The sequence below is a fragment of the Podarcis cretensis genome (assembly GCF_951804945.1).
Source record: "Podarcis cretensis genome assembly, chromosome: 6".
Classification (NCBI taxonomy): domain Eukaryota; kingdom Metazoa; phylum Chordata; class Lepidosauria; order Squamata; family Lacertidae; genus Podarcis; species Podarcis cretensis.
This window is the reverse complement of record NC_137175.1, coordinates 25,927,243-26,071,421: the sequence shown is the minus strand read 5'-3', so window position 1 is coordinate 26,071,421 and position 144,179 is coordinate 25,927,243. Positions and strand designations below refer to the sequence as shown.

Genomic DNA, 144,179 nt, shown 5'->3' with positions numbered 1-144,179 from the left:
ATGGTGCAATGCATCACATAACCATAGTACCATAGTTGTTTCTAAATTTTCACCTATACAGTGGTACCTCAGGTTATATACGCTTCAGGTTACAGACTCTGCTAACCCAGAAATAGTACCTCGGGTTAAGAACTTTGCTTCAGGATGAGAACAGAAATCGTGCTCTGGTGGTATGGCAGCAGCAGGAGGCCCCATTAACTGAAGTGGTGCTTCAGGTTAAGAACAGTTTCAGGTTACGAACGGACCTCCGGAACGAATTAAGTACAGCCAGTGTGGTGTAGTGGTTAAGAGCAGTAGTCACATAATCTGGGGAACCGGGTTCACGTCTCCGCTCCTCCACATGCAGCTGCTGGGTGACCTTGGGCCAGTCACACTTCTCTGAAGTCTCTCAGCCCCACTCACCCCACAGAGTGTTTGTTGTGGGGGAGGAAGGGAAAGGAGATTGTTAGCTGCTTTGAGACTCCTGAAGGGAAGTGAAAGGCGGGATATCAAATCCAAACTCTTCTTCTTCTTCTTCTTAACCCAAGGTACCACTGTACATATAAATCAGTACATGCAAATCTTATGCAAATCAATATCCCAATTTTTCCCCTTTGTTGGATGATGAGTAGCCATGTTGCTGGGCTCTCCAGATAAAAAAAAAAGGTGGTGCATGCCTTGTCAATGACAGAGAAATAAGTTTCTTAGAACAGCTGACATGCTATTAAAACACACGTATACTTCAGTTAGTGTTTTAACTGTCAAACATTTTAATTCAAAATAAAGTTCACTTTTCTGTGAACAATATAATTCTGACATTTAGTTGGCCTGTAAGAACATTTTAAATGGCTGTTTCTAGTTGATTTTGTTAAGGTGCCAATAAAACTCTTCAACAATTGTGACATTGGGATAGGGGGCAAGACAAGCGGTCATGGGTTAGCAAATGAAATGGATAACTTTGCTGTGCAGGAACATACGGGTGTGAGAAGGAAACAAATTATAACTGATACCACTTATGTTCTGTATATCTTGCAGTGGTGTACTGCATAGATGTTTAATTTGGCATTGGTCTATTAATAGAATGACATCTGGACTTGTTAATGGGATTGTTTTTCTTTTTTTAGTTGTCTGATCTTCATGGCTGTATTTAATTGAACTGAATGACTTCATTTGTGGATAGTGATGTTTTCTCCCCCCCCCCCCCGTTCTTGTTGGAAGAGGTTTTTTATATGGAAAGATTAATAAATAAAGATGTTTTCAAAATGGAATTTAGGAAGATGTCTTGCATTGTAGTTGCCAGAGAGCTTTGTGGAACCCTATGAGAGCCTCTTGGCAAAACAACTAGAAAGCTGCATGCAGGTCATAGGAATATAGGAATCTGTCTTATACTAAGTCATACCACTGGTCCATCTAGTGCCATACGGTCAACACTGACTGGCAACAGTTCTCAGAGTTTCATGCAAGGAGTGCTTATAATTGTGAGCAGACTGGGCCTCCTTCCTTGCTGATTTCCTTGAAATGTATTGATGATCAAAGTGCAACTCTTGTATTGGATTTCTCTTCTGATTGGGAAATCACAATTAGATTACATCTCACCCTCTCTGACAATCTCAGGAGATTTGGTGATTAGAGAGAGACCCCTGCTTTCTTTTGACAAGCTTTCTAATCAGCAACATATTACTGGGTACCATAGTGCCAATCTAATCCCTCCCTCCCATTTACACATTCACTGACCTGTGTGATGGTTCGCTATAATCATAACCAAGTAAATTTAGTAATAAGCACTGTAATTAACTCCGTTCTGTGTACTTGGGCCAGTACTTCTGTAAATATCAAGCATGTTGTGCTCGGTTTCTTTGCGAATGAAAGAAATTGGGTGTGCATATTAGGGTCAATTAAAATTAATTCTGTTTGTATCGACTGCCTTTTTGCTTATGCAAAGATTGTGCAAAGCAAGTGTGCAGTGAGGGCTTCCTTTCCTCTAAAATCCATAATGTTTGCGTTTGGAGCTGGGAGGAGGAGAGAATAAAAATCACAGGCTGTTTGAAATTTAAATCAAAGCAACTCTGGTCAATAGAATCAAGGTTACAGTGCCCTGGAAGGTTTTCATTGGCCAGTACCAAGATGCATCCTGGGCAGGAGTGACATGAAAGGTCAATTGACAGGTGTCTGAGGGGCAAGCAGGATGGATGCTCGGATGGAAAGGCTGGTTCTTGCGTATTCACGGGAGTCATCTGAGTTTGCACGGAGGTTAAATTAACCTTCATGCGGGAGCCCAGTTTAAGCAATAAATACATAATAATTTTAATTAATAGCTGAAGCTCCACTCTCCCCCCTTTTTTTGAAAAAGGCGTACTTCTAAGTGGATGAGAGGAAAGCAGGCAAAAATGAGATGAGATTGTGGGAAAGTGGTGGAAAAAACCTGGGAGTCCAGTTTCTAGTTGATGCACAGGCCTGGAGCTGGATTTGAATGTTATTACAATCATAACTTGGATCCCGAATGCCTTGGTACTCAGATGTTTTGGCTCCTGAACGCAGCAAACCCAGAAGTGAGTATTCCGGTTTGTGAACGCTCTTTGGAACCCAAACATCTGACGGGGCTTCCATGGCTTCCGATTGGCTTCAGGAGCTTCCTGCAGCCAATCAGAAGCTGCACTTTGGTTTCCAAATGTTTTGGAAATTGAACGGACTTCCGGAGTGGATTCTGTTCGACTTCCAAGGTGCGACTGTACAAGGAAACACAGAGGAAAAACAACATGTGGATCTATCTTGTGAAATAAGGAAGGGGAAAGGAGACAAGCTAACACAACTGATTCAGAAACATTCATGCACGAGGGCAAATTAAGGAACATAGAAACTTAGGAATCTGCCTTATGTCAGGTCAGACTCTTGATCCATCTAGCTCACTATTGTGTATAGGAACAGTATTTCTCGGGGTTTCAGATGAGGCATTCGCCGCCCTAGCTAGAGATGCCAGGGACTGAACCTGGGACCTCCTGCATGCAAAGCAGATGCTCCACCACTTCCACTTTTGGGGTGGCCTCGACCCAGTATACCTGAAGGAGCATCTCCACCCACATCATTCTGCCTGGACGCTGAGGTCCAGCACGGAGGGCCTTCTGGCAGTTTCCTCACTGCAAGAAGCAAAGCTACAGGGAACCAGGCAGAGGGCCTTCTCGGTAGTGGCGCCCACCCTGTGGAATGCCTCCCATCAGATGTCAAAGAAATAAACAACTACCTGACATTTAGAAGACATTTGAAGGCAGCCGCGTTCAGGGAAGTTTTTAATGTGTGACATTTTAATGTATTTTTAATCTTTGTTGGAAGACGCCCAGAGTGGCTAGGGAAACCCAGCCAGATGGGCAGGGTACAAATAAAATAATAATAATAATAATAATAATAATAATAATAATAATAATAATAATAAATTTTATTTATATCCCGTTCTCCCCAGCCGAAGCCGGGCTCAGGGCGGCTAACAACACTAAAACAGTGCAACATTATAAAAACATTATAAAAATTAATTAAAATCAAAATTGATGGCAACCATAAACTAAAGTTTTGTAAAGATTGCCAAAGGAGGGAGTCAGGCTGCGCCCTGACCAAAGGCCTGGTGGAACAGCTCTGTCTTGCAGGCCCTGCGGAAAGATGTCAAGTCCTGCAGGGCCCTTGTCTCTTGTGACAGAGCGTTCCACCAGGTTGGAGCCGCAGCTGAAAAAGCCCTGGCTCTAGTTGAGGCCAGCCTAACCTCTCTGTGGCCTGGGACCTTCAAGATGTTTTTATTTGAAGACCGTAAGTTCCTCTGTGGGGCATACCAGGAGAGGTGGTCCCGTAGGTACGAGGGTCCTAGGCCGTAAAGGGCTTTGAAGGTTAAAACCAGCACCTTAAACCTGATCCTGTACTCCACCGGGAGCCAGTGCAGCTGGTATAGCACCGGATGAATGTGATCTCGCAGCAAAGACCCCGTAAGGAGTCTCGCTGCGGCATTCTGCACCCGCTGGAGTTTCTGGGTCAGTCTCAAGGGCAGCCCCACGTAGAGCGAGCTACAATAATCCAGTCTGGAGGTGACCGTCACGTGGATCACACGTGGTAAGCTAGGTCAGGGCGAGAGAGGTAAGGAGCCAACTGCTTAGCTTGGCGGAGATGGAAAAATGCTGCCTTTGTTATAGCTGCAATCTGCACCTCCATGGAGAGGGAGGTATCAAAGATTACACCCAAACTCTTAACGGACGGTGCTGGCACTAATTGCACCCCCGCAAGAGATGGGAGTTGCCCCCTCAATCCCATATCGTCCCGTCCCAACCTGTCTTCGAAGGATTTAACTTCAACTGGCTCCCATGTAACCATCCAGCCACAGCTTCCAAGCATCTGATCAGTGTGTCTGGGGCCGAGTCAGGATGGCCATCCATCAACAGATAGAGTTGGGTGTCATCAGCATACTAATGGCAGCCCAGCCCAAAACTCTGGACAAGCTGGGCGAGGGGGCACATAAAGATGTTAAAAAGCATCGGGGAGAGTATATTATTATTATTATTATTATTATTATTATTATTATTAGTGTGGTTGGCAAGTGCTTTCCTGATACCTGTGTATTCACTGAATGTATGAAGGTGTTCTTATGAAAGGCAGTCTCTCTTTCTTGATTTTTTAAAATTTCTGATCAGCGTGTTTTATCCCTAGCTCTTTTCCTATTAAATTCAGGGTTGTTTCTCTACCTCCCCACCTCCCTCCAGATGTAAGCCTTTGATATTCTGTGGACTGCAAAATGCGAGTGGAAATGGTCAAAGGCAGGAAATGGAAGGTTTGGGTAACAAGGTAGTGGACGGACGCATGCAAAGTACAGGGAGATGTGAAAGGCAGCTCTGAAACCTAGGATAAGGATGCGCAGACTGCCTGTAAAAACAAACAAACAATAACAGTCCAAAGTCCTCAGTTTCCTTTTTTCACATCTATGATGAGAGCGTGTTCCATTTGGCTTGCAAAATGACCCTGCACCTACTAAGGAAGGAGGTGAAAGACATGGGGAATATTTTCCCATTAAGCTTGGCTTTTCATCTACTTCCCTGACAAATGCAGTTGATGCTGATGGTATTTTTTCCATTCCTATCTAATCCCTAGTAAGACAGCAGCCACTATAGGCTGCTGTCTTGTGTCTTGGCTCAGATAATGTTTTTGTGCTAACATAACATAATGCCATACAATTAGAAATTATATGTTAGCTCTTAGTCATAGCCCACTGAGTTTACATTAGACAAAGGAAATTAAACGGGAACCAGAGGAGACCTAGTAAGTGCTGTGTGTTTCTTTTCTACTCAAGGAATATTACGTTTCTATTGATGAGCACATCGTTTATGTCTACAGAAAGAAAGCTATCTGTGCTCCGTAGGTAGGAGGTTTCTTGGATTCATATTGACTTGGCTTATGCTAGTAGCCTTCATCTAGTTTCAAGAGGACTTTTTTTTCTCAAAAAAAGGTATGCTGCTCAATTGAATTCATTTTACGTAGAAGCAAATCCCACTAAGCTCAGTAGGGTTTACAGGGCCAAAGTTATTTTGGGCTTTAAAGGTCAGCACCAACACTTTGAATTGCGCTCAGAAACATACTGGGAGCCAATGTTCTAAGACCAGTGTTAGGGTCAGCTTCCAGTTACCAGTCTAGATGCTGCATTCCATGTTAGTTGTAGTTTCCAAGTCACCTTCAAAGAATCTGATGTTTTATTTAAGTTTCTATAATCATGTATTGAGAGTTTTCTGTCACTACTGGTTTATAATCCCAAAGGCATTCTGAGCAAGCACGTAATGTCGTTTTTTGTGAAAGATTAAGATTTTTTAGTTTCATTTCTGCAGGATTAAAATATTAAGTTCATTTTTTTAAAAAATAATAATATCCCATTACTTGAACTTGGAAGATAGGTAAACAAATACAAACATTTTCAACTCTCCAGACTCTGAACACACACGTACACAGGCGCATAATTTTTACAAGCTCATAATAAGCAGATTGACATGCAATTGTTTTTATTCTATTTTCCTTCACTTTGTTGCATGTAGCCAAACCACAAGCCATTTCTGTTCCTGATTACATATAGAGGCATGTGCAGCAAGATGTCAGGTTGGAACATCAATAAGAATCCCCCCAATCATTCATCCATTAGGCATTCAGACTCTTTCACACATCCCCCCCATCTATTCTCTCTCCCCTCCTCTCTCTTGTGAGAAGCTGGTCTTTCCAATGCTTGGTATTGGTGGTAGGAAGCAAGTGAGTTGGTGGGGGCAATAGCTAGTGAGTGGGAGGTCACAAGCTTTGCGAATGCCTGACTCCTGATGAAGGAATTAATTTTTTTATTATTTATTAAATTTCTATACCACCCTTCAAAGATCACAAGGAAGCATTGGAAGCCATGGTTCTGCCACGAGGAGAGTGAGACAGACAGACAAGACATACTGTTTGATGCTTTACTGTGTTTGATATTTTAATTTTTTGGAAGCTGCCCAGAGTGGCTGGGGCAACACTGTCAGACGTGTAGCATAATAATTACAACAACAACAACAACAACAACAACAACAACAACAACAACAACACACATACAAGCTTGGAGGTCTGGCAATGGATCACAGTGGCTCAAACGTTTTTCTGAAGAATGCTACACAACTTCAGCTACTGTGCTCTGTGGTAGGTCCACTGAACTCAAGCATTTGTATGCCTGCCTGCCTGCCTGCCGGTCTCCCTCTTTTTCTCATTCTCCTCATGGTGGCTGCAGAACTGTGGCAAGGAAATGGAGTATGTGTGTGGTAGAAAAAGGTAGGAACTTGCTGCAGGGACAGAGCAAGGGATGGAGGTTGATGGAATGGGACCGATGGAGGACTAGTCAGAACAGAAAGGTTTGTGGGCCTGATCTAACTCAGAGGACAGCATTTCCTGTTCTTCCTGGCCGCTGAAAAGCAGTGTTGACAACAGAGAGCCTTCCTGCACAAATGAGGTACCATAAGCAAAAATGACCCCTCTCTAGTTATCACCCGCTTCACCTCTGACAAGAAGGAGACAGAGAGAAAGGCCTGCGTTGATGATCCAATAATAAGTGCAGGAAGGTAGAGGACTTCTACTGGCACCAGGGTACCAAGCCACATAGGGCTTATGATAACCCTTTGAAATGGTCCTGGAAGCAGCTAGTTCAGCACTCTTTAGCACTGAGGAGGCAAAACCTTCATATGTGATACCCATCAAAAGCCTGGAAGTGGTATTCTGCACCAACTGAAGATAACAGACAATATTCAAAGACAGCCCAGTATTAAATTAATCCAAGCAACAGGTTAGCAGGTCACGGGTACATCCTTGAGTTCAAGGGTTCTCAATGTCCACCCAAGTACAAGGCCTCAAACATCTGCAGCTACTTGGCAGAGGGATGTAGTTGGTGTCAGAGTTGGAGGAAAGCAAAGCAAACTTGGAATAAGCTTTTCCCATTTTTAAAAAAATGCATACTCTTGATATGTAAGGGAAATTCTGTTTTTCAAAGATAAGCAGAAAACTGTTCTTGGTGAACTTTGAAGGCTCTCACAATCAAGACCTTTATGTTGATAGCTAAGTAAAGCTCCCTCAATGTCCTGTTTTATTTCCTAGTCTTATGTCTACATAGTAGGATCAAATCACGAAAGTCTCTCTCTCTCTCTCTCTCTCTCTCTCTCTCTCTCTCTCTCTCTCTCTCGTCCTGCCTATATATCCCCAATGCCATGCTGTTTAAATAACAGTGGAGGAATGTGAGGATCAGACCATTCAAAAGAAAAATAATTTCAGATCAGTGGAAGAAGTGGCAGGACTACATGTGCGGCAGCAATAACAATTACCCAGGACCAGTATGCTTATTTGTGCTGGGGGCTCTCTTGAATGTTTGGGAACCGTGGAGCCAAAGTTAACATATTGCTGAGATGTAGATAGTAAGATAGATTTGCAGGGCCTGGAAATCAGGGGGTTGGGGGTTGGTTACAATAATTTTAGGAGGCCTATCAGTTTTATGTGGCAGAGCACACAAGTCACAACAAATCTGTGTAGCTATCAGTGCCAATAGCTATCAGTGCCAACTAGAGATTGATGTATTGGTCAGTTTTTCATTATTCCCATGTTAAGTTTAGATCTCCACATCAATTTGCAATTTTTTAAAAAAGGTTCTCATGGAAATTTTGTCAGCAGTTTATTGTGTATTTCTCTCAATGTACACATCTTTGTCTGCCGTTTTGCCTAATATGCACATTTTTGCGAAGCAATTTTTTTCTAATATAATGCTTTTTTGCATGTTGTTTTCACTTACCCCCGTATACTTCATTACTTGGCTGGAGAACTGCATTGCAACATTTGGAGAAGTGTGAATTTCTAGGGATGGCTGTGTTTCATGTTGAGTATTGATTCAGAAAGTGTAAATTTGATAAGCTCGTGTTTAAATGCAAACTGAATCACATTTCTCCCCTATCCCTAATGGCTTGCAGTCATGCTGGCTATATATTACCTCCAGTATTAGAGGCAGCATGCCAGCTTTTGGCTAACATGAACAGGAGAGAGCTTTTGTACTCATGTTCTGCTTGTAGGCTTCACACAGGTTGACCACCAGGAGAGGGAAATACTGAACTAGATGGGCCATGTGTATGATCCAGCAAGGCTCATCCTATGTTCTTGTGTATTCTTAGGACCAGAGCTTCCCTGTTCAGATTCAGCATACTTCTGAATATAGGTTTTTGAATACAGGAGAAATGCCGTAGGGTCTTTCCTGTGATAGTATCTGTGATGGAACTCCCTTCACTCTGGACTAAAGCTGGTCTTGGGCCCTCTTTCAACACCAATTTAAAACACATTTTTATTATCTCAGAATTGTAGTCGGCACCATTGCCCTTCTAGCCCCTGGGAATCTTCCCAGGCCACACCCCTCACCAGGCCACACCCCTCCTAGAATCATTGAATTGTAGAGTTGAAAGGCCCCCCCCATCTGCAATGCAGGAATTTCAGTTAAAGCATCCATGACAGATGGCCATTCTCAACAGGCCACACCCCTTACTAGCCCTTCACCAAGCCCTTCTTGAGAACTTTTCACCTGATTGGAATCTTGAATTGTGATAATGTCTCTTCCTTCCCTGGAGGGAGGATAGAGAGGGTTGTGTGTGTGTGTAGAAAATCTGTCTTTTACTTGGAATAAATATAGACTAAAGTACAAGTCATATTCATTGCTCCATCATCTGTTTACCTGTGGTCATGCCCACTAGGGCCGAGAGAGAATTCCCAGCCTAGAGGCACTTGCCCGTCCACTGGTGGAGACATAATGCAGTTAACACAACTCATCTTGGATACCATGTAGTACCCAAACATGTCTTATGCTAGGTCCTTGCAGAATCAGAAGACCAGTTGGGTAACTGAAGGATCAACATGGATGGTGCAGTCCATATCAGGGAAGGATGCATTAAAAACAAAACAAAAATCCATCACAGTAACATTTAAATTGCTTGCAGAACTTGCAGTGATTAAAAATCTGACACCAACTTTCTCAGTAGGTAATTTGTTTCTGGGCTTTTACCAACTTCTTGCTTTGGTTAATCAAACCTCTTGAAGTTCTAGTTGATTTTGGAAATGCTGTCCTTCCCTTCTAACCATAAATCCTTGCAAAAACATCCTAAGGGGTTTCAAGCAGCTGTCCTCTGTTGACAATATCGCAGCTGCATTTCAGTATCGGATACGTTTCCCTGTGGGACTGTGATATCCTTTGTTTTCTTTGGAATGGAAGGCAACTTGTGAATAAATTATCAGCTTCAATGCTACATGGAAATGCATAATTCAAGTTCATTTGTCAATGACTCTGAGGTCAAAGATTTGATGCCCACTCTGGATACGTACTGTTTGACTTTCGGTTTAGCCATTTGATGACCATCTGTCCTGACGCTTATCACAAATGAATCCAAATGAAATGTCCTGTGGTTCTCTAATTGTGATCCATATGATATGGGTGGATCTACCTCAGGCATAAGAGGTGGGTGGAACATCAGGGTCTATCATGTGTTCTACTCTTCAACAACAACAATAATAATACTAAAGAAATGGGCACACATTGTTCTTATCCACCTTTGGAACATCACTACAGTGGGAGTAGAGAACAATGGGTCCTAGTGAGTGGTGAAGTCAACAGTTTGGTATGAGGCCAAACCAAAAGTGCTATTGGTAAAAATCACTTTAGCTACAAGTATGTGAACTGTCTAGCATCTGTTTGCCTCTTGTGTTTTCAGATTCTGAGAACACTCCAAGAAATAAAAGCCCCATACCTCGGGTTAAAGACACTTCAGGTTACAGATGCTTCAGGTTACAGACTCCACTAACCCAGAAATAGTACCTCGGCTGAATAACTTTGCTTCAGGATGAGAACAGAAATTGTGCGGCGGCAGCACGGCGGCAGCGGGAGGCCCCATTAGCTAAACTGGTACCTCAGATTAAGAACAGTTTAGGTTAAGAACAGACCTCCTGAACGAATTAAGTTCTTAACCCAAGGTACCGGAATTAATACCGGAAGTGTTGATGATCATAAAAAAGCAAGGGTATTCTTTTCTGTATGCTATAAACCACTTTTGGCCACAACTCCCAATGAGGCTGAGAAGGCATCTGGGTGTGACCCATCTTGAGCAAACCAATCAAAAGTTTCTGTGTTGGTTCACTTCAGTATAAAAAAAAGCTTCTCTGGCTACAGTATTAATGTTCATATCTGAAGCATCCGATACCTGCACAGACAACATGTATGTACAGAAGGAATGCGTACTATAGAACAGTGTTTCCCAACCTTGGGTCTCCAGCTGTTTTTTGGACTACAACTCCCATCATCCCTAGCTAGCAAGATCAGGGATGATGGGAATTGTAGTCTGAAAACAGCTGGAGACCCAAGGTTGGGAAATACTGCTATAGATAATGATGTGCATAGCGGGAAGAGAGGGAATTCTACTTGCTGGCTCTGTCCTGATATCCAAATGTTCACCTGAACAGAGCCTACATCTGCAAGGATTGGCCTCCAGTTTCTCAAAAACCTTTCATCCCCATGTGAAAGAGGCTTCCATTTTTCTTCTTCTTTCTCACAGTGCTTTAGAATTTCTTTAGAGCTTTGGTGAATTTTTCTTTCCATTGTACATTTCCAGGCTTCTATGAAGCCTCTCTAGAATGATGCCAGAAGCCCTGCACACTGTTGGCTACCTGAATCTGTGCATTCTCTGGGGAACCTAGATCAGGGCCTCCAAAGGTGAGATAAATATGGCAGAAGGTGATCCTTCAAGTGATCAGGTCCCAATCATTTGGGGCTTTTAAAGTTAAAACCAGTCCTTTAAATGGTACCTGGAAACAGACTGGATTCTAAATGAATGTGGGCTGTACGTGAGATGGCTTTCCTCAAACTGAACATGTGGAAGTTGGTGACAGAAACAACAGGCAAGATTCTGGACACCCCTTTCCTAAATAGTTAAACTGTGGAACTTGCTCCCACAGGACACAGTGAGGTAGATGGCTTTAAAAGAGGATGGGGCAAATTCATGGAGCAGAAGACTATCAATGGCTACTAGCCATGATGACTATGCTCTGCCTCCACAGCTGGAGACAGTAATGTATCTGAAAACTGGTTGCTGGAAACCACAAGAGAGCTGAGGCCTTTCCCACAGGCATCTGGGTGGCCCTGCAAGAACAGAATGCTGGACTAGATAGGTCCTCTTATTCTGTTCTTAATCCATACATTAATTGTTTGTGCAGATGTTGTCTGGGCTACTGTAGTAGTTAAAGGGAGAAGCAGGATCTGTGCTTTCATGTCTTTATAGTTGTTTTGGTCAACTGGCACAGGATGAGGCTGAGGAAGGTGATAATAATTCCTAGTATTTCTAAAGGGCTGCATGCAGGGGGAGCATTATGAATTGTTTTGGAACTTGCTAAACCCTGCCAAATTTTAATTGTTGCAAAATGGCCTGACTCTAACCTTCCAGCACTCAGAAATGGCTTTCAGACATTTGAAATCTGGCCTCCTTAATGGCTGAATTGACTGTAAAAGTCTGCCTACGTGAGGTCAAATAGAAATGCAAAATATTTGGAAAGACTTGAGCTCCATTTATTGTTTATATAAGTAGTAACTGCAAGTTGGACATTCATTGCCATGAGGCCTTTTCTCTGCTGTTATAAAGCTACCCCCCCCATTGAATATATTTGTTAGTTACACAGTAAATATTTGAAAAGGAATACTTTGTAATTAAATAGCAAGTCTCCACATAAGTGATTGCAGTATGATTCCTACAGGATAAGAGAACACAGTGTAAAGCCAATGGCCTCATCCTTTGCACCAACTCTGATAGATATTGTTGCCCAACACCCAAGTAGTGTGAAATTCCGAGGGTTTCAGAAGCTTAACCAGGGTTCGTGTTTTCTTTTGGATATGTCTTTATGATATATGGCTTATTTACACCTATACACAACCTGAGCCTATGATGGAGGGGTTCACAGTATTAGCACCCCAAAAGGGTCTTCTTTCTCCCATAGCTGCAGCCTTGGATTCAAACAGAAATCAACCATTGCTCTCAAATGTTGCTCTGACTGTCTCTCCAGCTTGCTGCTTTACTTCTCGGTCACATCACTGCAACTTTCAACTCTAATCTCTGGATTTGTCCTGAGCTGGCAGAATGGCCACACCCATTTACCTTCTCACACAGAGCCCCTTTACTTTGTTCCCCTTAATCACCCATCACCCGGGCTGTCACCTCAACACAGGAAGCTAGCCTGGCTTATATTTTGACACTGGCCAGATCCAGGCGTTAGAAGAACCTCACATACAGCCTACTTCCTCCCACCCAAATTCATAACAATACGTTCATAATACATACATTGGTGCTTGCTAATATGAGACTGCACATATCTCATGTGAGATGCTTAGACTCACAGACTCAGACTCATAGAATTGGAAGGTTTCCCAAGGGTCATCTAGTTCAGCCCCCCTGCAATGCAGGAATCTCAACTAAAGCATCTAAGACAGATGGTCGTCCAACCTCTGCTTAAACACCTCCAAGGAAGTAGAGTCCCTTGCAAGAGACTCCATTCCATTGTCGAACAGCTCTCACTGTCAGAAAGTTCTCCCTGGTGTTTAGTCGGAATCTCTTTTTTTGTAACTTGAAGCCATTGGTTTGAGTCCTATCCTCCAGAGCAGGAGAAAAGAAGTTTGCTCCATCTTCCATGTGACAGCCCTTTAGATATTTGAAGATGGCTATGATATCTCCTCTCAGTCTCCTCTTTTCCAAGCTAAACATACCCAGCTCCTTGAGGCATTCCTTATAAAGCTTGGTTTCCAGACCCTTGATCATCTTGGTTACTTTCCTCTGCACACATTCCAGCATGTCAACATCGTGCTTAAATTGTGGTGTCCAGAACTGGACACAGTATTCCAGGTGTGGTCTGACCAAGGCAGAATGGAGTGCTACTATGATTTCCCTTGATTGGAACACTAGACACAGCCTAGAATACCATTAGCCTTTTTTGCAGCTACATCACACCTTTGACTCCTGTTAACCTTGTGGTCCACTAAGACCCCTAGATCCTTTTCACATGTACTACTAGTAAGCTAGGTGTTCCCCATCTTATATTTTTACATATGATTCTTCCCGCCTAAGTGAAGAACCTTACATTTGTCCCTATTGAAATTCATTTTCTTAGTTTGGGCCCACTTCTCCAATCTGTAAAAGTCATTTTGCATACTTGCATCAGGCACCCACAAGGTAGGTCTTTGAAGTATCTGCACTGATGCATATATCAACAGAAACAGAAGCTCTGCTGTTAGCATCTTTTCATAATATATGTTCTGGTGAAGTGGGACATCAGTGAAGAGCTTGCTAAATAAATACACAGAGCTGGCTTAATTGCAAAAGACTCTTCCTTCAGAAGTGAAAGTCCATAACATCAATTTTCATTGATTTATGGCAAAAGAAAATTGGTGGGAGCCTGCTTTATACAAACATGATATGACAACTAGGAGGCACTAATCCATGCCATTTGGACTACTTAGGGACACCTTTGCTTAATTTGGGTCAGAATGGCCAATGGGTCAACTTAAATATCACACACACACACACACACACACACACACACACAAAACAGCAACAAGGAAACCAAGAAGATTGGGGAAATGAAAACAGAAGACAGGCTGAAAGGGAAAGAATGTGTCAACTGACAGTGTATTGAGAACCAATGGTTTGGTTAGCATGTCACATTAAACCATAAAAAAAATTAAACATGGTGAAATTGCCTGTGCTTCACTCCAACCTTGCTTCTGCCATGCTGCTGGTTTGGCTTAGCCATGGTCTGGCTTAGCATGATGTCTCAACTTTAACTCATAGTTTGCATTTCTCCAAACGACAAGCAGTTACCAAGGTTAGTTCTTACCTTACCATTTGCAGTTTCTGTGTGGGAAGCACAACTTAAGTTCAGATTCAGAGGCAATGCTAAGCCAGTCAATGATAATAATAATAATAATAATAATAATAATAATAATAAAGTTATATGTCACCTATTTGTCTGGGTTGCCCCAGCCACTCTGGAACAGCTTTCAACAATTATAAAACCACAGTAAAACATAATAAGGCATTGTTTTCTATTCCACTCTGTATTCGTCACATGCAGCACCGCTTCCATTCTGCTGCAGTTTGTTTTCCACCAAAATCTCTGTAATTTGTCTTGCTGTTCACTGTGAAGAAATTACATAACTTATAGAATTAATTATGTAAATTACAGTGTCGTTATGTCACCCAACCCCATTCATTTCAATGCAAAGGGAATGCAATGCAAAATGGTTGGGGAAAAATAATCAGCTATGTATCATTTGTGGACAGAAAGCAACAGCAAATACTAATCACATTCACTGGACTGATTTTCATTCTGGAAAAATAAGTGAACACTGGCAATTTCTACTCCTATTGCCATTCCCAACACCCTTAGCTGAAGTGCAGGATACAAATAACTTAAGCAAGCAAGCAAACTGTGTCTCTGGTCCTGAAAGCACTGCACTGGGTGCCAGTGAGGTACCGGGGCAAATTCAAGGTGTAAGTGCTAGTATATAAAGCCCTAAATGTCTTGGGACCTTACAACTGCAGGTGAGGCCTTGGGGATGGTGCTGCCATTGTTGTCTGCCCTGTTGGCACTGACCCATGATAGGGCCTTTTCAGTGGTGGTACCAGTTATGGAATTCCCTTCTGAGTGAGGTGAATCTGTCTCCCTCATTATTAACTTTTAACAGAAATTTGAAAATATTCATCTTTACTCAAGCACCTGATGTTTGAAAGAAACTCTCTCTGGCAACCTTGAGATCACTAGTTGAATTTTTTTTAAAGCTCTTTTTGGAACATTTTTTTTTTTTTAATGCTTTAAAACTTTTCTTTTCTTTTAAAAAATGTTTTATCATTGTTGTGTCTGCTGGCCTGGGCTTCTTTGAGAGGAAGGATGGGTTATAAATCAAGTGAGCAAATCTTTTTTTAGCATCAATTGTAAATCTGACATTAGGGAAACAGGGCAAAGTTTGGGCTGTTGTACTGGCGTCTCAGGACATGGGCTGCCAATCTGTCCTAGTGCACAGGACACATTTTCTATACATTTGCAAATTCTCAGGTGAAGAGATTCCAGTATACTTTCTATAGGTGTAAGCTAGAAGATCAACAAAACACCCCAAACGTATGTCCGCACGCTCTTTTTAAATACATGAAAGGCCTCATTATTAGCATGACTGAGAAGTTGTGGCTTGTATTGAAAGACTGTCATTTCTGGAACTCCACCCTCCCCTATTATTGGCAGTTTTCCCTTACAGAGGCTTAAGAGCTGCAGGATATGACTGCACTACTGGGACGGCCTTTCACGAGACTCATTCCATGGGATGGGGGTGGCGTGGGGTTCTGACCTCTTGTGTTCTCTGACATTGGCTGGAACAAAACATTGCCAGTCTCTCATAGATGCCCCCATCTCTCCCCTCCCCAATAATTTCTAATGCCCTCCATAAATAAATTGAATGGGCTGCCTGCTTGACGATGCTCTCAAAGTGCTTTTGACTCAGCTTTCAAACCCTGTAGCCGCTTTATTGAAACACAGCTGGATCCTTCTGGGATGGTCTCCAAGACACTCCTTTGATAAAGATGAAATGCAGCCACTAATGAGCTGTTCTCATCTTTTCTTGGGGAGGCCGTTCCTCCGTTTTACATTTGTGCTACTTAAAAAAAATATATATATAATAATAATAATAATAAAAAGCAGCAGGGTTGGGTTTTCCCTTTTATTTAAGGACTGAAGAAAGGGGAAGGGACTTGCCTAAAAGCCACCTTCCCTTCCTTCCTTCCCTTCTCTCTGTGGGAAATGTGAATGTTGAGATGGCCAGGCCAAAGGATTTTTATAGAATGGGGTGGAGAGGTTTTTAACCCCCCCCCCTTTCTTCTCTCCTGGTGAACACCTGGGCCTTCCCAGAGGGATTTCCTGTCAGCTGCAGGCTCTGAGGCTGTCCACATTTCTTGTTTGTTTTGCTTTTGAATAGCATTGGCCTTGGCCTATGGTTCCAGTATACTTTTCAAGTGCCCACAGTGTAGTGGTTGGCAGAAAGCTAGAAAGGCTCGACAGGAGAATGAATATTTTTATATTCCTCATTTGCCCTGCAGAATATTTGTTACATGGTCAGGGCAGCTTAAGGGTAAGCAGGGAGCTGGAATGGCAAGTCTATCAACTCAGTTCCACCAGTGAAGGTGACCAGTTACATACCCTCCAACATTTCTCCGATGAAATTAGGGACTGTCCTGGAAAATAGGGATGGCCTGCAGTTAGAGTGGCCACCAGGCCAGTTAGAATGAGGTAATGTGCATGTGGATTTCCTGGAAGAGTGAATAATTGCAGGAGGGGCCATTTGTACTCCAGAGGCAGCATGGGAGGAAGAATACCTGGCTGCTGTTTGCTTTATTGATAACATGGCTGACTGCCATTAGAGGATATAGGCTTCCATTGAGTTTTAAATTCAAATAAATGGTTAATAATAATAATAATAATAACAAGAATAAAATTTATTTGTATCCTGCCCTCCCCAGCCAAAGCCAGGCTCAGAGCAGCTAACATCATATAAATAAGACAATATGCAAATAAAATAACATTCAATAACATTCAACATTCATTAAAATAATATAGAATGGTTAGGTCCCTTTAGTAAGTAGTTATGTCTTTTCTTACCCGAAGTCCAAAGATACCTGTGGCTTTCTACCACAGCACAGAGAACAGCCTTTTTTTTTGAAAGGCTGTTGGTCCCTGCCTGGTTTAAAGAGAAAGAACCATAAGAAGGGAGAGCAGGAGAGACCATGAAGTTGTCCACTAGCTGTTAACAGCTGGATAGCAAACTAAGCAGGCACACAACCTGGTCACATTCATACATGCTATGATGAGATGAATTGTATTTCTATTTAAATGTCTTTCTAAATTTGCACCTATTTGTGTAGACATACAAATTAGCACATGCAAATTTTATGTGACTTGGTCCACTCTCTTTTTGGGTAAGCTTAAGTAGCTACTGTGCCAATTCTGCTGAGCTGCACTCATCTGAAGCGCTGTGAAGCCACACTGTTCTACCTTCTTTGAGGTGCATGCACAGGCGTTTTTGAAATGCAGAAAATCTAGAACAAGCTCTGATCAGGGAAATCACTACTTCAGTGCAACCTCAGCCATGAACTCATGAGGGCACTATTCATATAATCCATGCCTCCTCCCCCCCCCCCCGCTCCAATTATTGGTTCAATAGGATTGACCGACTGTAGAGGTTTTTTGTAATAATAACTGCAGTACATGTATGGGAAGCTCTTTGAGCATTTATACATTATTTCCAGGGCTTCTAAAGTGGGTGGTGCTACACCCTAGGATGGGGAAGGTGGTTACATACCATCCAACATTTCTCCAATGAAAATAGGGATGTCCCATTTTACAATGATAATTTTACTATTTATACCCCACACATCTTACTGGGTTGCCCCAGCTTCCAACACATATAAAAGCATAATAAAAGAGTAAATATTTTAAAAAGCTTCCCTATACAGTGGTACCTCTGGGTACGTACTTAATTCGTTTCAGAGGTCCATTCTTAACCTGAAACTGTTCTTAACCTGAAGCACCACTTTAGCTAATAGGGCCTCCTGCTGCCGCTGCGCCACCAGAGCACGATTTCTGTTCTCATCCTGAAGCAAAGTTCTTAACCTGAAGCATTATTTCTGGGTTAGCAGAGTCTGTAACCTGAAGCGTATGTAACCTGAAGCGTACGTAACCTGAGGTACCACTGTACAGGATTGCCTTCAGCCGGCTTGGGTGCTGGATAACTCCATACCCTCCAACATTTATCCAATGAAAGTAGGGACATCCTAAGGAAAAGTGGGACATTCTGGGATCAAATCAGAAAATGGGACAGCTTCTCTAAATCAGGGATGTCCCTGGAAAATAGGGACACTTGGAGGGTTTGTGGTTGTGAAGGTGCCAATGACTTGAAAAGCTGGTAATACTGGATCAAGTTCATCATTTTTGTTGAATTAATTAAACTAAACAGTTTAATTCAAATTTAGACAAATGTATGATTAACTGTTACTATTTAGAATGTTTGTGTGCTATTATCTTCCTTTGTGGACCATGCAAACCATTATTCTGAATAATACTTTTTATGGTGTAGGGGGCACTAGGGATGAGTTCATGGAACCAAGTGGGTGGTGGCTGAAAAATCGTTGGGAACCATTGTGCTATATCACTGAGAAATACAGTGGTACCTCGGTTCTTAAACTTAATCCGTTCCGGAAGTCCGTTCCAAAACCAAAGGATTCCAAAACCAAGGCGTGCTTTCCCATAGAAAGTAATGCAAAATGGATTGATCTGTTCCAGACTATTAAAAACAACCCCTAAAACAGCATTTTGACATGAATTTTACTATCTAATGAGACCATTGAGCCATAAAATGAAAGCAATAAACAGTGTACTGCAGGCACACAATCATTCAATCAGTAGCTGAACTGGGTTCCACACAGTCACGAAAACAAAAAGAGCCACAAAAACAAAAATGCAAAATAAATAGCAAAAACAGACAGACCTCAGCGTAACACTCAAAACGGAAGCGTGGCACTCAAAACAGAAGCGTAACACTCAAAACAAAGCACGTTTGGCTTCCAAAAAAAGTTCACAAATCGGAACACTTACTTCCGTTTGCAGTGTTTGGGTTCCAAGTTGTTTGAGTACCAAGGCGTTTGAGAACCAAGGTACCATTATATTATATGTATTATATGTATATGTACATATGTATATGTACTGCTCAGTGTGATTCACAAAGGAAATGCACAATTTTCTTTCTTCGGTGATTATCAAGTGGTGTCTTTCAAATGTCAATGGTACCCTGTGCAAGGCCAAATTTTGGTGCCCCCCACCTCTCGCCTTCTGTTCTGCTCAACTTATTACATTCTAATTGTGATACCTGGCAGCACCCCTTAGGCTCAGCACCCAGTGCAGCAGAACCAGTCATGCTGCCCTAAATCCACCACTGGTGTCCACAAGGGTGGGATTCAGGTTTGGATCTGTATAATGGAGTGTCTGTTGTCTTTGTCCATGGAGTTTTCTTGGCAGGGATACTGGAGTGTCTTGCCGGTTCCTACTCCAGGTGCATCACGTTTGGTCAAAACTCTCCACTATGACCTGTCTGTCTTGGGTGGCCCTGCATGGCATAGCTTATAGGGTACAAGGAGAAGGAGACAACAGAGGACGAGATGGTTGGACAGTGTTCTCAAAGCTACCAACATGAGCTTGACCAAGCTGCGGGAGGCAGTGGAAGACAGGAGTGCCTGGCGTGCTCTGGTCCATGGGGTCACGAAGAGTCAGACACAACTAAACGACTAAACAACAACAAGAATAGCGTTTCTCCTTTGAAGTCCTGCCATCTATGAACTTCTCACTACCTATTATCAGCCTTGCTGCCACTAGACTGTGCTCCTATGGTTCTTTGCAACTTCTGCCATTTTCTCCTGCTTTGATTCATAACTCCAGCTCAGGTTTGATGATGAGAGGTAAGTCTCTTCTATTATTCAAGAAAAATCTATGCCTTCTGACTGCCACCTGAGCTCTTCTCCAACACAGTAAACTAGCAATACAGTGGTACCTCGGGTTGCAGGCGCTTCAGGTTACAGACTCCGCTAATCCAGAAATACTACCTTGGGTTAAGAACTTTGCTTCAGGATGAGAACAGAAATCACGTGGCAGCGGTGCAGTGGCAGTGGGAGGCCCCATTAGCTAAAGTGGTACTTCAGGTTAAGAACAGTTTCAGGTTAAGAATGGACCTCCAGAATGAATTACGGTAAGTTCTTAACCTGAGGTACCATGGTATGTATAAAATAGTTCTGATTACAAAATACGTGTGTGTGTGTGTGTGTGTGTGTGTGTGTGAATGAAGTGTATGCACTAGACAGTGGATATTTCCAACCTGCCCAGCCTAATGAAGGTTGTGTTTTCCTACTTTCTTGATGTGGTTATGATCACAATGCTGTAGAAAGACAGGCTGGGACAAGATACAGCTGCATCTGGAGCGGGGGAGGCATTCTTTTCTGTGGTCGTCTGATGGATTATCCCAGTTAACTCAGAAGTAGTTTGGGGTCCAGGACTTTGAAAGTGAGAGATTCCCTCCCCCTGCCCCCACCTTCTGTCTCCAGCTCTCTTGGGATTTTTATTTGAGTCACATTACACTCACTGCAACTTCAGATCAGTTGTAATCTGGCTTTAATAAGGACTTTATTTTTATGGGTATTATTCTTGGCTGAGGGGGGATTCCTGAGAGCTTTGTTGTCAGACTCAGAGCAGAGGCAGCCATGAAATCTCAGTGCTGAGGGGAGACAGAAAGGCAAGAGGTGGATGCAGTCATCCCTAAACGTGGGTAGTTGGAAACTCACTCCAGGGTCAAACAGGAGAAGAAGGTCCCACTACTCTGAATGAAGAGACCGTGGCGAGATTTCCAGTAGTGGAATAAAAACAAGATCAGGACAGGCTTGCCAAATTAACATTTTAGAAACAGGGGATGCTGTGAAAAGTATGATATGTGTTCCCTATAGTTCTCTGTTGCCACACTCACCAGATTCAATTGCTCTGCATGCATACTCCCTGTTCTTTTCTGTGATGAGGAATGGTGCACATATGTTCATTGTGGGCATGGCACATATTCATTACCCCCCCCCCCCAGTTCAACATCTTTAGATGAAGGAATGGAGGGGATGCTCATCAAATTTTCAGATGGCACCCAACTGGGAGGAGTAGGTAATGCTGCAGAAGACAGAATTGGGATTCAAGATGATCTTATCAGATTGGAGAACTGGGCCCAAACTAACAAAACAAATTTCAATAGGGATAAATGTAAGGCTCTGAATACAGGCAGGAAGAACCTGCTGCACATATATAAGATGGGGGACACTTAGCTTGCCAGGAGTACATGTGGAAAGGATGTAGAGGTCTTAGTAGACTACAAGTTAGATGCAGTGTGATGCAGCAGCAGCAGCAAAAAAAGCTAGTGTTATTGTAGGCTGCATCAACAGAAGTCTGCTGTCCCAATCAAGGGACGTAATAATGTTGTATTCTGACTTGGTCAGATCCCACCTAGAATACTGTGTCAGGTTTTGGGCATCACAATTTAAGGAGATTGACAAGCTGGATCGTGTGCAGAGGAGGGCAACCAAGATGACCAAGGGTCTGGAAACCAAGCCTTATGAGGAACAGTTGAGGGAATTTGGTAAAGAGGAGACTAAGAGAAGATGTGATAACCATCTTCAAAAGGGCTGTCACAAGGACAATGTAACAAACTTGTATTCTCCTGCTCCAGAGGTTAAGACCTGAACCAATGGCTTCAAGTTACAAGAAAAGAGATTCTGACTAAACATCAAGAAGAACTTTCTGACAGCTGGAGATGTATGACATTGGAATGAACTCATTGGGAGAGTTGTGGACTCGCCTTCCTTGTAGGTTTTTAAGCAGAGGCCATCTGTCTTGGTTGGCCATCTGTCTTGGAAGTTTTAGTTGAGATCCCTGCATTGAAGGGGGTTGGACTAGAATACTCTTGAGGTTCCTTCCAACTCTACAATTTTATGAGTCTAAACAACTTTTTGTTGTTCTTTAAAAAACATCCTCATAATTTTCTAGGCAAATGTGAAGTTCTTGGAGTATATGCCAGACCTTTAAAATAAAGATGCTAACCCTCATTAAAGGGGCAGTCATTTGGGAAGCCTTAGGATCCCCACATTTGACTTTTCCACAGCCTCCTGTCAGTGTTGGCCAGAATAAATACTACAAGGGAAAGTGTAATTTAGACCAGAGGTAACCAACATTCATTCCCAATCCCTGTGTGGTCCCTGGTGCATCCTGAAGGGACAGAATTTTAGGCTGGCAAATGGCAGACTCAGAAACAATAATAGGTAGAGCCAGGGACAAAAGTGTTATGGGTTAACTAATTGGAATGAAAACTACCCTGCTTCAGTACTGGTTTTGGCTACCTCAGATTAAAATTCCCAGCCATATGCAGATCTACTCATAAGTAACTCCTCCTTGTGGTTGATATCTCAGACAACCTCTTTTGGAGCATTCATTCTAGACTGATTGTCACGCATGTAGACTTAACACTGTGAAAAGCAGTATGTCACTAGTATCTACTGTAGCCCTAAAGATTTACAACTACTTAGTAAGAGAAATGGGCAACTGAGGACTTCATTCAGTGCACATGGTTATTTAGATTAGCTCAACAGCATGTTTTTAGTACTGATTTCAATAGGAAATATTTAAATGCATGTTTAACTTTTGTGTTTAAATACACCAGACTTAACAGAAAGTAAGTATGCATGGGATCACTTTGTGCATGTGAGAAAGAAGCAAACGTACCTTGTTGCTAACTATCACTTCTGCAACCCTCGTTCTACAAATAAAAAATAAAAAATGAAGAGCTACAGGTGAAGAGAAAAGGTAGACTTTTTCCTGGGCTTCTAAGTGCTTTGGGTTTGGTTAGAAGGAGTCTGTTGGCTAGCTGCAGTATGTTGTGCTTTCGTTTTTTCCGTATGTGATCCCAGCCTAGGGTCACTTGAGAACTGTCCAAGTGATGACTTCAGCAAGAGGCTTAAGCAAATTGGGATCAGGCGCTGAAGGAAGAATTCTGGTTGTGGTCAGTCTGTCTGTCTGTGTCTCTGGAAATGAAAACAAGTTAAGAGAAACTGACAACAAATTTAAGATCATGGATTTATTAGTGACAGGCAATGAATTTATTGGGAAAGGAGAAAAACTCCCAAAGATCCTGTATTTAATATTTCTTGCCTTATATGGCCATGCAAAAATATCTTGCTTTTGCTAATGCATCATTTGGGGCTGTTTGCATGCTTTAGAAAATCATTTTTACAGACTTGGAGGGGCATCTGTATCTTTCATGAGGAAAGTTGTGGGATTCATGATCTCACACCTTTTCCCCAACTCAGAGTTCCCATGTATGTACGGGAGACATCTCATCTCTTTCTATGATCAGCATTGATGAACAGATTTTGAGGCACAATGTTATTATTATGTTTGCAGGGCAGGGTGATGGGGCAGGCCTATTCTCTAAGCATTAATATCTCCAGGGCATGGGATTATTGGAAAATGACAAATAGCCAGGCAGGCAAAGAAAATATGAAAACTGATGCAATAGAGGGCCAGCCAAGATTTCTGTTCATATTGCAGTGACCAGAAGAAATTTACATTGGAAAAACCCTTCTGCCTCCAGGGCTGAATGTTATGAACTTTCCAAGGTTTCTTTTTTCTTTAAAAGAAAAAGGACCAAGACTACAAAAATAGGTAAGAGGGCTTTTCTACATTGTTTCTTATGAAGTATATTTTAGCAGGATAAGAAACAGTGGTGTTGAGTACTGCAGCAAAGACGAAGGCAGATGGACCATCCATGCCAGCACTGTCTACTCTGAATGGCTACTCTCCTCCAACGTCCTGATACCTGAGTTTCATAAAAGTGCAGTCCTATTCTCAAGAACAGTTGAGGTAGTTGATATGTTTTGCCTAGAAAAGATGTCTGCAGGCAGTTTGAGGATGGATGGTGGCTAACAGATTGAGGTTGAATCCTGACGAGACAGAAGTACTGTTTTGGGGGGACAGGAGGGGGGCAGGTGTGGAAGACTCCCTGGTCCTGAATGGGGTAACTGGGCCCCTGAAGGACCAGGTGCATAGCCTGGGAGTCATTCTGGACTCACAGCTGTCCATGGAGGCGCTGGTCAGTTCTGTGTCCAGGGCAGCTGTTTACCAGCTCCATCTGGTACGCAGGCTGAGACCCTATCTGCCTGCGGACTGCCTCGCCAGAGTGGTGCATGCTCTAGTTGTCTCCCGCTTGGACTACTGGTGCTACCTTTGAAGGTGACCCGGAAACTACAACTAATCCAGAATGCAACAGCTAGACTGGTGACTGGGAGCAGCCACCGAGACCACATAACACCAGTCTTGAAAGACCTACACGGGCTCTCAGTACGTTTCCAAGCACAATTCATAGTGTTGGTGACCTTTAAAGTCCTAAATGGCCTCAGTCCAGTATACCTGAAGGAGCGTCTCCACCTGCATCGTTCTGCCCGGACACTGAGGTCCAACTCTGAGGGCCTTCTGGTGGTTCCCTCACTGCGAGAAGCCAAGTTACAGGGAACCAGGCAGAGGGCCTTCTCGGTGACACCCGCCCTGTGGAACGCCCTCCCACCAGATGTCAAAGAGAAAAGCAACTACCAGACTTTTAGAAGACATATGAAGGCAGCCCTGTTTAGGGAAGCTTTTAATGTTTAATAGACTATTGTATTTTAATATTCTGTTGGAAACCACCCAGAGTGGCTGGGGAAACCCAGCCAGATGGGCGGGGTACAAAAAATAAATTATTATTATTATTATTATTATTATTATTATTATTATTATTATTATGTCATATGACAGCCATCTTCAAATATCTGAAGGGCTGCCACATGGAAGATGGCGCAAGCTTCTTTTCTGCTGCTCCAGAGGGTAGGACCTGAACCAATGGATTTGAATTATAAGAAAGAAGATTCCAACTAAACATGAGGAAGAACCTTCTAACAGTAAGAGATGTCTGACAGGTGGCAGGTTCTCCTTCACTGGAGATTTTAAATCAGAGGTTGGATGGCCATCTGTCTGAGATTCTTTAGCTGTGATTGCTGCATTGCAGGGAGTTAGACTACATGACGCTTGAGGTCCTTACAATTCAAACTGTGATTTAAACTGTACTACTCTTAGCACGGTTGTGATATGGGTGAGAGCATAAGTCACCTCTATGCATAAGTATACTAATCCTGCCCAATAAACATACAGTCATACCTCATGTTACGTTCGTTTCATGATACGTTTTTTTCTGGTTGCATCCCGTGGTGGCCCATAAGTACCGGAAAGGGTTACTTCTGGGTTCTGCCGCTCGCGCATGCGCAGAAGTGCTAAATCGCACTTTGTGCATGTGCACAAGTGCCAGATCGCGCCGCACACCTGTGCAGATATGGCACTTCAGGTTGCGGGCTTTTGATGTTGTGAACGGGCCTCCGGAACGGATCCCGTTCGCAACCAGAGGTACCACTGTATGTGAATCTCCAAGTCTGAATAGCTGACACCTTGCCCATTACTGGCTGTATTCAGGCTGCAGTCTCTCATTCTCTCCCTTTCTCTGTCTCTCACACAACAGCATGCAGCCCCAGACCACCCGCTCACCACCATCTGCAGTCCTCAAGGGCAAAAAGTTGCTTAGTTAGCCCTGCTGCAAATGTTGAGCTACCGCAGTATCAAGTATCCAGTAGGGTCCACAGATCTCATTCTCTGTCATTCCCTCCTTCTTGTGCTCTCAATCTTTCCCAACATCAGGGTCTTTTCCAGGGAGTCTTCTCTTCTCATGAGGTGACCAAAGTATTGGAGCCTCAGCTTCAGGATCTGTCCTTCCAGTGAGCACTCAGGGCTGATTTCCTTAAGAATGGATAGGTTTTATTTTCTTGCAGTCGGTGGGACTCTCAAGAGTCTCCTCCAGCACCAGAATTCAAAAGCATTGATTCTTTGGCGATCAGCCTTCTTTATGGTCCAGCTCTCACTTCCATACATCACTACTGGAAAATCATAGCTTTAACTATACAGATTTTTTGATTAGGAATGATTTAATGTTTACCACTGAAAAGCAGTTCTGAGGACATCTTTGTATTGACCCATACTGTAGACAGACGACCTAGCTTCATGTAGTGCATTTTAAGCTCAGAAACACAATGTGATCACTTGAAAATTCTTTCCACAGGATGGAGAACTATCAGAAAGTTTCAAAGGGTTTTTCCTAACGTGACCCAGAATCTTGATAATCGAGCTCTTGAAGCAATGCACCAAGTAGGTACTAGTAGATAGCTACTATGACTAAAGCCTTAGTAGAATGGAGCAATTAATCTTTTAGATATAGAGACTGTTGACATGAAATTACCCTTCCATAGCCTCATGATGGGTTCATATCACAACCTGGCTTCATATTTTTCCATTTCTTGAACACCACATTTGAAAAAAATGAAAGTCTTATTTTTCACAAGAATACTTAAAGAGTGGGGACAGATTGTGCAGTACAATTAATCCCACATAGTACATAACTTAATTGGAGGAAATTAAATCAAAGGTTATTTCATGCTGAACTCTTAACACATTTGCTTTTTTTAAGGTCACAAATCAGTTCTGTTTAATCAGATAGAGCAAGTATATATATTTTTTGTTTTCCTGAACATCTTTTACCCAGAAAAAGTCTCAGCTTCCAGCACGCTTATCCTAAGATTGACCTAAAGCTGGACCCCATCCCCTGCTTATCCTACAAATAAACCATGCATAGATTTTCATATATCTGATAAAAAAATATTCATGACTGCAAGAACCTGGAATTTTAACAAGCCTTTTTATTATCACGCCAAGCACAAGCTTTATCTACATTTTGGGTTATTAATAGGTTTGTTCTAATTCCCTTTTTGCTTGAGGCCTTGCATGACCCTAATACTATATTTTACAAGGTAGTTTACAATTTTTTTTTTTTTTTTTTGGTGTGTCTGTGAATTTTAATTCTACTGGCTTCTGTGCTGAATCCATGGGCTTGGATTGGTCCAGTTCCCCCAATAAATAACCAAACAGAGACAGCAACAGAGTGTGGTTTATTCAGATACATGGTTTAATTTCTAGGCAAATGATTCATTGTCTGTACACAGAGACAGCAGCTGGAGAGCAGAAGACGCACTGGCATGGAAAAGGCCAGGACTCACAGACCTTCCACTCCACCTCCATCTGTTGGCCATCACCCTCTTAAGGCTGCTATTTTTATGTCTCAGAATAACCCAAGAGTCAACATTATAAATGAAGTGTACAACATGGAAGGCCTTTGGGGGAGGGAAAAAAACCCATCAAAAACCTTAACCCTGACCACAATTTGGCTGTACGTTCTGTGTTTCTCTGAAGACATTTCACAGCCCATATATACACATACCATACATTTTCAGCCATCGCAGAACATTAACCAGCCTTCTAATACTTGCCATATCTGCTGTTGTCACATATATTTTACATACTGCACAAACATTTGGCCTTGCTTCTTAAAAAATAAATAAAGATAACTCAAACCATGCTTACATCCCTGTTCCCAGCTGCCAGCTCTGAGAATGCTGTTGTGTTTGTGCACTTCGCTATCAGCGGTTTTTCCTCCCATTAAGCTCCAAAGTAAATCAAGATTGGGAGGAGATTGACTTTATTTACTTTGCAAAAGTTTCTGGTTCTTATGCATACAGATAAAAGCTTGACCTGATTCTACTGCACTCAAAAAATTTCAAGAACCACATGTTAAGTCAAAAGGTTGGGCCAGGGGTAAAGATTGAGGAGAAATCTGATTCAGTTCACAATTTAAAGATGAACTTTCCTACTTTGCAGTTTCTGAAACGAGATGTGGATTGTAACATAGAGACCCTTCAAAATTCACACTGACTCCTCTGAATTTTGCATTGTAGCTATCTGATGTGAACAGAAATGTCTCTGCTTGTGCAAAATGTGCATATAAATGCGCATGTTTGTGAAACATAACATACCAAATGCATTATGTCAGGGGAAATCGCTTTTTAAAAAGGTGTATATTAGGCAAAAATACATGAGCAAATATGTAAATTTAGAAGAAAAATCACACTAAAATGCTGGTGAATTTTCACGAGGACAATTAACAATGATGGTATGGTGTGGTGGTTAAGAGCGGTGGACTCGTAATATGGTGAACCAAGTTTCGTAATATGGTGAACCAAGCGGTGGACTCGTAATATGGTGAACAGAGTCTTTGTTGTGGGGGAGGAAGGGAAAGGAGTTTGGTAGCCACTTTGAGACTCCTTAGGGTAGTTTAAGTGGGATATCAAGTCCAAACTCTTCTTCTTCTTCAATCATGCTTAGTCTGAATGTGGTCAGTGTTTGGATGGAAGATTGGTAGGAAACCCTATATGCCAACTTGAGATCCACTGGAAGAAAGGTGGAAACTAGCTGTATTCACAGAATAAGATAACAGGTTTTTTTTGAGCATGAACTAAGTGCATTTTCATTTCTTCTGAGTAATCTCTGGGAATAATTTTTAGGCCAGGGTGTGGAAGTTCCAGGCAGGTTAGCTTTAGAAATTAAGCACTGCCTGTCATGACTTGTTCACATGTTTTAATAGTAATGGTGGTATTAAATCCTGAGATTTTACACTGCACAGTGCAGAAATATGAACAAGCTCTCAGCTGCTTCTTATCCTTGAAGAAGCATCTACATTATGCAAACTTTCTGAAGCTCTCTTCAGGACTGTTTGTCTGCATGCTCATTAACACTTACCAGCTCTCTTTCAATAGTCCAACAGCTATATGTGCAAATGGCTTCAGGACATGGATTTTTAGCTGCAATTTTTCACGCTTTCCAACAGCTGGTTTCAGACTATTTGAGGTGTGTGCAGAAGTGCCAGGATTGTTAGCAGTCTTATAAATATAAGGGACAACTCTGGTTTCCCCCTCCCTTTAGTGCACGTAAGTCTATAGAATGGGTGACAGTTTACATGCACTCTTCCTACAAGTGGGCTGACGGAGAGTTAAACTGTCCAAGTAAAGTGACTATTTATTGGGGACATGAGCAAGGGCTCAAGTAAACACACACATGATAATAGAATAAATTATTGGGGAAGGACTGTAGTTAAGTAGGAATACATCAGTCCTTGTCATCTGCAGGTAGGGCTGGGAGAAAACTTTGTCTGAAACCCTGAAGAGCCTCTGGCAGTCAGTGTAGACAATACTGAGCTAGGTGAAGCAGTGGTCAGACTCAGTTTAACGCAGCTTCCTGTAATCTGCCTTGCATGCAGGTTGCAAGATGAATACTCCATATCTACAGCTAAAGGCCCTGCCTGAAACCCTAGAGAGCAGCTATCAGTCAGAATAATGCTGAGCTAGATGGACCATTGGTCTGATTCAGGAAGGCAACTTCCTATGTTTATATGAAGCCTATAATTTAGATTGCTAGTTTGTGTCTGTATTGTCCACACAATATGTGTTGGAATCTAAAAGGAACATTGCCTCCATCTTTTCCCAAAGGATCAAGGAACAATAACAACCTAGTGAAAATGTGAACTAAACAAGTCTCGTTCATGCAGGCATACCTGAATCATAGAATCATAGAATCGTAGAGTTGGAAGAGACCACAAGGGCCATCGAGTCCAACCCCCTGCCAAGCAGGAAACACTATCAGAGCACTCCTGACATATGGTTGTCAAGCCTCTGCTTAAAGACCTCCATAGAAGGAGACTCCACCACACTCCTTGGCAGCAAATTCCACTGTCGAACAGCTCTTACTGTCAGGAAGTTCTTCCTAATGTTTAGGTGGAATCTTTTTTCTTGTAGTTTGGAACCATTGATCCGTGTCCGCTTCTCTGGAGCAGCAGAAAACAACCTTTCTCCCTCCTCTATGTGACATCCTTTTATATATTTGAACATGGCTATCATATCACCCCTTAACCTCCTCTTCTCCAGGCTAAACATGCCCAGCTCCCTTAGCCGTTCTTCATAAGGCATCGTTTCCAGGCCTTTGACCATTTTGGTTGCCCTCCTCTGGACACGTTCCAGTTTGTCAGTGTCCTTCTTGAACTGTGGTGCCCAGAACTGGACACAGTACTCCAGGTGAGGTCTGACCAGAGCAGAATACAGTGGCACTATTACTTCCCTTGATCTAGATGCTATACTCCTATTGATGCAGCCCAGAATTGCATTGGCTTTTTTAGCTGCCACGTCACACTGTTGGCTCATGTCAAGTTTGTGGTCAACCAAGACTCCTAGATCCTTTTCACATGTACTGCTCTCAAGCCAGGTGTCACCCATCTTGTATTTGTGCCTCTCATTTTTTTTGCCCAAGTGCAATACTTTACATTTCTCCCTATTAAAATTCATCTTGTTTGTTTTGGCCCAGTTCTCTAATCTGTCAAGGTCGTTTTGAAGTGTGATCCTGTCCTCTGGGGTGTTAGCCACCCCTCCCAGTTTGAAGCCTTTGCTAAATTACATTGACACACACAAGTTTATGGTCTAAAATCTTAAGGTCCTTCCCTACAGATCCTTTTGGGTGTTAAGATCAGCAGAGGGGAGCATCTTCATACTTCTATTGCCTCAGAGGTTTGGGATGTGTGTGATTTGAAAGAGGGCATTCTCTGTAAGGTAAAGGTAAAGGGATCCCTGACCATTAGGTCCAGTCGTGACCAACTCTAGGGTTGCGGTGCTCATCTCGCTTTATTGGCTGAGGGAGCCGGCCTACAGCTTCTGGGTCATGTGGCCAGCATGGCTAAGCCGCTTCTGGCGAACCAGAGCAGCACACGGAAACGCTGTTTACCTTCCAGCCAGAGCGATACCTATTTATCTACTTGCACTTTGACGTGCTTTCGAACTGCTAGGTTGGCAGGAGCAGGGACTGAGCAACGGGAGCTCACCCCGTCGCGGGGATTTGAACCGCCGACCTTCTGATAGGGAAGCCCAAAAGGCTCAGTGGTTTAACCTACAGCACCACCCGCGTCCCCTGGCATTCTCTGTGGAAGCCCCTAAATTGTGGATCACTCTCCACACAGAGCTGTATCTTGCAACCACTTTATACAGTTTTCAATGGATGCTGGAGACACACCCCTGTACCCTGGCCTTTGACACTTGGATGCATAATTTTAGGAGCTGCCCTATTTTTGTGACTGTAAGTCGTTTTAAATTATCTAGGGCTATGAAGAGAGAGTGGCTAAAGAAAGATCCTAGGGTGAAAATGCCATGGCCTGTGCATGATACAATAGGTTTAAAGGATTCTAACAGCATTCTAGACTTTCACCAGCAAGTTGACTATTCTTCCGACTACTTGACCCAATAGGCCCAGCTTTCGAGGACATTTATCCTCTAATCCCCTTTCCACTTTCAGCCTTGATCTTGGCATTGCCTTGTGGGCTTTTGTATTCTGGGAAACAAGCACCCTTTGTTTGCAGGGGAAAAGAAAAACAAGATCAAAAATTATTCTGGCCACAAAGGATATGATTTGCCTCACTGCAGCTGCAGGTTTGTAACATGAGCACTGATTTTTGTCTCTTGTTTCTAATTACTATACTGCACTGTATATTATCAGGCAGGGCTATTTTGGTGAATTCTAAGCATAAAAAGTGGAGAAATTACAGTTACCGTTTGTGAGAATGCCTCTTTTTCAAAATTGATTGAAATAGTCTTTAGTAAGAAAAGACTTCACTCGGAACAGGACATAAGGTTGTAGTCCTACTCAGGAGTACATGCTAGTCCTAAGTCAAAGTAGATCTGTTGAAATCCATATACAGTGGTACCTCGGGTTACATACGCTTCAGGTTACATACGCTTCAGGTTACAGACTCCGCTAACCCAGAAATATTATCTCGGGTTAAGAACTTTGCTTCAGGATAAGAACAGAAATCGTGCTCCGGCAGCGCGGCAGCTGCAGGAGGCCCCATTAGCTAAAGTGGTGCTTCAGGTTAAGAACAGTTTCAGGTTAAGAACGGACCTCTGGAATGAATTCAGGTACCACTGTACCTAAGTTAGCCATGTTCAGTAACTTCCATGGGTCTACTCTGGGGCAAGCATTGGCTACCATCCATGATGTATTTTACAAGTACCCCAAAAGTGAACAGAGAACCCAAATGATTGATGTGTGTGACTGTCATGGTACTGTAGCCAGGTGATCTTGCTGAACTACAGCACTCATCATCCAGGGCCATTGGTCATATTAGCTAATACTGATGGGTGCTGAAGTTCAGTGACATCTGGAGGGCCACAGGTTCCTCATCCCTAGCACCACCACCAACCAACCCTGGATTGTGATCACCACCTTACAGTTTCCACATGCCACCACTTCCCAAATCACCTGTCACAACACTCTTCCTCTATTCCATCCTCCCAAAAACTCCATTCATCCAAGCTTTTTATTTGTTGATCCCCAGGCCATTGCCCCTGCCACCACCCTTAGCTGTTGGAAATCTATTGGCCTCCAGATGTTGATGGACTCCATTCTCAACAGGCTTAGCCAGCTTGGCTAATGGTCAGAATGATGGGAATTGTAGTCCAGCAATATCTGCAAGACCACAGATTCCTCTTCCCAATTGTAAATTCAAGCAATCTGCAATGCCATACTTTACTGCACTCCATTTTGCTTGCCTCTATCTATCATCTATCATCTCTCTCTCTCTTCATTATGGTCAATGACCAATATTGGCTTGCCACAATCATTGACACTTACACTGCTAATTAATAGGGGATGGCAGGCCAGGGGCTGATGTTGTGGAATGGAAATACAGCAGTTGGAAAGATGTACCTTTTTGACCTAATAATGGTACCTAACTCTGATGATGGCTCAGTAATTTGTGTTTAGTTTGGTGGGGTAGAACAGGGTGTATTAAAAACCACTAAAGAGCCCAATAATCCTCCCAGGATTTATGCTTTTGACTCTGCTTCTGTAGGCTTCGATTAGTCTCACTTAAATATCACTGATGAAAACGAGAAGGGTTGTTTGTGAAGCCAACGTTTTCACAGCTTAAAGAGATTGTTACAAATGTCACCCTATTTTTCTCTCTTGTTATTTTGGGGATTTGGCAAAGAGGCCCCCTTAAAAGTAGGCCACCATGTCCTTTCCTATGGTTCATTATGAGTGGGCTGCTAGGAAAACTCTTGACTGCCAAAGCCTCTATTTTGGTTTCCTTTTTGCAGCATGAGGGCAGAGTTTCCTGGAGGTATCGCTTTAACCAGGGAATTCTCGTGATAGTCTGTAGTATATAATTTTAACTTTCAATAGTAAAAAAAGAGAAAGAAACAAGAATCATAATCCATAACGTCGCTTTGCTATATGCATTTTCTATAGCTGTGTATAGTATTGTTGGTGTAAGTAGCAACTATTCTATAGCTAAAGCTGCATGACAGTCTTTTCTGTATGGTGCCCTCTTTAACAAAGCACACTGCTTTCCGAGTGGAGGCTGCCTGAAGAATTATTTTTTTTGCAAAACACTGGAGTAGAATTCACTTGGACACTTCTGAATTATGAAAGAATGAAAAAAAAAAGCACATTTCCTGTGGGAAGACAAAAAAAGTACTTGAGACACATACAGCTACAGCAAAAACAGCTAAAAGCTTGAAACTGGGCTTTAGGGTTGAAAAGAACCTTTATCTGAAGGGAAATAAACAAGAGGAAACATAGTAGAAAAAAGTGGCAAGTGGGGTGCCACAAGGTTCTGTCCTGGGCCTGTTGTTGTTCAATGTCTTTTTGAATGACTTGGATGAAGGTATAGAGAGAATAGTCATCAAATTTGCAGATGACACCAAATTTGTGAGGTGTAGCCAATGCCACAGAAGACCGAACCAGGATTCAAAATGACCTTAACACAATCTTCCTCAACTTTGGGTCCCCAGATGTTGTTGGACTACAACACCCATCATTCCTAGCTGGCAGGACCAGTGGTCAGGGATGATGGGAGTTGTAGTTCAACAACATATGGGGACCCAAGATTGAGAAAGGCTCCCTTAGCAGTTTGGAAAGCTAACAAACTGAATTTCAGTATGGACAAATATCACGTTCCTACACTTAGGGAGGAAGAACCAGCTGCAAAAATATAACATGGGGGACACCTGGCTTGCCAGTAGTATGTGTGAAAAGGATCTTGAGATTTTAGCAGACCACAAGCTTAATATAAATCAACACCCTGCTTTGCATCCCCTAAGCTAGGCTGTTAGCTTGTGCAGTAGATGATGTTGCCCTGCTAGCAGGACTGAGGAAAGATTCAGTTGTCATTCTGGAGTGTTCTTCATACATGGAATGTGTGGAGAGGCCTCCATCTTGTCCTTTACCCCAAGCAGGAAAATGTCTTGGCCCAGCCATTCACAGCTGGTGGTGCTCTGTCGCTCACCTGGATTTCCAATGTCACTTATCACTACCGGTTACCAAGAAAGAGAGGAGCAAGGCAGGTTGCTGTTGCACCTGCACCATGCCAAGTTCCCACTACTGGGTCAAAGTACACTTTACACACTCTTCGGCATTCTTTTCCTTGCCATATATATATATTTAAAGACCAAGCCAGCTTGGGCAGACTGCAGATATTGTGAATATGGCAACCAGTTAATAAAGGCCTTTATTATGTGTAGGGTACTTCTGTACACAGTTTCCCTCAAAGTCTTAATGTGCATCTGAGATTAGAAAGCAACACAACAGCTATGCCCTAAGAAACTCTTAAGTTATTCCTAGCTCCCAAGAACATGACTATCCTCATGCTATATTCTGATCCCTATGCATCTGGGTGCACACTAATGCATGCAATAGGGTGCTAAATGATTCACATCTGGTTGCACCCGCTGCATATGTTTGCTTACAAATGCCAGGCAGAAAAACCAATTTACATGTGTACAGCACCAAGCTTGCTCTTTAAAAACTAATAAAATCCTGCTGCATTTCTAAGTTACTGATTGTAGAAAAGACATCTGGTTTCAAAATAATGAAATTATGCTTTAGAACTTTTTTAAAAAAATGCCTAGAAATCATCGGGATTTTGAAAGTAGAACACATGAAAGCATGTCCTTTTCTTTAATTTTATCTTTTGGAGTGGCCCTGTTCTCATCTAGCAGGGTATGTTCATTATTAAAAGACAAATAGAAAAATAAATGTTTGAGCTCCATTTGTTTTAGTTGTGAAAACAAATGAGAATCCAAATCAATGAGTTCTACATGAACATTTGCTCATTTTTAATTTGTTTGATATGTTTGATTCGTTTTTCATCTGTTTCCACTGGAATGAGACATTGAAAGAGTCTGAAACAGCCTCTACAAGAATCAGAAAGGTTACAAGAAGGGCAGAAGAAGAGCAAGCAAACAGTGAAACTGACAGATATAATATGAGGCCGATCACATAGGGGTGCAGTTTGAAACATGGCAGGCCTGATGCCAGGGGATTAAGAGAATGAATGGAAACACTATTCCGTTTGGATGGCAAACAGTGAAGGGTATGATTGAAAGTAATGCAATTCTTATGAATGGAAATCAAAACAAATGAAAACAAAATGGCTGGGCAAAATAAATGGGAAAACCTCACCAGGAAATGGTCTACTCATAACAATTGGGTTATAATGCCTTACCACCCAACCAGATAACCAATCACTACCACCATTTACAAAACAAAATTGGCCTTCTTGGGAATGTTGGGAATGTTGAAATCTTCCAGTATAACTATCTCAGGGTGTTCCAGTACTACACATGGGACCACCTTAGGTCTTGAGGAGGGAGTTAGGTAGTGGGGTGACAGATGAGATGCACCCACAGAATACCTGTTCTGTTTCTATGAATCAGTGCCAAATGCAACCTCTCAAATCTGGTTCCCAAGGGGACTGATCTGCTGAGGGATGGAATCCCAATGGATAAAGGTGACTTCCCCAGTAGCCATCCCCCTGCACCACACTCCCCTCTCCCTAGGATTGTTGGAACAGGGTTCCCCAGTTGCCTCCTTCACCACTTCTCTCATTCAGTCACCTGTTCCAAACCTGTTTGCCACTGAAAATCATATAAGGAATGCTACCAGAGTGATCCAGCAAAATGGGTTTAAATGGAGTTGAGAGCAAAGCAGATATAAAAATAACGCAGATGTAGGAGATATAGTAAAAAAATGACCTGTACATGAGATGTAATAAATAATATTGCTTCTTCTTTTTTAATCAGGAGGAGGCTGTGGTAAATTGATTAATTCTGCCTTATAAATTTTCTGTGAAAACACAAGCCTTAGGGGGTGTACCTGCTGTTCAGTCTTCTCGGTCTGCTAGGACAAGGGCTCTTTCTCTAGCAGATGGGTGAGTTTTAATGCTGCACAACAGAGGGATGCAATGCAACAGTTGCACTAGCAGAAACCCATTTTGCAACAGATTGCACAATCCACCGTGCAAGAAAGTCACCAACGACTTGCTTATGCATTCTCTTATGCAACAGTTCTGCTAGTGCAAAACATTTCGGCAGCAAAACAAATGTGTGGCAATGTAACCTAAAGTTCTGCTTCCCCTCTTCTCTTCTCTCACACCCTTACATGATTACCTCCTCCCTAAAACCCTTTTGCTCCTTCTTTAAACTTCTACATAAACACAGCTCAGAAAATGATTTGGGATGTGGTCCAAGTTTTGTGAAGCCAGGCTGGTGGAAATGATTTGACTACAAAGGCTAAGGCAGTTTCCCCAATATCCAGTGGCAACGTAGCCTTCTCTAAACCAGCAGGAGGATATATTCTAATTTCAGATATGAGGGTGATGGGCTTGATTTGATGGGGCTTTGGAAAGAGACATGGGAGTGTGTGCTCTGCACAGCAGTCTGATTTGCCCAGTGTGATGCTCCTTTTGCTATGTCTGAACAAAGAGATTTTATTCAAATGAAAGTTTTCAAGCGATCTGTGAATTTTTGTAATGCTGTATTTGCTAAACGTGAGCTGAATCTGTTGCATAACAACCTAATGTGAACTTCATTGCAAGTGGAGATGGCCTGAGCAGCCATTTCGGTCCCCTTTCAGTCTAACTGGAACTCAAACGTATGTCCATTCCACTCTGCTCTGAGCAATTGTGTGCCATTCTGTCCTGTACTGTCCCACTATAGGCAGTTGGCATGTCTTCTGTGACCATTTTTTAATGTAAAGTACACTTTTCAATGTGTTTAATCCATAAAATATGATTTTTAATGTATCTCTTATATAAAATACATAGTTTTGTTTCTCTTTTTTTTCCACCGAAAAGACATTGCAAAATTCAGAGTAGTGTGTGGTCGGAGTTGATTTCTGATCCACAGGCACACAGGAGTATCAGACCAAATTCATTCTTCCCTGATTCTTAATTTTAACAGGCACAGCTAGGCAGCTGGGGAAAACCAACTGGGCTCTGTCCCCTTGCCTGACGATTCACACATAGCCTCTAACCGGTCGCAGGCCACTCCAGCTCTGCTCTGTCAGTGCAAGTCATTGAGCTTCCAGCTCAGAAACAGCATGGTTTTGAATTCTAGAAGCTGACTTGAATAAGAGAAGACTGCTGTCTTCATGTTCTGCTTTTAAGTTTCCGAGGTGCTTTTGGCTGTTGACACTTGGAAGCGAGGGTCTGGTAGATGGCTCAAGACCACAAAATGAGGACATGAGAGAGGCCCAAATCACCATTGACCCAGAGTTTGCTACAGCAACATCTGTTTTTATGGGATGCAAACTGGTGAGGTTCTCTCTGAGTCACAGTAAGGGTGCTTCCAGGTCATCACTACTTTCAGGTGGGATTCAATCACAAAACAGCAAATTGAAGTTGCACAATTATGAATGATTGGGAGGTCTTGCACAATAAACCCGCATTCCCCAAAGATGTGACTTTTGCAATAAGGAAAATGATGGCTGGGGAAACCCAGCCAGATGGGCAGGGTATAAATAATAAATTTATTATTATTATTATTATTATTATTATTATTATTATTATTATTATTAAAAGTGCTGGAAAGTGTGGTGTAGCACTGGCTTTCATACATCATCATAGCCTCCCTGCAAGTGAAACAGAATGAATGCTCAACAAACAGGTCATCCAGAAGCACCTTAAGTGTAGGGCAAATTTGAAATTGCAGAGGCCTCCAATTTCTCTGATGTTCCTCAAGGAAGCCAGGAAAGATCATCAGTCCTCCTTAATATTTCAATCATCTGCAGAATGCTTTCTTTGGGCAGGCCATCTGGATTCAACCTCACATCAGCCCCCAAAGAAACTTCTATTTTGTTTGCTTAAAAAGCAACACAGTTTGAGGTGGGGCCAAGTGGGTCGTGACACATGTACACAACTGGTTGCAGATCAAGAAGGTCTAAAGAAGAAGTGAAAGAATATTTTAAACATTGTTTCCCCCTTTCTTTCTTTTCATTCCATCCTTTTAACTCTGTTCTTCACCATATGGATGGAGATAAGATGTCAGAGTTGAGAAATGAATATTCCAGTGAAGTTGAGGCTTCTTTTGTGAAATGTAGGCTGAAAGTTCATAAACTACCAAGTCAAATGTAGCTTACCAGTCATGTGCTGTGGCCAGTCAGGTGATTGAAAGCGCACCACCTCATTCTGGAAGTCCAGACAGGCTTCTACTGCCAGAGACATTATGTCTCTGAATGCCAGATGCTGCTCTGTTGAACTCATGTCCAGCTTACAGGCTTCCCACCGGCTTCTAGTTAGCCACTGTGAGAATGGGATGCTGGATTAGATGGGCCAATGGGCTGATCCAACAGGCTTGTCTTATATCATTTTGTTCATATGAGATTTATTATACACAGGGTTGACTCAAGACATTTTGGCACCTGAGGCACACTACAAAATGATTTCCTGTCCCCTTCCCCCATCAGAGGACAAGGAGTAACCAAAGATGGAGATCAGGGACAAGGAACATCAGTGCCTCCCATTCACTAAGAGGCACTGGGCGGAGCGCTGCTGACGAGGTGGCAGATATGACCTCCAAGGAGTGCACCACAGCTGTCAATGCCACCATGGCAGAAGCACTGGGCAATGAATTCCTTAGAGGCATGCCCCTGCTGCCCCTGTGGATCCTGCCACCTCATACATCTGGGGGATGGGTGAAGGGTTGTGTATGGCAGAGGCTGTGCAGAGATTACAGAAGAAGAGTTTGGATTTGATATCCCACTTTATCACTACCCGAAGGAGTCTCAAGGCTGCTAACACTCTCCTTTCCCTTCCTCCCCCACAACAAACACTCTGTGAGGTGAGTGAGGCTGAGAGACTTCAGAGAAGTGTGACTAGCCCAAGGTCACCCAGCAGCTGTCTGTGGAGGAGCGGAGGCGCGAACCTGGTTCACCAGATTACAAGTCTACTGCTCTTAACGACTACACCACATTGGAGGGCCACTTTACACCAGGAACATGGCATGTTGGAAAAGGGTTATGTCCTCCTCTCCCAGTCTTTTGTTGTCAACACAATTCTCCACTCCACTGTTAAAGGGAGTTAAAGTTAAAGGGAGTCTGAAGCTGGAGACGATCATTTTTCAAAGAGTTAATGGTTTAAAAAGGAATCACTCCTTGTGGTAGGTGGACTCATTCCCTGTGCTGGCCAGTTCCCAGGGTTTTTCACTGTTTCAAACCCCCACCCAAAAAACGTATTGCCTGCCTAACTCTACAACTAGCTTAAAATAATTTTTGTTATTATATTTAGTGGTTTGTTGTGTGAAAGAGCCTAAGAATACCGAATTCTTGCCCAATGGCCCATCTAGTCCAATATCCTGTTCTCACAGTGGCCAACTGGGTGCCCATGGGAAGCTTGCAAGCAGGATGTGATCACAACAGTACTCTTCCCTCCTACAATTTCCAGCAACTGTGCAGGAGGGTTCTCCCCACTACACACCCACACCCAGAGTGCACTGTGAATAGACACACAAGTGAAATATTTCAAACATTCATATGTTGGCTAGTCATGGAAGTGACTTTCGGGAGTGTTCCCGTGATTGAAAATTGTAATATGGCTAGAGCAGAGAGAAAGAAAAGAGGGGAAGTTTTCACTTAATGTAGCTGGCTGGTAAAGACAGTCAACCTATCCCTTGATACTGCAGTTTCTGTTCTACCTCATTTACCACCACAATCCTCCATAAACCAAAGGGAGCACAACAAGCCTAATGTAGCATGAGGAGTGAGGCGGGGTTAACTCAGCTGAAGATATTTACAACAACCCTTGAGAATGGTGGGGTTTAGTGAGTAACACCCCCCTCCTTTGCACTGTCACAATCCTCCTCTGTTTTCTCTACTGCACACACACACACACACACACACACACTGTTGAGGACACACTTTTAAGTCTTTTGTTTTTCCTCATTAAAAGTGCCAAGATGCATGTCAAATGCCTGAAGCAGTCTCTGGCTTTTATAGTTTTATTATGGTACTATTACGACTTGTCTAATTTCTTTTTATTTTTGTGGCTGGGGTGGGGGGTGGGGTGGCAGACTTAATTCATCTAGTGCAAGTGTTTATGCCAAGCAGAGCTAATCTCTTGGGCATCCGTTGATGGGGTGGAATTTTAAAGGGGCATAGCTTAAATTCTCTTTCCCTGTTCCCCAGTGTGAAAAACAAAAATCCAATGTTGGGAGAGGAGAATCAAAGTAATTAATAACCCCTCCTTTTTTGTAACCTGATGCTGAATTGGGCATATTTAGAGTTGAATTAGTAAAATTGAGAAATATTGGTGCATATCTTTTTAATGCAGTTTAATGCTCAGAAGTTATTGTTTTTTGTTATTGGAATAAGATATAGCATGAGAAGACTCCTGTTGAATCAGACAAGAAAACCATCTAATTCGGTATCGTGTTCCTAACTGTGGCCAACCAGATTCATCTGAGAAGCCCTTCAGCAGGCAACTGAGGCAACAAACCCCTCACATTGCTTGTTCCCAATGTTTAGTATAAAGAGATACTCTGAAAAAGGTGGTTCTGTTAGCTATTATGTTTAGTAGACAACGAGAAACCTATCAAAGATACAACTTACTTTTTTCTGGATCATGCCCAATCTCAGGCCACTTTCACAACCGATGCTTCATGGAGAATTTTTCCTTTCCTCCTCTCAATTAGAACTCCAGCCGTGTTCTTCCTGTATTTTTTTTTTCAAAATAAAATTCCATGTCACACACCCCTAATGCTAGCGTAGTATTTCAGCAGTTCAAAGTGTTTTTGATTTGGGTCCAGAGTAACTGAGTGATTACTTTACTCCCTGCTATATCCTGGCTGTTGCAAAGCATCTGAAGGAGAGACCCTTCTTTGTGCCACAACTAGACTGGAGGCATAGCTAATGTCAGCAAGAGATAGGGGAATTGATGTGGGTGACCCCCATTTCTGGTTATATTTCCAGGTAATAAAGAGGTTTTTCTTTTGGCAGGTTTTTACCTGCTTAGTATCTTTTATCTGCAGTTTCCAACAGTTGTTTTTACGGCCTTTTTTATTTTTGGATTTTGCATTCCTTGGAGCCATAGGATCATGTGGATCTCCTTTTCCATGGGCAGAGATTGGGGACAGGGGATTCCTCCATGTTGAGAGGGCTGAACACAAGGTCCACTGCCAGTCTGCTCTCCACTGTGTTCCAATAGAGGGTGGCATGGTGGCATTCTGGCATGGACAGGGGAGATTAGGAGTCCTCCTAATACCCTGACACACCCCTGGAAAAGAGATCTCACTGCTCCTGGGACAGACATATGCATTTTCCTTCCCATGGGAACCAATGGGATGGAAAACCTTCAGTAGTAGTTTTTTTTAAAGAGAAGAGAGAGAGAGAGGGAGAGACACAGAGAGAGAAGAGAGTTTGGACTTGATATCCCGCTTTATCACTACCCGAAGGAGTCTCAAAGCGGCTAACAATCTCCTTTCCCTTCCTCCCCCACAACAAACACTCTGTGAGGTGAGTGGGGCTGAGAGACTTCAGAGAAGTGTGACTAGCCCAAGGTCACCCAGCAGCTGCATGTGGAGGAGTGGGGAAGCGAACCTGGTTCACCAGATTACGAGTCCACCGCTCTTAACCACTACATCGTGCTGGATAGGTGCTTCCTCCCACCCTCCTGACATGAGCTTTGGATCTAACAGTTCATCCTCCACAATGCCTTCCTCCCCGGTCTAGTATGATTGCTTTGCTAATGCATTTTTACTTTAATATGCTCATTATATTATACTAAACTGTTGCAAGCCACTCTGAGCAGTGCATGGTGTTGAGGAGGGTGGAGTGTAAATAAAAATAGAATATAAAATAAACAACTGTATATGGTAAAGTCAGTCTAGTTGCCCCTCTTATGACAGATAGGGAGGGGACTGGAGGAGCTTGATTAAGGCCACCTAGTAAGCTCAAGGCAGAGGTGACATTTGAACCTAATTCATAGTGCAATTGACTGTGTTAGGAGGGAAAATGATGCTCAGGTTGATACACATGAGATAAATGTTGTGTAAGAGACCATTCTGAATTCTCCTCTATCTTCCTTGTATTTGGGATTTAGCACAGTTCAGACAGTTGAGATCCCCCGCAGTGGAAAAATGCTCAGTGTAAGAGAACTACAGTGTTTTTAAAAGCATTTCCTACATGCAGCAAAGCCAAATCGGCCCCAGTAGCGTGAATTTCCTTTCAAGCAACACTCATTCCTTTAGCACTTGATTATCATTGCCAGACTGAAAACCATAACAAGGAAATCGAGACAGACAGTACATGCAACAAGGCCGGGACCTCAGTTCTGTGACTCATCCTTTTGGAGAGCACTGGCTGCAAATAACAATGAAGCTGCGATGGTACCTCTCTGCACATGGCATGTGAGAGAGGTTCGCAGCCAAGAGGCAAGAAGTCTTTCCACTTGGATGGGAACAAGGGAAATGGACCTCCCTGCAAAGCTGGACTGAAGGTCATTTCAATATCCTTTTTCCGCTGAAGTTCCCTAAGCTGCTGCTCCTGTCCTTCCTTGGCTGACCTTTGGAACACAAAAATCAAGTTGCTTCCTGTTCTTAAAGTCTCAGCACTTGCTGAGTTAGTCAGTCTAGACTGGGTGTGTGTATAAGGTGAATCTGGACCTGGTTCAACCAGGACTATCTCAATTTTTTGTTTCCATCAAAAAATAAAATAAAATAAAATAAAAGCTGTCATTTCCATTCCTGTATTTGCTGACATATTTCCTTTCTTTCTTTCTTTCTTTCTTTCTTTCTTTCTTTCTTTCTTTCTTTCATTTTGGTCTTTCTGTTTAAATGATTGTGCTGAAATAAGTAGCCTATGCAACATGGGGTATGTTTGCTCTCTGAGCAAAATCTGAAAATGGTCTGGGTGATGCAGGGATGAACAATCTGAAGCCCTTCATCTGTTGCTGAACTACAGCTCTCATCACCGCTGAATATTGTCCTGCTGGTCGGAGTCCAAAAACACCTGGAGGGTCCAGGCTCCCCAAGGCTGGTGTAAAGGAAATAGTCACTGTGTACCAGAATTCTGTGTATGCACAATTCATCATGCGAAAGGCTGGGCTGGATGAATCCCTAGCTGGAATTAAGATCGCCAAAAGAAATATCAACAACCTCAGATATGCAGATGACACATTGATGGCACAAAGTGAGGAGGAATTAAAGAACCTTTTAATGAGGGTGAAAGAGTAGAGCACAAAATATGGTCTGAAACTCAACATCAAAAAAACGAAGATCATGGCCACTGGTCCCATCACCTCCTGGCAAATAGAATGGGAAGAAATGAAGGCAGTGAGAGATTTTACTTTCTTGGGCTCCGTGATCACTGCAGATGGTGACAGCAGCCATGAAATTAAAAGATGCCTGCTTCTTGGGAGAAAAGCAATGACAAACCTAGACAGCATTTTAAAAAGCAGAGACATCACCTTGCCAACAAAGGTCCGTATAGTTAAAGCCATGATTTTCCCAGTAGTGAGGTATGGAAGTGAGAGTGGGACCATAAAGAAGGCTGACCACCGAAGAATTGATGCTTTTGAATTATGGTGCTGGAGGAGACTCTTGAGAGTCCCATGGACTGCAAGAAGATCAAACCTCTCCATTCTTAAGGAAATCAGCCCTGAGTGCTCACTGGAAGGACAGATCCTGAAGCTGAGACTCCAATATTTTGGCCACCTCATGAGAAGAGAAGACTCCCTGGAAAAGACCCTGATGTTGGGAAAGATGGAGGGCACAAGGAGAAGGGGACGACAGAGGACGAGATGGTTGGATAGTGTTCTTGAAGCTACCAGCATGAGTTTGACCAAACTGCGGGAGGCAGTGGAAGACAGGAGTGCCTGGCGTGCTCTGGTCCATGGGGTCTCGAAGAGTCGGACACGACTAAACGACTAAACAACAACAACAACAACAACCAAAACCTTCAGAACTGTTCCTGACTGTATATGCTGCTGCAAATTACAAAGATCAACTCCTAATATTTTTTCTTAAAAGTATGGATTGGTGCCTGATCTTCATTTAAACCTGGATCCCTTAGGAAAGAAGGAGGGTTTCATCTCTGAGTGACACACAACTGGTTGATTGTCCACAGCAGCTTGGACATTAATTCTGTGTTTACTTTTTCAAGCATTCTCCAACATTTAATACAAAAAGAAAGTGCATTTGAAAATTATTAGAGGGGACAGAAAATTTCAGTAAAATTCTTGAGCGTTGAGTGCAGCATTTTTGTGATTTACTTGGTTTTGAGGTGCTTGAGAGATGTTTGTGATTGTCCCTTTAAAAATTCTACAAATCATCTTATATGTGGCCTGCACAATGCTGGCTTCCTGGGTGTTCATACTTCAAGTCCAGGGGAAGGCACCATGAGACAAGTCCCACAATGAGGTGGGGGTTGAGGTTCAGGCCAGGAAGTATTGCCAGCTAGGGAGGTTGCAGACTGCTGGAGAAATGTTTCCTGGAAAGTAAAACAGACACACCACCCTCAGCCACCTCATAATAGCTTTAATTTCCATTAATCCATTAATTTCAATGGATCTGCTCTATGAAGAACAAGCATTGACTACAAACTTTAATGTTTAAATGTTCTCTCATGTGAATGCTCAACTACTGTAGCTAGAATGTTGTATTTACATGCTAGAAGTGTGTGTGTGTGTGTGTGTGTGCAGAGGTTATTTGTTTTTAATATCATGACTGAATATTCAAACGTTTGTGTCCCCATCTGCATTCTGAAGTGGTACAGTCCAGCAAGGGAGCATCATATTGCCCCCTGGTCATGTGCCTTAGCTTGCAGTCTCCATTGGCTAGAAATTTTAAAACAAACAACAATAACCTTGGGATATAATTAAGAGGTAAAAGGTAAAGGTAAAGGACCCCTGGATGGTTAAGTCCAGTCAAAGGTGACTATGGGGTTGTGGTGCTCATCTCACTTTCAGGCTGAGGGAGCTGGCGTTTGTCCACAGACAGCTTTCTGGGTCATGTGGCCAGCATGACTAAACCGCTTCCGACGCAACAGGACACCGTGACGGAAACCAGAGCGCACAGAAACGCCATTTACCTTCCTGCCACAGTGGTACCTATCTATCTACTTGCACTGGCGAGCTTTCAAACTGCTAGGTTGGCAGGAGCTAGGACAGAGCAATGGGAGCTCACCCCACTGTGGGGATTCGAACCACCAACTTTCTGATCGGCAAGCCCAAGAGGCTCAGTGGTTTAGACCACAGCGCCACCTGCACCTATCTGATTGCCTTGATCACAGAAACTTGAAGGCCAAGTTATATGACCAAACCAGTGTGCTTAAAATGTGGGTCAATCTCAGTGTGTCTGCGGGGATTCCTGTATTCAGTTCATGTGGTCATGCTTCACCAGGATATATATATATATATATATATATATATATATATATATTTCCTGTGCTCACTCATCTCACATGTACAAAGTTACCACTCGATATATTCCTTGGGTAGTGTTATTGTGCTGCGGTGAATAAAGGTGGATGCTGGGCATATGGTGGATCAAGCACATGACCACTCAAAAATGTACTGCATTCCGCAGGGATCCTCTCAACCTACATTCTCAACATGCCCAACTTAATTGTGTGAACTGGCCTTTGAGAAATCTGCTTTTCTGTTTTCGTTATTAGTGACTTGACAATACGTTGCGCTGCCGGTGTGGGATCCAATCCTCCAGGGTGCATTCCCGATCAAACAGTTCAGATAACACAAAGACTTGTGTGCCGTTGATTTCTCAGGGACACCCTTGAAGTCATGAAACCTCAGAACTCTCTAAGTACAGCACTGCTATGCATGGACACACTTTCTACTAATCTCAGCACATAAACACTCGGGGGCTCCAGACGCTTGGAGAAATAAACACACTGACTCAGTATTAATATTTTATTGCAACACACTAAAGTTAAACCTCGCTGATCCAGAGTGACCTGCAACCACTCAAGAAAATGTTTCTTTTCTTTTTTAAATAATTTAGCTCTTTATGAGGGAACAACATAAAGCGGAAATGGTCCCCTGCATGGCAGACATAATGCAGATAAGCAATGCAGTCTTAGCCCCAGCAAAGTCACTTGTTTACGGGGATGCTACTTTGAGCGAGTTCATGGAGGACAGCGTGCAAATGTTGGGTCCAGGGATGCAGGGTGCTGTCTTGTATTGCCAAACAACGTGTTTTCCGATGCAGTAAGGAGACAGTATTGCTACACGTTTAAAGGGTTTCGTTCAATCAAATATTGCCAGCTTGTCGTTATTAGGGCTAGCTTATAGTAAAAGGAAGTTGGATGTAAATTAATGACCAATATGATTCAAAAACAACACCAAGAATGTTCCTTTGCATGCTCCTTCCTTTCAGCTCAGAGCTGGATCAAAAAAGGGGGTTCAGATTCAGAAGGTGTGGCCCACGCCCTCTGACTTCAGTTTCTTCCTCCTCCTTTAAGCTTTGAGGGAGACTCTCCTTTCACAGATGAAAGGTTTGCCCTATGAACTGCCCTTTTCACAAGCACTGCAAGCAGAAGGTGGGTACCTGGCCCCAGAGAACACTGCCCCTCCTTTGAGTAGTCACCCCTCCCTCTGAATTTTCACAGGTCTCAAACTGTAATGGCTGTCGATTTGTTCTATTTTTAGAACAATGTATTTATATGCTCTCCTTGTGCATTTTCTATGACCCTGGCTGTAGCTCCTTCTCCCCCTGCTTCCTCTAGTGTTTTTACAATTCCCTTGCTGTAATTGATGGCCTCTCAGTACTTTCCAGCTCTGTCATTCTGGAACTCTTGCCTAACAAGACACACAACTGGTCACACAGTGGAAACTATCTCATTTATGTTAATCTCCAGCAGGTTCATTTAATATTGTGTGCAGCGAACAGCACCAGGGAACAGAGCTGGATCCAGAGACGGCCCAAGGTATATATTGGCACCGTAACAGAGATATTAAATGTTACACACATACAAAACTACTGCTTCCCCCAGCATAGAAACTATTTTCCACCAGCTATTTTCCACCAGCAGCAGTCTTTTGCATGGACAAATGTTTCCTAAGTACTGTGCTTAGATCTTTAATCACTTCTCCTTTACAGCTAAGTAACATCTTGACTTCAGGTTGGCTGGAGCAAAAGGCAACTCTCCATGGTGTGTGTGTGTGTGTTTTACATTGTGACATGCAACCAGAAGTGGGTGAAGTAGCTCTCCAAAATGCAGGTGCTCTCCACCCCTACCTCAATATCTTGGGACAATCAGATGGGCAGGCAGAAGAGGGCCATAGGTAGTTTTAGGGTAGCACAACCGGTTCAGCAACGCGTGTTCTCCAATAAATGAGAGCACATGTGGCGGTGTGGGCCACCAGGCCAGGCCTCTTGTTGCCAGGCAGGTTAATAATTGTTGCCTGGCATCATGATTGGGTAACCGGGTTGCTGGGGCAAATTGTATGTTGCAAATTGGGTGGGAGGGACCATAGTCTTTAAATATTGCTGCACTCTGGTTTCTCTTTCTCTTTGCAGAGTGCATCAGATCAGGAGCAATCTTCTCATGTCTGGTTACATTTCTTTATTTCCCCCCTTCTTTTGAATCCTCTCTAGTTCCTTAATTAATCTAATTTCCCTTTTTTCCTGTTTGATTTCTCACCCCACCCCTTACCCTGCCTGTGGGAAGATTCTCCCTGTATCTGTGGCTTGCCTTTCCCTATAGGGAGAGAGCCCCCATTAGGAGCTTTCTTTTGCAAAAAAGTTTTCCCCATTTTTTGCCTGTTTAATTGTGGGGCTAGTCAGGGCTGTTCCCAGCTCGGCTGGTATCATCTTTCGTTTATAGTATCCCCAAAGGTTGGCTTTATTTTGGGTGCATGCAGTGCTGTTGGCCGAGTTTTAATCTAGCCTTGGGCGGGCACTCTATATTGAGTTCCTTTAATATTGCAATGAGACTATAAAAGGCAGAGAGCTGAAGCAGGGAGGCCTTCACGGCCTGCTCGGCCTGCACATATTTTTCAAGCCTAAGCCTGCTACAGTTAGCAGTACAGTAAATTGTTAAGTCTCTGTGACATGTGACTCATTCTCTCTATTAAGAATGTATCTGTTTGTTTGCAGGCTCACTTGTTGCTAATGTATATCTTAGGCAGACAGAGTGGAGCCAGAGGCTATCTGTGCCTCCAATGAGCACTCTTTGTATGCTCTTTAACTATGCTGTTTCTGAACAAGTTTATTTTCTTCAAGTTTGTTTTGCCCTGATAATGGCAACTGCCATTTTAGAGGCGAGCCATTGTGGCTTAGTGGCTAGAGTACAGGACTAGGACCTGGGAGACAGGGTTCATATCCCCCACTTAGCCATTGTTATAACAAAGCAAAACAAGCTGCTCCTTTTGGACTATTTTGTTGCTGGGTAGTTTGGCCCATTTGTGATATTGCTCCCAAAAAGAACTTTGGGTTTCTTGAGGAGGTGCTTCCCTCTAAAGGGCTAACAGGGGTACCTGGACAGGCAGTGGGCTGCCTCGAGTTTGTTATCTCATTGGAAACATTTATGCTGGCCTAGCAGGTGATCCTAGGGCTTGGCCCGCTTGGCCCTAGAATTTGATGGCCTCTGGCAGCGTTTCTGGCCTGAATAGTGTCCCCATGTGGTGCACAAAGCATTGGTTTCACCTGTTCCTCACATTGTTTAGGTTTTTCTTTTTGCAGACTATGACAGGGCCTTTGCAGATGCCTCCAGAGCTTGCCTCTCCTGCAGAGGATGACTTGCTGATGCCCCAGGTGCCTTCTTCCAGAAGGAAGAGTCTTCAGAGGCAGGAAAAAGCGGAGCAGGGATGATGCTTACACCTCCTTGCAGGTAAATCATCCCTGGGCTCTGATGATGATTCAGACATCACCTTGGACCTCTCCAGGGGTCAGGGTGAGGCTGTTCCGGGTCTTTAGGGATCATCCTGGATAGCTCAGCTGGTCAGTGTATGGTGCCAGTAATGCCTAGGTTGCAGGATTGGTCCCTGTATGGGACAGCTTTATGCTCCCTCATCACTCTCCCTCATCACTCTACTGGTGGTTCCTTCACTGTGAGAAGCCAAGTTACAGGGAATCAGGTGGAGGGCCTTCTTGGAAGTGGCATCCGCCCTGTGGTACACCCTCCCACCAGATGTCTACTACCAGACTTTTAGAAGACATCTAAGGCAGCCCTGTTTAGGGAAGCTTTTAATGTTTGATCCATTACTGTATTTTAATTTTGTTGGAAGCTGCCCAGAGTGGCTGGGGAAGCCTAGCCAGATGGGCGGGTACAAATAGATGATGATGATGTTTATTACTGTTGTTGTTGTTGTTGTTGTTGTTGTTGTTGTTGTTGTTATTACTGTTGTTGTTGTTGTTGTTGTTGTTGTTATTACTGTTGTTGTTGTTGTTGTTACTGTTGTTGTTGTTGTTGTTGTTGTTATTATTACTGTTGTTGTTGTTGTTGTTGTTATTATTATTATTATTATTATTATTATTATTATTATTATTATTATATTGTGGGAGAGTGGACTAGATGATCCTCGGAGTCCCTTCTAACCCCATTATTCTATAAGTGGTAATTCACTATGATGGGAATGTTAGATGCAGGGCTGCCATCACCCCCTCAGCTCGCTAGGATCGCAGGAACAGGGACATGTGGACCACTTGCGCAGCTCCACATTTTAAATGGAAATTCCCTGAGCAATAGAACCTGAAGCTGGTATGCAGGAAGCTGGCCCGGTGGCAGCTTTGTTGGGACTTCTTTAGGGTTTCTGGCCAGTGTTGGCCCTGTAAATTTACACATCATGGTGGCAACACAAGGCAGGGCATCTTGCCCAAGCGGGGGCTGGCAAGCAATAACTCAATACCTCTCGCCCCTATTTCCATAAAAATATCCTCCTTGAAAGCCTGGCTAAAAGGTTATCTAGATGGGTCAGTGGTTTTGTGCTTGTGGGAAGGGTTTTCCCAAGGTTTGGGATTCCTCTGGCTTTTCAACCAGTGGCTCAGAATACAGCAACTCAAAAGCCAGTCAGAGAGCTACCTGTGGTAGCAAGTAAGAACGTTAGGAAGCAGCTTTCATTGGGACGTTTGGTGGGATCCCCTTGATTCTTCTCCTATTCCTGATTTTCATTTATCCCCTTTGGGGATCGTCCCTAAGAAAGCCCCATATAATCCATATTTATCGCATCCCAAAGGCACCTCAGTGAATGACTCTCTGGAATTTGTTCCGTGAAATATGCATCTTTGGATCAGGCAGTTGAGCTTACCAACAAATTGGAAGTGGGCCTGGTTGGCATTATGCGATATTGAATTGGCTGTTAGGCTGCTGCCGGTGCACCCTCAAGATTATAACTAGTTGGGCTTTAATTGGATGGTCCTTACATTGAAAAGGCGATGCCAATGTGTTGCGCTATAGGCTGTGCAACACTTGAGTCCTTTAGCATCTTTCTGGATTGAACATCGCGAGTCAAGACTCGTTTAACTGGGGGTACCATTATTTGGATTATCTCACTGGCTGGTTCGTGTGACCCTGCTTGGGCTTACTGGACGCCCCCTTTTTATTCCCTGAGGAGCTGGGTGTTCCGTTGGCAGTGGATAGGACAGTGGCTCCTACTGCCCCCTTTAATGTATTTAGCGGCTAGCTGGATATTGTTGCTCATACCTCTGCTTGCCTGTGGAAAAGCTGTTTGCCGTGAAGGACGTTATTCTTGTAATACTTCCTCTGATAGCAAATGTTGCTTTGTCAGATTCTATCATTGCTAAGTCAGTAAAAAAAAAAAAAATTGGCATGCAGGGTGGTTGTTCCAGGCTGCCCCTTCCATTCCTGCTCGGCCAGGTGGTCTCATGGTCCGGGGTCCCTTCATCATCCTGTACAGTGGCCTTGAGCCTGGCAGGGCAAGGCTATCTCATGTGACCTAACTTTTCTTGAGTTCTCCCCATTGTAGTGTCAGCGCACATCTGGACTGAGGAGTACAGGGACCGTTGGGTCTGCCTTGGTCTGATAACCAGGCAGTGTGAGGGTCCTGGCAAAATGGTCCTCATGCTTTGGCAGAGTCTCCGCCCCCTTTTATGTGCTTTCCAGCTGCACTGCTTAAGGTGTAATATTGCGTTTCTGCTCGCTTTATTACGGGATCATCTAATGTTTTCGCTGTCACTCTATCCCGTTTTCAGTTGGAGAGCTTCAGATCCTGGGCTCCGGACGCCCAGCTATAGCCGGATTTTCTGGAGCTCCCGTGGCGCTTTGGCAACAATTTATAATTAAGAGGAGTAGTAGCTTACATTTCCCCTTCTGCTTTCAGGTCTTATGAGAAGGCCTGGACTGATTCCTTAGCGTTTAGCTGGCAGTCCTCAGCCATTCAGAGGAACTTGCCTCCATTCTCTGAGCAGGACCTGCAGTAATTGGCCTACCTGCTGCAGATCGGATGCACTGTTAAATCTATCAGAATTCACTCCGCTGCAATGCCTGCTAGAGTAAAGCTTTAATTTTTCAGAGACCCTTCTAAAAGTGTGCCGTGCGCAGGGTCTCGGAAGGTTGGAAAAGACTCCAGCCTTCACAGGACTGCAGGCAGGAAGCCGGTCAATCTTGACCTATGCAGTATCCGCAACAAGTTAAGACTTGTCTCCTGGTTCTAAATCTAGACGAGACATCTTTCAGTATTCCATTGTAATTTTGGTGTACTGAGGGTTGGGGAAATTGTGTTGTAGCCAGCACGGGGCGGAGAGTTTGGAGGCTTATTGCCTCAGGATTTTTCCTTATCTGCTTTGGAGCTTGTCATAAGTGTCTGGAGCTCTAAGTCATACCTAGTGAGCAGGGTTGCCATCATCAGGCTTCCAGTCACGGGTAAGGTGGGTCCTTGCCCTGTTATTGGATACAGAAATATTTGGCTTTTTGTTCCCCTGGGGGGCTGGCTCGATCCTAGAAGTTGCTGGTTCTCATGGGTTGCTCCTTCAGGATATATGCGTTCCCCTTTTGGAGTTGAGACTTGTAGTGCGCAACTCCAAAACTGACCAGCTGGGTCGGGGGGAGGTTGTCCGCCTCCCAGCGACTGGGGAGGTGGGCCCATGCCCGGTCAAGGATGTAAGGAAGTACTTGGCCTTGAGACCTCCTGGGGACGGCCCGCTACTCATGCTTGAAAATGGTCACCCTTTGGCACAACACTACTTCACAAAAGTCATGCGTAAGGCCATCTCTGCTTGTGGGATCTCGGCCTCTGGTTTCGCCCCTCATTCCTTTCACATAGGTGCAGCGACTATGGTGGCCCATTGGGGCTTCTCGGCTGCCAGGATCAAGGATTTGGGACATGGAAATCTGATGCTTTCAAGGGTTATGTGCGAAACAAATGCTGAGTTTGGTACTAATGCTTGTTTGTTTCAACCCTTGTAGATCCCACGCTGGTCCACATCTGGATAGTGGGACACAGCATCGTTCATTGGGCTGGCAGCAGAGCGAGGCAGTCTGCAAGGGGAGCGTGTCTCGGCCTCCCACAGCACATGCAAGTGTCATGGTTTTCCAGACGCGGAATGTCATGGGGAGAGTTTATGCCGCTGATTGGTCGCCGGCTGCTCTCGGACCTCCCCACCCTATGGCCATAGGGGTGCAGCTGGGGGAAAATGATGTGGCAACTATTGATTGCCTTGCTTTGCGCACCTCAATCCAAAAAGGGATTTGGAGGCATTGGCAGCCTTTTTACCTTCAGTGAGAATATTTGGTCTCACCTGTTGCAGAGGCAAACCTGGCGCGGTGTTTCCCGCCCGGAGGCCGCTGAGAAGGCCAGGATATGCATTAACTCTGCAGTGTGCAAGAAGGTTTTGGAGCTGGGTGGGCTGGTTATTCCCCACCCCAGCATTTATTTCAAGGCGGCAGCCCTTTACCGGGCGGATGGAGTGCACCTTTCTGATTTGGGGAATGATTTGGTTGGATGCTGTGGCTAAAAAATTAGGTTCCTGGTTGGGTTTGTGAGTGGTTGGCGGCGAGCGTTAAAGCTCGGGTGGCGGTTAGGCATTGGTTATAATATGCTGGTGGTGGAGGGGTTCAGGCGGTGCCTGCCCCTCCTATTGCGCTGAAGGGAATTCCGTTAAAGGAATCCTGGGGCTTGCCATGATTTCGTCCAATCCCTGTTATGGGACCAGGGCCGCCCAATCCCTGTTATGGGAATCCTTGTTATAGGACCGGGCAGGCAAGCTTTCGGGGAGCTGCTGGGGTGAGCGGCGTGGGTCCGACGCTTAGCTCAAATGACCCCCAGTTTGACTTTCTCTTCTACTGGCTACCGATCGGACCTCGGGATGTCAGTTCTGTCCCAGGCGGGGGGACAGATAGTCATAACCAATGTCTAAACAACCACTCACTGATTTTGTATTTTAATAAAGTTGTGGCCAAAATAGTGCCCAAAAACCAAAACTAAAATCACGTGTTATGTGTGAAGTTATTTGAGGGGTGGCCTGGGGACCTACACACGCAAAGCGTGTTCTCCAATAAATGAGAGCATGTGTTGCGGTGTGGGCCACCAGGCCAGGCCTCTTGTTGCCAGGCAGGTTAATAATTGTTGCCTGGCATCATGATTGGGTAACCGGGTTGCTGGGGCAAATTGTATGTTGCAAATTGGGTGGGAGGGACCATAGTCTTTAAATATTGGTGCACTCTGGTTTCTCTTTCTCTTTGCAGAGTGCATCAGATCACCCGCCCGCCCGCCCTCTTTCCGGTTGACCTTGCTTTGCCTGTCATGGGGTCGTCTGCCTTGGAGCAGGGGCCTAGTAGGAATTTTGCCATTTGGTGATTGGCTGTGCCATTTGGTTTTTGCCTACTACTCAGCAATTCGTCACAACTTGTAAGGTTGCGGTTAGGCATTGGTTATAATATGCTGGTGGTGGAGGGGTTCAGGCGGTGCCTGCCCCTCCTATTGCGCTGAAGGGAATTCCGTTAAAGGAATCCTGGGGCTTGCCATGATTTCGTCCAATCCCTGTTATGGGACCAGGGCCGCCCAATCCCTGTTATGGGAATCCTTGTTATAGGACCGGGCAGGCAAGCTTTCGGGGAGCTGCTGGGGTGAGCGGCGTGGGTCCGACGCTTAGCTCAAATGACCCCCAGTTTGACTTTCTCTTCTACTGGCTACCGATCGGACCTCGGGATGTCAGTTCTGTCCCAGGCGGGGGGACAGATAGTCATAACCAATGTCTAAACAACCACTCACTGATTTTGTATTTTAATAAAGTTGTGGCCAAAATAGTGCCCAAAAACCAAAACTAAAATCACGTGTTATGTGTGAAGTTATTTGAGGGGTGGCCTGGGGACCTACACACGCAACACTGGGCACTGGCGCCACAGGGGATGCTGCAACAATGATGTATAATGGAATACGAGAGTCAGGGGACACCAGATTCTAGCATCACACAGCTTTCCACTGAAATTTGAGAACCCAAAATCTGTCATTAAGAGGGTGGAGTTCGTCTAGGCCTCAAGCTCAAAGCAGGCCTCATATTTAGACGCTTGGTTTTTTTTAGCATTTGATAATCCCTATGCACATATCCCTGTTATTCATGTTGTCCCCATGGATGGCTTGCATATTCTGGGTGTCTGTGCATATAGACTCTGGGGAATCAGACACAATGAACAAATCTGAGCCAAAAGTTAATGGCGTGCAGATTTGTTTTAACATTGGATTCTAACATGCAATCTTCCTGTTCCATTGCCTCTAGCTTCTTGTGCCTGACATCTTGTAGCACCCTGCTTGTGGTTAACACTTAGCTGGAATGAAATATTCAACGCAGCAATAGAGAAATTAAAATAATAATTTATTTGTCAGACAAATAAATATGAGGCACAGTGGTATATGGTTACCAAGCTCTGGCCTGGCCTCCTGCCATTCTGGCCAGCACTTATATTTCCTTAATCCAGCCCCCTTGCTCCTCCTGTGGCTGCCTCTGTCCAATCAGCCTGGTTGAAATTCTTATTGGCTGTTTGCTAGAACCAATCACAAAAGATACACCCATTTCCTTCTGTCCTTTTATGGGAATCAAAAAGCTATATATTCTTCTATCTATAAATGACAAATAAGTAGTAATATATCTTACATGTGTCTCAACAAGGAATCTTAATTACCAGCTCACCTCTTGCCCTCCTTGCCCTATTGCCTTCCAAAACAGATGGTTAATCTTGAATTTTTATCTTAAACATATGTCAAGGATTTTGAGTTCACATCAACATTGAGAGATCTCCTTCATTTGAAGGTTTCTAAACAAAAAGGCCTGACAACCATATATCAGGAGTGCTCGATGGCGTCTCCTGTCTGGCAGGAGGCTGGGCTGGTGGCTGACTTAATTTCAGGATAGTTACAACTCTTACAACTATATGAAATAAGAATCTAGCATTTCTTAAATCCTTTGCATAATTATATTTAAGCTAATATATTTAATACATAAATAACCTTTTAAAAGGAAAAAAAATCTTAAAAGGATCTTAGTTTAAGAAAGAAACAGCTTTAGAAAAGACTTCCCAAAAATGCTCTCTTTCTGCCAGCCAGACCAGTTGCTTTTCAATTTGCTCTTGACCTTTGAACCTTAGGAAAATATGGCTCAAGTTTAATGGGAGGCACATGGTTTTATTTTACTATTTACCCACTCTTAATTATGTTTATCTCTTTTTTTATCTTCTGTAATATGTAGGGTCAGTGTAACCTTGGCTGTCAGCCTGTAATTCCCTTTTTACGACTTTGAAAATTGTTTTCTGCTATAAATCAGGGGGCCCCCTTGTCTAGGAGAAAAACATTTTGCCAAGGTTCTTAGGCAGCTGGTCTTCTGCCTGGCATAAAACATTTGAAAATCTTTAAGCTCATTTTAAAATACAAGCCCTGATTAAACATATAAGCTTTAATAAAAATGCAGGCTTATTATTAGATGCCTCAATCTCAGTGAGCCCCAAGCCATGATTGCTTCAGGCTCCCAGCGTGTTCTCATGAGCCAGTGTTTCCTTTGGTGCTGCCCATAGCAAAATGTCATTGTAGGCAACCAACCACCTAGCTGGCCCAGAGTAAAAGAAACTGTGATCCTACAAAGTGGGGCATCTACATGGGTGGCTGAACATTTGGGGGAAAAAGGTGGTGGTAAAAATGTTGGGCTTCTTATACCCTGTGTTTTGAATGTTCCACATGAAATCAGTGCTAGGCAAACAGTAGCATGAAGGCCATTCCATTATTTGAGGTAGGCAAGACCTCTCTGCCCCAAATTAAACCTCTGTATCTGAGTTTCAACCATTGCTTCATCTTTAAAAGTGAGCCGGTCCTATTCTGGCCCATGGAATTAATGGAATTCAGTGCAAGAAAGCAACCAAGATATTTGCATTGTCCACAGCAAGGAACACATAGAAAATTAAACCGTAGGCTCCAGTTGTGATCCTGTGCCAAAGAGTACTTAGCATAAGAGTTAATCCAGCCCTGGAGGAATGCAATCCCTCTCCTAAGAGTCTGCATCTGCAATGGTCAGTGGGGATTCTCCACACTGACTTCAGCTGGCATCGCATCAGGCCTGAAATGAACTTTGCCTGCAGGAGTGTCTTTTTGAGTCATTCTGGATATAATCATATCACGCAGAACACAGAGACATCAAATCTCTATTTGGCTGTGAAAGTACAGAAAGATTCCTCCCAAGTCCAGCTATGCCGGGAGAGTTCCCAACTAATTTTTAGAAATCCTCCAGTGTCTCACCAGTAGTTGGCAGACACACCAGTTATTTGCATGGACAAATGTTTCCTAAGTAGTGTGCTTTATCTCTTTAATCTCTTATCCTGTACAGCTAAGTAACATTTGGACATCAAGTTGGCCAAGGTGAAAGGTCAGTCCAATAACCTTTTTGCACATTCCTGCATCCAGGAGATGAACCTGAAGGGTGAAAAAATGTAGCTTATTCCTGGTAACTGAATGAACCTTTGCCACCTCTGGCTTACCTTCCCAGTTTTGTTTGTTTGTGTTTTAAATCAGCCCTTTAAAGAATTATTTAAATTTCCTTTCCTTTGTAATTTATGTTCTTTTATTTTGTTTGGTTTTAATGACTGCTAAGCACTCTGACATATGCACATGAAGAGAGCTACAGAAGTGTACAACACTGATTGATTGCTGGCTGACTGGGGGGTAAGGAAGAAGAGGAAATAGCTTGTTCTAGACTGGGACTGTTCCTATAGTGATGCCACAAGGGGCAGCAGAGAACACTCATGAGAAGTGTGATGGATAGCAGTACTGTTATCGGTACCAAAATTCTAACAGGGTGTTCTTACAACTAGGGAAGAAGAGTAAGTAGAATTTTAATGCAAACTTTTAGGAGTTAGCTAAAATCAGAATGGTGTGGCTTCGATTGTACTTCTGATTCATGTAGCGAAGAATATTTACACATTGCTCATTTTGGGCACAAAGTAAAGTTAAGAGCAGCTGTGCTTCTAAAATTGCTCTCTGCTTCTTCATTCAAACCCAGTGAAGGCTCAAAGGAAACTGGATGTTTTCATTAACAGTGGAAACATGTACTGATCATTGTTGATGTATACCAAACGGGGCCACTGATATCTCCTGAATGATTTCTGGAAAAGGTAGCTTTTTCTCTTTTTTTAAATGGAGGGTGAGTTCACTCTCTCTGCAGTGCTGCTGCTGATTTTTCACTGCTGTCTGATACACAACTCTCTCACACACTCAGTTCAGTAGGCCTTAATGGGATGGCGGAGCCTATCACCATATCCAGAGCCCTGCCACACATGGCAGTTGGGGTGGAAAGTGGTGGGTGGGGGCAGGCAGATTGGTTTGGGTCCAATGCTGTCACATGGCTGTAGCAGGCTTCCACTGTGTTTTTAATGAATAGCTATGCTGAATATCTCTGTATGTCTGCATTCACTTATGATCCTTCCAGAGCTGTTAAGCATAACAGTATTTGCACCTTTCCCCAGAATGAGGTGCCTTCTTTATAGGCATGCGTGCAGATCTGAAATGAGGGTGAGGATTAGAATAATGGCTGTTAATGTCACAAAGACACAGATGTTTTCCATAGGCAGGAGAAAGCTGGGCTATAGTATTCTTGTATGTGGTTTCAAGGAGGAAGGGTCTTCGTTCCAGGAGAAAACTTACTGATTCTGACACTGAATTTGATGCTATCACAAGTAAGGTCGTGCAGACCAGTAGAAGCGTGGGCCATTATCATACAATATGTGTGTGAGTGCCCTTTGTTCTGTCCTTGTAACAACGTGCCCTCTTTTACTCTATTGGAACATCCCAACCCTCACTAGCTCGCTTCCTTGCATGATTTTGCTGTTTCTGTACAGCAGAAATACACCGCAATGCAAATATTTCAAAGGGGAAATCATAGAGGCCAAAGCAAGTAACCTCTCTTAGCATATGCTAGGTATCCAACCCAAGAAGCAGCCCAGCATGTGTAAACCTGTGAGACAAAGCAGTGCAGCATCAGAACTGGAGCAGAAAAAGTAGTCAAGCAGTATAAGTGACAGAAACAAAGCCAATGCTTCAGTTTCAGCCAGTGGACATAACCAAGGGAGCACCTGCTATCCCCCCCCCCTACTTTCTTAACGTTTGAAGTCAGTGCACTTATTGCAGGGCTGGGAAACATGTCTATCCCAAGGGCCACCTTCCCTTCTGGGGCAACCTTCTGGGGGCCACCACATGCCAGTGGTGGACAGATGAGAAAGTGGGAGGATCAAGTAATGTAAATTTACCTTTGCACAACAGGCTAGTTTGCGTGCACATACACACACACACACAGAAAGAGAGAGAGAGAGAGAGAGAGAGAGAGAGAGAGAGAGAGAGAGATCCTAATCCTTCCAGACAAGCAAGAGGAATTATCAGAATTAAAGGACAAACTGCAGCCAGGCTAAAGCATTCCAAAGAGTGCAAAGCAGGGTCTGAGAGGGGTGTGGCCTGGGGAGACGGGGTGTGGCTGGGAACAGTCCCCAAAGCCAGATGAAAAGGCCTGGAGGGCCACCCCTCCTCCATCCCCCAAGCCTTGAGGTTTCACATCCTTGATTTATTGTCTGTTTTCTGTGCAATGGAAACCTCACTTCCTTTGCCCAAAATGTACCCCTGTGAGTGCTAGTTTTTTGTATGTGCAAGCAACAACCTAAGAAACCTATTGTCCTCGCCTCAATTGTAGCTGTGGTTCCCCCAGGCCCTCCGCCCACTTACCCACCCACATGCCTTTGGGCCTACTGTAGCGTAGACCTTTGCTGCAGAGGCTGCACATGCCTTTGTGCCTGGAGAAAGCTGATTACATATACTCCGGTACGGTTGCCAGATTTTGCAAGCGGGTGGGTGGAGGGAGCTTCTGCATTCCAGGCAGTAGGGAATGGAGCCCTCCTCCCACCAGCCTGATCCCTTTCCTGCTACTCCTCCACCCCAATTGCAGCTAAATGGTAGGCTTGTTCTTCTCACAGGGGTCCCCTCTCCCTTTGTAAACATGAAATTCCTTAAACAAATATGGCAAGAGACATATATTTTTAAAGGCCTGTGTTTATTAAAAGAGAGCAAGCCAATCCTTGTGTTTATGTGCAGTAGGGTGTGTCAACTTCAGAGCCAACCTCGCTAATGAAATTCATGTGTTTCCACCTTCCAGCTGTAAGGGGGAAGGAAGGGAGAAGGAGGAGAAGGAGAAGGAGAACCCCCAACAAACCCCCAACATTATGTGGTTATATGACAAGCGGGAAGGTTTTTGTCATCATTTTGCTCAGAAAGCATCAGGGGGAAGAGATGGAGCAGCGAAGCAGGGCTTGGAGAAGTAAGTGAACTAGAGCAACAGAGGGAAATATTCTCCTCTTCAATTAGAGTAATTAAAAAGTAGTAAAAATAAGCCACCCGAGAGAGAGTCTAGCCAAAACACAGCCTTAATGCACAGTTATGGTTTCGAAGAGTCTGCTGTGGGCCCTCCACCATGTGTTGGCACAAGTCCCTTGCGTCTGCCTCAGACATTAAACAGACACCACCGCAAGAATAAGGACGGGGCAGCGGTTGGATCTCGCGCAGGTATGCAGCCTAACCAAAAGCGGAGCAGCTGAGGCGTGCAGCGTTCATCGCAGAGGCCTGCCAAATGCCACTTACTTTACTGAGGCATTGTAGCGCCAAGCTGAAGTTTAAGTTTCGCAGCCACATCAAGTATTTTCAAGGAATGGTTTTGGAGGCCCTCTTCAACTCAGAGGAGCTGACAGCAGGAGAGTATGAAAACCCCTTTTGAGTGCCCCAGCACCCTCGCCTCAAATATTTTGTGAGCTAAGGCTTAGGGGTATAAGTGTATCTCCATGGGGGTAAAAGAAGAATCCAGTTCTTGCTCATTTTCAGTCAAAGCATATGCTAGTTTGAAATTGCCCACTGCCCAGCACGGAGACACAGCTAAAAATAAGTGTATGTGTATGTAGCTATGTAGTTTGTCTGTATGTAATTGGCCAAGCTAGTTTCAAAGTGTCAGCTCTCCTGAATAGGGGCTAATTGCTACCTTTCCATGTTCACTCTTATATCAGTGGGAATTTGTGAGAAGAAATAATTGTGAGTGACATTTTGTCGATAAATGTCTCCAGGGTTCTGCTACCCACCAGAGTCTTGCGGGTTCCTCCATAAAGGCCTAGGACACACTATATTGTTCTGGATGTTGTTGGTTCCATATAGAGAAACGATGTCACACACTGCCTAAATCACATGGTTTAAAAATCTCTAAATGCTACTGCTACACATAAAGCATAGGAGATATTCGGCCTCAAGTCAGTTTAATGATCCCAAGAGCTCTTGCGCAGCACTGCCAGTGCAACCAGCGTTGGCTCCAGACCTCAAGCTGAGGCCATGCATCCCAATTTAACACACGACAGTCTTCTTTTTGAAGGGCTGTCCAGTCCAAGCCCAGTTTAAAAATAAACAACCATAAGCAAAGGAGAAAAGGTACCCCAAAGTTTCTCATCAACTGTTAGCATGTGAATGGCAGACTGAACAGGCACAAAGACATGGTATGAGGTACAGTATTGTGTTTCTATTTTAAGTTATAGTAGTTATTTCTAGATTTGCATCTATCCATGCACATGCCAAATTTTATGCAAATCTTTGACTTCTATTGTCTTCTTCTTTTGAAGATGTATAAAGGGCTACTCTAATTTGAACCCGAGTTCAGTCTTGCAGTATATGAAGGGGAAATATAATGTCCAATCTGAAGAGTGCTCTCTCCTTCCTTCTACCTTATAATCCTTATACCTGGATTTACAAAAGAGTAATTCTAAGTTACAGGCAGCACCTTTCAGACTTTGGTATCTTGTTTTAGAAAGTAAGGAATGGTTTAGCGCATACCGAGACCCTCCTTTTTCTAATGGTTTACAAGTACGCTGACAACATTGCTGGTTTCTTTTACAGGCAAGAAAAGGGCAGTTCCACTGACTGTAGATTTGCTGAGGAGGTGGGACATTACCCCGAACCTTATATGCCTGGACTTCTTTTAGTTCCCTCTTCTACACATGCATTTTCTCTCTTCACTTCCATTTGTTATTCCTGCTCTTAAACTTTAGAACATCCTCTCTGAAGGATCTGCTATACACTGTGTTGAGCTACATATAGGCTACCATGAATTTTGAACGTTTTCTGGAATAACTATCCATCTAGACTAGGTATCCATCTAGACTTGGTATCCATGGAAGGATACCAAGGCTATGCACTGCCTCCACAGTGGGAGGCAGTAATGCTTCTGAATATCAGTTGCTGGAAACCACAGGAGGGGAGAGCACTTTGTGCTTGGTTTCTGCTTTCAGATTTCGCACAGGCATCTGAAGGAGCGTCTCCACCCCCATCGTTCAGCTCGGACACTGAGATCCAGCGCCAAGGGCTTCTGGCAGTTCCCTCATTGCGAGAAGTGAGGCTACAGGGAACCAGACAGAGGGTCTTCTTGGTAGTGACGCCCACCCTGTGGAACACCCTCCCTTCAGATGTGAAGGAAATAAGCAGCTGTCCTATTTTTAAAAGACATCTGAAGGCAGCCCTGTTCAGGGAAGTTTTTAATATTTAATGCTGTACTGTTTTTAACACCTGATTGGGAGCTGCCCAGAGTGGCTGGGGAAACTCAGCCAGATGAGCGGGGTATAAATAAATAATAATAATAATTGTTGTTGTTGTTGTTATCTTGGTGGACACTGTGACAGTATGCTGGACTAGATGGGCCATTGGCCTGATTCAGCAGGCTCTCCTTATATCTGTCTGTCTGTCTGTCTGTCTATCTATCTATCTATCTATCTATCTATCTATCATCTATCTATCTATCTATCTATCATCTATCTATCTATCTATCTATCTATCTATCTATCTATCATCTATCTATCTATCTATCTATCTATCATCTATCTATCATCTATCTATCTATCTATCTATCTATCTATCTATCTATCATCTATCTATCATCTATCTATCATCTATCTATTTATCTATCACCATCTAAAATTGTGTTCAGGGGAGGGGGGAAACAAATTGATTTTCCACTGAATATCTGCCATATGCATAATTTTCTCTTTTCTTACCTAGTTCTCATTGGGGCAGGGACACGAGATAAAATAAATATTAGCCTTGCATAGTTGACCTTTCCAATTTATTATTAGAGACTTTAAAATATACTAACTGTCTTATTTGTATTATTAGCAGCTTGGAAAATATGCAGGCCCCCATAGACTCCTGCAAGAAGCTGAATGGCCATGCAGCCACTAAATATTAATTCTTGATTGCTTTATAAATAGATCACATTCGATGCTTGTTTAGCTTGAGCGAGAGCACAGAAAGGCAGCAGAGTTCAGAAGCAAGAGGTGCAGAGCATGGCGCAGATGGAAAAGGAACACGATCTCTTCAAGTGTTGTTACCTTTATTCGCTCTCCGTATTGAAACTTGCCAGGAAAACCAGAATTGTGGATGGGCCTATATTGTGTGCACATTACCCAGAGATATAAACATGCTCCATAAGTTTCACACAGTGATTATTGTGCTTAGTGGCTTAAGGTAGTTACTTGTTAAAATGGCATCCCAAAATTCTCCAGGCTATTTGTAGGTGGCTATTTGTAGGTGGTGAAATTGTGTGATGCTGGGGGGGGGGGGGGTTAACTGAATATTCTTTGGAGGCAGAAATTTCCAACAGATTGTGTGAGGGTGAAAAAGAAAAAAACTTATCACAGTCCTGTGACATCACAGTCCTCCTCAGAGAAGAGCTAGGAGGATACGGCCTCAGACCAGTCCTAGGACAGGCTCCATCTGTGGGCAAGGGCCCAGGATCATGTGACAAGGCTGAGAAAGGGCTGTCCGGAAATGTCTCATGGAAACCTGCCCCATCCAGAGAAGTGCTTGACTACAGGCAAGGACTCCTAAAGGAGACATCTGGAAAGAAGGGATAGGAGGCTGAATTTGGGGTGTGCTTCCAGCAGCTCCAGCAAAAAGCCCCCCAGTACCTGGCTGGAATAGCTGCTGATGCAGCTCTGTACATTGTCTATGTACCACCTCTGTGCCCTGCCTGTTATTGGATCCCCTGCCTATGCCAAATGTAGCCTTGAACTTATCTGACTTTGCTTCTCACCTGACTCTTTGTTATGGACTTTGTGTGCTTGAACTGACGCTTGGACCAGCCCTGGGTACTGCTTTGGTTGTTGCCCCATTGGTGGTGCTTCTGGCAAGGCTCCTGTTTACTCAGTGAAAATAACAGGACATCAGCAGAGAAAATTCAATGTGTAACTTAATTGTTAATTCTGTTCTCAGTGTCAGTCAACTACCCAAGAGGGTGTGTGGGTGTGGGTGTTGCTTAGCATGAAGCTCATTGAGATAACATACGCTTCGATTGGTTGTGTAGTTCTGAGGAAGTTTTTCCTCTGTATGTTATCTCCGTGTTGTGTGCAAGGCCTGTTCATTATGCACTGGATTGTTCAGCTTCTTCAGTAATCAAGGCTTTTCCCTCTGGACTCCATTTGTGTTATGTAAGTGAGGTTTTTTTTAACAATCTGTGTGACAACACTCTTCTGCTCATGTTACCCAGGAACTGGTATCCCAAGGCACATTGTCTCTGATGCTGCAGGTAATATATAGTCACAATGACTAGTAACCATTGAATTTGTCTAATCCCAAGAGCATAATCCGCCGTATACATTTTAATATATATATTTTTAGCAATATTATTGCTAAAGCAACTCTTTTTCTTTTTGAGGCAAGGAGATTTGTGCCTTTGGCATGCGAGTTACAGCAATAGCTTTTCAAGGAACAATAAAACCTGTGAGTTGGCCAGAAATATAGCTGCTTCTGAAGCATTATCACATGTGTTCTGAGACATGGAAAGGAGAGGGAGAATGTTCTCTCTAAGTGCTCCTCTGCCTCCATTGATCTGTTTCAGTTGTGTGACCACTCAAACTAACAATTTCACCTTTGGCTGGCTGAGTACTATATTGGCTTCTGCTCTGTGCTCCAAATTCGGCGCCCACTGACCGGTGATGAGGGTGTGCATCTGGCGCTGGGAGAGGCTGCAGCACATTAATTGCTGCAAACTCATTATAATGCATATTTATTTTATATCAGCTGTAGGGCTCTCTGCTTGGAAAGTGCAGCAGCAGTATGCCAAAGGCTGGCATGCGATCGTGGGATAATTGAGCAATTAACTTATGCCACCCCTTCAGTATAAACGTGGCCTTTCTCCATCGCTGTAGAAACGGCAGTCATCAAATCACTTATCCTGGAGCACCCTCTTCAACTGTGCCAGAGCAAGTGGTTTGAGGATTACAGCCAAGTTTCAAATATTTCCAAGCACTTCATGTTCAGTCTTAACAGGAGAGCTGCTCCCCGCCTCTCCTTGGTGCTTTCTCCAACTTCCAAGTGCATTAGCTGCTTAATAGCTATTAACACACAATTGTAGTGGGGGTGGGGAGGGGAGAAGAATATTGGTTTCTATGATGGGGGAGCTGTATTTGATAAGGAGTCTAAATTAAACCAGAGGAGAAGAGCTATAATATTTAAAAATGGCAAGCAAAATAATATATAATTTACAGAAAATGACAGGGTAATGTCAAGGCTATTTTTAAATTGACAGTAAATTAGAATTCACAGAAACCCTCCAATAGGTTTAGCAGATGGCCTGGATCCTCAAATCCAAAACCCACACACTTCATTTCCTAGTACGCTAAGAACAAAATAATAGTAGGCAGCCTTTTGTAACTTGGGCTGAGATTTCAGAACATTTCGTGCTATTAAACTACACGGAAGTTAACTTTTTAGCTAGACTGCAGTGTGCTGGGTATATAAAACTGGCTTCCAGTGTAATCTAGCTGGTTGGGAAAAGAAATGTGGTCTTTGGAACAACCATTAGTTACATCCATTGGATCAAGGTTGAGAATGAAGGTGGTAAAATTTAACTCTTTGAGACAAATGAATTTTTCATCATGATCATCAAGGCACTTCTTCCAGAAAGAGCTAGTGTTGTTTTCAGAACTTATTTTTGTAATATGCTATGATATACTTATTTAATTTCAGAAGCGCATCTTTCCTGCATTTTTTCAGCAAGAACCAAAAATTGGATATAAAGGGGGGGGGGGTGATCAAAGACTCAACCAAGACCAGGTGGGATTGTTAAATTTTAATCTTCGGTATGAGGGTGTCAAAAATTGTCTAAAAGAGCATGGAGGATGGAATATCCAAGCTCTACTCTTCTCTTTTCCTGTTGTAAGATCATCCTAAACACATCACAGTATAAGATGCTCTTTGGCAATATTCATTTTGTTATATTGAATGCTCAACAAGCATGTGGGTGCCCCTGAAATGTTTAAGGCATAAGCAGTAAGAGGTTTAAAATAGTCTTTCACTCTTGGCAGTGAAGGCAAAGCTTTTTTCTTCACCATAGACTCCAACTCTATGCCCCCACCACAAAGTATGCAGGGACAGGGACTGAGTCCTTCCAATCTTAAGGAGCAGGCCCTGCTAGGCCTCACTGTGGTGGCGGAGGGCCTCCCCAGGCCTTGCGGCCTCCTCCCTATGTATGTGTGTTGCACATGTTATGTCACATACACACAACAAGCACCCCCCCATGTCCCACAGATCTCGGCACCTCTGCTCTGCATGGAGATGGAGTAATGACAAAATCTGGATGACTATGATTTGGATGACTATGATTTCTAGGTAAGTTTGACCTACCTCACTCACACACACACACGTAAATTTTGAATGTGAGCACTGAGGAAGCCTCTTAAGTGTTCACAGCAGTGCGTATGAAGGAAACATGCTTTGGTAGCTGTACCTCCATTATGATACCACACATCCTGGCCACATGCTCAAGCCAACATGCAGTTGCCTGAGTCTGAAGGTGTTCACCTTCATTGCATGCAACATTCATATCCTTATCATGGATACCATTCATGTGGTGATGAATGGACTTTTTGAACCCATTTGTTGATTGTGCATTGACTTAGGAGTGTGGCCAGTCTAGAGAGGGCAGAGCTAACTCCCACATGCCCCATTCACATGTACTACCACAAATCCCTGAAGAAAGCATATGCCTATTGGCAATCAGACGGGAAAGTGTGCAGAAATGCCAGTGGTGGAAGCACTGCTTTTCTGGTAATTCTTATATAAGCAGTTTGGACCTAGAGTCCCAAATGTGCATCTTACTCCTCCCTGAAAGGGGGGACTGGGATTGTGTGTGCCTCTTCTCTGGAACTGGTTCCCTCAGGCTGCAGATGAAGGGAATGCAGCGAAAGGCAAAATGAGGTAGATGTGGCAAAGGTGTGCCTGTATTGGAGCAGTGTTGGACAGCGGCAACCAGCGGGGTGTATTCCAGATGTTTCTGGACTCCAGCTCCCACAAAATCCAGCCAGCATGGCCTTCCATTCCAACAACATCTGGTGGGCACCACGTTGTCTCTTCCTGATGTAGATGTAAGCAATTTATAACTTGAGCAGGAACATGGAATATCTAGTTTAAAGCTTGGAGGAGGTGTGAGATTTCATAAAATCCGAGAAACACTGCTCTGTGTTCGTATTTCAAGGGAATTGTCCTATTCCAACTTCATTTGCAGTTATGATTCCCATTTGCAAAGAGATACATCCAATAAGCCACACACACATATGTGGGCTGCTTTGGATAGTGACAGAAACCTGGCTTCTCAGCATATGTGGGCTTCTCCATACTTTAGGAGGGCTGTAGCGAGAGTTGCCTGGAGAATGCTGATTCCACTCCTGCTTTAGCCTTTTATTTTGGTTGGCTAGCTGGGATTGTTTTCACTCTCTGCCAGGTGCAGAGTTGAATGGCAGGCCACACTCAATAGCTTCTCTTTTGCAAATCCACCCACGGTACAGATTTCTGTGTTTATCACACTTGGTGACATGTAGCTTGAAGAATTCCCCACCACCACCCCGGTCTCTTTAGCTGAGTGTTTCTTTCAAAGCGAATGTGGTTGCAGATGGGGGAATTTAGGTGGAAGAGTTTGAAAGTAGAGGATGGAAAAGTCAAGAACAGTTATCCAGAACTTTGTAGACAGCAAGAAGGGGAGAGCTGGCTCCAAAATCCTGTGCAAACTACAATGTATAACGTTATATATGTAATAAGTGAAAAAGGAGGCATTTCAGTGCATGGATAAAGATAAAAAGAGACTTGATTTTTCTGTACAAAATGAAAGCCATGTTAGTCTTCTCTAATAATGAGATGTTTAATGGCACCTTGACACTAACTGTTAATAATGTTGTGAGTTGGTAGTGAGGTTGGGGGTGGGAAGGAAGGCTGTATTTCTGAGTTCTTTCCAATTCCTGGATCCAGAATTTCGGGAATAGCCTGGAAGTTTATTGGTAATAATTCATGTATGGTTGTTAAGGTAAAACAGGAAGTGGCTCTGTGCCAGAGTACAAATGAGTGGTGCCACTACCTCAGTTGTCTGTTAGTTAGAAAGACCAGCAGCTGAGGTGTGCAAGCTAGAAGCTACAGGCTGGGCAGCTGAGAGACAGAGCCATGCCTGATTTCTGCTTGAATCCAAGGCTGTGACTATGGGAGAAGCAAGAACTTATTGGAGTGTTAATGCTGTGAGCCCCTCCATCGTAGGCTCAGGTTGTATATATAAGTAAATATATCATACAAGAAATACATCATATATCATAAAGACACCACAGTCTCTTATTCCAAGGAAACTGGTAAGTGCCTGGAACCTCTTCAAGTTAGAACCCCTCACATATCAGACACTGGCCAGGTTTGAACCATGTTACCAAGCCACATTCCTTGCACAAAAAAGACAGGCTCTGTGGCCAAGGTCAGTGGTGTCCCCACAGTAACTCCGTTCAAGAATATGTGGAGACATGGTGAGGCAATTGCTCTTTAAAGAGCAGGCAGAAGGCTTCCTCTCAGAATCTCAACACTGAGCACCGCAGTGCAGAGATTAGGGAGATAGAGCGTTTCTCTTTAAAGATGAAGAGTAAAAGGCAGCATTTCCCTCCACCCCACTGCAGAGCTGGTATTGATATTAAACGATGTTTTCCCAACATTGCAATCATGTTTGCTTTGTTCCAGGAAACTCTGACTTCTTAATCTTCACAGATCATTTTGTGAAAAGTGAAAAGCAATGTTGCCCTTCCACCCCACCCCCCGCCATCCCAGCGGTGTGACTTTGTAGAGCATGCAGAGACAGCATGAGATAGCTGTGGGTGTGCCTGTGTGTGAGAGAGAGAACGGAAAAGAAGAATGGATAGTGTGTTTCTATGAGTGTGCCTACATGTGATGGTGTGGAAGAGAGAGAGTTGTGTGCCTCCATATAAGATGGGTTTGCTACATGTGGGGAGAGTGTGCATGAGTGGTATGTATGAATGGTAAATGTGTGTGTCTTGTTTGTGGCCAGGGTAAACATATATTAGGCATGCCCGCCATTGCCATGTGGCCCCCAGAGGGGTGGCTGACCATCAATGTGGCCCTTTGCCACAAAGCTCCAAAATTATGGTTGTTGGCCTAAAAAAAGAAAAATGGGGAGACTGATTAGTGTAATATTGGTTTATAACATCATGGTATATGTTACATAAAGGGTTACTTACATTTGTCCTAGTCCAGCCCTCCATTTACTGAACAATATGATATAGTCCAGCAAAAGACTTTAAAACACACAAACACACAAACATTATGTCTCTAGCCCTCTGCTTTTGATTATGCATTGCATCACAGGTGAAATTTGGGTTAAAGATAATTGTAAATATGGTATTGATATTAAATGATGTTTTCCCAACATTGCAATAATGCTTGTTTTGTTTGCTGGAGAGTTTATTACTTTTTGATCAATAGTGTGTGAGATTTGTGAGGGAAATTAGCATAGTGAATATCAATTAGGAGGAAAATCAATGGCATTCAGACAAATAAGTGACTTGAAAAAGTCCCATAGGCATGCACATACTCTCAGAGATTCTTTAAAGCAAAATGCATTTCATTTTGAATTCCAGAATGGGGCGGGGAAGGGAAAAGAGAATGATATTGGATGGGAAGGGAATAGCCGCTGATGGAGCTACAAATGTACAGCTAGGGGAATGTATTACCACTTAGTGTTTCTAATTACTTCAGTGCATGGCTCCTTTTCTCTCTCAACTTCAGGGATAGTTTCTTTGTTTCAGGGGGCTGATCTCGGGATCCAGTCTCAGAGACCGGGGTGGCCAATACAGCACCCCCTATGGTTACTAGACTATAATTCCCACCATCCCTGACCATTGGCCATGGTTAGGGTTAGGGCTGATGAGAGCTGCTATCTAATACCATTTGGAGGCATCACATTGGCTGCCCCCATCACAGGGACCCACTTTTTAACAGGGTGGTTGTTAAGTCACACCAGTTGGTCTCTCCCGTTGGTCCATGCTGACTGGGACTGATGGGATTTGTATTCCAATAACAGCTGCAAGTTCTCCAGCTCTGCTCTAGGAATTGAAGCTTGAGAAAGAGAAAGGTGTGCCACCTGGTATGGCATACTGTCTTAAGATCTGCATGCCCCATAGTTCCTTAGTGCATGCTGGTACTTCCTATGGACAGGAAGGAGGAGACAACATGGTGTGGATTTTGATTGGTAGCTGGGGAAAGCATCACAATAAATCAGGAACAATGAGATCTCATGGATATGATTTATAGGAGCCAGTAAACAATTTAGGCCTCTGATAATCAAAACACTGATCCTGGACCAGAAAGACTGAAGTCATTCGTCAAAATTTTCAGTTCTCTGAATTTTGTAGTTCATTTTGCCAGTAAAATATTGCATATAAAAATGCACACACTAGGGTAAAGTGTGCAGCAAGTGCATATATTCATGAAAGCAACATACAAAAATGTGTTATAGTAGAGAAACTTGCTGAACAGAAGTGTGCCTATTAGGTTAAATTGCATATCTTAGGAGAACTTTGTACAAAATTGCTGATGAATTTTCATGACAACTTGTTTTAGTAAAAAAAAAAAATATTGCAAACTGATCTCGAAATATGGAGAACAGATCTTGATTGAAAAAATGAGAATCTGAGAAAAAACAAAATTGACAGATTCACCCATTCCTAGCCTGAAAGACACTTGTGTAAAATTTATATATGCAACGTCATACTTTCTTGCCTGTCTACGGATACAACTCAGCAAGCCAGAAAGGTAAGATGCTTAAACAAAAGGAAGTAAAAACAGCTCAAGGATCCCAATCAATCCCAAACTTTTCAAAACAGAAAATGTATTTTGTCTGTCTGTGTGTGTGTGTGTGTGTGTGTGTCAATTGTTCAAAACAGGCAATGGTGTATGTTGTGTGTGTACTGAAACAAGTTTGTACTGTCTTGGGCCCAGATCAGTGATGTGTGGACATTTCTAATCACTAAGCTTATGGCTGTTTTTAATCTCTTGGTCTCAAGAACTAGTACACTTCTAGACCTGCCTCTTTGACATAGCGACCAAGTTGGTTTTCCTTCTGTAGATCTATGCTGTGGTTCTAACAGCCTGGATGTTGGTTGTTGATCATGAATTTTTCAATGTCTCTAATCTCACAGGTGCATCAGCTGGGCTTCACATTCAGCCAGCTGATGGGTCTCACACCCCTTAATGTGCAATGGCCCATATGCGCCAATTTATGACACCCCCCAGTACTCTGTTTGCCTCTGGTAGTCATCAAACTCAGAAACAGGCTGTGCACACAGCACACACCATACATCGAATGTACATTTTAAACCCCACCCAAAAACAAGAATCATAGGAACTGTAGTTTATTCCTCACAGAGTTACAGTTCTCAGCACCCTTAAATACTACAGTTCCCAGGATTGGGTACATGCACTTTAAATGTATGGTGGGTACACAGTCAATGTTTCTTCAGTGTAGTTCCTGCAAAGCAGGGATGGGGAGCCTGCGACTCTCTGGGTGTTGCTGGATTGCACCTCCCACCCTCCCCGACCATTGGCAATACTGGCTGGGGCTGATGGGAGCTGGATGCTGACAACACATGCAGTAGAAGAAAGAAGTAGCCCATCCTTTGCTTATGGCTCATATAGAGGTTTGTGTTCCGGTTATTCGTGGCATTTGAAAATCTCTCCTGCAGTCCTGTTCTGGAATCAATGTTTAGAATAATAGCCCTGCTTGCCTCTGAATTGAGCTGGTTAATAACCATTGCTGGGGAAATCAATCAGTTCTATGATATCTTATTACTTACACTAATTTAATCACAGGGAATGGATCATTGCCTCAGTTCAGAGGGCAGAATCTGTGTGGGTGGGTGGAAGGGTAAGGAGAAAGAGGAAGCAGGGGAGTGAAGACTCCATCAGTTGGAGGGCAATATTGACAAATGAAAGATAAAAGGAGTTGGCTAGTGGGCAAAGGGGAGAGGCAGAGGGGCGGGGGAGAGAAGGATATTTCCCACCATTGCACTATATTGTTACAGTCAGATATCCCCCCTCGTTTCTGTTTGTCTCAGCTTTAGTTCTTGGAAAAAAGCATTGGAAGATTATGAAAGATAATAGGCTGCTGCGGACTGGGGTTGCCCATTTTTCAGCCAGCCACTGTAGCTTTCTCTCTAACAGCAGTTTGAGCAGGGGATCGGGTTTAGCTTTGAAAAGCTTCATCTGCTGATTTCTGCTGGTGAAACCTCGGCTAAAGGGACAGAAGCAGACCAGCAGGCTGTTGTTGGCTGGTTGGCAACTTTTTTGTGGGCTTGTCTCTTTGCACATGACACAATAGGAAGGATGGCGGTGGTTGTGAGGGGAGGGGAAGAGACTTTCATCATCACTACTGATACTGAATTTAATATATGTATCTGTTGAATAGATACTAGCTAGTAGCCACAATCCAAAGAAACACCTCTTATGTTTGTGCTGCTGTTTTCACTGCTTAGTTTTATGATTTTGTTTTAATCTTCCATTGTACCTGTTTTAATTTTGTGACCTACCCTAGAATCATTTCATGATGCCTGGGCTCCGAGTATAAATAATAAATATTTTATTTATATAACTGAATTTATTTTATTTAGAGTACAGTCGTACCTCGGAAGTCGAACAGAATCCGTTCTGGAAGTCCGTTCGACTTCCAAAACGTTCAGAACCAAGGTGTAGCTTCTGATTGGCTGCAAGAAGCTCCTGCAGCCAATCAGAAGCCGCGTCGGAGATTCAGGTTCCAAAGCATGTTTGCAAACTGGAACACCCATTTCTGGGTTTGCGGTGTTTGGGAGCCAAAACTTTATACTCACAAGGCATTTGACTCTGTAGTCAGCCTTTTTTAAACTAGATGGTTATTTTTAAAAACTTCAGAAACATTGTGAGAAGCATTGACAGCTCATGAGTAAAAGTGGCCTGGCTTGTTATTGTGCATTTAATAGCATATTTGGCAATCACAGAGTGGCCAGATGCAAGAAAGGAGAGGGTTCCCATACCTTTCAGAGCTGGGTACAAGAGGGAAATTCTGCAGTTATAGCTTGTCATGCAATCCACACCCAAAATCCCTCCTCACAACCAACTCTGCATTACAAGGATGTCTGCAAATGTGACATGAAGACTGGCAACACTAACCCTGCCATATGGGACTCTCTTGTAGACGACCGCAGTGCCTGGAGGCAGACAGGCTGTGTATCAGAGAGAAGAAACACGCTGGTGCATCTGTAATAGCAAAAGTGGACGCCTTCATCTTCCCCAACTGAAACAAAATATCTCTCTCCCATATTGGTCTCTACAGCTACAGCTCTCCCACAGTTGGACTTTATCCCAAAAGGCACATTATTCCATTGTCTCCTGAGGTCGACGGATGCAAACAAATGCAATTGGAGGAGGAAGCAGCGGCAAGGGCAGAGGGTGAAGAAAGAGCTGTGAGTAGATGGACCCTTTTTTAATCCTTTGGACCCCTTGGAAAACTTAACAGCCCTGCTGCATCCGGAACTGGGTGGGGAGAGTGCAGCTGATTGGGACACAGGTGTGGGCAGCCTGAGGAAGTACCAGCTACCTTGCAATTTTGCCAAAAAAGCTACCCTAATAGAGTGAACATTAGGGTGGTGTCTGTTGTTTCCAAGAACTCTTCTTGTTGAGCCTAGGGCTTGCCAATCAGAATGTCGGCAATTTGAATCCCCGCGATGGGGCGAGCTTCCGTTGCTCGGTCCCTGTTCCTGCCCACCTAGCAGTTCGAAAGCACATCAAAGTGCAAGTAGATAAATAGGTACCGCTTCAGCAGGAAGGTAAACGGCATTTCTGTGCACTGCTCTGGTTCGCCAGAAGCAGCTTAGTCATGCTGGCCACATGACCCGGAAGCTGCCTGCAGACAAACGCTGGCTCCCTCGGCCTATAGAGCAATACGAGCGCGCAACCCCAGAGTCATCCGCGACTGGACCTAACGGTCAGAGGTACCTTTACCTTTACTGCTGTTTCCAAGCACTCTTCTTGTTGTGTGACTTTGTGGGTAGCTGAGTGTTTGTTTAGACCCAGAGTCAGAACCCAGTGGCTGAGAGGGAGGGTGTGTCCAAAGGAAAATGAATTGATATTGATTTGTATATATTAGTAGCGTTTTTATATGTCATTTTTGTATTTTTGTAAAAAAAAAGTAAGTTCTCTCATGTTGCTTCAGTTTTCTCTGCACTGCTTAGAGATGTTTCTAATATATTAAGCAGGATAGAAATTACACAATTAATCAATCACCTACTGGAGATACAGGACCACCTGTCCTCTTCTGCATCTAGCCCCTGTACAGAATTAGCCCATGAAGCTTTTCATGGCATGAAGATAAATGAGAAGTTTAACCTGCTCATTGCTGCAAAGTGAGTAGCTACAGAGCCAGATTCAAAAGTTGGCAACCCTGTTGGGAGATGTCTGAGGAGTATTATCTGCTCAGCCATGAAATATGTTGGGTCCTATTGCTTGGCACAGGATTACAAACCCATTAAGCTTCTCTGAGTTTCCACCTCCCCCTAAAAACACACCCTTGGACTGCAGCACATATGAAGGAGCAGACAGCACTGTCTTTAAAAAATAAATCTTAGGACTAGGGACATCTTGCTGCAAACAGATGCTATATGGAAGCTCCTCTGGAGTCTTACCTGCAAATGCAAAGGAGCAATTACTCTTAAGTCCTTGTGGTCTCTAGACCCCATTAACTCCCCCTTTCAAAACAGAAAAAATGTGATACCCCAAAGCTAAACAGCTGTGGAAAAATAAAACTGCTGCAAAAGCAGGAAGCAGGGAAAATCAATGAAGATAATTTGCTTAAGGAGCCCAACCTGCTCTGCATAGCTCAGAGTACTTCTCCAGAGGAAGTGGTTTTGAGAGAGGAGAGTGTCTTTCATTCGAATTCTGCTGCTTTTGTTTACCTCCTCCCACCCCTTGCCACCATCAAAGGAAACTTTTTCAAGAGTGATTCTACGGAGCTGAGCAAAGCATGTCCTTGTGCTCCTGTGCCTTGCCTGGGCTATAGGCCAGGACTCTTTGATCCCTCTCATTTGGTTGTTGTTTCTTTATTATTTTGCTGACACCTTGAAGCCTTTGTTTTCTCTGCTCCCCCTTTGCTTTGTACTGGTTTTGCAGTCATAAAGAGCTGTAACAACTTTGATGTTGTTAACCCTTGACTGATCTGCTTCTGTCTTACTCCTATAAAAGGCCTAACCTTTATTTCAGTGTGCTGTCAGGCATTTTGACTTCACTCTCTTTGTAAATGTGGGCCTTATTCTTTACTTTGGATGGCCTGAAAGCATGAAGTACTTCTTAGCTCATTTTCAAGGTTACCTCCCGGCTAAGTTGCAAACTTAGATGCTTTATCTTCCCCCACAATGGCCCTTACAGGAACATGTGGGGGGCTGGTGCATTAAGTTTTTTTTATTTTTACATACTCTGAGGACAAAGAAACAGGACTAAACATCCACACTTTGTGGGGTACCTGCAGTGCTCCAGAAATTGTTGGGCTCCAGCTCCCATTAGCGCCAGGCAACATGGTCAGGGGTGATGGGAATTGGAGTCCAACTACATATTTGGCAATGCAGTGGCACCTCGGTTTATGAACTTAATCCATTCCGGAAGTCTATTCTTAAACCAAATCCGTTCTTAAACCGAGGTGCGCTTTCCCTAATGAGGCCTCCCGCCGCCAGTGCCCTTCCACTGTTCGGATTCTGTTCTTAGACCAAGGCAAAGTTCTCAAACCAAGACACTATTTCTGGTTTTGCAGAGTTTGTAAATCAAATCATTCTTAAACCGGACTGTTCTTAAACCGAGGTACCACTGTATTGTTTTGCATAAATTTGCATATTAGGCAAAATTGCATATAATCAAATGCATATTAGACGTTCACTGATGAATTGTCTTAAGACTTTTTGAAATAATTATTCACCAACATGTGGTAATGCGGAGAACTGAATTTGAGATTCAAAAAATTAGAAACTGAGGGGAAACAAAACTTAGAGATTCATCCACCACTACCTCCAACCCTCCAGACTCTAGAGCAGATTTTCAGGGATCTTCAGGGGAAAGAATAAATGGCAAGAAAGGCCGATACAATTGTTTCCCATGAGTGGGACGTTTTGTGAGCACCCATTCACAAGACCTCAGGATCCAATGCAACTCATTGCATACATGTCAGATTTTATTGTGGTCAGTGTGAGCCCCAGAAAAATAGTATAAGAACTTTCCTCCTGTATTTTAAAAATATGCTGTGATGTTTCAAGTGGCAGGTCCTGCCCACTAGCCAAGCCGAAGTTGAAGAGAATAGACAGGGCTTCTTATTTGTGTTGGGTAACAACCCTTTCTTCAAATATACTCCATGCAACTATAATATGAGTCCAAAATAGTAAATGCTCAGATCTTTTCTTGCCTGTTTTTCCTTGGAAATTCTGTTTTTAAAAGCTGAAAGGATACTTTTGCATTTCTTTTGTTAAAGTGTTTCACTGTGGTGAAAAAAATGCTCTAAGTGTCCATGTACCACTTGGATAGGATATGGGAAGGGGGGGAGGAGGAGGCCTTGATGATAAAATTGCTCTATAGCACAACAGAAACAATAAAAGTAGTGCTAGTAAAACTCCATCAAAAATTCAGGATTCTGTAAGTCTCCAACAAGTAATCAATGGACTGATATAAATCAGCTTTCGGCAGCTCTGAATTGCTCTCCTAAATAGCCCTGCTATTAGGTATTCATTTTACATTTCCAATAAGCTTCTACTCTGCAGTTAAAGCTGCCTCTACTCTCCCTAAAGGAAGGGAATTGAGGCTGTGTTGTTTGTGAGAAGGATTTGGAGTTGAGTTTCAAAAGCAGAGAGCCTTGGGACATTGTAAGTCATATGCCAATTTTCTCCCAAAGAAATCAAGGATCTTTGCTACCTGGGCTCCAATTGATCACTGGAGCTAGGTTTTTAAACCCTCCAAAAAGTTCCAAGAGAACACGTGGGCAGCTTGACTTTAATGCTAACTTATTAGCAACTTTGTTAAGATCACAACACAGCTAACTGAAGGCCTAGCTCTCTCTGACACTTGTGATTATCAACAGGATGGTGTCACCAGGTTGTCATACTTTTTACCAGCTGCCTTATTGCCAGCACAATTTCTTCTTTCAGCTGAAGGCATTAGTCCTCGAGAAGATCTGCCCAACTCATTCATATCCATCCTTCCAATGCTCCAGGTGCCAAACACAACTATGTGTTGTTGTTTTTCTCAAAGCTTTTTGGAACGTCTTGGCCCTAGATTCTCTCTCTACCAGAACTCAGTTAAAACCATGATACTGATTGATGTGAAAGGTCCCAGAACTGGCAGGCATGAGATATACAAACACAGAGCTGAAGGACATCCCACTTGTAATGTCTCTACAGGAGGACAAATGCTTGGAGTCTATTGTTGAAGAAGATTGCTTTTCATCAAGCTGACAGGGTGCAGCTGCTTTGGCTTCTTGGAAGCTGTTCCATTTCCTCTTGGACACAAACTCCCCAGGGGGTTCCTGCACACTGATCTGACATCGATAGCTGTGCTGACTTAAGGCCAAGCAACATGCTTTCCAATTAATGGAGGTTCCCCCCGCCCCATAATTATGACAAATGTGTCTGTCTATTGTCAGTGACATCAACGGAGCCAGAGCAGTAAGAACCAGTCCGGCAGGAGACTGTCATTGTTAGCCAGAGTGATGGATGAGAATGACTTCTGGGTAGTAGCTAGCTATATTGCAAGATCAGTAGGGCTAGGGCTAGTGCAGAGCCTAGGGAAAGAGGGGTGAGTGAGGAGGGAGTGAGCCTGGCCTTTTTGTATTTGAAGAGCTGACACCTAGACAAAAAGCAGAATCTGTCAGTTTGGGGTTTGAGTAGGAAGTACGGTACATTTCCTATTCCTTTTTGATAAAGTGAGTTGATGTTTTATAGCAGTATTCCAGCTGCATGAACTGGAGGTTTCCATGGGTCTTTTTGTTAGACAAATGTTGGGCTGTGTTCATGCCCAATCTACTTGAAGAATATACATGGCATTTGGCCCTTTAAAATGCTCACTGCTTCTGTATGCATGCTTAGGTTGCTTAGACATGTGGTCACTCCCAGCCATCAACACAGCTTACAAGGAATAGCATGGGTTGGACAGCCAACAAGCATAGCTGTCCATGTGAAGGGATGTCCAGAGCAAAATAGCACGTGTCCTACTTTACACAATACTCTATTTGAACTCTGTTTGAGGGTCTGCCCAGACAAGGAAAGAGAGCAGGGTTCTTGAATTTGCTTGTCAACAGAATGGGTGGCGCTGCGGTCTAAATCACTGAGCCTCTTGGGACTGCCGGTCAAAGTTGGCAGTTTGAATCAGCGCAACGGGGTGAGCTCCCATTCTTCAGTCCCAGCTCCTGCCAACCTAGCAATTTGAAAGCACACCAGTGCAAGTAGATAAATAAGTACCACTGTGGTGGGAAGGTAAACGGCATTTCCGTGTGCCCTGGCTTCCATCACGGTGTTCCGTTGCACCAGTAGCGGTTTAGTCATGCTGGCCACATGACTCGGAAAGCTGTCCGTGGACAAATGCCAGCTCCCTTGGCCTGAAAAGTGAGATGAGTTCCACACCCCATCGTCACCTTTGACTGGACTTAACTGCCCAAGGGTCCTTTACCTTTTTTACCTACTTGGAGAGCAAACTGAGCAGTCACACAAGTTACCTGATAACTTTTACATCTCACCATAGTGGGAATTTCTATTTAAGATACAGTAATTCTTTCAAAAAATGAGCTGATCCATAATAATAATAATAATAATAATAATAATAATAATAATTTATATCCCCACCCATCTGACTGGGTTTCCCCAGTCACTCTGGGCAGCTTCCAACAAAATATTAAAAATACAATAAAACATCAGACATTAAAAACTTCCCTAAACAGGACTGCCTTCAAATGTCTTCTAAAAGTCAGATAGTTGTTTATTTCCTTGACATCTGATGGGAGGGCGTTTCACAGGGCGGGCACCACTACCGAGAAGGCCCTCTTGCCTGGTTCACTGTAACTTCGCTTCTCACAGTGAGGGAACTGCCAGAAGGCCCTCAGAGCTGGACCTAAGTGTCCAGGCTGAACGATGGGGGTGGAGACGCTCCTTCAGGAATACTGAATATAAATTAGAATATGTAAATATGTGACTTCCCTTGTCTTCTTTTTTGGTGTTGTATAGGTGGCCAGCCATTCCCAGGAATATCTCTCACATATACTAAATAAGGACCACATGGGTATCTCACCTGTGGCTTTTCAAATTTTACTTGACTAGAACTCTCATCTTAACTGATGGCAGTTGGAGTCTTTATGAAAGCAACAACTGTAGGGCCACCGTTTAGATCCCTTTGCCTTCCATCATGGTTTATATATTTTAAAATCAATATTAAACTATTGATTGTCATATGAAGGACACACCACTTGGATAATGTTATAATAATCGCCCAATTGCTGATAACGCACAAATAAAACAAAACCAGACCAAAAAGTTCACTCTAAGGCTGAATCTATGAACATTTTAGCATTTAAAGACTTTTAATAGTTAAAAAAAACACCAAACCACTATTTCTGACTTCCTGGTTTTGCCTGAGGAGAAGCAGGAAGTTCCATAAATCACAGAAAGATACTTCTGGCAAGATTACTAGGCTCCTTTTGCTTACTTTTGGCATTTGGATTGTCTGGAAAAGGTTCAGAGAAGAACCGGGAATTGTAACCTTCTCCAAGCCTAGTTTGAACTTTCAGCCACAAAAGGTTGAAACTGTAACTGCTATAAATGACTTGGAGGCCTCCTCTAGATCCTTTTCACCCACGTATGAAGAACAAAATATGAGTGGTTTATATTTGAGTTGAACATAGTACAGTACTCCTGAAACAGTCAAGAAGAAGGAGGGAGGGAAGGCGGCGGCGGTGGGAGGGGGGGGAGAGAACTAGGTAGACCCAAACAAAGCACAAACAGTTGTTGCAAGCTTCTTTAACATTCTGCCAACAAAACCCTTATCTGACCTGTATCACTTTCTGGTTTTTGCAAGGCTAATTAATTGTTTTCTAACAGAGTTCATTGTTTGTGCACCAATAGTCTCCTAGGCTGAGATTGGCAACCATCAAGTTTTTGAAATATATAGTGTAACGTAAGCAGAGTTTGTTCTAGAAAATGTTTTATTGAAATACATGAGTTTATCCTAACAAAACATTCTGAGTTAATCTAACATACACACACACACACACACACAGAGAGAGAGAGAGAGAGAGAGAGAGAGAGAGAGAGAGGGAGAGAGGGAGGGAGAGGGAGAGGGAGAGGGAGAGAGAGAGGAAAGCCATATATATGAAAATGATCTTTTGTTATGGAAAATGTCAAATCAAATGTGTCTTTCAAATGAGCATGTAGAAAGGATAGGGACATTGCTTTTGCACCTCTCATGCTATCCTTCACTTATTGTTTTTAAAAAATGAAGTCAAGCTAGACTGTAACATCAATTTGAATTATATTTGTATCACTGGTTTTTGTTTCTGAAAGATAAATATTTTTTCCTGTTTGAAACCAAAGCCCCGGGTTCTAGTTTCAACATTTCCAAATTCAGTTTGAGAGCATTCCCCATGTTTTGGGTTTTAGAAGCCCACGTTTTTTCATTACAATTCAGATTGGAAAGCAATGGTGCTTTCCAACTCTCCACAGGGTTCTGAACAGACTGCATGCATGGATTATGTGTGGATAGTTTAATCCAGAGGTGCGGAACCCTTTTCAGCCCGAGGGCAGCATTGTCCTGTGACCTTTCAGGAGTTGCATTATAGAGGTCAGTGGGACCAGAGGGAAAAGTAAACAGAGCAACAAATTTGACTCTTCTCTTTGTTCAGCAGCACTCCCATCTCTCATATAGAAAAACTGCATCAAAATTTCACCGGTTTTCTATTTAAACACACAAAGTGTGTGTGTGTGTGTGTGTGTGTGTGCATTTCAAGAATTTGCCATTTAAATGCTACTATTCAAACTGTAACCAATTCATCTTCCAGTCACATCTCCTCCTCTTCTAACTAGCAAAAATCAGGTTCCCCTCCCACTCTCCCTCCTGCTCTACACACAAACCACATCAAAATTTCAATGGTTTTAGTTGCTTCAAGTTACTTGTGCTTGTGGTGAAGTTTTGTGCTGTTTGCTTGCCTGCAATGGTTTCTGTGAAGTTCCCCGCTACTTCCTTGATTTGGAAGGGACTTGTGAGTGTCAATGGGATCCAAAGTGGTGATGATCAGTGTGTCTTCCAAAGGTGACAGATGTCCAAGGAAGGAGGAAGACTGGCAAATAATGCTTCACAGCAGCCATTAAAAATATGGTAGGAGGTTGGTGGGCCTGTTCTGGCCTTCTGACTTCCTGTACCCTTTCCCAGTTTTAGTCACTAGATGGTACTGGACTTAATTATTAGGTGGTACTGGGGGGCCACAAGGGTGCGCATTGGAATATGGCTGACAATAACATCTCTCCAACCCACACGAGGTAATTTGGAGGCTATGATGGGAGTAATTAGCCTCCCTACCCCCCTCAGGATGGTGGGGGGGGGACTGCCTTGCCTGCTGTGCCCTATACCATCCCTGAATTTGTGGTGATGGGGGCACTAGGCACAAAGCCCTCCTGTGGGATTCTGGTGCTCCTGGACGCCGTCCCTGATCCACGCCACTAGCTGCAAGAACTTCAAAAGAAACAATTTGGATGAAGGAATGCACATATCTCAAGGAAGAAGGGGGAGTAAAGACTGCTAACAGAAGAGATCTCTGATAAAATAAGACGAGTCGGAGGAACAAGAGAAATCATGAGAAGATACGCCAAGACTCGGTATGGCAAATGACTGATGGGGGAGGGAAAAAAACTTTCCTTTCTTTCCTTATGTGATTAAACAAGAATCCCCTCCCCTCACGAGTCAGAAATGTCGTTTTAAGGACTTAAGCTGTGGATTTAAGGCTGTGTGGAGATAAACCTTCGAACCAAAGCATGTTTTAAGAAGAGCATGGAATGTATAAGAGCTTTGGAATGATGCAGTTAAAAATTCTGTCGCCATATTGGGAAGTTCTGTCGGAAGACTTAAGTCTGAGAGGAGAAATAGAGAAATAGAGCTGTTTTTATATTGTGGGTGAAACTCCTCAGTGGAACTTAAGAGCGACAGTTTTGCGAGATTAATGATGGAAAGAGCGATGTTATCTATGAAGGCGATGGTATATGGAAACCATCTCGATTTGAGGATTGGAAGAACGGAAAAATTCACACAGGATTATTATTGGTGTTTATCGGCTTAAGGAGACTATCAGAAGAGATCATAAAGAAAAAAGAGAAAATATATGAACAAGATGTGATGTGGAAACAGCAAGATAAGACTGGATAGAATTATGAACTCTGTTTGGATTGATTTGGACTGATTTGGACATTAACGCAGTAGCAAGAAGATGATCAGAATCCCCCTTTGGATATTGAAATATGGGTCCTCCCAACAAAATTTAAAATTTGGCTTTGTAATTCGGAATTTATGTGATGTGATGTGATTTGATTTGATTGGCTGGTTAATAAAAAATAATTTTTAAAAAAATAATTATTAGGTGGTACTGGAGTAATGATTTTCTTGTTATATTCCTTCTATAGGAAGACAATAACCCACTCTGCATATCTGAAGTCATGACATAGGTTGCTTTTCTTCTCCTAGCAAAACGGAGTTCAAGTACTACACCATGAACACAAACTGTACATGAGAACCAAGGAACATAGGAAGCTGCCTTATACTGAATCAAGCCATTAATCTATGTAGCTCAGCACTGGCTTTTCTGAGTTTTAGGCAGGAGTCTTTCCCAAGCCTACCTGGAGATGCTGGGATTTTGAACCTGGGTCCTTTTGCATATGCACAACAGATGCTCTACAATTACAATTGTCATGAACTTGTTGAATGTTGAAGAGTGGGGGAGGCACCATCAGCGACGAAGGCTCAGCGTGAGGGTGTTGGTGGTGGGATGATAATGAGGGGTCAGGGGAAGGAGAGAGAGGAGACAGGGAGGAGGAGGGATCGGAAACTGCAGAGGTAACATGGTTTAGTGAGCAGGAAGAGATGGTGGCAGAGAGCAGTCCATAATCAGAGGCAGAAGTGGAGGCTGAAGAGGAGGGGGGCCCAGAGGCACAGATGAGGTAGGCTGCTGAAGAAGCCAGGGGTTCTCCCCCTCTTGCTGTGACCAGCTCCCCCCTCCCCTCCTCTGTCACCCAGAACCCTCAAAGGTATGAAGATAGCAGAGCAGAGTCAGGCAAAATGAATGAACCTCAGATTGCTTGAAAAGGAACCAAAGGAGAAGGGCTGTGGGAAGGCAGGGAAATCCAGTCCTCACAATTGCCTCATTAGGGCAAGATCCACTGGGAATAGTTGTTGTGCTCACTAGGCCTGAGCTGTTTGTTTCTTTGAATAAAGAGTTAACTTTACTGACACCTTGTGGGTTATTGCTGACTTGCTCCTGACAGCAGCAATACAGTCAATCTCCAGAATTTCCAAAGTTACACATCCACCCATTTGAAAGGGGTTCAAAAGCATGCTGACTAAGCTGCAATCTTGAAGTATGGTGAAGAATTCAGAAGATTACTTTACCAGGGGCATGAATTGTCTACCCTAGATTTACTTGATCGACCTGATGTGCCACAAGTGGTTGTGTGAATCAGTCATTTCACTGGTACTAGCATAGCAACAACCCTCTCATAAGTAACACTGTACATAAAATTCTTGGCTAAGGAAGTAGACAGACAATAGGGTCTAGTACCTGTCACACCTTGACTTGTTGAGTGCTAACACAGCCCGGGGGATCCGAAAGCTGTCATTACAAGACATTAGCATGAGAAAAGGAGCACCCCTTCTGTTTTGGCATGTCATACCCCGGTGACAGGGAGCACAAATACAGTCAGGAGCATAGAACAGTGTGACTCAGTGTTGCCTTTGACAGTGTTGGGCACCAAGGCTGTCACTCTTTTGACATGGGCCCGCCCTCCCCACTACCCACGCTGGTGTTCAAAAAACAGCAGCTCGCCCACCACTTTCATTTCCACACAATGTGTCAATAATTACTTGTCAGGGCTTTTGCTCATAGACCTAGGAATGGTGAATAAATGCTCATTATGTTGGGGGAAGTGGGGAGGGGGGTAGAGAGAGTACTGTTGCAAGCTTTACTATAAATCTTGTGTTACAAATGCTCACAATAGGGGCTATTGACACAGCGGCAAACACTCGCATTAACTTGTAAAGTCATGCTGCCGTAAAGAGGGTTTGACAAACTAACTTGCAGCTGAGGAGTTTGTTGACCTGTTCTTTGCCTGCCTTGCCAACCAAACTAGGCCCTGCCTGTAGTAAAATCCAGGAGGAGGTGGCTGCTGTTTAAACAGCCCTGTTGTCTCTCTGAGGCGACATCCTTATCCCCTGCTGCATGGGAGCTTTGGAAATAATTCTTTGCAAAATGTAATGGTGTAACAAGAACAAAGGACTGGTCTTCAAACTTAAAATAGGAGTAGAGGAATACATAAACTCAAGATAGGCTTCTTCCTTTTTTAATGGAGGGGGCTGTCCTACCAGAAATTTGGTGCTGAAATGGCCTTGGCAATCGCTTAATATCTGGCACTTATCTCATAAATTACAAGGTCACAATTCAGCACAGAGTAAAGCGGTCTTAAGCCTGTTCATTTTCTGCCCACAGAGTTGACGGTGGAAGTTCCCCTCTCCAGGACTTCCCTGTGCTGCAGTGCCTTAGTGGCAACAAAAGTTCCCTATAATAACAGCAACTTATTGCTCTGGTGGTTGAGTTTGGAAATTTTTGGTTAAGGGAAAACATTTCACACACGTCAAGATTTTCTCAGGAACCGTGAGAACAAAAAATGAAAACAGAACAACTTTGGCAACAGAGACACATCCTGGCTTCCGAGGGTCAAACTGGACATAGCTTGGTCAGCTGTGACTGTTGTTCATGTGTCTTTCCCATTCACATATATAGAAGGTTTCAATGGGTCTATTTTTTTACATCAAAAGGGATATAAAGGTGAGGGGAACGGAACACATAACCTAGCACCTTAGAAGCCTCTGACACATCTCCCAAAGTACCTTTCACCCACCTGGCTCTTACACCTGAAAATAGTTGGACTGGGAGAAAATATTGTGGAGTGATGTGCTGTGGAAAAATAAGAGCAAAGAGGGTTGAGCTTGTGTCATCTGAGTATTCCCTTTTGCCATAATATTCAATCTCCACATCCTGCTTTATGTGTAAATAAGGGTTTTGGAGAATTCCAACACAATCAGAAATGGGAATGAAAACTGGAATGGAATAAAGCCAGTGACTGTAATTGGCATTCACTGTTGTTGCTGCATTCAGTCTGTAAATGATATATAATTTATTATGGTCCCACCCCTACCATTGGCACTGTGTTTCCTTTGCATTGAAATGAATGGAGTGGAATAATACAATGACAATTTAAATTATGTAATTAATTAATTACATAAAGTACATAAGTTATGCAAGTTACATGCATTTGCCACAGCAGATAGCGAGACAAATAACATAGCTGTTGGTGGAAGATGAACTGCAGTGGAACAGCACCAGTTCCGCATGCAATAAACACAAGGTGGAATGGAAAACTTTGTGTTCTTACATCCTTATGTGTGAATGAGGAACTCTCATAATAAATGACAAACCTAACCATCTAGTTTGGCTCTCAGAGCAAACTTTCAGTTCTCCAGGATGACTAGGTGTCTGCATATCTGTTAATATAACATTAACAGTTAAAGCCAAGATAAAACAAAGTAAGTACAAAATATGACAGGAATGTGAGAAATTCAACAGCAGGGAACTACCAAGACCACAAATGCCAAATTCAGAGTCTCCAAAGCTGAAAAGCACTGCCTTTGCCCTGCATCTAAAGATCTGCAGAAAGGGGGTGGGAATGAACCTTCCTTAACACCTGCCCCACCACTGAGAAAACATGTCTTGGGTAGCCCTTTGCCATAACACTGATAAAAGAGGGACCTTGAGGAGGACCTCCAAGGAAACTTTCTGCTAAAACTTATTCCTTCATCTTTTATAAATAGGCTCCTAACATCACAATCCTGCATAATGCAAATGGGTGAGGAACCTCAGAGCTTTTGCTGTATGTTACTGGCTCTTGTATTTTTTATATAGGCATGCAGTCAATGACTGCACAGGGAGTAAAAGGGAAGAGTTGAGTGATTTGCAACATTTAGTATCCACTTCTGTTTTTTTATATATAAACTTATTCTCTTTTGCCTATGGTTTTTTGCCTTTTCACAGTTCCTTGCTGTTGCCTTTTGCTTGTTTAACTCATGCTGATTTACTTTTTGATTGCCATTTTGTAGGTATTCCCCAATGTTTGTTTTAAACCCCATCCTATTTTCTGGCTTGTTTTCTTTTCCCCATTCACATTAAACACACACTCCCGCCCTCCCCGCTTCAACTTTCATTCAGCCCAGCCAGTATAAACGTAGCAAATTTCACATTTCATGTTTGTCCTTAGCCAGTTTCCAATGCATTTCATTTTCCAGTGGTAATGTAATCCCTTAAACTCAAGCACTATTCATTAAATATATATATATATAGTTTAAATTGTAATTTTGGGTGCATATTCTGAATGTCCTTAAGTTTTGGAAACAGCTTATTTTAACAAAACCTAAACATTGGCCCCATATCACTGGATAATATTGCCTTAGCCAAGCCTAACACTGCTTGGCAAGTAAACCTCCCACTGTGTTGGCATAATAATGATTTATGTACAACATGCCATGGCTTAAACTATGATTGTGTAAACTTGTGTGGAAACCACAAGTTTAAATCACACACATTTACAAGGTATTTGTTTTTGTAAATGTTCATTTAAACCGAACAGCAACATTATCAGAGGCAATGCACTGAAGCCACATATTCACAACTGCTGCTCTCTTTACCAGAGCCAATTCTGTACCCAAGATGTTGCCAAGCCACATCTGGATTGGATCTGGAGTCAATCCATAGCTCTAATCCATGTGTGTGCCATGTCCTGCCGTCTTTGCCGTTTCTTCCTCCAACTGGCATTTCTTAGTGGAATGGCAACTAAAAAGTTTTATATAAATTGCAATTTTCCTGCTGACCATTTGCCAGTGAGAATCTTGGTTAGAAGTGGTGGACAAGTCTCCTCTTCTGCTCTTCTCTGTCCATACTTAATTAAGCAGAGGATTGTGGAATCCGGAATATCGACACATGCATGTAGTTTATTTTCTGTGTTTTTATTTCAACAATTTGTATGCTGCTTAACCACAGTCATCTCAAAGTGGTGTATAGGAGACCCAATACAATGAGAACAAAAAGTTGTTGTTGCTGTTTAGTTGTTTAGTTGTGTCCGACTCTTCGTGACCCCATGGACCAGAGCATGCCAGCCACTCCTGTCTTCCACTGCCTCCTGCAGTTTGGTTAAACTCATGTTGGTAGCTTCAAGAACACTGTCCAACCATCTCGTCCTCTGTCGTCCCCTTCTCCTTGTGCCCTCCATCTTTCCCAACATCAGGGTCTTTTCCAGGGAGTCTTCTCTTCTCATGAGGCGGCCGAAGTATTGGAGTCTCAGCTTCAGGATCTGTCCTTCCAGTGAGCACTCAGGGCTGATTTAATAATAAGGTAACATTATAAAATTAGAGCGCCGTTAGAAAGGTTGCTGGAATAAAATGTTTTTACTATTTTTTGTTAAGAGCTGCCCAGAGTGGATGGGGCAATCCAGCAAGATGGGCATCATCATCGTCGTCGTCGTCGTCGTCGTCATCATCATAAATGAATCTATGAAAAACAAGTTTAGTAAGCACAGGAAGTTCACCAGAGAGGGTCCTGTCTGACCTCAGCTAGAAGGGAGTTCTACAAAATTGGGTCCAGAATATTGACTGCATGGCTCCTTATAGAGATTAGCTGTGCATCTGAGCCATGGGGGCCACTAACAGTGACTCTCCCAAATACATCAGTATATGGGATCAGGAAGAGCCTGAGATATCCTGGGCCCAAGTTCTTCAGGACATTGTTAATTAATACAGAGACTTGAACCTGGCCTGGTAGTATTGGACTGCAAGTTGTTTAATTTTAAGCATAAATAGATACAGAACAGGAAAAATGATTTAGCTGGGACAAGGAGTAGAAAATAGGGACTGTCCCTAGTAATAATAACATTTGCAGCATATGGAATCTTATTTGCATGGAGACAAAATCATATTGTGAAAAGTATGTGGGCTGAGACTTGTTCAGAAGATCAACGATGAGAAGTGAATGCAGCTGGTTCCCCATGAATGGCATCTTGGAAGTCTTCCTTGAAGGCTGTAGACAGAGAGGTCATCCTGACTGTGAGGATTTGAAAAGCAATGGGAAACGATAGGCTTACCATAATCACAAATGCTTCAAGGTGTTCCTTGAGCCTGTCAACAGTGTTAACTGCTGCTTTTCTTCACTGCAAACCGTTGGACATTTCCTGCAATGAGCAGTCATTTGTAAATGTTATGGCGAACAGAAACGGAAATGAAGACTCAATTTCCTACAAAGCTCAAATTCAGTTTAAACCATGGTGTGTCGCTTCCATTTATACAGCAGAGGTTAACATGATACGACATGTAATAGAAGTAAATCAACTTGATGGATAAATGAATACAGCATTCAGACTGCATTAATTAATTAAATGTTTGGGGTGGTCTTTAGCATTGTATCATACCATTATGGCATGCAGCATATCATTTATTACTAGAAGTGAACTCAAGAGTGGAGTTATTATTTGGTTATCTTTTATTAATATTTATTTAAAATATTTCTTGATCATTCTGTTTCCAGGATGATTCGCAACAATAAAATACATATAAAAAAACCAGTTATAGTAATAATCACAATTAAATCACATCAAATTTCATCCCACTGAATGTTAACCTTAAGTTTGGTATTAACTATTATTATTATTTACATTTATTTATTGCTTTCTACAAAAAAGGTCTCAAACTGACCCATAAAACACAAACAGCATAAACAACCAGCTAAAACCCAGATACGAAAATAAACAAGATCCAATAAGCAAAATCCCTGAAGTGTTTATTCAACAATACTATAAACAGAACAATTCTTTTTCATTCTATTTGAGCACCACAAAAAGTCTGAAAGCATACCAGTGTGTGATTCAGATAAACTACCCAAAGCCTGGGTCAACAGAACAACTTTACTTGCTACCTGAAAGCTGACTGTGATGGTGCCCAGTGTGTTTTTCTGAGGAGAGTGTTCCACAAATGCTCTCCCCGGCAAATGATTGTGTGAACAAAAAGGTAAGGATGGGGGAGAAATTATATTCAGTTCACACTGAAAGGTCAACTTACCTGAATCATAGAATTGTAGAGTTGGAAGGGACCCCAAGAGTCATCTCGCTGCAATGCAGGAATCTCAATTAAAACATCCATGGCAGATGACCAAGCAACCTTTGCTTAAAAACCTCCAAGGAAGGAGAATTCACCACCTTCGAGGGAGTCCATTCCCCTGTTGAACAGCTCTTATTGTCAGAAAGTTCTTCCTGATGTTTAGTCAGAATCTCATTTCTTGTAACTTGAAGTCATTGATTCGAGTCCTTCCCTCCACAGTTGGAGAAAACATCTTTCATGTGACAGCCCTTTCAATATTTGAACATGGCTATGCTATCTCCTCTCAGTCTCCCCTTATACAGCCTAAACATATCCAACTCTCTCAACCATTCCCCATAAGGCTTGATTTCCAGACCCTTGAACACCTTGGCTGCCCTCCTCTGCACACGTTCCAACTTATCAATATCCTTCTTAAATTGTGGTGCCCAGAACTGAACCCAGTACCCCAGGTATGGTTTGATCAAGGCAGAATAAAGCAAAACTATTACTGCCCTTGCAGGGACGCAGGTGGCGCTGTGGGTTAAAGCCTCAGCGCCTAGGGCTTGCCGATCGAAAGGTCGGCGGTTCGAATCCCTGCGGCGGGGTGCGCTCCCGCTGCTCGGTCCCAGCGCCTGCCAACCTAGCAGTTCGAAAGCACCTCCGGGTGCAAGTAGATAAATAGGGACCGCTTACCAGCGGGAAGGTAAACGGCGTTTCCGTGTGCGGCTCTGGCTCTGGCTCTGGCTCTGGCCAGAGCAGCGATGTCACGCTGGCCACGTGACCCGGAAGTGTCTCCGGACAGCGCTGGCCCCTGGCCTCTTAAGTGAGATGGGCGCACAACCCCAGAGTCTGTCAAGACTGGCCCGTACGGGCAGGGGTACCTTTACCTTTATTACTGCCCTTGATCCAGGTTAGAATATCTGTTGTTGTTGTTGTTGTTGTTGTTGTTGTTTTCTGTTGCATCACACTGTTGACTTATGTTAAGCTTGAGGTATACTACGACCCGTAGATCCTTTTGAGATTTATTACTGTCAAACCAGGTGTCCCCCATCTTATATTTGCGCAGCTGGTTCTTCCTGCCTATGTGCAGAACCTTACATTTGTCCCTACTGAAATTCATTGTATTAGTTTTTGTCCAGGTCTCCAATCTGTTAAGGTCATTGTGAATCCTATTCCTGTCTTCTATGGCATTCTCTACCCTTCTCACTGTAGATTTGATGAGCATCCTCTCAATTCCTCCCTCCAAGTCATTTATAAATACATTGAACAACAACACAACCAGAACAGAACCATTAGTGAGCCCTCTTTGGGTTCAGCCAGTCAACCAACTACAAACCATGCTTTCCAAAAGAAGATGTGAACTAAAACACGCAAATCCTTTGAAATTTGCACTTCTCTGAATTTTGCAATACAGTTTTCCAGCCAAGTAAGGTGTAAAAAAATTGTGTATACTAGGGTAAAGTGTGCATATTATTTAGATAAGATACAAAAATGCATTATAAGGAAACCCTTACATCTTACATGGGAGTTTGGTTCCAAGGGCAACAATTATACACAAATATTAGGTATACCAAAATTGTGTTAACCTTGGAGCTACCCCATCACTAGCCAGCCTCCCTTCTATAAAGAGAGAGAGCATTCCTACCATGAGCAGAGCCAGCACGTTAAGCTGGCTTTGCCTGAGAAGCAAGGCTAAGAGCTTAAAAGGCCTTTTGTGCTGAGTAACCTCAAGCGGACACGGCACAAAACCAGCTTTTAAGCTTTAGGCCTTGAATCCTGTGCAACGTCTGCTGGGTGTGCCCTACATGCAGCACAGTGGTGCTGGGAGTGGTTGGGATGCTCCAGGGAGATCTTGCACAAAGTCAGGTTGCCCCACAAGATTTTGCAAGAGCATCCCCACTACTGCCATAGCCAACACACTATGTTTGTTTGTTTGTTTTTAACTAGGAAAGTAGCTGTTATTGACACCACTTCTGACTTGGTCTGCCCTACGCTAGGACTGCTTTTTAAATGAAGTGAGAGTGTATACCATGATCCTGTATGTTTATGCCATTTTGGCTGACTTTCCCTTGTCTACCTGAATTAGATGTTGTCAATCCAAATCACGCTGTGGGCCTGAATTGGAGAAGGGCTGCAAAAGCACGATAAAGCTGCTATCCTCCTGGGTTCAATTTCAGGAGTGTTCCTCCATTGACTTCAGTGGGAATAAGTGCATGTTGCTGGGAGTAGAACTCTGCGGTTATATAAATGCATATTGTTAACAATAATGGACACATGTCTGAGAACAGGCAGAGTGAAAACATGTGGAAGCAGGGGGGCAGATCTGTAGTTCATCATGGATGGGTGAACTTGGCCCCAAGTTCCTAGATCTCCACGGTCATCAATCTCGTGCTGTTACATGTGAATAAAAACAGGAAGACTAAAGAACAAGATTGGGAGAGATGGGCTGGAGGAGAACCATAATCCCCTCTTAGTTTTCACCAGCATCAGCATCCTATGAGTCAGTGGCGCATGACTGAGTCCTTGGAGTCCATCTGCGGAACCAGGACAATAAGCAGAACATGTTGTTGCCCTGAGAAGAGCATGCTTTCAGCATCTTTTCTGCCCTTATCTCTTCTTATTTATGGCTCCACTGGGAGAAGAATGACCTTCTATCTTTTTCCATGGTGGGTAGATTTTGTTTTGAAAACACCCTCTTCAGAACTGACTCCACAGCCAATCGTGGTCTAGTTTATAGAGTCTTAACTTGTCAGAACTACAGCTGAATGTGCAATGCAGACTTGCTGTTGTTGTTTAACTTTGAAAGAGATTATGAGTCCCATAACCCTGAAAGAGTTGGTTAACCTCTCCATTGCTTGATATTTCATGTATTTTGTTGTTCTGTGAACATATTTGTCCAAGTTAGTTCTAACCGCCATGGAAACAAAAACCACAAGTTTTTAAAGCACTGTTTTTGAGGCATGCCATTGATTTAAGGAGCTGTGTGTGTTTATAAGGTTATTTCGGAACAAGCTTTAGGCTGAATATATATATATATATATATATATATATATATATATATATATATATGAAGGATTTGTGCAGAAATGTTTGCTTCCAGAATCATCAACTGGTGCAACTGGTGCAATGCTGACATAAAGTTTGTTGGTTTGGAGAGAAAGAAAGAGAGATATTTGCCTAGACAAAGAGGCTCTGGGAAGGTTTCTGTAAGTATGAACAGATACCCCAAAGTAAAAGTTAACAAGAGAATACAGTGTGTGAACCCTTCACCCCCTCTCTCAGTTATTTCCTGCCTACTGTCACACAGGAATACCTATCATTTCTGACCTGAGAAGGGGGTTAAATGAAAATATGTGTGGAGGGATGGGTAGCAGCACTGTGGCTTGTAAAGCCAGGGTTCCCAATAGTATGGGATGAGTCTTCGGAGCACAGTGGATCAGTGCACATTTTATTATGAGTGCACACAGGGCCGGGCCAGCCACTGGGTGGGTTGAGGATGCCACCTCAAGTGGCAGAAGCCCCCAAGGCAGCACTCCAGGTACCCTGCCTGCCTTGCCACCTCCACCAGTGGCAGAGCAGCACCAGCAGCATTTTGGGTGAGATAGTGTCCATTTGGGCTAATATCCAACTCTAAATCAGAATGATCTCACCAAAAATTGGCACCCATGGCAGCGGCACTTCTTAGAGGGTTTTTTTTTTTTTTTTTTAAAAAAAAAAAGTATTTGTGGAGTATGAATTGATTCAACAAATTAATATTTTTTTCTTTTTTCTTTTAAAAAAGGGCTTCTGCTTAAGAGGATTATTTTATTCCACTATGTAACTTTCCTTTTTTTTTTTTGTTAGTTGTTTTGTTAGGGAGTTCTATCTTGTCAGTGTCAGCTCTTATTCAAACTGTATGCAGCTAGGAAAAAGGCAGAGGTGATTATTCTGCACTTTGGGAACAATTGAGAGCAAATTGAAGCAAACCAAGATAATAGCTGGAACACATGGTGTTCCTTTCACCTGTGCTGCTCCATCGTCTCTCCCCCACCGCCAAATGGGACCCAAGAGCTTTGAAATCTCAATGCATTTTGCCTGATCAGACTCTTCACGTACATATATAAATGCATGTGGTTCAGTTTGTGTTCCACACAAAAGCAGGCAAGGTAGAAATGTTTCATTTAATTAAAATTGATTTTAAAATTCCCTTGATCAATATCAAGTTAAAATTCATCCCTGCAGCAACAGGAATGGCAAATCTCTGATGGTGATTTTAAGGGTGGCACTTTTGGTGTTCAGGAGTGAATTCAAAGGTTGGATGGGCCCCTTTCCTTTGGCTCAAGGAACCATGCTGTTTGGTAGGATTGCCACCAAAATTGTGCCTCACACACAATGTTATTCTGTAGGCTGTGCTGTTATGAGTAGAATTTCATCATATCACCTAAGTAATTTTTCAGGGTAGGCAGTCTTTCAGCCAGCCTGGCCCTGAATTGTTCAGGGCTTTATATGTTAACAACAAAACATTGAAATAGCATTTGTGCCTAGCCAACACAGCCCAGCATGGAGCGTCTTCCTTATGGTGTGATCCTACATCACTGTATATCTCAGTTATGTTGCCAGATAATTATATGGGTCTTTGCCACTTGACCAGCAGGATGTAGACCACAAGGAAGTGGCTCTGATAGTCAGTCTCTCTCTCTCTCTCTCTCTCTCTCTCTCTCTCTCTCTCTCTCTGTGTGTGTGTGTGTGTGTGTAGCTGACATAATTGATTAATCTGATTAATCTGTTTTCACCTTCACCGATTGCAAATGATATTTGAATAGGACATTTATTGGAAGGCTTTACCAGCATTTGAAAGGCTTCTTGTCTCAGACCAACCATACAATGCAGGCAAGATGTTATTCTAATCCTGAAATAACAAATGAATAATTTTGAGTTTTGGCAAAGGCTAATCTTTTTGCTTGCTCGGGATGTTGCATCAGCTTGATAACCGTACCAGGAACAGAAGAGGATCCACCTGACTCCCTTGACGTAATCTGGCAGAGAAGCTACAAATTCCTCGGGTGAGAAAGTGTTGCCATTACTCACAGTGCTGCACATTTTTATTAGGCCCAGCTAGAAGATATAACTGACACTCTTTTGATCATGAAGCTTCACAGTGTTGCCTGTTGGCCTGTCTCCTGTTCAGTCAAGCATGGATCCACTCCGCCAAGGATTTGTTCATAAATTGCTGTCCTCCATGTTTTACATAACTTCTTTTTCTTATTTCAGTACAGCTGAATGAAATTTATGGGGAAAGAAAAAGTTACAAAGTGTTTGAATACAAAGTGTGGTTCTGATCACAGTTACCTTGCAAGATGCTGTTTTAACCTTTGCCACAGTCTCCTTAAATTACAGTGGTACCTTGGGTTACAGAGGCTTCAGGTTACAGACGCTTCAGGTTACAGACTCTGCTAACCCAGAAATAGTACCTCGGGTTAAGAACTTTGCTTCAGGATGAGAACAGAAATCATACAGCAGCGGCGCGGCAGCAGCGGGAGGCCCCATTAGCTAAAGTGGTACCTCAGGTTAAGAACAGTTTCAGGTTAAGAACGGACTTCCAGAATGAATTAAGTTCTTAACCAGAGGTACCACTGTAAAATGTATTGGGTTTTTTAAAATTCATTCTTTTCTTCTTTTCTTTTCTTTTCTTTTCTTTTCTTTTCTTTTCTTTTCTTTTCTTTTCTTTTCTTTTCTTTTCACCTTTCCAATGGGAAATGGCTAATGACTGCACACAAGGTTTTCACTTAATTCTACTTTAAATGTTGAAATAAGACATTTATGTGCCAGAACAGTGGCTAGGCTATGGGCCCAAGAACGCCATGCAGAATCAGTGGTAGACCACTCACTTTGTTTGTGCTGCATAGCTGTATATTTTATGGGGTTCTATTGTTGAACTTGTTTGTATTTCAATATACCTTTTTATTTTTACATATAGTGTGACGTTAACTTGTTCTAAGCTGCCCTGAGAAGTACATTGGTGGGCTTGGACTTTTTATATACATTAATTTTAGAAAGATTCCAAAAATGCATGAGTAGACATTTGGGCTAGCCTCCCTGATGTGCCTGGTGGATCTGCCATCAACATCTCTGTGTTACATGCTTGTGAAAACAAAGCTTAAGAGCTCACAGACAGAAGTATGTAGATATTTTCCACACAAAGGTGATCGTGTTTGGACCAGGGTCCAAACCTGCACAGAGAAGGGTATATTGGTATGCTCAGATGCAACTGTCATGCAGACTGTGAGGGTGTGGTTACCAGATGCATTGGGAACACAGCCACATGACCAGAATGCATGAAGAGGGTTGTCTGAACTCCCCTCATCCCACTGTCCTCCCCTCTCTGAGTAGGTGATATAATACTGGGCCAGCATTGATTCATACTTTATGAATCAGCTCAGATATAGGCAAGTAACTGCTCATGCAAGTGGTTACCTGGCTTGTGTCAGTATAATGTTGGTGAAGCTTATGTGGAGGATACAGATTCAGCAAAGAATTCATTGTCCCCAGGATATGCTATCCTTCAAAGCTGCTGCTGAATCTTCTTTGAGCATGTTATTTAGCTGTAACTAGAAGAACTCTTTCGTGGGCAGCTATTCAACCATTTCAGACTCAAGGCAAGCGTCTGTGTATAAAATATGGCATGACTTTTAGCATAAGACAGTTTCCTGCATCCTGAAAATAAAAAATAATAATAACCAGCAGATTCTGAACACAGATGAGTTCACTTGGTGAAACAAAAGAAAGGGTGATCTGTAAGATGTCCAACACTACCTGGTCATATGCATTTTTGTGGGGTTGGCACAAGAGGATGTCTGAAATGGGCATTTGCTGTGGTAGCAAGTCTGGCAAAAGGCCCAATGCCCCACCAGTGCCTCCATTATTGCTAGTATAAATCATCCAAGAAAATCAAAGATGGCATAAAAAAAGGCTTTTCTTCTCCCAGCTAAGACAATTGCCTTTTCAGTGGCCCCTGGAGCAAATGCTGACAGGCTGGATCAAAAATATGTTGGAGGCAGAGGTGTGCAGTATGCTCCAAAAGGTATCATGGATGAAGTTTGACAAAGAGAAGCAACAAAGTATAAAACCAGTCAGGCTCCTTGGTTACTTCACCAAATTTCAGTGTTTGGCTTGTTGACACTAAGAACACAGGAAGCTGCCTTATACTGAGTTGGACCCATTAGTCCATGTATCTCATTATTGTCTGCAATGTCTGGCAGCAGCTCTTCGGGGTTTAAGACTGGAAACATTCCCAGCCAACTTGAGATTCTGGGGATTGAACCGGGACCTTCTTCATGGGTGACAGATGCTCTACCACTGAACTATGGTCTTTCCCTTTCTATAGTTTTTCTGAAGCTGTGAGGAAAATACCCAGTATGCAAGGACTAAGTGGGTGTTTGGTTGCTTCTTTACTCATCTGTCCAATTGTTTCAATTGAAATTGAATTGCTGGTGCTTATTATTTATCTCACAGATCCTGCGTTAGTCCATTCCAACAGAGAACTCAGCAAACACTTATGCTCTGCCCCATGGTTTTTCATGTGAACCCAAATCATTTCAGCTTGTGGTAGCATTCAGCTATGGCAAAACGTGCCCCATGTAATTTAGTGATCAGGAACCCCCCATCCCAGCTGCTGTCCTAAGAGCATGATTGAAAAGAGTTGAACAATGCCATCTTTTTGTGTGAGGCTGAAGAACTGGTTAAGTCAAAAATAGGAGCAGTGCCAGTTGAGTCATCAATGCACCACTTCCTGAGTCACAGATTTTGTCCCAGTTACTACATGGAAATTAACCTCAAATTGCAATCCATTGACAAGGCCTGGTAGTGATTTATTGAATACGGGTTTTGAACATTAAGACATTTCTCTTTGAGAATGACAAAAATCTGCATTCTCTCCCACTAGCCCTGCGTTTTAAGTGTACCTCCCTGAGTTTATGCATCTGGCTAGGATGAAACTCCACAATGGGATTATCATTAGGTATTGCTCATCTTGGAGCCTGTCTTGACACAACTTACCAAATGGTTGATGAGATGGGAAATAATTACTTTTATTGAGCAGTTCTGCTACACACATGCACAGGGTGTGACTCTCCATTGAAATGAACATGGTGCTCTGCTTTACAGGAGCTTCGTTTTGTATTCTGGACCGAGACACCAGTTTATTTCCTTGCAGGAGGCTAATGCTTGCAGCTTGGCATATAGGATTGGTATCCAATAACATTGTCATAATAAGCCTTATGGCACTGGAGTCTTGCATGGTCACTGGGTCTCTGGAGGTCTGCCGTTGGGAGTTCTCTTGTGGCTTCTTTTTGGCTCTCCTGACCCCTGTGGGCACCCGTGGGCAGGAGAGAGGTTGAAAAAGTTCCTCCCCTGCATCCAAAATCAATACCTTTTAGAAAGAAATGAGAGAGAATGCATGAAGCCACTAACCAACTTTTCCACGAAGTTAGGCAGCTTCCAAAAGTGCCTCTTTTGAAGTTCTGCTTCCCCTAATTCTGAGGGGTCTGGAACTCAATGGCCCACCCACATCTGCCCTGCTGCACGCTCCCTAGGACTGGGTAGAGTGCCTCAGGAGAGACAGTGCTGTGAGGATGTGGGTGGGCCGCAGCAGCATTTTGAGACTGTCTTTCAGATCCTGGAAACATGATTCCACAAGCCAGCTGAGGAAGCCCATGGAGCACCCTGCCTGCCCTCAATGGAAAGTGGGCTTGTTGAAGGTTTCCTGTCTGAAACTTGGCTTGAGAAAAGAAAGAAATGGTGTGTGGGGGGGGGGAATAAAAATATTCACTCTTGTAGCTGGAGTGAAGTGTGCTTCTTCCTCAGCTCTTCTCCAAGTGAATGAGAAACTGCTCTGGAGGAACTGTACTGCATGGCTTCATTTCCTCTTCATGTGAGCAAATCATTCATTGACTCAGCATGAGGCCAGGCCAATGGGATGGTTTTTAATGCTCTCTTGAAGCCACTGTAGTAATACCTTTCTACATCTATTGCAAACTGCTTATATCTCAACCTTTCTCTAATTGGTATTCTACAACTTTATTTAAGAAAGGGAATGGCTGTGTTAATAATAATAATAATAATAATAATAATAATAATAATAATACCCTGCTCACCTGGCTGGGTTTCCCCAGCCACTCTGGGCAGCTTAGAGCATATTTAAAAACATAATATAAAACATCAAGCATTAAAAACCTCCTGATACAGGGCTGCCTTCAGATGTCTTCTAAAAATTATGTAATTCTATATCTCCTTGACATCTGAAGGGAGAGTGTTCCACAGGGAAGGTGCCACTACCAAGAAGGCCATCTACCTGGTTTCCTGTAACTTCACTTCTCACAGTGAGGAAGCCATCAAAAGACCCTCAGAGGAGGAGCTCAGTGTGCAGGCTGAGCACTGGGGGTGGATATGCTCTTTCAGATATCCTTGGCAGAGGCCATTTACGGCTTTAAAGGTCAGCAGCCACACTCTGAATTGTGCTCGGAAATGTACTGGGAGCCAGTGAATTGCCTATACAGTACGGTACAGGCCCTATTCAGGGGTGCTCTGAGAAATAAGGACTTCCTACTTTGAAAACTTGGGTTAACATCCGAGGACTGCTTTTTTTACTAGGAATTCTAACTTAACCTCACTTTTTGAGCTCCGCAAGCAAATCATGTCTTCATATCCACTTTAAATAAAGGAAGGTATATGGACTCCAGAATCTGGTACCCTTATTTACTGCGTCACATATCAAGGTGAGAGGGGCTTCTTCATGATGGTGTGTTCCTAAGGGGCATGCACTTCTGCTGTTTGAGAATCACACGATGGAGTAGGCAAACAAATGGGTCACATGGTGCAATGAAGATGGGCACAGCTAGGCAGTGGACACAAGGAAGTTAAGGTATGGTTGGTGTGGGTGATGAGCAGCAATATCCAATGGCTTTTTTAAGAGGTACAGACAGTAGCTGCCCATGTGGTGGAATGTAGCCATTCACTGTTGCTTCTTGCCTAGATAGGAGGGGGGCAGTGGCAAAGTCAGAACTAAGTGGCTGCACCAGTGGAAGTGCCAGATTGGCAGTAGAAGCCCTTCTGCTGCAACCATGCGGACCCAAACTCCCTGCAGCTCCACCTGCATCCAAGTTAGCCACAGCAATGCTAGTGTTGGGAGAGTGACTCTGTGGCTGCACCCCCTACCCCATGGGTCTCAATGGGTTTGGAAGTCCATTAGAAACAAGCATGTTCAAACAAAAAGAGCCTTGGTATTTCTGCAAGTTTTCAGGCCGTCAGGGCAGCATTCTCTTTCTGAATGTGTTTTCTGTGATAATTCTTGTGGGATGACAGATGTCAGTTTCCCTGTAGATCTTCTTTGAGCCAGGACTACTGGTCATGTTTTGTGGTATCTCTCCATAAAACATACACTTTTTATAAAAATAGTAATAACCTCGCTCCCTGATACTACATGTCTTTCTTGCTAAAGTTATACCTAATCAAGTAAAGTGTGGTGACCTAGTGTGGTGTAGTGGTTAGAGTGTTGGACTAGGACCTGAGAGACCAGGGTTCAAATCCCGACTTAGCCATGAAGCACACTGGGTGACCTTGGGCCAGTCATTGACTCTCAGCCTACCCTACCTCACAGGGTTGTTGTGGGGTTAAATGAGGGGGGTGAGAACCATGCACCCCACCTTGAGCTCCTTAGAGGAAAAGGTGGGATATAAATGCAATAAAATTAATGGATGAATGAATGAATGAACAAAGAGAAAGACACACACTGCTGAGGAGCTCTATACTCAAGTTAACACAGCCCACTAAAAACAGTCTCATAGGCATGCTTCATTGAAAGCCCAAGGCTGAAGGTTCATGATGCTGTAACTTCACTGAAGCTAAGCAGGTCTTCATGGTTTCTACCTTGATGGAAACACTCTGTGTGCCACTGACTTCATGCAACAGAGCTTGCATGAAGAAGGTACAGTGATGCCTCACAAGAAGAAATTAATTCGTTCCGCGAGTTGCTTCGTCTTGCGATTTTTTTTGTCTTGCAGTGCGCGGATTCCCCAGGTATTAACGGCCTTAAGAAAAAGGAAGCAAACTCGCAAGACGTTTTCGTCTTGCGAAGCAAGTCAATAGGGAAATTTGTCTTGTGAAGCACATCGAAAAACGGAAAACCCTTTCGTCTAGCGAGTTTTTCGTCTTGCGAGGCATTCGTCTTGCGGGGCACCACTGTACCAGAATCTATTCCCAAAATTTCCGAGCGACAGGATCTAAGAACCCGGGTCACTGCTGCCAGTCAGTGTAGACAATGCTAAGCTAGATGGACCAATGGCCAGCCTTTGTATAAGGCCACTTCTTAGCTTTCCCTACCTTGACCATTCTGAAGCCCACTAAAGCATCACAGAGACTTACATATTTTCTTCTATCGAAAATGTTTATTTGACCCTTTTGTAACCTTTGCCTTGGCGCATGTAGCCTTCTGGCATAAGGTCACACAACAGTGAGGGGGTGTCTGGATGGTGGGGGGGGGAGAGAAAACCTTTAGACATCTGTTCTGGTTCCTCGGCCAAAATCTGGAGGGAAGACTGTGCCAGTTCGGCAGCCGTTCCTACAGCTTTGCAGTCAGCTTGTGCACCGTGCCAGCGTTAATAATGTGGACTTCCTGCTGTGGGGCTGGCACTGGCAGCTTCCTAATTAGAATCTTCTAAAAGTGGTGAAGACTGAACTGGTCATTTCCCCCGCTTTCCCCCCATTTTTGGCACAATGTTTCATTAGTATTTTTGTTTTGGCCATGGGTAGAGGAGGGGACTGGGATTTTTATTTTGTCTTTCAAATGCACAGAGGGAGAGAGCAGGATTAAATGATCCAAGGACTTAATAGGTTGAACTATTATAAAGGCCAACTCGCCTTGGGGGTGCATAGATATGACTGCTTGAATTTCACAGCTCATACATTTTCCTGAAAATGCTTGGCAGCAAGATCTCTACACCCAAACATCCACATAGAGTAGACCACACCTGCTGAGTGAGTGTTCCACAAGCAAGGAGCAAAACTGTAAGCAAGGCCTACCATTGCTTGGGAGTGAGACCTATTGATCTCAGCAGAACTTACCCCTTCAGTAAACATAGAATAAACATAGAATAAAAGAATCATAGAGTTGTAGAGTTGTAGAGTTGGAAGACCCCAAGAGTCATCTAGTCCAACTCCCTGCAATGCAGGAATCTCAACTAAAACATACATGACCATCCAAGCTCTGCTTAAAAACCTCCAAGGAAGGAGAGTTCACAACCTCCTTAAGGAGTCCATTCCACTATTATGAGACAAGTTGTTTGGGTCTGAGTTATTTGTTCCTGTCATTTTCAAATAACACAGGTTTTATTTTAGGTAACTCCTCCCAAATATTGATTTTATATATCTGAGAGTTGTTGACCTGTTTCTTTTTTCTTTATCAGCATCGTAACATGGTTTCTCAAGGCAGGAAACAATATGAAAAACAAAGTATACATTTTCAGAAAGTTCTTCCTGATGTTTGGTCAGAATCCCCTTTCTTGTAACATGAATCCATTGTTTTGAATCCCACTCTCTGGAGCAGGAGAAAACAAACCTGCTCCATCTTCCACATGACAGCCCTTGAGATAGTTGAAGATGGCTGTCATATCTCCCCTCATCTCCTCTTTTACAGGCTAAGCATATCTAGCTCCCTCAACCATTCCTCATAAGGCTTGGTTTCCAGACCCTTGATCATCTTGGTCCCCCTCCTCTGCACACATTCCAGTTTGCCAATATCCTTCTTAAATTGTGGCACGCAGAACTGGACACAGTACTGCAGGTGTTGTCTGAGCAAGGCAGAACAGAGTGGGTCTATTACCTTCCTTGACTGGGACACTATACTTCTGTTGATCCAGCCTAGAATAGCATTAGCTTTTTCTGCTGCTGCATCACACTGTTGATTCATGTTATGCTTGTGGTCTACTAAGACCCCTAGATGCTTTTCACATGTACTACTGGCATGCCAGATGTTCCCCATCTTATATTTGTGCAGCTGGTTCTTCCTGCCTAAGATCAAGCTAGTTGTTTTAAAAAAACCATATCCAGATGATGGTTTGGTCCAGAGCCCTGTGTTAACTTCTTATACTGTATATTAAAGGGAGTGGGAATTTAATGTGGTGTGTCATACTCAGAGATAATTACAAAGTAGATTACTGAAAATTAGTGTAACCAATGCATGTGCATTTAGTTGCAATGAGTTTTTAACTCAACTTTGTGTATTCAGTGCCCACTAATACAATTTTCTGGGCCCTGTACAAAAGTTGAACTCCCTCTGACTCTAGGGCCAAAATCCAAGTGTTCCATCTTAACTGGCATGTGTGTATTGCTGATCAGTAACCCCATGTTCGGCCTCTAGCTGGGGAAATGGAAATAGCCAGCTATTGGCAATCTTCCTCACCCTTTTCCTTAAATAGAAGTCCTTGGCATTGTCATGCTTACTGACTGGTAATGCATTGTGATTGATATTACAGACTGTGTCCAAAGTGCAGAATAATACGAGTCTTCTAGCTGGCATGTTCTTTTCACAGAAGCATATGCAATTCAATTGACTAGCTGTCAGGGTAAGGGGAACTGCTACCTCTTGATACTTCCCATAAGTCAGGAAATACAATGTAATCATTAAGGTATTTCAGTATGTGGCTGTTTGACTCTCATAAAGTAAGGTAACACTGACTTTATTTCCCTAGTCATCTGCTAATGAAGGGTATTATACATATTGTATGCCTGTGTACATAACTGTGGAATGTCCCTCTCAAGTTACATTACCTGACAGGGGAGAAAAACACAAGTTCCCCCCTCAAGACAGCAAATAAGTCACTTGTTCCAAACCTTCTGGTACCTGTGCAATATCTCCAATTTGACCTCTGCTGTATTCATCATGGCACATTATGAACACAAAGTCATTTACACTGAGATTTGGTACAAGTCGCCTGCATGTGAAGTTACTCAATGCTGAATCATGAAAGCATTAGGGAAGGATGGGAATGAGAACTGTGCACATATTGCCACCAAGTCCTATTATGAGACAAGTTGTTTGGGTCTGAGTTATTTGTTCCTGTCATTTTCAAATAACTCAGGTTTTATTTTAGGTAACTCCTCCCAAATATTGATTTTATATATCTGAGAGTTGTTGACCTGTTTCTTTTTTCTTTATCAGCATCGTAACATAGTTTCTCAAGGCAGGAAACAATATGAAAAACAAAGTATACATTACACCTCCAAACTAAGGCTCTGTTGAAAACTCCTGTTGGAGCACTTTGGGCAAATTTGAGAGAGGGAAGATTTATGTAAACCATCACTGCCTTAGATTTTTTTCACTGCGATCATGTTTCATATTCCTGCTTCTGACCAATGGATCTGTGGTCACTGGTAGAGGATACCCTCTCTCCAAATCCCCCTTAGATTAAAGGTAGGAAGTACTGCCCTCACACAATGATAGCTTAATGGCAATGCTAAGTCATGATGCCTCCTCTGTGATGTCCCCACCATGTGAGGGAGAGAGTGGGCATGAACATGTTTCTCCTGCATACCCACCCACCATTTCCATGTGTTCTACTTGAACAGGCTCCCTTTGTAATTTAGGACACTGGGCCTCCAAGGTTTCAAATTACATGGTGAACCTTCTCAAATAGCAAAGTTTCCCTGTTGCATAATTCAACACCCAACACGTGAGTTGAATATGAGATTGGATGGGGCTCAATGGGCTCATACAATGGTAATCTTGATGCGGAGAGAATGGCTAAAGTGGACAGGATTGACATCTTGATTAGCACTGTGTTTAAGCCAGATCATCTGCAATATAAGAACAATGCTTCCTACCCTCTCGGAAAAATCCTAGGTGGAAAAGAAATGGCAGCCAACCAAAATTTCAGGAAGCACCAAGAGGGAGGAGAACCTTTGACATTATGCTTTCACATTCTGCCAACCTTATGCCATGAGGAAAATATGGTGAGGTTGGGGGAAGCACTTCAGTTCACCCCAGAAACAAGTAATAAAAACTGCATCCTTCACAATTAAGAACACAAAAACAAATGAATAACCTTCTGGATCAGACCTGTTGTCCAATTAGTCCCGCATCCTGGTCTCACAGTCGCTGATCAGATGCTTGTCGGAAACCAGCAAGCAGGATTTGAGTAAAAGAGCACTCTCCCCTCCTGGAGTTTCCAGCAACTAAAATCCAGAAGCATTATTGCCTCCAACCATGGAGGCAGAGGCTAGCCAATTCCATGAGACACGGAGATGACAATCCAGTCTTTGGTCACAGCCTCCCACCAATATTCTGCTGTATGTAAGAATGTCATCTACAGTCAATCCTTTGTCAGCAACCTTTCCATGTACATTAAACTGTGCTTGTATAGAACTATATGCACCCAGTAGTATGCTCAGGGCAAGGGCTGAATTGGGCCCTTGATCTTTCACTCAAATGCAACCCTCCCCCTGGTTATTTATTTTTAGTAGGTTGAGAAGTAATCTTCTAGGGTAAGGGATTGTGCGGGAAATGCCAGTTAATGGTTAGCAGCATCTTCAAAAAGACATTTTGTTTTCTTTGGTCCCTTTCCACTTTTCTGAGATTTATTTTCTGTTCCTTATCTGGACTGTCCTTGGAAACTAAGTGAAGAAATGCAAAACATACTAATATAGTAACTGATTTACTGAGTCATATGAATGATCCATCCACTCCATCTTGTCTACAGCAGTAACCAGTTCTGAGAGCATTAGGGGTTTTTGTGTTTTTGTTTCTAAAATAAAATATAAAACAGCACAGGCAAGCTAAAATCTCTGTTCAGGCTTTTCGAGATGTTGGCCTCCTATATCACTAGTTTATTTTAAGGACATTTTTGGAAAGCAGATGCATGCCCTGGCTATTTTAAGGCATTCACCATATTCAGTGAAAGTGCCCTTTGTCAAGATCCATATGTTGTCTTTAGCTTTAGGAAAGTCTTCTCTAACCTGGTGTCTTTTGAGCGGGGAGCAGGGCAAAGTTGAATGTAGCTAAAACCAACTAGCCCCATCTGCTGGTATCCAGGTGCACGGAGTGAATGCCTGCAGGGAAAGAGCCTTCACAAATAGGTGTGATGGTATGTACAAAGGTTTCTATGCATCCTGGACCCCTGATCGTGCAAGTTCCAGATTGCACACAGGGTTTTGTGTGTACAGGTGCGCGTGCTAAAACTCCCTCCGTGCAAATTTCAGTGTGTGCTACATTGCCAGTCAGCACAGCTTCAGTCTCTCCCTACCCCATGCATTGACTTGAGGTGTTCTTCTGAAAAGAGTCGTTTATATTGGGGCAGCAAATGGGGTGCCCTCTGGATTTTGCTGGACCACATTCCCTGCATCTTTGGCTTTGTTTTGACTGTGGTTCCAGCACCGTGTTGTCTACCCGTGATTCTTATAGTACTTTCAAATGTTCAAAGTGTTGCGCACTTTGGTCACCTAGTTAAAATCCTTACAACAACATTTTAAATTAGTAAATTAGCATTGTCATCCCACAAATTGCAACATGGAGGTGAGATTTGAAATGGGGACTCGGCTTTTTAGTCACTGACAGCACCAGCTCTCATAGGCAACTTCATAGCCTAACAAATAGCACACTTTTCTGCTTTGCACAGAAGCAATTGGTTCTTCTTAGCAGGGTTCATTGTCAATGTTTAAGACAGGGTGCCCTCCAGATGTTGTTGGACTGCAACTCCCATCAGCCTCAAGCAGCAGGGCCAGTGGTCAGGGATGACGGTAGCTGGAATGCAACAATGTCTTGATGGCTTTGCATTGGCTTTTCCTGATTGGCAAATAAAAGTCCTGGAGCAGAGAATGCACCTTTCCACCAACATCTATTCAACTGCAAATGCAAGTTCCTACTCCTGTGCAGATGGAACTCACTATCATATTTACCTTGTGATTTGAATAGCATACATTTCTAAGGAAGGGACTAAAGCGGCAATCCTAACCCCACTTACCTGGGAATAAGTCCCATTAAAACCAATGGACTTACTTCTGAATTGTAATGGCAAGGCTTGCAGCCTAAGCTATAGTGAGAGATGCATTGCTAGCTGCTCTAAAGACAGCAGCCAGCATCTCCTCCCCATCCCTACCCTAGAATATCCACTGTTACAAAATGGACAATGCCGTGTCATCAGGCCCTGAGTTTCTTGTCCCTCTTCAACTGTCAGTTGCAGGTGTGGGGAAACCTGATCACATCATGTCACACCTTTTGCATTACTAGATGTTACCATGGAGAAAAGAGGATGAGCTGAGATGTCCGTATTCATGCAATGAGCAAAACATCGAGTTTGGGTCCATTTAGGCTTAAGTGTCTATCCTAAAGCATCCCGAGCAGAGCATTAAGCTTTGAATTTTCAGGCAGGTTTCTCTCCAAAGAAGGAGTGATCATCATGCGTGCCAGGGTAGACACTATCTTTTCTGCCATTCTCAGCCTTCTTGTCAACATTTCAATGATCACACATCCCTGCCTTCTAACCAGACTGCTCTTGCACGGCAGATACTAAGAGAGCTACAAGGAGCCACCTCTAGCAGGGAAGCAGCAGGCATATAACATATGCTAGATATCTGTGGGCAGTCAAGGCTGATGAAGCATAAGAGAGGGGCTGTGGTAGGAAAGGGGCAAGGACTCTCTGCTAGTTGGCTGGATGCCATATCCTAGGCTATGTTAACAGCTTGTTGATGTTCCCTGCAGGGCTTGTGGGTCAAATCCATAGGTCAAGGGAATGAGGGAACAGCATTTGTTATGGATGTGGAAGGTAAGTAAAGTTAGATAAATGTAACTGGCACAAGACAAAAGATAAGATCGAGGCTGAAGAGGGGCAAGAGGAAGGACATTCAGCTCCAGACTTTACCTTGTCTGGAAACAGCCATATGTCCAGTTTCTACTCACACTGTGTTGAAACTCACTGTACTAATTAAAAGCAAACTTGCCCAATGGCACAAGATGTTGGGCAGCAGCTGATTCATGACCTAGTCAAAGCCACAGGGAAGAGGGAAGAGGATTTTCTTTTGAGCCAGGATCCATGGGCATATGGATGACCACGTGTTTCAGGGATAGATCCATATGCTCCGCTTCGGAGCCCATATGCTCTGAGTAGTCCTTTTGTCACAATGTGCCAATGACCCTTGTTCTCCTTTGCCTGCAATTACCGTTGCTCATGTTGTAAACAATAATGGAGGAAGCTGATGAAATACTACAATTCAATACATACCCTTGCTTTCTTTTTAAACAAACTAAAATTCCCCTGGTCAAGGTAGCTCACGTTATTGTGATCTCCCTTTTATGCAGAGCCAGAGAAGAGATCTACTTTGCGGCAGATGACAGGCCAGTCTAGTTTCTTATTTTGCTAGTTGTTGAACTGCTATCTGCACATTAAGGAGAATGGGTATATTTCATTGGTTCTGACCACTTAACAAGCAAATATAGAAAGCCTCCACATTGTCTGAATCCAGATTCAAACACTCTGGGTATCTAGAATACTAGTACCCAAACCACTCTTTAAAGAGAGTCAGGGTTACCAAAATAACAGAATTTTCTTGGCCCAGGGAAATTGGGCCAGTGTTTCATTATATACCTTTAGGCATCAGGCAAAAATGTTTCTCTTCAACCTGGCCTTTGGCTAGTTAACACCCTATGCTCTTTTAAATGTGTATGTAGGAGGGGATGGGGGGTTATTGTTTTGTTTTTGTTTCTATTATGTATTTTGTGGTTTTGTCTTGTATTCTTATGTTGTGAACCACCCTGCGATCTTCAGTTGAAGAGTGGTATATCAATGTAAAGCAAGTGGTTGGTTCAATACCTTTTGCTATCGGATATCATGGTCAAGATGGTGGCCCCGTTCTATGTACTTCAACACTGGAGCCAAGGCATGGTTCTCCACTTAGGCTGGGGGAGAAATTCATATCAGATCACATTTAAAAGCCAGCCTACCTAATTTACATTTCCTGAAACAATACAAAAAGTGAATTTCATCTTTCTCTGAAATTCTCCAACTTGGTAATGTGTACAAAAATGCATATAAATGCACATGATGGTGAAAATAACATACAGATTTTTTGCCCGTATTAGGCAAAAAATGCTTTGCAAAAATGTATATATTAGAAGAAATCTGTACTAAAATGCTGATGAATTTTCATGAGGTTTTTTTTTTTAAAAAAATCAAACTGATGTAAAAATGTGGAGAAATCTGTACTAAGGTGCTGATAAATTTTCTTGAGGGTTTCTTTTGTAATTAAAAAAATATATCATTCCATGCCCACATAATTACATTACTGTGGATTAAGTGTGGAGGCTACTTCAACCCATCAGTAGCTATCAGTGGCTACTAGCCATGAGGACAATGTTCTGCCTTCACTGTCAGAGGCAATATGCCTCTGAGAGGGTTGTTGCAGTCAGGCCCTTCCCACAGGCCTCTGGTTGACCCATCTGAGGACAAGATGCTGGACTAGATGGGCCTTTGGTCTGATCCAGCAGGCCTCATCCTATATTTTTATGCTCATCACTCATACCTCTTTGCTAATTCCAAGTATGGAAAACGTGATCCCTGCTGCTGTGCTTTCATCTCCTGCAGTGTCAGGCCTTCAGCGCTGTGAAAAATGGGCTCGCATCCTACTGTGAATTTAAATACTCCCAACCTAGGAATAAATGGATCTCATGGCTCATTTATCTTTCAGCCTTTAATTAATAGTGGTTAATTGTAGTTATGAACTGTGGCATTCCAGTCTCTGTCAACCATACATTTTATTTAATATATTCTCATGAAGATGGTGTTAGCTTGTAGGAGAATATTGTTGAAAACAACCGGTTGTCCACAAATCTGTATTCTCTCTGTTTAAATGGCTTCGGGTGGAAAATGGAAACGATGCGTATTTTCAAAAGTTGTAGAAAAAGATGGGAATCTGGGTTTAAGGGATCTGCCAGTTAATCCAGTTGTTGTTTTTTCCAACCCAGCCAGCTAATTTGTGGGTCCTGTAAATCTGAGTTAATATAACATAGTGAATAAAAGACTCAGCAGTGAACCAGAAAGGTTCTGCTTCACATTTTGTTCCTGTTATTACTTGAATGCATGTAGGCTCTCCATACTTTTGAGAACACAACTACACAAAGCTTCTGATCATGTGCAACACCTATGCACATTCCATAGGGCTTAAACACTGGTCTGCAGGGCGAGTGGGTTTCCATTTCAAGCAGGAAGAATGCAGTACTAAACCTCCAGTCAACAGCCAGTAGTGACTCAGGCCAAATAAATGATGACTTCTGGTTTAAAAAGCTATTGATTGACTCTCGAGTTCTGACCACATATTCATGGTCTAAGCTGCCCATACTGGGCTTGCAGATTTTCATGTTATCTTCAGCCACACGTCCTTGGCCTTTTAACCTGCACAACACAAGAGCTGAACCCGCACACCAATACAGTACAGTATTGCTCAAATTGTAGCAGTGATTAGTAGGTTGTCTTGAAATGGAGACGCTCCCAGGATGCCCACCGTCCAAATTTCTCTCAGATTTGGAGTTCTGAATGAACTGCCTTGTTTCCAAAATGGAAATGATGCACTGTGAATTCTACAAACTTCATAATGCAGGGCAAATAATTAGGGGCTTAACGTGTCCATATGCAGATTACATTAAAAATTTGTGTGTGCAGAATACACTGTGGCACACCTGCAGTCATATGCCTTGATAAAACACTGGCCAAGATGCAAAACTGGAGTGATTGTACATATGGCTGATTGAATATTCTGTCTCTGTGTTGTTTCCCTAATTCCCAGAAGTGCATGTGTGCAGCAATGAAAGGATCGATCTATTTCCGGTTTGTCTCCATTATACATGGGTCCATTCATAAATTCACTGTTTCCTTTTTCTGCATTTAAAACACACACACACATGAAAATGTGTGTTTTGGTGCATAATCAATCAATCAATTATCACCTTTTACATATACCGGTATATAGCAAAGCAATTTTACAGGCAATTTCATTTTTGTGTGCATTTAACCTGAAAATGTGCATTTTAATGCATTTCATCCTAAAATGTGCATTCTTGTATGCTTTTTAACATTTTTTTTAAAATGCATGTTGGTGTGGGGTTTCTTGTGCTAAGTCCTGTATCACAAAATTCAGAGAAATATGAAACCCCCAGAGAGGAGTGCATTGCAATCCATGTATTAGTCTGGGAAGTGTGAATCAAGTTAGTTTGCTTAAAAAATGCAGTCTAAATAAAATCCTTGAGCAAATTTTTACCAACTGCAATGTGTGCATCAGTAAAACACCACATGAAAAGAAGCTTGATGGAAACACAAGGATTATCACATCAATATTCTTCTTTCTTTGGCAGTGTTTTTATCTATCTTCAGATGCACATATATCAGTAATGCAGAGGCAGAAAAATGCATGTAAACTTAAATCTGTGACAAACGATGTGTGCTTTAATCCTGAGATTAATTTTAGAAGTTCTGTTAATTAATCTGTGCAACACATGGCACAGTGAGCCAGAGAAACAATAAAGGAAGTGTTCTTGCCACTTCATTTTTGCTGTAGAAAAAAACAATAGAAAAATATCCACCCGCAAATTGCTATTGCTATAGTACTTGATTTATGAAAAAATGTAGCCCTTGAAATTTTTGGCTCCACCAGATTGGCTCCACCGGTACACCCACACAGTCCCAGCACCATCCACACAAGCAACAGCAACACCAGTGTTAGCAGGGGGTGGACAAATCAGTCAATTTTGGTTCTCTCTGTTTTTTTTTTCTTCCAACCTTGACTTTAGTTTTCCACATTTCCACAAATGCACCAGCATTTTAGTTCAAACGTCTCCTTATAAACACATTTTGTATATATGTTTGTATATACTTATAGAGTCGTATTTCTGGTTACGCGTGCTTCGGGTTACGAGCTCCGCTAACACAGAAGTAGCTGTTCCCGGTTGCGAACTTTGCCCTGGGATGTGAGAGGAAATTGCATGCTTGGAGGCACACATGTAGTGGGAACTCCTATTAGCGAAAGTGCACCTCAGGATAAGAACAGTTTCAGCTTAAGAACGGACCTCCGGAATGAATTAAGTTTGTAACCAGAGGTACCACTGTATTTGTATATAACTAACATACATATTTGCAAGCAATTTTCACCAATATAGTACATTTCTGAATCCTATTTTCACTAATAAATGTGCTTTCATGCATATCACTCCCCACCCTTACTTACATATTTTTTGTACATACTATTTTGGGGAGAATTGCATTGCAAAATTCAGCCAAATGTGAATTTCAAGGGATAGTTGCGTTTCAGTTCACATATTGGTTTGAGAAGAGTGGATGAGGCAGTTTTTCACTAAAATGAAACACTTGACACGTGAATTAGGAGTAGCAGGTATTGAATGTATGTGCACACTGCAGGATCTAAGACCTCTTTCCTGTGAGATTTCCTCTAGGGCTCTTCTACAGTGGCCAACCATTGTTTTTTTAACAGAAAGCTGCATCCAGTTAGCTCAGTGTAGTGGTCTGAAATTACAGCACAGAGGAACCATTCTGAATTGGACTTGAAAACATAGTCCCTGTAAAAATTCAATTGTTCATGGAAGAGCCAGTTGCTCTGGCAGAGCAGTGTTATGTTGAAAAGCTGAAATCATTCGTTCATGCTATGGTGGCAAACCTTGACACAGTATAAACAAACCAGTTTCCGCTTGGGAATAGCTTTATCATACAGGCCTACTTCTGCATTGTTAAACAGCAACATTTGTCCTGGCCAGTAATATTGCAAGGTGGAAGAAACAGTTTTTGATCTCTGGTATCAGGCCCTGGCCTTCACATATTATCAGGAGCAACACAAGCATCCTCCAGTAATCAGTTCTGAAGAACTTGTATGGGTCTAAAAGCACAGCAAAGGGTATCACTTGCATCTGTAGGGTTCTTGAATTGGTCTCCTAATGGGTGTAGGAGCCCTACTGAAGCATCCAAATATTGGAGTCCCCTCTAGTGGTATGCCCAGTTCCCTGCATGTCCCAGATGAAGCTTCCTCTGCCTATCCCCATAGCTACAAACAGGTTTTTCTCTCCCCATAGCTACAAACAGGTTTTAGAACATGGCTAGGACAGCAGTGGCTCATTGAAGCCAGAAAACCGGTGGCTCTGTATCACTTCTGGCCTTGCCATGCTTGCTTCTAGTCAAGCCAAATATGTACCTAAAAGCCAGACTCCTAACAATGGACTCTGTAGCAGCTGTGAAGTCTAGACCCATGCTTCATTGGTGTATCTGCACGAGAAAATTGTTGTAGTGCCAAACTTTAGGGTCAGCTACACAACAACATTAGCCAGAAATTAACCAATTTGTGAATTTGTAGGTGTATCCTCAATAATAGTTTGATTTATCACATTTGTCCCTCACAGTAACACAGTTCTAGATCTGGGAGATCAGAAGATAGCACCATGTCCCAATTTCTCATCCAATTCCACCTATGTAAAGTATGAATAATGTTTATTGATCACACAGAAATATTATGAAAGCAGACTTAGTGAATAATTTCATAGAAATTCTAAATAGTTGATCTGTATTTCTGTTTTTCTATTTGGTTCACCATACATCCAGATCAATTAGATGAAAGCTATAGAAATTTCAAGGAGATTCCTGCAGTGAATCTGAACTCTTTATTCTGAATTAATAATCCACTGACAAGTTTTTTTTTTTAATGGATTGAGGAAGAAACATTGTGTAGTATTTTGTATTTTGACTTTTGAACCCAAAATCAAAGTTTAAATGTGTTCTCCTCGGAGGCATCAGGCCACTTTTATGTCTCTTAAATAAATAAAACTATGGTGCTCCCCCTTTATTTCTTCAGATGGATGAATCAAACTAACCAAAACATTATAGTGAGGTTTGAAGTGGGCTTTAAACAAAAATAAGTATGCAATAAATAAAACCTTGGCTTGTTTGTTTTTAAGAATATTATTGTACAAGATAGAATGGCATGACATCATGGCAACATTGCAATATTTTTGAAAGTACTAAGTTTAGCTGAAGTCATATGCTTGGCAGCAGGAGGATTCCAGATCTTTTGATGAGTGGGAATAGGCACATTTATAAAGCAAACTTTAGTGTTCCATAAAACTCTGGAGTAGCTTGCTAGGCAGCAAATGCAGCAGGAAATTCAAAGATGCCAAACTAAATATTGTACTTCATTGTTCATGTGTTTGCTTCCTGAACAGCCTTCTCCAACTTTGGGTTCCCAGATGTTGTACTACCAGCAGTGGTGCACTCCTTGTGGTGGTGTGACATTCACCAGGACGCAATGGGGTGGGACAAGTTGTTCCAGAGCCCCCAGAGTTTAGGTCAAATCTTTATTATTTAAATTGTAAAAGCAGATTAGTCCTATTTATTGAGTTTCTGCCTGTTCCCAACCCACCAGCCATTCTCTCTGTCTGCACAAAATCTCTATATTAATTCCCTAACACATATAGTCACAGCCTCTCCAGTAGTAAGACTGGGGGGAGGGCAGTATTGGACTAGGTGAACCATTGGTCTGATTATGTATAATGCAGCTTCCCATGCATGTTGTTACATTGTGCATACTGGCAGACTCCAAAACTGAGGGCAGTACCAATGCCAATGGAAAGAAAAGGAGACCAGAAGAGAGAGTTCTCTAGCAAAGCTCTCTCTGGGCTGCACGACTTGAGACTACCACTGGAAGTCAGATGATTGACTGCCTAGCTAGCTAGCTATATCATTCATCATGGCAAAAGTTTCTAGCTTAGCCTACCCCATAGCTTGTTTTCTATGGGTAGGGGATTTGTTTTTGTATGGAAGAATGAGCACCCCCTGGCAAGGATACAGCTTAAATCAGCTCAATGAGAACTAGGTGTGTTGGTACACCTGACATAAGTTATGGAGTACCATCTAAAGGCCAGGGGAATCAAGTCATAACTCACAGCTGTTTATCCTCACCTTCTCAATAATTTCCCCACATTTTGAGGCCAAAGGAGGTTGTTAAGAAAACAGAAGCCATTTCTTGTACATAACATATTCTCTACAATTGCATTCTTGCACCAAACCTATGAACTTTTTTGAATTAGAAGAAGCCATTAAGACTATCAGCCAAGGAAGAAAGCTTTTCTTCCTGACCTTTTGGCAATCATTCCGGAACCTAAAACTTGCTATTTTAATTATCACTGTTGCTATCTCCTTAATTCGTGTAGCACTGAACTCTATGAAATAAAGAACACCCAGCCAAGAGGAGAGAGAGTTTTAGCTGACGTTCAGGGCATTTTTCTGAAATTCGGCTGCTGCCCTTGATGATGTGTGGCAGTTCATGCCTTGGTGGATTTAAGGTATTTGCTCGAGATAAATCCCGTTAATTGTCCTTATAATTTAATTAATTATTCACCTTCATCCAGAAAGAACTCTTAAATTTTTACATTGCAGTTTTTTATTTCAAGTCACTCAGGGTTGGGTTTTTTTTGCCCATTGCTATCTGAAGAGTCAAGGGACGCAGGTGGCGCTGTGGGTTAAAGCCTCAGCGCCTAGGGCTTGCCGATCGAAAGGTCGGCGGTTCGAATCCCTGCGGCGGGGTGCGCTCCCACTGCTCGGTCCCAGCGCCTGCCAACCTAGCAGTTCGAAAGCACCTCCGGGTGCAAGTAGATAAATAGGGACCGCTTACCAGCGGGAAGGTAAACAGCGTTTCCGTGTGCGGCTCTGGCTCGCCAGAGCAGTGATGTCACGCTGGCCACGTGACCCGGAAGTGTCTCCGGACAGCGCTGGCCCCTGGCCTCTTGAGTGAGATGGGCGCACAACCCCAGAGTCTGTCAAGACTGGCCCGTACGGGCAGGGGTACCTTTACCTTTTTATCTGAAGAGTCATGTTAACACAAGATGAGTCCTACTTCTGAACATCCAAACACCCTTGTCCCTGCCTCTATTACTTCATCATTGCTGCGGTTGGTAACCTTAACTTTTATGTCACTTTCCCACATAAGCTTCCCAAAGCATTTCATCACAGCACAGAAACCACAATACTTTTAACAATAAGACCTATCAAAGCATAATTACAATCGTAATCTACCATACGCTCATTCAAAGCATAATTAATAGAGCAATTCAATCAAAGCGTAATTAATTACAGCATCTCCAAAATGACAAATCTACAATTTATTTCAATAATAAATGTAATTATAATAGTGTGTCATCATGCAATACCAGTTCCTAAAATTAACAATGTCAATTACCAATAATTCCATATCAATAATCACCATATATGGAGATGATCGTGTGATCCTGCCTGATTATTGCACATAAAGCAGTCCTGATAAGCAGAGGTGCTCTATTCCTGGAGAGGTCTTTTCCAGCCTCCCCACTTCACATCCTGAAACCACATCCTGACTGCTTTCTAGAGAGTCAGACTATTTCTCCATCCATCCAGCTCATTATTATCAACATTGACTGGCAACAGCTCTCCAGGTTTTCGGACAGGAGGTTTTATTTTGCAGCCTGACCTAGAGATGCCAGAAATTGAACTGGGATCTTCTGCATGCATTCTGCTGCTGAACTGCAACCCTTCCTGAATCTGCCATACACTAGACACCTGCTCTGTTCTGCACGCTCCTCTTCCACTCCCTTTTGCTCACATTTCAAACCAAGCAAGGCCCCAAATTCCTAAATGAACCCCTTTCCTCTCATTTTTGTGCTGCAGTGTGAGCCTGTTTCTTGATGGAATGTTTTCATGGCATATCAGTCTCAGTGTTCCCTGAATTAACTTGCTCACTGAAGGGTAGAAGATGCTTATCTGGCCCGACAGCTTCAGTGTCAGTGGGATTGTTGATAGTCCCGTGAAAGTACGGTGGGCGGGTGGCGATCCTTATTTATGTGGAATGGAGACATATGGCCAGAATAATCTGCTCTCTTTCCTCGGTAATTAAAACATCTGTGAGCACAAAAAGACCAGAAGAAGACAAAAGCCCCTCGCAGTGCTAAATAATACAGGAGCACAAAACATGTACAGAATTGTGGGGGGTTTTCTTCTGTAAGAGTGGCTGAATCTCCAAAGATCAGTCCTGGTAACTTTCACCTAATATATGCCAGCCAGGGTCAGTGCATATAACCTCCCCTGCTAGTGGCAGCTCCTCTGTGCTAATAGTCACCATGGCATATTGCCTGCCTTCTCATGCTAGATCAGCTGACTCGTATGCTTGAAGCAAAAGCTGAGGTTGTCTTTGCCACTGCTGAGCACCCATGTCGACATATGGTATGAGATTCCAAGCTCTGCTTGTTACTAGTGAATCGAAGGAGGCAGCTATTACAGGCACAGACCTTAGAAAACGTCAAGCACAAGCATGGTCATCATGTGTTAACATTATTGAAGTCTAGTATTTATTTAAGCACCAGCCTATCATAAAATTTGGGGAAGTGAAAAATCCCGGAGATTATTACAGTCCAATCTACGAAATTCAGGAGGTGCGAAGTAAGTGAATTCAGACCAAATAAATTCCTCCTCTGTCCCTAGTCAGGATTCAGGAGTTAAACCCTCACATTAATTCTGTGCTTTGCATATTTCTTAATCAATCATCCATTTCCTTACTAAAACAGAAGTACATTCCATTAAAAAGGCCTTTTTAGAATTGGCATTGAAAATCATTACTCTCTGGGAATCCATCCACAAACAACACATACCACTCAAACAATGGGCAATGTAGAGTGTTACCTCCCCCGCACCCCGCTTTCTTATTTTGGTATTTCCTATTCATTTGATGAAGAAATTGAGCATTTCCCCATCTATAATTGTTTATTTTAGCCTCTTTAACTAGCACTAAGTCCTCTAAGGATAAAAGGATGAAAGAGAATGTTTACTTGTCAAAAGGAGAACAAAACAAAATTAACCACCAGTCAAATATATTTGTGTTACAGACCATTAAAGTCTTGGGCTTTGTCTGGCTCAGAGATTCAATTAAGCCCAATCCAGTTATAGGTGCAGCTCCTAATTAAAGTATTTGACATCTTCAAAGACATAAATATTTATGTGTGATAGCACCTTTATTTAACAGTAAACTAACTTACTCTAACAACATTTTTTTTAAAAAGGATCAGGCTCCACTGGAGAGCTCATTTACATTTATCCACACGAAAGGCTCCAGGTTTAGCAGGTGTTATTTGATGCCATATACAGAAAGGCACAGAGTCAATACATATCAACTCAAAAATAAGCCCCATTGTGTTCAACAGGACTTGTGTCCAGGTGTACAGGGTTGCAACCAGAATCACCCACTTTTGTAGGCATAACAGACTGGTGATGTTGCCCAGTTGGTTAGTGTGTGGTTCGATCCCCATAAAGGAAAGATGCATATTCCTGAATTGTAGGGGTTCAGACTAGATGATCCTTAGGGTCACTTCCAACTTTATGATTCCATGTGATATCCTGTTCTATGAGATGTTAATATCTCCATAAGACAGAAGCTGAAAACATCTCCTTGTAGAGGTACAATCAGCCTGTATTTTTTTTGCATGGGCAGTTGCTACAATGGATTTGCTGGACTTCTTGGTACAATGTCTGGAGGCCCACAGATTTCCCATTCCTGGCATAGATGCGAAGAATTTTGTTTCCCCCCATCATGCTTGAGATTACTGCTAGGGAACTAGTCAGCACCTCCTGGCTCCTAATATCATTCCATCCCACAGGTGTCTTTGTGGTTGGGGTGAATTTAAAGAAGGGAGGAGTGGCAACATGGAGGGCTGGGGGTTCCCCAAATCTTGGTGGTCTTTGGGGGCTTTCATTAAGTTTCCTGAGTTCAGGAAATCTTGGAAAATTGAGCAGAAGTGAGCTGCGGAGACCTTGCCCACCACTGTTCTGAAGTCTGTGCTGAGATAGTACAAAGCTTGCTAATCATGTTAGCCAACAGAGTTTTATACATTCAGATGAACTTTTCTGTTAACAAAATGCTTGCTTTATTTCTTTACAGGGCTCCATTGCTTACTGTATTCCAGCATCTTAAACCCATGCTTTGGCTAGCTGTGGGAGGGTGGGGAGAAAAATACATACCCTCCAACTTTTCTCTGATGAAAATAGTAAAGGCAAAGGTAAAGAGACCCCTGACAGTTAAGTCCAGTCGTGAACGACTCTGGGGTTGCAACGCTCATCTCGCTTTACAGGCCAAGGGAGCCAGCATTTGTCCACTTCCACAGTTTTTCCAGGTCATGTGGCCAGCATGACTAAGCCGCTTCTGGCAAAGCCAGAGCAGTGCATGGAAACACCGTTTACCTTCCCGCCAGAGCGGTACCTATTTATCTACTTGCACAGCATGCTTTTGAACTGCTAGGTTGGCAGGAGCTGGGACTGAACAACAGGAGCTCAGTCCATCATGGGGCCTCAAACTGCTGACTTTCCAATCGGCAAGTCCAAGCGGCACAGTGGTTTAAATCACAGCACCACCCGCATCCTCTAATGAAAATAGGGGTGTCCTATTCCATAATAATAATAACAATAATAATTTATTATTTATACCTCACCCATCTGACTGGGTTGCCCCAGCCACTCTGGGGGGCTTTCATCATATATAAAAACATAATAAAACATTGAGCATTAAAAAACTTCCTTATATAGGTCTGCCTTCAGATGTTTCCTAAAGAATGTATAGTTACTTATCTCCTTGGCTTGGGGTCGCATAATTCGATGCCGTCCAGCATTTATCCAATGAAAATAGGGACATACTAAGGAAAAGTGGGACATTCTGGGATCAAATCAGAAACCAGGATGGCTTCTGTAAATCTGGCACTGCCCCTGGAAAACAGGGACACTTGCAGGCTCTGGAAATATATAAATGGAAAAGCCTGCTGCATAAAAAAAAGAAAAGCTTTCATGAAGAAAAATATACCCGAGCTTCTTTTATTTATTTAGGAATTGACATTTATTTTTCAAAACAGCAAATAATAACTTGAATCCCTGGATTGCAAGCAGGAAGAACATTGGTCATAAATACTTCAGTACAAGTGGTGCCAGGTGAGCCTGTACATAGCTTTTCCATTTACCATTTTCCCTGCTGCCTCTCCCCTCCGCTCCATGAGTTTGCATGGTTGTTAAGAGAGAATCAAATCAAAGTCAACCACATACCTCCCTCCGCATGCCATTAACATCTTAAGAAAGGTTAACAGAACAAGGTTGCATCTTTTCTTTTGCACATGCCTTCTTCATTAACAGCAAAGCTGGAGAGAGAGGTGTAAACATGGATCCACTACAGGGCAAACTGATTCTGATGCCTTGCTCTTTCCCTTTCCAACAGTTGTACATTTGAGAGACCCCTGTGGAGATGTTTCTCAGGCAGCAAAATGGGGAACCAGCCCAGCTTTTAACCTGAGAAAAGCATTTATAACATTTGTTAACGAGAAAGGGAAAGAGACTAAAAAAAATAAAAAGCAGCAACCCTATATTCACACTGCAGGCCTTCGTAGCTGGTTAGTGTTAACATTGCTTCTGCAGGCATAAGGGGAATTGTAGTAAGTCTTCCAAGAACAGAGAGCTAGTTTCATCTTGTTTGACACATTGTTTCCTGATAAGAGCTTCTGGGAAAATACTTCAGTTTTCTTGTCAGACAGAGCACACTGAGTTGCCAAGAGAGACCCTGAACCCACAGGCTCCTGGCAAGAGAAAAAAAAATGGAATCTGAGCTGTAGAGGCAGAGGGATTGGTTACAAGATGGAGAGAGGGAGGGTAGTGGCAGGTCTGTGAAATGTGGGCAAATGTTGGCATGGATAGAAATCAAATGAGCCCTTTTGGCAATGCTTGACAAAGGAAGGAAAGCTTAGGTTGAATTTTCTCCAGGATTCCTGGCTGCTCTTTTCTATGTGGGATCTTTCAGCATGAAGTTCTATTCTATCAATGATTACCTTGCTGCTCCTGAGACTGTCAACTCTTGAAATACTGCTGGGTGATCTGAAGGACATGAATGCAAGTTCTCATCCTGGTGACTCGAGGAGTGTGTGCCCTTGATGACAGCTGGTACAGAACTGTGGGGTGTGAGTGTGAATTTATACATTTCCTTGCATATTGTGGGGTGTGAGTGTGAATTTATACATTTCCTTGCATATTGCCATTTCATTAGAAAAATGAAAGTGGTTTGTAAGAAGAGTGTGTGTTTGTATGTATTATACCACATCAAACACTAAAATCACAGATCATCAATTATAGATGGTTTTCTTTTCAATTGTCTGCCAAGACCTGGTGCAAAGAAAGGTTTTCATGAGGATTGAGCCAAGAACACGAAAGGCTCAGTGTCAATGTCAAATAAGCCTCACCAACTCAGAGTGTATAGATAAATATTAATTAATAGCATATAAAATGAGCATTGTTCTTCTTGCAATTTTGCTTCATCCCACCCACCATTCTTCATTTGGGGAGTGTACTTAGGGCATGTGTGGCAGCTCCAGCATGGTAAACCATGGCTTGCAGCACCATACTTGCTGACCAGCACATTCTTAGCACATAAATCCATTACTACAAGTGCTGTGTGGGTGTGTGGCTGAGATAGCTTTTAAAAAGTGATTAGTCAAGTTCATGGAGGTCTGCCAATTGTTGTCAGCTGTGTTAAAAGGAGGTTCACCTCTGATTATCAGATGCTGGGGGCAAGGAACCGAGGCTCTCAGCCTCTTGCTTAACTTATGGGATTCCCAGGAGTATTTACTTGACTAATCCTGGAAGCAGAATGTTGTACAAGAAGAACCTTTCATCTATTCTAGCACTGGCATGATTTGATGCTCTTATCTAACACAACATCTGATCCCGCCTCTTTGCCAGCAAAGACAACTCTTCCTTTGAAACCTCCCCTCCAACATGACTCACACTAGTGCATCAGAAATCTTCAGGCTTGGAGGAAAGTTACAAACCAGCCCTTCTCCCAGGCTACATGGAAGAAAGAAATGCCCTTATGCAGCACTGCTTGCCTACTAGGGCAAGTAGCAAACTACTGCTGAGTCAATGCTACCAGCTTTTACTGCTGCTCTACCAGTAGTGGTTTGGGTCTGGGTGATAGAACACCAGCAGATGGCCCCCTGCCCCTGCCCCTGATCATATAACAACAACATATATTCTGCTTTCCAGGACCTGTTGCTCATAGGTAAAGGTAAAGGGACCCCTGACCATTAGGTCCAGTCGTGACCGACTCTGGGGTTGCGCGCTCATCTTGCTCTATAGGCCGAGGGAGCCGGCGTTTGTCCACAGACAGCTTCTGGGTCATGTGGCCAGCATGACTAAGCCACTTCTGGCGAACCAGAGCAGCACACAGAAACGCCGTTTACCTTCCCGTCGGAGTGGTACCTATTTATCTACTTGCACTTTGACGTGCTTTTGAACTGCTAGGTTAACAGGAGCAGGGACTGAGCAACGGGAGCTCTCCCCGTCACGGGAATTCGAACTGCCGACCTTCTGATCACAAGTCCTAGGCTCTGTGGTTTAACCCACAGCGACACCCACGTCCCTAATGTTGCTCATAGGATGACACTAAAGGACAGAATAGAAAAAGTAGCAATGGGGGGGGAGTGCATCAAAGTACATAGGGATGTGTGTGAGAGAGGGGGCTCTCCGTGAGATCAGTTGCCATACATTTACCATTTGCTATGTCCTGCTATAATTTTTGGTTCTGCTTTTAAAAACAAAACAAAATCTCACTGAAAACTGGTAGTTTGAATTTATCCAGATTCCAAGTCTCAGAAATGAATGCACATCTAGCCAACACAAACAGATCGAGTCCTGGATTACACAAACAGACATAGAGTCCTGTTTATTTCAGCAATGGTAACAGACTTCTGCCAAATGCCAGTACTGGATTAAAAGCAGCCTACAGCTGTATATGATTCAGCACTTTACATCATCAAGTCAGCTCTTTGATTTCAAAAATTAGGGCTAAGTCTACAGCCACTATTCCACCTCCGCACATTCTGTAGCATTCATAAAATATAGTGGAAGAAAAGCACCAAACTGTGCTATGGGGCAATCTGCAGTCATTTAATGGGACTTCCTTTCCATTTCCATTGAAGATGTCCAATAGCAGTGCATGGTGCAGTTTGCATTTTCCCATTCATTGCTAAGTGGGAATCAAAATAATTTTACTGCATATATTGTGTTGCTTTCTTTTAAAACACTCCATTCTGCTGCAGGTATTCACAAATTGTCTTTAGCATGAGATGGCATAATTAGTTATGCTTGTTTATACATAGAAAGGCTTCCCTTAAATTTATCTGAGAATTGGATCTGGCTGAATAGGCCACTACTTCGATCATTTTGGCCTAGGAGAAAATCTATTTGTTCCCTCCTGAAACATTACAGTGTTCATTTTACAGTTTAACTGTTATTTTTTGCTACTCTTATTATATGGAATCTAAAGCCAGATAAAGCTTTAAGCTAACTGGTTGCTTATTAATTAGGTGGGCATGTTTTATTGACGTTCCATCCTTGTTGTCTCCTAGGCTACTAACAGTAGGGCTATTGTGACTCACAGCAGTGGCCAAATTTCAGTCTGGGGTGTGGGGTGGGGAGGCACTGCTGCTGATGTCTCAATGCCCCCTGGCTCTTGAAAATTTCTTGATCATGTTATTACCTTCCCTCTGGGAAACAAAAATAAAATGTTTAGAGTGGACTAGATGACCTCCCGGGATCCCTTCAAACTCTACAGTTCTGTTCTTCCATGACTCTACGTCAGTTTCTCATCCTTTTATTCACAAGTCAATTCCATCCCATTTATGCATCAATCGTCTGCCACTGTTGTTATTAATTAATTTATTTCACCCTAAAATATGCATTTAGCTCTCTCTCTCTCTCTGTGTGTGTGTGTGTGTGTGGTCCTGTAACTAACTCTCTCTGAAGGCAGCCTTGTTTAGGTAAGTTTTTAATGACTGATGTTTAATGTATTTTTATTCTTTTGTTGGAAGCCACCTAGAGTGGCTGGGGAAACCCAGCCAGATGGGCAGGGTATAAATAAATAAATAAATAAATAAATAAATAAATAATCTCAATCTCTCTCTCTCTCTCTCTCTCTCTCTCTCTCTCTGTGTGTGTGTGTGTGTGTGTATTTCAAGGATAATAATACAAATATAGTCCAAGTAGTGAAAATCGGTTTCCGGTTCCTATCTTCCTTTATGGAGGCAGCCCCCACAACATAGTGGGGATCGAAGGCGGAGAAAAACAAGAATGATAGAGGGTAAATCATTCTTGGAAATTCCTCCCATGGAAGGGTGGAATGGGCTTCACTCGCAGTCAGTCTCGGTACCTGGCTCTCGCTCCGGCATGGAATGCGGGGGGCAGGGAGGCGCTGAATTTAAAAGCACTTCGCCTGGCGAAAACCCTCCTATGCTACCATTATGAAGCAGTGGTTCTCCTGTTAATTGGAATGTTAATTGGCTTTAAAGTCAGGCACACTCCGAGAGAAGATGTAATCAGAACTGTGAAATTACCCAGCTGCATTGTTCTGACGTTTGGAAGTTAGGGTATTAATGATTTGGCCACCATCTCCAGATGCAAAATTTTAAAGATACAAAATGAGGTTGGATGGCAGTATGGAATAAAACTTATGATTAAAAGAACATTTAGCTACGTGTGAGGTAAGAGATGGGGGGGCGCTCTAGTGCTGAAATTGATTATCTTGGAAAATTAGATTGCATACCATCTCAACCCCCCTTAAAAAAATAGAGAAGAGATACAACTTAAGTGGACTTTGGCCAAAATGCAGTTGTAAAGTTGAAATGAATTTGGAGCCTTGGATGAGGGAGGCATGGAGACTTTGATGGTGATCAATTAAAATGAAAGTACTGGAAAGCTGGATCCCTCTTTCTTGGGCTGTGGAAATTTCTAGATGTTGACTGAGTAGCAAGAAAGAGTGGACTGTTGGAGCATGTTTTTGTCCAGAAACACCAGGCAAGGTGAGAGCATGATGGGATCTAATGAGAATTTTGAGAATTCTCCAGGATTATCGCCGCACCCCAGCTATGCTGAGAGACAAAAGCAATTGGAGGAATTTCAAGAATGGGACAGCAGACAAAGGCTAAGAACTTTATAATTGGACATATTCAAAGTGACACACGCAGAGAAAAGGAAAATAATTAGAGCACCTCATTTGAAATCCTATGGAAAATTAGATAAGGTATTAACACGAATGATAATCACTAAAATGCAGCTGTTATATTAATGATTAATATACCAACTGAAATGTAATTAGATGTTAATAAAAAATATGAGCCACAGCAATATAAGAACTGGACAAAAAACATTAATCCAGGAGTGCGGGAAACCACTTGGATGAATTTGGAAAGAATTTGAATTATTTTGATGTTAATCGAAATCTGTATAATTTGAAAAACTGTGGTAATATTGGAAAATTAATAAAAAATTATACAAAAAAGAGAATCAGGTTGATTCATTTAAAAATGCAGACCAAATGAAATCCCCAAGCATCTCCCAACTCCAGCCTGGACTGTGCACGGTGCACTGATCAGTAACTCAAAATGGGGTCTTTTCTTGGGTGGCACCCTGGCTATGAAACTCTACCTCCCATCATAAATATAGCTGACATCTACATTGTATGGGTTACAGGGCTAGCTGAAGATGTATCTCATCCCCAAGGGATGTGTGAGCAATAAAAATGCACGACTGATGGCTTGGTATGGAATATGGAACAGACCCTCTAGTGCAGTGATGGCCATACTTGTCCCTCCAGCTGTTTTGGGACTACAGTTCCCATCATCCATGACCACTGGTCCTGTTAGATAGGGATGATGGGAGTTGTAGTCCCAAAACAGCTAGAGAGTCAAGTTTGACTATCACTGCTCTAGTGGCACCAGTCACCTGGTGGGTGGGGTACCAAGATTGATTCAGGAGAAAGCTCAATGAGCAGAGCAATATGAAAGCAGCTTTCTGTGCTTTAACATGCACACGGTAAAGGTAAAGGTACCCCTGCCCGTACGGGCCAGTCTTGACAGACTCTGGGGTTGTGCGCCCATCTCACTTAAGAGGCCAGGGGCCAGCGCTGTCCGGAGACACTTCCGGGTCACGTGGCCAGCGTGACATCGCTGCTCTGGCGAGCCAGAGCCGCACACGGAAACGCCGTTTACCTTCCCGCTGGTAAGCGGTCCCTATTTATCTACTTGCACCCGGAGGTGCTTTCGAACTGCTAGGTTGGCAGGCGCTGGGACCGAGCAGCAGGAGCGCACCCCGCCGCAGGGATTCGAACCGCCGACCTTTCGATCGGCAAGCCCTAGGCGCTGAGGCTTTAACCCACAGCGCCACCTGCGTCCCTTTTAACATGCACACACACAGGCTTAAAAAAAAATAAATCACAATAATTTCCCCAACAGCTGTTTAAAACCAGATACATGTCTGAAACCTCCTCAGTGATCTCCGCAAATCCTTCTGCATTTTTCATTTATCATCCCTGAGTAAATTCCTAGGAACCTCTGTTATAATCAGATGTGCTGTCTCTCTCCAAATTACAATTTTTTAAAGCAAAGAGGGGAACTAAGATTTTTGAGGGTTTTTTTTTAAAAGCCCTTTATAAATTACCTACGAAGTTCCATAAACATCAGATTGCAGCTTTTGGGGAAGGTGGGGGTTTAATTGTAGCTTTAAATGTTTAATTCTGAGATAGGTTTGCAGCAGATACTCAAAGGGATGCTGATGGTGCTTTTGTGACACAGCTGCTTCCTTCCTGTCAAATGGACAGCACTCACAGAAATAATAGCCCAGATTCCCCTAAAGAAATCTGCCTCAAATTGACGCTGAGCTGGTCTGGCATCTGAGAAAGAGCTAGGGAGGGCAGTATTAACCCACTAATTGCTCTGGGATGCATAGTTCACAGCCTGTGAAAGGAGGGACGTAAACTGTGGATAATACGAGGACGGCCAACTTTGGCTACACATGGGAATGAAAAGCTTAGGCAAGGAATGGCTGCCATAACTGGTGTGGTTCAGGTTTCAGTGCACCCTAGAGATGATCTTCCTGCTGGCCACGACTGGATCTCCTATATACCACCTTGTCATTTGGAGCATCCATGCAAGTTTCCATTGAAATGTAACACATTGGCAGGTGAATTGCAGTCCACAATGGAAACAACATCCCATTTTGAAATGTGCTTTCTGACTATCTCTTACTGGAAAAATCAACTGCCCATTCACATTCCAGCTGGTTATATTTCTGTTGCCTTTCCTTTGCCATTATCATTTGTTGACTCTAGGCAAGGCCTTGGTACTTTGTGCACCTTTAGTTTCACTGGAACTTAACATTACCTTTTTATTTTTTCTGTACACTTAAAGCCACATAGTGAGAGCCAGGATGGTGCCGTGGATAGCATGTTACTAATACTAGCACAAGGAAGACCAGGATTCAAATCCACATTAGCAATTTATCTCCTTGTGTGATCATGGGCCATCCACCATCTCTCAGACAAACTTACCTCACATGCCTGTTGTAGAGATTAAAAAAGGGGGGGGGACCAAATATGCAGCCCTGAGGGCTGTGAAAGAAGAATAGAATAAGAATGTAATAACAGACAGTTTCCCTGACTGCAAGAAATGAAGTTACAGGGAACCAGGCAGAGTGGCACCCGCAGTGTGGAACACCCTCCCATCAAATGTCAAGGAAATAAAAAGCTATTTGACTTTTAGAAGACATCTGTAGGCAGCCCTGTATAGGGATTTTTGTTTATTTATTTATTTTGATGCTTTCTAGTGTTTTAAATGTTTTGTTGGGAGCTGTCCAGAGTGGCTGGGGCAACCCAGTCAGATGGGCGACATGAAAATGAAAATAATGAAAATAATATAAATATATTTAAAGTCCTTAAAGCAAGTGGATCCCTAAAGCTTTGTCCCTTTAACTGGAACCCTAAGTGAGCTATCCTATAGCCAAGCACTCATAAGAAGTCTCTGCCACCTTCTCCAAACTCCTCATCAATACACTGAGAGTTGCTCAGCTGGCATGGGGAGTAAAATAGTTTACAGCATGCGAATTAGATCAATTAATTTCTAACACGAACCTAATGAGCGTTTTAGAAGAGGATTTAATGTCTCATTTACACCCTATAGCTATCTTGTTAAATGCCAATTAAGTATCTAAATATTTTTAGCAGCTTAATGAATTACAGTATAATAAGTAATAAGGGATCGTCACTTTTTTTCTGAAGTATAAGAGACTCAGCCTCTTTTCAGGAAACAAATGCTATGGAAGCAACACTATCCACACTTTTCAACTGTACTGAAATCATTGAAAATTAATAGTACCACATAATTGTACATATGGTGGAAGGTGGAAATAAATCTTGAGTTCCTGCAAAAAGCCCAAACAATATGGTTATTTGAACCATTGCAGCTAAAGTGTGATCCACTAAACTAGCTCCAGAGTGGGGACTATCCCATTTTGGATCAATTTGAAAATGACATCGCTACCCATAAGTGAGATCACAGATTGCTGGAGAACAAAAACATTGATAGGTGCCATTGTGTAGGAAATATTGCAATGGCACCCAGTGAGCATGCAATTAATTTTGTCAGTATGCATGACTATGCAGAAGGGTTGGACCAAAAACTGAATTGCATTTTATGATGACTATTCACTGCTAAGTAAATATTTCAATGCATTAAGCTTTTAATTGCAGGAAGCAAATTATTCCCCTTTTCACTTTAATGCATTGTGGATGTGTAAGCTGTGCACAACCTATGGGAAGCAAGAAGCTGGCCCAGATAGACTTTTGATCTGATCCTGCAGGAGTCTGCTTATGTCCTTATAATGTGTCTCTCCTGATCTGGTCAATGAGTAGAAGGGAACAATTGTGCACGCCCATAGCTCAGTGTTAGAGCCAAAAGTCCCTGATTCAATCCCCTGCTGTTCTGTATAAATACTAAACTAGATGGACCAATAAGTTTGAATCAGTAGAAGGCAGCTTCCTACATACCTCACAAATCAGATGTGCTGGAACCACATGGACACAAAAGAATGGATCATCTGAACATCATCTATGTGCGTACAATTCAATGCAAAGAAGCAAAAATCGTGTGGTGGGTTCCAACATTTAATCAGAAAATCAGCCATATGATTGAATTGTTTGGATGCTATTTTCTTCTGGAAGGAAAGCCCAGTGAAGATGAAGCTGGCACACATAGTGAGTGGAAGGAACTCTGCACATTTGGTCTCAATTATTGAGCCAGACGAGGGGAAAATATCATGAAATCTGTTTCATAGAGTTCAAGGATGCCTATTTTATATGACGAGGAAGCTTATTCATTTGTCCACTACTTTTCACTGTTTCATAGCCGGACTCTTGTCAGTGGCTGGCTGGCTTATAAAAACCTTCTAAATCAGAGCCAAAGGATACTACAAGTCCCAGATTCTTGAGGAACCAGGTGTAGTCTTCGGAATAGGAAAACATAGAATACCTTGGTTTTCAAACTTAATCCATTCCGGAAGTACGTTCCAAAACCAAAGTGTTCCAAAACCAAGGCACCCTTTCCCATAGAAAGTAATGCAAAATGGATTAATCTGTTCCAAACTTTTAAAAACAACCCCTAAAACAGCAATTTAACATGAATTTTACTATCTAACGAGACCACTGATCTATAAAATGAAAGCAATAATCAATGATGATAAAAAAATTTTTTAAAAAAAATTCTTACCTGCACTGATGATAGTCATTGTTTGGATGGGTGGCTTTTATCCATTTACGCAGTCACACAATCAATCAATTATACAAAACATACAAGAACAAATTAACTGGAAAAGTCTCAAAAACAAAAACGCAAAATAAATAGCAAAACCAAAAGCAGCAAACTTAATCTGTTCTGGAACTCCGTTTGACTTCCAAAATGTTTGAAAATCAAAGCACAGCTTCTGATTGGTGCAGGCTCCCTGGAAACAATAGCTGACAACCGCATTGGACGTTCGGCTTCTGGAAAATGTTTGAAAACCTGAAAACTTACTTCTGGGGTTTTGGCATTTGAGAACCAAGGCATTTGAGTACCAAGGCATTTGAGAACCAAGGTACCACTGTGCATGAAACTGCTTTTTACTGAATTACAACATTGGTCCTTTCAGCCTAGCACATAGCGATGAAATGCCCTCACAGCATAGGTGTATACCTGAGCAAAATGAGGCAGGGGTGGTGAGGCAAAAAATGCATGGGTGCACTGGCAAAGCCAGTCTGGTACTCCCACTAATATGCCCTCATGTCACTGACTTCACTGTCCCATTCCTGCATCATTCTAGTACACAGGAGAGGAGCTCTGCGACATCACCCCACTAAGCTGACCACTCATGCCTTGACTAGCAAGTGCTCTCCAAATCTCAGCCAGGCATCTTCCTCATCCCTGCTGCCTGAAACCATTTTTAAGTGAAAATGTTGAGGATTAAGCTCACAGTCTTCTGCATGCATAACATGCATTCTGCTGTTCTATTATTATGAAACCCACCTTTTTCAGAGCAAGGAAGCCAAAAGAAAATCTCAGCTGGCAGTGCCATGAAGCTACAAGAGAGGAAGGTACCAGTATGTGAAAAAATGACTATCTTGGATCATGTTAATTGATGCTTACATTTTTTCTTTTAAAAACTGGTGCGATAAAAGAACAAGGCATCCAATTTTAGTTTTCATTCTGTTAAAAGGGAAGGGGGGGGATCACAAGAAAGGAAACAAGAATCTCCTGCATTGCAGCCACTTAAGTGTTGAGTTCCCCACACATTTTCCTTTTCCCAATTTATGAAACAAACTAACAAAAGAAAAAAAGAAAAACCTCCAAAGTTAAACTAATACGAAATGGCCCCTGTATTTGAACTTGTCGCACGGAGCTACTTTAAATTTTAATGCAAGCTCTGGAGTAGATTTGTGTAAGGCAAGGTAAAGCAAGGCCCATGAAATATTGATTCTGTACATTTTCTTATGAATTTTTATACTCCAATTTAGTAAATTTTTCATCTTGCCTGCACTTAGAGGTTGCCTATAAAGTCGTTACTACCAATTGTATTAACTGTTGTAAATAAATCATCTTGGTTTGGGCTATTTGTCTGAACATGGGCAGACAGGTCCCAGTTTTGTTTGAGCTCTGACATCCAGCAGCTTCAGACAGATGGGGCTAAAAGGGGATGATCAACATTTAAAAGTCATCAGGATGGGACAGGAACAGGTGAATACTGCTCTCGGTGTGTCACTGGTAAAAAATGGGATCCTTCCAGTATTGCTGTCAATTGAGAGATGACAGTGGAAACACACACACACACACACACACACACACACACACACAGAGAGAGAGAGAGAGAGAGAGAGAGAGAGAGAGAGAGAGAGAGAGAACCACACAGTTAATCAGTGCTGGCTTTGGATATTTGGACATTGATGGCAGTGGTGTAGTGTTGGGGAGGGCAATGCAAAATTTCAACACCCAGTACTGCCTCAATACGCTGGTCCCAGTAGAAAATGACTTCTCCATGCAAACTAGGAAGTGACCTCTCCAGACAATAGAATGACACTTATTTTCTTATCTTTGTAGCTTCATTCTCCTGGGTGACATAGACACCATTGAGACATTGAATGAGCATGCATACCCTGTCTATTTCCCTCCCACCCAGTGCCTCCACACAGTCCTGGGCAGTGGCAACCAATGCTATGCCACTGGTTGATGGGAAATCCTCAGTGGTGGCTGGTGCCTATTGGGATTGGTGGGTCAGAAGTCAGGGAGACTAATGGTAGGTCGATCAAATGCCAGTGACAGGCAGAGGCAACCAATTCTGTCAGTGATTGAAAAAGGGAAAGGTTCTGAGCTCCTTTGCCTCCTTTGCTTGGTCCTCAGACCCTAGATGGCACAAAGAGTCCTTGAGAAAGAGTACTTTGCAGAATGCTGCTTTTATTATAAAAATCTTCTTCTCCAACCACAACCGACAGCTTTATACATATCAAATGCAACCAGCTTTCTACCATCCGACCAACCCACACCCATCACTAACATTGACCACTCTATACAGGTACAATTAGGTGAAAGGTTACATGAATCATTGTAGGCCGCTGACTCATGCTGACTTAGTTCTTTTAGCATTAAAGAAACAGCGGCCAATTTTTAGCCATGACAAATTCTACTTTTGCCCCGGCCTCCTCCCTGTTGAACACTACAAGGGCAGTGCTAAGGAGGAGGAAGCTGACAGATAATCCCAGCCTCTCCATTGGCTGTAAGTAGGAAATCAGGGAGGTGGGGGCTATCTGAGGGGAAAGTGAGATTGGTCTGGCAGTGGTCTACTTGCCATAATGGACTAGTCTGCACTGGAAATGCTGACACAACCCCTTCTAAAACACCACTAACAGAACTTCATCCACTTACACCCCATCACCCCTGAGTGCTTAGGGCAGGGATTATTCAGATTCACAGCATTTGAGTCCCGTAGACAGAGGATGAGAGGCCGGAGCTTGCGGTTGGCTCATTAGCTGTGAGGCTCATTCTAATGTGAGTAGAAGCAGCACTCGCTCACTCTGTTTTCTGCCGTTCAGATTTATTCGAGACTGAGAATGTGTGGAAATGAATGAATGAACAAACAAACAGGACAACTCCAGGAAAATGACACATTGTACAGTACTGTTTCCAACAAATAACACAGTGGGGTGCTAGCTTCCCTGCTTCCTTGTCACTGGTCGTTCTGTTCTGTTCTCATATAACAGTAAGATTGCAGGCTTCTCTGCAGTTTACATTTTTTAAAAGTTCTTGTGGATGCCATTTCTGTGTCTATAAAGATAACGTGGGAAGGGTTGCCAAATGCTTCTGTTTCCCAAAGTGCTCATGAAAATTTTACATACGCCTTGATGAATGGAAGATTGGCATAGCCAGCTTTAGCTGTGGGGATCGCTACTGAGGTCTGGATCCCGGATCCTTCTACTCAAACAGGGGAAGATAATACTTTGTACAATACTGAGCATCTTTCTGTACACAGGCCTGATCCAGCAAGACAAACACTCTGTACACAGGGTCCTTACACAGGGCTTGGCCTGGGCCAAGCAAAGCGGTTTAGCTAGTCAATGCATAATTCTGACAAAATTGCCCTGGTTGGACCCTCCAAAGTCACTCAATTTTTTCCCCTTCCAGGTACAATTTGGTAGCAACTGTATAGGGCTGTATAGGGCTGGAGAATAACGTTTGCCTCTGTGACTTGCAAATTTTACTGAATTTTTGAGAAAACCCTACTATTTTATTAATATTCGTGAAAGCAATAAAACTCAAGTAAGGTCAAGTCCTTCAAATACTGAACAATAGTTTTTATCCCCTTCAACAATGTCTTGCCTTGCTATTATAAAAGGATATTTTAATTCGATTTCTAAAGCATAGACTTTGGATTGAAACTATCAGTGTAGCAGAGAAATGCATAGAAGCAATGTCTTGTACAAATCTTTCTTATATTGTTGCCATTTCCTGAAAAAATCAAAACCTGTTACTTTGTGCCAACTGTCAATACCTTGGCCTCATATTGAATTAAATTTAGTATTTTGAAACTGACCTTTTTGGCTGCCTGTGTATTTCTAAACAGCAAAGAATATACTTAATTACAGAACCTTCCTCCCACTGGGTACAGCAATGCCCAAGCTTCTCTGATAGAAGAAGAAGAAGAAGAAGAAGAAGAAGAAGAAGAAGAAGAAGAAGAAGAAGAAGAGTAACCCGTTCCAGTACTTGTCGGTTTCGGTGCATCTGTAACCCGAAAAAGCACAACCTGAAGTCTCTGTAACCCAAGGTATTACTGTAGTCCATTTGGAGACAGGAAGGATCTCCAGAATGGGAAAACAGAAGAGAAGAGAACCACAAGATCAGCCACCTCATCAAAGAATAGTCAAATAAAGAACCGAAGCCATTGTGTATCAGATGCACCTTCAGTTTAAGTAAGGGAAATGCCAAGTTAGGAACAGCAAATTCTTCAGGGGTCCATTGGCGAAGGACTGTAACTTAGTGGTAGAGCACATGCCTTGCATGTGAAAGGTCACAGGTTCATTCCCTGGTATCTCTAGGGAGGGATGGGAAAGACTTGTGCCTGAAACCCTAGAGAGCCATTGCTAGTTACTAGGAACAGAGGGTGATTCCTTCCACATGCTGGTGGTCAACAACTCACCATGTTTACTGATGGGATCTGGAGTCTAACAACATATGGATTACTTACCGCTAACCTAGATGAACCAATGGTTTGACTCAGTATAAGATTCTAAGATGAAGTCACTAGAATCCTTAAAGAAGGGAAGTCAGGTGGGGAGTGACAAGCTCTTCATTGCTTCTGCTTCTAATGTGAGGAAATCTAAGGATGTTATATATTTGTTGCCCATATGCCCTTTGAGTCATTTCAAGAAAAATAGAATTGTGCTTGTTTTGTGTGCGCCTTTTGTATACATCCATCTTGGTTTTGCTAAGGAATAGCACCCACCCATCTGATGCTGGTGCAAGCAAACAGACTACGCTGAACCTTGTGTGATCCCTCTGAGCTCATTATGCTGCAAGTGTGCTTCAAAGGACCTTGGGAGCATGTTTCTAAGGGAGGGGGCGAGGTCGATGCTTGGATGGGAGAAGCCGATTGAAATCAATGGGAATTGATTTAGAGTGTGGGGCACTGTGTTAAAATCTCCAGTCCTGTGATAGAGCTTCATGAATATTAACAGGGATAGAATCAATAACAAGCTGATTTTCAGATGTAAAAGTGGCTCCTTTTTGTCTGTAGATTAAAAGAAATAGCCATCTTCCTCCCCTCTCCCCCCCTCTCAGTTTTTTTTAAAATGAGAAATGAGATGCAAAACTTAGAAAAGCTGGCCAAGATATTTCAAACACACATAATATGTAGCATACAATTATTTCTAACCTTGTTTAAAGTTATTAGATAGGACTCATGTAGGACATGTATTATTCATGGACATTGTTTTCCTCATGTGACTTAAAATCTGCCACTGTTTTTGCCCTTTCCTATGAAATTGTCCAAGTGTGTGAGATGTCTTTAGAGACGGTGTATAATGTAGTGACTATGAGGAAGCACTGTGGACTTCATTGGGCCTTTTTTCAACCCTGCCTCAGTCAAAACCAGCTCATTTTAACCGTCTATAACTGTCTATAGGCAGGCCACCATCTGACTCTCAGCTTCCTATCTGCAGACAGTAACAATCACCCATCCTACAGGGTTGCTTTGAGTATCATACAGAAGTACATGAAGCACTCTGAACATTCTAAAATAGGGGTGGCCTTTTGCTTGATGCTGTAGAACAATTCCCCTGACATTTGCCAGTTGAGGTCACTGAGAGCTGGTGTCCAACAACATTTGGATGGTCTGCTCTAAAGCATCATGGGCCATATTCAGAGCCCACCACAAGGACTTCCACTAGTGCAACAAGGATTTCCCCCTCTACCTCTGCACCTCTGTCAAGTCTACTTTGGAGGGTCAGGAGAACCCCCAGAAAAGAAGACGGAGGAGGAGCAGAGAGAGCATTGCATCAGGCAAACAGAAATGCTTGCACTGACAGAACAATTTCCTTAGTGCTGTGTTCAATTCCACTCTATGGAATTGGGTCTCATAGTGTCCTCCTATAAGCAGAACGAGCCCTTCCATTCATTGAAGAGACTTGGAACTAATAGTGGCGGGAAATGAGGTTCATAAATTGCCCCAATGGGCAAGATGGTTGTGACAAGATAGGATTCAAGGGGCTGAATCCTGTTTACAAAGAATCATTTTAAATATATCAGCAGAAGACCAGAGATGGCATTTCAGTTTATGAAAGACATGAGTGTAATACTATCAAAGAGGAATCAACAGCACATTATTCATTCATGAATCTTGGGGAAGGGAGAAATAAGGAACAATATATGCCACTAATGATTATGTAGAAAACAAAATAGAGTTTGAATATTCAACTTAGCTATTAAACTTTACTCAGAAGAATAATATGCAAGATTAAAATTAACTGCAACTTCACTTTGCTGAATGCTACTTTGGCCCAACTGAACTCCACCAAGCCTCTAAAAAAAGTTTACTATATTATCCCATCTATCCTAATTACATGGCCTTTTAGGTTAAGAGAAAAACATTTCTACCAATCCAGAGTGAAATTCCAGGAAACAGGCTCCTTTCGATGCATGTTACTAGAAATCAGTGTGATCCAGGATATGGGATCCCAGAAAATCCAAACGGAAAATTAGTCCAGGTAGAAAAATTAAAGTATCTAAAAATATAGTGAATTCTGAACCTCAGCTGTGAAGAAAATAACCAGAGCTATACACACACACACAAAAGTGGAAAACTCAGCAAAGATAAACGTAACCCAGTTTTAAGAATGGTAAGAAGGGAATCTAAAAGTATTTTTTCTTCTCTCTGTGTGTATGTTCCAGAAAAGAGATAAGTTACAGCACAAAAAGACAACAGAAACAGCTCCTTGTGTAAAAAAGAGATAAAGCCAAGATGTAGTCAGAGGAGAAAACTGCCACTTCTCTCTGCTTTCCACCATCCCAGAAACTTCTTTCCAGCACACTGATTGGTTCCTTTTAATTGCTCCTTTGCTCACCACTAGAATTGGTTCTGTATTGGTACATGACAGGTCACTGGGCAAACAGCTGCAGACACCATTTTCCATTGTTTTAGGGGTTTACGTGATCCCAAGCCTTATCTTCGCTTAACCAAAATCTTGTCAACATTTCTGTTTCTCAGACCCTCCACCTCCCCACCACACAGTCTTCAGGCCTATTCCCATTATAAATCAGAGTCTCTTGACCATAGTCTTCTTCCATTCCATCCCACAGCTTCTGGGGTGGGCTCAGAGGTGCTCCAACCCCCAACTGAGCTCATTAACAGAGGCTTCCACAAATAGGAAGGGCTGCAGCTCAGTAGTAGATCATCTGTGCTGCATGAAGAAGGTCCCAGGTTCATTCTCTAGGTTGGACTGGCAATGTCCTCTGTCTGAAATCCTGGAGGGCAGCTGCCAGCCATTGCAGACATTACTGAGCTAGATGGACCAATATCTCAGGTAGCAACTTCCTAACAGAGGGAAAAGGTATTATTTTATTTTATTTTATTGTTGAGTTTCCCCTGCAACACCTCTAGCATTGTACTGGAGGATCCCCCTGTCAGTATATGGAAACATCACCGCTGCAGACAGCCAGATTGTTGACATCACATGATGCACCTATCTGTGGGAAAGAAGAATTTCCCGGGATGTTCACAGGCTGGATAAGTCTCTGTGAAGAGTGTAATTTGAAACCTTCCGTTTGCGCATGTTCAGGAAGTTTGTCAGACGTGCTGGAAGAACTGAACTGAAAGGACGTGTTTTTCTTTAGTGCTGTAATGTCAGAAATAAACATCATGTAAACAGATTTCTGACTTGTTTTCTTTCCCCTGTGGAAGCAGGAGGGAGGGGTTGTGCATTTTACCCACACTTGGGAAAATGTCGCCTATCAAAATCTTCCTGGTCTGTCTGGATATCAGCCAGAGGAGGTTACCGGTATGCAAGCTCCAAGGACAGTGAGAGGGGCCAGCCTCTATGGAGGGGCTTACAAAGCAACACCCCCAACCATTCAGAATACTTGAAGGAGGGTCTCCACCCCCATCGTTCTGCCCAGACACTGAGATCCAGCACCAAGGGCCTTCTGGTAGTTCCCTCACAGCAAGAAGCGAAGTTACAGGAAACCAGGCAGAGGGCCTTCTTGGTAGTGGCGCCTGCCCTGTGGAACGCCCTCCCATCAGATGTCAAAGAAATAAACAACTATCTAACGTTTAGAAGACATCTGAAGGCAGCCCTGTTTAGGGATGTTTTTAATGACTGATGTTTTAATATATTTTTAATCTTTTGTTGGAAGCTGCCCAGAGTGGCTGGGGAAACCCAGCCAGATGGGCGGGGTATGTATAAATAAATAAATAAATAAATAAATAAATAAATAAATAAATAAATATTAGGAACAATTTTTTGGGACTGCAGAGTGCTGCAGGGAGGAGCTTAGACTTCAGAGCACCCCATTCCATGTTTAGAAATCTGCTTCGAATCCATCAGCATTGCTTTTATTGCTGTTACGCTATGAGTTTTCCACCTCTGATTCTTTGTAACTATGTTCCCTGCTCTATCATCATCTTGTGCATAAACATAGTGTTATGCAAAGCGAACTCCCATCTCTGCCCGGGTAGTGTCATATGATTCTGAAAAACTCTGGCTGCCCCTAACACACAGCAATCAAGCCTTCCATGCTTAGATTGAGTTCAGATGTGCTTTCTGCAGAAAAACTGCAGATGTCGCTTCATAACTCAAATGTTTGGAACAGCCATTATGGATCAGTTATCACATGTCATTGTATCCAATCACAACAAGCCCAATGAAGGAGGCATGCCAAGTGGTGTTAATTCAACAAGGAGTTTTGCTAGCGCTTAAACCCAACCTGTGAATTTAGCTGTATGACGGCCAGTGGCAAAATGTTTGCCCAATCTGCAGTCATGAATTTGTTTGGGTGGGTCGAAGAAAAATAAGACTTTTCATTTGTTGAAGGGTTGGTACTACAAATTCACAAAAAGTTGCTGTTTTAAAATAAAAGGTAATGCATTATAAGAGGCTAAAGTTATACATGAATACCTCTGGACCTAAATTATCCTCTAGAAGGATCACAAAACGATAGCTTTATTAGAGTTAACCTCAAAATCTTAAAACAGTATGCAGGTTTTTGAGTGCTACTTCAGAGGGATGGTTAAGCAACAGTAGATAAACAAACAAGAGGGGGATGTGGGAGTATCCCAAGACATTTTGCTGTCTGAAACAGAAGGAAAAGATGGCACCCTTCCAGATCTGGAGGAAGAAAGCTACATCAAACATCTACTACTCAAATATTGTATTCCACTCTGGACTTTTTGCATCCTTTACAGTGTAATCCTACACATTTCTACATGGAAATAAGCCCCATTAATTCAATGTGACTCCTTTGTGACTTTGCAGCACAATCCTATAATAATAATAATAATAATAATAATAATAATAATAATAATAATAAATTTTATTTATATCCCTCCTTCCCCAGCCGAAGCCGGGCTCAGGGCGGCTAACAACAATCAAATAATCAAACAATCAAATAATCCAACATTCTAAAAAACATTTCATTATAAAAATTAATTAAAATCAAATTAATGACAACCGTTAAGCAAAATTCTGTGCAGGTTGCCAGAGGAGGGAGTCAGGCTGTGCCCTGGCCAAAGGCCTGGTGGAACAACTCTGTCTTGCAGGCCCTGTGGAAAGATGTCAAGTCCCGCAGGGCCCTAGTCTCTTGTGACAGAGCGTTCCACCAGATTGGAGCCGCAGCCGAGAAAGCCCTGGCTCTAGCTGAGGCCAGCCTAACCTCTCTGAGGCTTGGGACCTTCAGGATGTTTTTATTTGCAGACCGTAGGTTCCTCTGTGGGGTAGAGGCGGTCCTGTAGGTACAAGGGTCCTAGGCCGTATAGGGCTTTAAAGGTTAAAACCAGCACCTTAAACCTGATCCTGTACTCCACCGGGAGCCAGTGCAGCTGGTATAGTACCAGATGAATGTGTTCTCGCAGCAAAGACCCCATAAGGAGTCTTGCTGCGGCATTCTGCACCTGCTGGAGTTTCTGGGTCAGTCTCAAGGGCAGCCCCACGTAGAACGAGTTACAAAAATCCAGTCTGGAGGTGACCGTCGCGTGGATCACAGTGGCTGGGTCAGGGCGAGAGAGATAAGGGGCCAACTGCTTAGCTTGGTGGAGATGAAAAAATGCCGCCTTTGTTATAGCTGTAATCTGCGCCTCCATAGAGAGGGAGGTATTGAAGATTACACCCAAACTCTTAACAATTGCACCCCCGCAAGAGATGGGAGTTGCCCCCCCAATCCCATATCGTCCCGTCCCAGCCAGAGGACCTCTGTCTTCGAAGGATTTAACTTCAACCGGCTTCCACGTAACCATCCAGCCACAGCTTCCAAACATCTGGTCAGTGTGTCTGGGGCCGAGTCAGGATGGCCATCCACCAACAGATAGAGTTGGGTGTCATACGCATACTGATGGCAGCCCAGCCCAAAACTCCGGACAAGCTGGGCGAGGGGGTGCATAAAGATGTTAAAAAGCATCGGGGAGAGTATCGCACCCTGAGGCACTCCACACACCAAGGAGTGGCACAATGACAATTCCCCCCCAAGCACCACCCTCTGTCCCCGACCAGAGAGAAACAAGCGCAGCCATTGAAGGACTGTGCCCTGGATCCCCACGTCGGCAAGGCGGTGGTCCAGGAGTTTGTGATCAACCATGTCGAAGGCTGCTGACAGGTCTAGAAGAATCAGCAGCCCCAACCCGCCTCGATCCAGCTGCCTGCGGAGATCATCTGTTAGGGCGACCAGAGCCGTCTTGGTCCCATGACCAGCGTGGAAGCCAGACTGGAATGGATCCAGAGCCAATGTTTCATCCAGAAACCTACCAAGCTGTTCAGCAACCGCTCTCTAAATCACCTTACCTAGGAATGGAAGATTTGAAATTGGGCGGTAATTGGATAGATCTAAGGGATCTAATGATGTTTTCTTTAAGAGCGGGCGCACCACTGCCTCCTTCAATTCCCCTGGGAATATCCCAGTGCCAAGGGACAAATTGATGATATCCCCCAGGGGGGGCCACACCTCGTCTGGACACGCTCTAATCAGCCAAGACAGGCAAGGGTCAAGAGGACAGGTGGTGGGCTTTCCAGCTCAGAGGAGTCTGTCCACATCGGCTAGGGATATCCAGTCAAAGTGGTCCAATACTGGACCTGAGGACAGTCGAGGGGCCTCCAGTTCCTTTATTGTATCCAAATTGGCAGGGAGGTCATGGCGGAGCAACAGGACCTTCTCTGTAAAAAAGCTCGCAAATGCCTCACAGCTGTGTGTCAGATTGTTATTTAAATTTGGCTGTCCTTCAAGGGACGTTGAAGACCTAATTATACTAAATAATTGCGCCGGGCGAGAGCTAGTGGATGCAATGGAGGCCGAGAAGTAAGACTTCTTAGCGGCCTTCACTGCCATCTCATAGGTTTTCATAAAAACCCTATAAGATGTTCTTGAGGCTCCGTCACGGGCACCCCGCCATACTCGCTCTAGCTGTCTGAGGTCCCGCTTCATTTTCTGAAGCTCCTTGGTAAACCAGGGAGCCCGGTTTCTGCGGGGTCGCAGAGGGCGCTTCGGTGCAATCTCATCGATGGCTGCCAGGAGCTGGATATTCCAGCCCTCAACAAGCTCAGTCAACGAGTCGCCAGGGGGAACAAGGTCCCGCAAGGCTTGACGGAATCTATCAGGGTCCATCAGCCTCTGCGGGCGAGCCCAAATCGGCTCGCCACCTAAGCAGGGTGGGCGTGGAAAGTCAATCCTGGCTTTCAGAGCGTAGTGATCAGACCATGGCACCTTCATCGAAGGAGACATGATCACATCTATACTGGCGCCAAAGATCAAATCCAGCGTGTGGCCTGCTTGATGTGTGGGGCCCGAAACAAACTGGGAGAGCCTTAGTGTCGCCGTGGAAGACACTAGGTCCAGAGCCTGTGAGGAGGGAGTGGCATCAGCATGGATGTTGAAGTCCCCCAATACCAATAGGTTAGGGAACTCCAAGGCCCAGCCAGCCACCGCCTCCAGCAGGCCTGACAGGGTGGCTGCTGGTGCGCTAGGTGGCCGGTACACCAGCCAGACAGCCAAGCTCACCTCGGAGCCCCACACTAGGCCAACACATTCAATGCCAGGGATCGATGGCAATGGTAGAGCCCTGAAAGAACAATCTTCCCGGATTAATAATGCCACCCCTCCCCCCCGGCCCACAGTCTGTGACTGGTGGAGGACGGAGAAACCCGGGGGCGCCATCTCTCGTAAGGTAACAGTTTCCCCTTTGCGCACCCAGGTCTCCTTCACACAAGCCAGGTCAACCCCCTGCGAGGTAAAGAAATCTCGCAGAGTGGCGGTTTTGTTGCCTATAGACCTGGCATTGCACAACACCAGTGATGGAGGTGAGTAATCCTTGCTCACCCTACCCTTGTCCCTCGGGATGGGGCGCAGATTGGAAGGGGTATGAGCATATCCATATCTCGATCCCCTTTGCCTATAACATCTGCCCCCACTGCCATACCTCCCTCGCCCCTCCACGGTAGCAATCACAAGCCTCATACAAGCCTCCTTTTAGAAAATAGAAAAACAAAACAAACCAAAAACAATTATACCTAAACAAAACCAATCCCCACCCCAAACCACAATAAAATGGAACAAAATAAAAATACATAGATAAAAACCACTGTTCACGGTGGTACAACAAAGTAAAAAGTAAAAACACCTTTAAAACACTTTAAAATATATAAAAACATTTTTAACATTTTCTGCAGCAGCACCAGTGTCCTTAAAACTGTAGCAGAGGTGAGTCTGGGTCCCGCCCCCTAGGCCTGGTGGAATTAGCCTGAGGAGGGAGCGGCCTTCCCCAACACTCACAGTGCAGCAGCAGCAGCAATCATGTCTACTCAGAATTAAGTTCCATTGATTTCATACATAGGATGTCAGTCCAAGTTAATTAATTGTGCAGCTCTTTCCAGCAAAACATTGTTGAATTATTGTCACCACTCAACTTTAGATAAGATAAATATTCACAATTTATTTTGGAAATAGGTTCATGGACCAAGATCCGCCCTTTTTGGTTGACTCTAATTTGCTTTAAACTGAATTTAAAATTGTATTTTTGAAGTGTTGTAATCTGCCCAGGGACCTTATGATGAAGGGTAGGTAATAATAATAATAATAATATAAAATTTGAATATTACCTGGAATACCCCATTGAAAACATAAATTAAACATAGTATTTTGGGAAACTTATCAAGAGCGGGAAGGGGGCGGATTATAATCAGATTGTTTGGATTAGTAAATGATGGAAGATCGTATCTCTTAAAACAACAAGCCTTTCCATTCAGTGTTTGGATTCAGGTCAGATAAATTTGTTTTCATTATGTTTTCTTTGTTACTAGGAGTGTGTCATTTCAGAAGTCCCCGGGGAGTTGGGACAAACTATTACTAATTAAGGAGGGCTTGTTTACCAGCTGAGTTTTAAGCAGTTTTCTTTTGAGTGCACGTGTGTGAAAGAAATAGGAGGGAGAGTGCTTATTAACAAGACAGTTTGAAGTCCTCCTTTACCCCAAAATATTAGAATTGTTTTCTAATGCATAAACAGGTAGTAGAAAGAGAGAGAGGGCAACACACACACACACACCTGGTGGAGGCTGGCCTAAGATGCCTGAGAAGAAGATGCATATGGTCCTCACTCTTTTCCAAGTCCAAAATCTAACTGGACTAGCAGCTGAATCTCACTGCAACACTGGTCCTGGAACAGCATCACCAAACAAACCTAAGAACAGAAAGATAGATAGGGAATTCAAACTTACTGCACAGCTTACTACACTTTTTAGTGATAGCTGATCCTACATTTGTAGGATACGGACTGTGGAAAGGCATTCTGCCTCCATTTCAGTGCTCTTTGACAGTGACTTACCACTCCTACCATTCCTGTTCATGGAACATTTATTTGATTCTTACTAGTTTGTGACTCCATGCATGTATTATATGTCTTCTGTGTATGAATTTTGAAACAGTATAGTGTTATAAAAATATTGTCAGTATATTATTAGCTGGCGTATTTACTATCGTTGTCAATAGGCCTATGGAAAGCATAATGCTGGTGGCTCAACAAAAGAGGTTTAAAGACTGTCTCAAGGCAAATCTTTAAAAATGGAGTATAAACACTGACAACTGGGAAACACTGGCCTGTGAGTGCTCCAGTTGGAGAACAGCCTTTACCATAGGTGTCATGGGCTTTGAAGACACTCGAACTCAGGACGCATGGGAGAAACGTGCTAAGAGGAAGGCACGCTTGGCAAATCCACACCGTGATCAACTCCCGCCTGGAAACCAATGTCCCCACTGTGGAAGGACGTGTGGATCCAGAATTGGCCTCCACAGTCACTTATGGACTCATTGTTAAAACCGTGTTTATGGAAGACAATCTTACTCGGCTACGAGTGATCGCCAAAAAGGAAGAAGAAATTGTGTTTGAGCCTCTTTTATTATATGTATGTGTGTGAATATAAAGATACACGTATGTGTGTTAAGTTAACATTTCTTTACCCAGTATTCATGTAGAGCAGAAATCAAAGGCAGACATTGTATTCTGGTATGTGTAGGTTTTATGTTCACATTATGAACCCAGCTGAAGCAAGAGCCACTTAAAAAATTTCATGTATGAAAATGTTTGCAGAAAGGCAAACTCTTATCTGCAAGCATTTTTCTGGCCAGCTTACACAATAGTACAGATGCATTTAATTGGCACATTGTGGATCAAGCATACTGCTGATAATTCCTTTTAATGCACCAACTTTTCAAGGGTTGGGGGCAGATTAAAGACACTCCTGTCTTCTACAGACACTGGAAATCACAGCAAATTAACCAAAGCTGGCCTGTTAACCAAACAGCTTTCAAATGGAACTGTCAATTTCAATGCTAATTTCT

General features: G+C 43.0%; 1 long non-coding RNA gene across 1 annotated transcript; it reads left to right on the top strand.

Moving 5' to 3' along the window:
• Positions 1 to 64,349: 64,349 nt before the first annotated feature.
• LOC307218157 lies at positions 64,350 to 124,138 on the top strand. Its single transcript, XR_013839834.1, has 3 exons — positions 64,350 to 64,386; positions 73,581 to 73,710; positions 123,765 to 124,138. It is a non-coding gene; the product is annotated as an uncharacterized lncRNA (long non-coding RNA).
• Positions 124,139 to 144,179: the final 20,041 nt, after the last annotated feature.